General features: G+C 37.7%; 1 non-coding gene across 1 annotated transcript; it reads right to left on the bottom strand.

Annotated features, from left to right (window-relative positions):
• Positions 1 to 66,375: 66,375 nt before the first annotated feature.
• Positions 66,376 to 66,482, bottom strand: LOC138385554 (U6 spliceosomal RNA). Its single transcript, XR_011233785.1, has one exon. It is a non-coding gene; the product is annotated as a U6 spliceosomal RNA (small nuclear RNA).
• Positions 66,483 to 144,179: the final 77,697 nt, after the last annotated feature.

The following is a 144,179-nucleotide window of genomic DNA, read 5'->3' as shown; positions in this document are numbered from 1 at the left end:
AGGGCATTTTAGCACAGATACTGCTATGCGCTAAGTTGTGTGTCGTCCCACTCCAACTCATATTTTGAAGTTCTAACCCCTAGTGCCTCAGAATATGACCTTTTTTTTGCAGATAGGGTCTGTACAGAATTAATTAATTAAGTTAAAATGAGTTCATTAGTAGGTTCTAATCCAGTATGACTGGTGTCCTTATAAGAAAGGGAATTTGGTCATAGGCACGTACGGAGGGAAATCCGTTGATTAGTACAAGCCAAAGAGGCAGACCTGGAACTGAGAAGGAACCAACTAACTCTGCCCACCTCTTAATCTTGGACTCTTACAGTTTCTAGAACTGTGAGCAAATGAACTTCTGTTGGTTAAGCCACCCAGTCACAGCCACCCAGCTACAGTGTTATGGCACTGTAGCTAAACCAATACAGAGATGAAGAAGATTTAGCCAGTAATCCATTGTTTGGTCTGATGCTTTAATTTTCCCCATTGACGTCCAGGACATCTACTCTCCCCAGCATTAGAATCAGGTCCAGGACACCAAATCTTGCCTTTAACCTGCACTTTTCCTACCAGAAATCGCAAAACCTCCACATAATATACAGCCATGATAATGTGGGGAAGCTTTCTGTAATAATGCAATTTCCCTTATAAAAGGAATGCTAATGAGCAGATTCTTCATACTGGCATTTTATGAAAGACTTGAACCCCTCAGACAATTTCACTTCTGGAAAACTCCATTTAAAACCAACTTGCAGTGCTGTACAAATAATCATACAATTTGATGACTAAATATAGTTCTCTTTAATCATCCTCTCTCTATTATTATTTTTTTTTTTTTGGCAAATAAAAATTGTATCCACCTAATTTCTTAGTCCAGAAACCTGATTGATTTTTTTTTTTTTTACTAATTTCTGATTCAACTTTCTCATTCAATTAATCACCATTTGCTTTTGACTCAACTACCTAAAATAGTTGTCTACCCCACCCATTTCTCTCATCCCTTCTGCTACTAACCTCATCCAACATACCATCATCTCTCCTCAAAATTACCACCACAAAATCCTAACTGTTCTCTTTGACTGAGCGTCCATTCCTCCAATCTTTTCTTAATACTCTAGCCAGAAGTATTTATGCTGCAAGCTGGTTCTGGCAAGCATTTAAATTTTTCACTGGCTTTCCGTGGCCCTCAGGATAAGGCATAGGAATTTCTTTGCATAGTTGAACCAGTTCTTCACTATCTTGTCTTTGCCTCCCTTTCCTAATTCCACTCTTTGCTCTGGCCACACCACCAAACACTAACTTTAAGGTGTTTTTGTTGTTTGTTATTGTTTTATTTGTGTGTGTGTATGTGTGTGTTTTCTGTCTCCAGGCTTTTGTTCTTAGAATTCCTACTGTCTGGAAGTTGTTATCCCCTCTTTCTTTCCAAAATTCCTCTTTTAACTAAAGGTTTTTATTTAGATATTAGAACTCAGTGCCTTACTTACTAGGTGAATCATTATGCAAATTACTTAATCCTTGTACCTCAGCTTCCTCATATGTAAAAGGGGGATATATGGAATTCTTTTCACTAAGATTGTGCAGAATAACACAGTTAAGTTTTATAAAATTTTTATATTAATATCTGAGTGACCATTACAAGCACTCAATAAATAGTAGTTATTAGTTTTCTTATTGTTATTCTCTTTTAGCAAGATTTTATAGCCCATGCCTGAACTCAAAACTGATTTTGGAATGCCTCCTGTACACTTTCATAGCAGCTTGTTTTTCCCATATTAGCACATATGCCTTATTTAAAGTCTTGGGTGCTTGTCTGTGAGCTCCATGAGGGTATAATTGCATCTCTAATGCCCAAAACAATGTGCACACCTAATACATTTTTCTTAAATGAATGAGGGTTTTTCTATCAGTTCTTCCGGCACAGGCATTGAGCTTAATCTACAATCTGCTCTGGTAGGTACCATCTAGAGCTCTGGAATGTTCTTCTGAGCTTCTACACACACATAAGCCATTAGTATTAAGGAAAATATCAGAGGGATACAGCCGTGATATGGTATAAGTGAAAATGGGGCCAAATTAGACTAGTGTTTACTGAGAGTCTAATTGGTTCTAGCCAATTATCATTCAATCTTCACAACTACCAAATGAGTCAAACATTATTTTGCCTATTTTATAGATGAGACATTTTCAAAGAGAGTGTTAGTCAGTTTCAAAGACAGTGTTAGTCTTTGAAACTAATTTTTGACTACAGGCTTTGTACTTTCCTTCTTACCAGATGGATAGGGTCATTCCCCTCAGGGAAAGGCAGTGATGACAACATGAAATATTAAGCACATACACAAAGATATTTGGAGGGCGGAGTGGTGGTGACGGCCTGAATCTGCGCTCCCGGGAAGGAAGGCATCGATCCGGACCTGCCACAACGCTAGAAGACCGCTCCCACACAGGAACAGCGGTGTGAATCCACGGAGAATCAGCGTGGGACAAACAGAGCGAGTGAGGTCTGAGGTGAACGAAAATTGGGAACGCGGGACAGACACTAGCCAGCGGAGCGCGGGTCGGATACACCCGCCCCCAGCCGGGGCGGGTGCAGCCTCTCGGGAAAGCGGCTAGCCCTCCGCTCCCAATTGAACAGAGCCCTGACCCAGGCCAGCACAGAATCACTGAGGGATACGTGGCGCATTGGAGACAGGAGGCTTTTTTTGAGAAATTACCTTAGAACCTGGGGGATCTCAGCTGAGAGAGCGCTTGGCGAAGAGGGACGGATCTGCCCCAGGGCAGAAAAACACAAAAGACTCCCGGACAGCAAATAGCGTTGTACCCCGTGCTGCCTTTTTCGGCAGTTCTCCAGCCGGTCACCCCCGGTGCGTGTCCTTGCTGGCCAGCCCCTGGGCAGTGGCGGTCTCTGCCTGCCAGGGAGCTGGTCCCCTCCAGCCCCGGAGCTTGACAGGCGCCATCTTGAAAGCGAGAGCGAAACGGCTCGGGAGCCAAAAAGTGCCCAGCGGCTCTTTCTGCCGGTGCTGCCTTTTTCGGCGGTTCTCCAGCCGGTCACCCCCGGTGCGTGTCCTTGCTGGCCAGCCCCTGGGCAGTGGCGGTCTCTGCCTGCCGGGGAGCCGGTCCCCTCCAGCCCCGGAGCTTGGCAGGCGCCATCTTGAAAGCGAGAGTGAAACGGCTCGGGAGCCAAAAAGTGCCCAGCGGCTCTTTCTGCCCGTGCTGACTTTTTCGGCAGTTCTCCAGCCGGTCACCCCCGGTGCGCGTCCTTGCTCGCCAGCCCCTGGGGAGTGGCGGTCTCCGCCTGCCGGGGAGCTGGCCCCCTCCGGCCCGGAGGTCGGCAGGCGCCATCTTGAAAGCGAAGGCAAAACCGCTCGGGAGCCAAAAAGTGCCCAGCGGCTCTTTCTGCCCGTGCTGCCTTTTTCGGTGGTTCTCCAGCCGGTGACCCCCTGGAGCGCGTTCTTGCTCGCCAGCCCCCGGGCAGTGGTGGTCTCTGCCTGCCGAGGAGCCGGTCTCCTCCAGCCCCGGAGCTCTGCAGGCGCCATCTTGAAAGCGAGGGCGAAACCGCTCGGGAGCCATAAAGTGCCGAGCGGCTCTCTCTGCCCGGCGCCCTCCGCTGGTCTCTGAACCAACGCCAGGAGTGCGGGATATGCCGGGGCCGTGCTCGGGGTGAAGGGGCAGAGCTGTGCTAAGGCAAAAAAAAAAAACGAAAAAAAAACAACACGAACAAGAAGAATAGGCTCGCCGAACTGTATATTTTATTCTTGGTAAATTTCTTCTGGGTTTTGTTTGTTTGTGTTTGTGTTTGTTTTTGTTTTTTTTTTGGGTTTTTTCTTTTTTTTCTTTCCTTTTCTTTTCTTTTCTTTTTCTTTTTTTTTCCGGCGGCGGACAGCCTCGGCGGGCACCTTTGCCCTCTGGGCCTCTGGCTGCCGCGCCTTTTTGAGCGCGGAGGTTGGATCCCCACCACCCTCGGAGCTGTGCGGGCGCGCAGACGTCATCTTGAAATCCACTGCGAAACCGCCCGGGACCCAGCTGGGCAGGCGTGAAGGGGCGGAGCTGCGCTAAGGCGTAAAAACAAAAACATCTAATGGCCGCTCCGGACCCAGCCGAGCGGAAGTGAAGGGGCGGAGCTGTGCTAAGGCGTAAAACAAACAAACAAACAAAAAAACATTGAGTCGCTGAATTATATACTTCAGATTTGTGTATCTTTCTGCCTTGCGGTGTGGTGAAGTGCTATGTAGTTTGTTTTTGTTCATTTTTGTTGGCGTTTTTGGTGTTTTTTGGTTTGGCTTTTTGCGTTTCTTTTCTTTTTTTTTTTTTCTTTTTTTTTTTCTTTCTTTTTTTTCTTTTTCTTTCTTTCTTTTTCTTCTTTTTTTTCTTTTCTCTTTCGTTTTCTCCTCTTTCTTTTCTTTCTTTCCTTTTCTTTTTTTTTTTTTTTTTCTCTTCTCTTTCTCCTCTCTTTTCGCCTTCTAACTGGGGACCCACAGTGAGCTTCAGAACGGGCCAGGTCCCTGGCTCTGGTACATACCGGATCCTGAGTAGTCACCCCCAGGGCCGGAGATCTGCGGGCACGCAATTGCCACTCTAGGGCCCACAGCCAAGTCACTGCGGAGCAATAGGGTACCAAGAGGCTCCCCGGACGGCCCTCTCCCCTGGTCCACGGACCTTATATAGGATCCCTGCCCAAGTGTAAACACTGAATACTTCTCCAGAAGCGAGAGTGTGGAACCTGATCCCTGGGGACATTGGGCCAAGACAGACTTTTGCCCGTGGGAGCTACAGCAACTGGGGCGCTGAGCAAGCAAAGTCACCGTCCTCTCCCCATAGCTAGTATCTTGCCGGCAGATAGAGTCAGAAACCTCCCCTATAGAGGAAGAACCAAAGGGAAACAAACAAACAAACAAACAAAGAGAATTTCGGTCTACTATTAGTGTGGACCCTGCCTGCCTTCTGAAAGACCACAACACAGTGTCCTAACTCACCAAAGCGGTCCTGGATCACTCCAATCCTCTAGGATTGGACCCATCAGAAGCAGTCCCCCAACGGAAACAGAAAAATCTCTGAACAATACACAACAGTCTCCCCCTCTTGCCAAAAGAAGCAACATACCTAGACTGTTTCACAGCCTAAGAATAGAGCACAAAGAGTCCTGTTAACCAGACTAAACCTATAAGTAAAGATCCATCGACAAATCTAGATGGGAAGGACCCAGCGAAAAAACACGGAGAGCAAAAAGAATCAAATGGAAAGCTCATCCCCAAAGAGAAATACCAGCTCCCAACCATTTGACACAAACCAGACTCAAAACACCAACATGTCACAGGAAGAATTCCAATTATGGATTATAAACAAGCTGAATAATATACAAGAATCAATGGATAAACAACACAAGGAAAACACACAAAAAATACAGGATTTGGAGGAAAAATTCACTAAAGAAATTGAAATATTGAAGAAAAACCAAACTGAACTCCTAGAAGTGAAGAATTCACTCAGAGAGCTACAAAACACTGTGGAAAGTCTCAAGAGCAGGGTAGATCAAACAGAGGAAAGAATCTCAGAAATTGAAGATAACTCCTTCCAACTAAATAAGTCAGTCACAGAGATAGATCGAAAAAGTAAGAGAAATGATCTGAGTCTTCAAGAAATGTGGGATTATGTGAAGAAACCTAACTTGAGAGTTATTGGCATTCCTGAGGGTGAAGAAGATAACAAGCAAGGGTTGGACAAGCTATTTGAAGACATAATCGAGGAAAATTTTCCAGGCCTTGCCAATACTCTAGACATAGAGATTCAAGAAGCTCAAAGGACCCCTGGGAGATTCATAGCAAATAGGAAAACACCACGCCACGTAGTCATCAGGCTGACCAAAATATCCACTAAAGAGTCACTTCTCCGAGCTGTAAGGAGAAAGAAACAAGTAACTTACAAAGGAAAACCCATCAGAATTACACCAGATTTCTCAGCTGAAACCTTACAAGCAAGAAGAGGTTGGGGCCCCATTTTCACGCTTCTGAAACAGAATAATGCCCAGCCTAGAATCTTGTACCCAGCTAAGCTAAGTTTTCTATATGAAGGAGAAATCAAGACATTCTCAGATAAACAAAGGTTGAGGGAATTCACCAAGACAAGACCAGCCCTCCAAGAAGTACTCAAAAGAGAATTATACACGGATCAGCACAAGAAAGATCCACGAATGTAAAACTACTCAAGAGCTAAAGATGAAATTCCAGATACCACAATGGCCCAGGAGAGAAAACATCACAATGAAGTTCTACCCAACAAGCTGAACAAAAAACTGTCTCACCTATCAGTTTTCTCAATAAATGTGAATGGCTTGAACTCCCCGCTCAAGAGACATAGACTGGCCCAATGGATAAAAAAATACAATCCAAGTATCTGCTGTCTTCAAGAAACTCACCTAACCTGCAAAGATGCATTTAGGCTGAAAATAAAAGGATGGAAACCGATATTTCAAGCAAATGGTAACCAAAAGAAAGCTGGTGTGGCAATCTTAATTTCCAATAACTTAGCTTTCAAACCAACAAAAATAATAAAAGACAAAGATGGCTACTACATACTGATTAAAGGCACAATTCATCAAGAAGCCATGACTATACTCAATATATATGCACCCAACCTAGGTGCACCTAGATTCATAAAGCAAACCCTACTAGATCTCAACCAAATGATAGATAACAATACTGTAATAGCTGGAGACTTTAACACCCCACTGACAGTACAGGACAGATCCTCTAAACAGAAAATAAACAAAGACATAATGGACCTCAATAGAATGCTAGAACAAATGGGCATGGCTGACATCTATAGGACATTCTACCCAAAGTCCACAGAATATACATTCTTCTCATCAGCTCACGGGACATTCTCTAAGATTGACCATGTCCTAGGACATAAATCATGTCTTCAAAAATTCAAAAAAATAGAAATTATACCATGCATCTTCTCAGATCACAGCGGAATAAAAGTAACAATGATCACAAACAGAAACCCTCACTCTTACTCAAAGTCATGGAAGCTAAATAACCTTCTCCTGAATAATTATTCTATAAAAGAAGAAATCAAGATGGAAATAAAAAATTTCTTTGAATTAAATGACAATGGAGATACAACTTATCAAAATCTATGGGATGCAGCTAAAGCAGTCCTGAGAGGAAAATTCATATCCATAAATGCCTATATCAAAAAGACAGAAAACATGCAAATAGACAACCTAACGAATAGACTCAAAGAACTGGAGAAAGAAGAACAGAACGATCCCAAACCCAGCAGAAGGCGAGAAATTACTAAGATCAAATCAGAACTAAATGAAAAGGACAACAAAGAAACTATAAGGGAAATTAATAAAACAAAAAGTTGGTTCTTTGAAAAGATAAACAAAATAGACACACCTCTGGCTAGACTAACCAAGAGCACAAAAGTAAAATCTCTAATAACCTCCATTAGGAACATGAAAGGAGAAATCACAACCGATGCTACAGAGATACAAGATATCATCTATGAATTCTACAAAAATCTTTATGCACACAAACTGGAGAACGTGGAGGAAATGGACAAATTTTTAGAAACACATAGTCTTCCCAGGCTCAACCAGGAAGAAATAGAGTACCTGAACAGACCAATATCAAGAACTGAAATCGAAACAGCAATAAAAAACCTTCCCAAAAAGAAAAGCCCTGGTCCAGATGGGTTCACACCTGAATTTTACCATACATACAAAGAAGAACTGGTGCCCATCCTACATAAACTATTCTCCAATATTGAGAAGGATGGAGTTCTCCCTAACACGTTCTACCACGCCAATATAACATTAATACCAAAACCTGGAAAGGACACAACAAAAATAGAGAACTACAGACCAATTTCCCTCATGAATATAGATGCAAAAATTTTCAATAAAATACTAGCAAATCGAATCCAAGTACTTATCAAAAAAGTAATCCACCACGACCAAGTGGGCTTCATCCCCGAGATGCAGGGGTGGTTCAACATACGTAAATCTATAAATGTAATTCACCACATAAATAGAAGCAAAAACAAAAACCATATGATACTCTCATTAGATGCAGAAAAAGCATTTGACAAAATTCAACACCCTTTTATGATAAAAACGCTTAACAAAATAGGCATTGATGGAACCTACCTAAAAATGATACAAGCCATATATGACAAACCCACAGCCAACATCATACTGAATGGGGAAAAACTGAAAGCACTCCCACTTAGAACTGGAACCAGACAGGGCTGCCCATTGTCTCCATTACTTTTCAACATAGTATTGGAAGTCCTTGCGAGAGCTATCAGGCAAGAGAGCAGAATCAAGGGAGTCCAAATAGGGAAGGAAGAGATCAAACTCTCACTTTTTGCTGATGATATGATGTTATATCTGGAAAACCCCCAGGATTCAACCAAGAGACTCCTGGAATTGATTAACGAATACAGCAAAGTCTCAGGTTACAAAATTAATATACACAAATCAGAGGCATTTATATATGCCAATAACAGTCAATCGGAAAACCAAATTAAAGACTCAATACCCTTCAAAATAGCAACAAAGAAAATAAAATATCTAGGTATATACCTAACTAAAGAGGTAAAGGACCTCTATAAGGAAAACTATGAAACACTGAGAAAAGAAATAGCAGAACTTGCAAATAGATGGAAAAATATACCATGCTCGTGGATCGGAAGAATCAACATTGTTAAAATGTCTATACTACCCAAAGTGATCTACAGATTCAATGCAATCCCTATTAAATTACCAACATCATTCTTTACAGACATAGAGAAAATAACTATACACTTTGTATGGAATCAAAGAAGACCCCGTATAGCAAAAGCAATTTTAAGCAACAAAAACAAAATGGGAGGTATTAATTTGCCAGACCTCAAACTATACTACAAGGCCGTGGTTCTTAAAACAGCCTGGTATTGGCACAAGTGCAGGGACACAGACCAGTGGAACACAACAGAAAATCCAAATATAGAACCATCCTCATATAGTCACCTAATTTTCGACAAAGCGGGAAAGAATATACTCTGGGGACAAGAATCCCTATTCAACAAATGGTGCTGGGAGAATTGGTTAGCCATTTGTAGAAGACTGAAACAGGACCCACAGCTTTCACCTCTCACAAAAATCAAATCACGGTGGATAACAGACTTAAACCTTAGGCGTGATACAATCAGAATTCTAGAAGAAAATGTAGGAAAGACTCTTACAGACATTGGCCTAGGCAAAGAATTTATGAAGAAGACCCCCAAGGCAATCACAGCAGCAACAAAAATAAATGAATGGGACATGATTAAATTAAAAAGCTTCTGCACAGCCAAAGAAACAGTCACGAGAATAAACAGACCACCTACAGAATGGGAAAAAATTTTTGCATACTACACATCAGATAAAGGACTGATAACAAGAATCTATTTAGAACTCAGGAAAATCAGCAAGAAAAAATCAAGCAACCCTATCAAAAAGTGGGCAAAGGACATGAATAGAAATTTTTCAAAAGAAGATATAAAAATGGCTAACAAACATATGAAAAAGTGTTCAACATCTCTAATCATCAGGGAAATGCAAATCAAAACCACAATGAGATATCACTTAACCCCAGTGAGAATGGCCTTTATCAAAAAAACCCAAAACAACACATGTTGGCGTGGGTGTGGAGAGACAGGAACACTAATACACTGCTGGTGGGACTGCAAACTAGTGCAACCTCTGTGGAAAGCATTATGGAGGTATCTTAAACAGATTCAAGTAGACCTGCCATTTGACCCAGCAATCCCATTACTGGGCATATACCCAAAGGAAAAAAGGTCATTCTGTAACAAAGGCACGTGTACCCAAATGTTTATAGCAGCACAATTCACAATAGCAAAGATGTGGAAACAACCCAAATGCCCATCAATACATGATTGGATTAGTAAACTGTGGTATATGTATACCATGGAATACTACTCAGCTATAAGGAATGATGAAGATACAACATCTCTATGGTTCTCCTGGAGAGAGTTGGAACCCATTATATTAAGTGAAGTATCCCAAGAATGGAAAAACAAGCATCACATGTACTCACCAGAAAATTGGTTTCCTTGATCATCACCTAAATACAAATCTGGAAACGACACCAATTGGACATCAGACTGAGGTGGGGGGTGGGGGAGGGGATGGGGGTATGCCTACACAATGAGTGCATTGCGCACCGTTTGGGGAGTGGTAACATTTGAAAGTGCTGACTCGGGAAAGGGGGGGTGGGGAAAAAAATATGAAACTATTGTTTTTAACTTGCACTGTTCACTTAATAATTTATCATGAATATTTCCCATATTATTTCATATCATTGTACAAGAAATAATGTATACATTATGAGGACATACTGTATCTAACAAGATATACTGTTAGACTCTTTGATTCTGTAAAATTAAATAAAAAAAAAAGTATAAAAAAAAAATAAAATATTACTTATATTCATAAAAAAAAAAAAAAGATATTTGGAGATCTTCTTGACATATAGGATTACAAATTAACAATTTCTTGTTTTCCTGTGAATTGATCTTTCTGAAAATTACCTGTAATTGGAGTTTGGCCCTTAGTAAGTTTTCAATAAATACCTGGTGAATGTTTCAGATGTGAATGTTGCTTAATAACTTGAGATACATGTCCAGCCCTTCCCGATGAAAATAACAAGGAAGAAATGCATTAACTTTTATGCAACAGCCAGATTTAGGAATAAGTCTACCTTTTAACAGAAATCATCCTTCACTTACGCGTTCAAATCCATAGAATATCTTTCTCCAGTTGGTATCCATGTGACTTTGTGAGATCTGCCTTATAAAGGGAGAGGAAAATATACCTAAGTGGAATTAAGTTATTCTAAGAAATCTTGCTCGTCTTGGTGCCTTTATCAAGGAGAAGCATCCAGCTTGCAAACATCTTTTCTGGGATAAAGAAAATGCCAATGATGTGGGTGCACCTGAACACTATGTTGGGCATTCGTCATTTCATATTTCTCTGTTTTAATTCAAATCCTACGCTATGGAAACAACATATGACATCCTGAAATAGTTCTGCCAGCTCATGCTCTGTTAACTTTAAAAATATCTAACATTTACTGAATGCTTACTATATGCTGACACTGTGTAAAACTCATTACTGTCATAGTCTTACTTAATGCTCATAACAACCCTGGTAAATTTGAATATGTTCTCCATTTTACAGGTAACTTATTCAAACACCCTCAGCCATTAAGAGGCATAGCTGAGAATCTAATCCAGGCCATATCACTTCAAAGACTGTGTTCTTAATCACTATACTATGTTTCCTTAGTAAAGTGTGCTACTATCCTGGGGACACTAGAGAATGTTACACTGGAATAATATTATCCTATTTGGCCTAATGAAAGATCCTCTATTGCTATTAGAAAGTGAATTCTTGTTGCTTTTATTTTCTCTATCTCTTCTTTTAAATGTGTTTAATAGACTTTTGTCTTATGTTCTTTGATCAGGGACCATCTCTTATATTATGGTGATATCCCCAACTATGTAATACAATGCTTTGTGGTTGAAGATAATCAATGATGCCTTGTGTTGCAGAAAGTGAAGATTCAGGCAGATGGTGGTCTACATGCATCTGTGCTTTGACCTGCAGTTATCAAATACCCAGGAGTCCAAAACCATAGGCAATACCTGGCTGCAATTGGAGTCTGGCATTTAGTAAGTTTTCAATCAATACTTGCTGAATGTTTCATGTGTGAATGTTGCTTAATACCTTGTGATACATGTCCAGCCCTTCCCAGTGAAAATAACAAGAAGGTGGCCTGACTTTTCAGTTATTACTTTTCAGTGACAAAGGATGAACAAACCAGTCAAGCTATGATTCCTTAGGTACAATGTACCAAGACCAACTTGGGTAGAGTAAAATTATATGACTTAGTTTTTTCTTAGATGTACTATAAAGTAACTATCTGTATTTTCTAAATGCCAAGTCTTGTCAGCAGTCGAATTTTTATGTACTTGAGATATAGCTGATCAAACTCCCTTCATACGATATATTGGAAAAATAATGAAATAGAAGGTAGCAATTCATCTGATTTGGATGCTAACAAATTTGGGTCAAGTTTCTTCAGCATCATCAATTCATATTAATTTATTGATAACTGAGATGATGCCAGACATTGCACAAATTCTTAGTTCACCAGGAATGAACCTTCATCTGGCCAGTAAAGAGAAATCTTTGCATCCACCTTGCACATCAATTGGTTTCTGTCAGGTTGATTGTGGCAATATGTGTGATAGTAGCTTCAAAAGAACAGAGAATGAAAAAAAAAAACAAAGAACAAGAATATGTTTCATTATGTAGACTAATGAGCCTATGTAATGTCACTGGTAAGACTGGGCCCCAGGTAACAGGAAAATAACTTATAAATTCCTTCACTCAAGAAAGCCTCTATGTGAGATTATAGATGATTCTTTGCTTGGTAGAAACAAGGGAGAGACAAGGGGAAAAAAAAAGAGAGGGCAGAGAAGTGATAACAAAAATAAAGAAATTGAAATTACAAATGAAAATGAATGATCACTGCTAGAGGGCTTACTGAATTTTGCTGGGGTTTGAGGTAGAGAAAATATCTAAATTCCCTATTTCCTTGGTGAAATTAAGAAACGTGGGAAATTAGTATAAGTCTCAGATCATAGTAAGCAAATAGAGAGCACAGAACTAAAGTGCCTAAGTGGTGATGAATTTGGCCTCTGCTTCTCTTAAGGTCAGAGAGTGGGCCCTGCTGAATGATCACCAGGAAGAAGACCTTGCTAGAAAGTTCAGTGGAAAGACAGCCTACCTATTCATCCAGTACAACATAGGTTCTACACATATAGAATTAATAATTCAGCATCCCGGGAGGAAAGCTTATTTGCAACAGTTTATACTCATCCTAAATTAAGGAGGTATTATTTATAGTTTAAACCAATGACATAAGTCTATTTTAAGAGTTCCTGTCTCACATTACTGAACTTTGCAGGAGTTCCAAAAGAGGGAATGTGTTGAAATGGCAGTACCATCAAAAGTAATGTAAAAGGCACTGATATACATGGATGTTTCTTATTTGTAAGGGATATGGAAGTCTGACTTTGATTAAGCAATACTTTTTAGTTTACTGGGTGAAACAGACTTGCAACATAGTCTGCATGAGTGCAAACTAAGCCATTTATAGTAAGTGATAAGGAAACTGGGTAAAAAGGAAAAATCATACATTGGGCAAAAAAAAAAAAAAAGATTTTCTCAAAATAAAAAAATCAAATCATTATTACAAAGGACATTACCAAGAACTGCTATATTTTCCCCATCCCATTTGCTGGAAGTTAACAAGAGCATCTAGCACTTTGTGTTCATGTCAAATGTCAGATCAGGGCATCCTAACACAAAGGAAAAACACATCTCTCTATAGGGTGGTTCAATTTTAAGTACCACCATTTGTATATATTTTTCATTTTATTACAACTTATTATTTTCTTCTCCCACATGAATAACATCGTTTGCTTGCTTACCAGGGAACAGCTGTAGAGAGTAGTGACTAATGTTCTTGTTATAGGTGTTAAGCATGACGACTCTGAAACCGCACTGCCTGGGTCAAATCCAAAATCCATTATTCCTGGCCCCTCAGTTACTCTGAGCCTCAGTCAGGCTCACCACCTGTGAAATGACAATGATAATGGTTGATTATCTTCTTAATGTTCTTGTGAGGAATAGATGAGTTAACTGTTTAGAATACTGCCTGCATATATATTCAGAAATAGCTATCATTACTATTTCTTTTCAAGTCATTATACTTCATTCTTAATCTTTGTAACTCCTCAAATTTCAAATTTTTGCCTCAATTTTATTAGTCTATTTTTATAGGTGGGGAAAGTGAGACCTGGGAAGTTATATCACGGCCAATACGTAGCAGCAGTGGGTTTTAACGCAGATGTGCCTGATTCCAAAGTCCTTCCCCTCTTCACTGCAGTACATCACCAAATCTCCACTCTTCTCATCCAACCATCCTCAATCACACACATGTTCTTCTAAATGGAAACACCTCCATCTCTTCTTTGGTCTTGGTTTTGTTCTTAAATTCGAGCTGCCTGATAAGTCCTCTGGACACCAGGATGGGATCCTTTCCAGCAGACCAGCTAGCATTCTTTGTTTAGTACACATTACCTTGATGAATGTTTCTGAGCTTGCATGTTTGTCTGAAGACCAGTCCTCCAGAAACCAGAAACAGACTTGAGTTTTAGATATTCTGTGCCTGTTTCTCAGAATGTGCAACTTGATTGGACATGAAAAAAACTCATTGTCTATGGATGAACAAATCTAGATACTTTGGAGGATAGAAGAAGGTGCTAACTGATGGGATGTGAGGACAAAAAGCATAATGCAGGATGTCCTGGGCAACACGGGATATATAGTCACCACAGCTATAATTTACTTCTATTTTCTGTTTATTTGGAGAATGAATTATGGGAGCAGTTCCCTATTCTTTGAGATTTACTTGGCTATGTATTACCTTTTCCTTCCTTCTTTTCTTTTTTATTCTTTTTGTTTTTCTTTGTAACATTTGTCACAGGAAGGGAAGAACATAGGACCCAGAGGCTGAAGGATGCAATTATCTTTGTATAACCAGATTTTTGCTGTCCTATTAAAGTGGGATTTGAGAAGTATCATACATGAATAAAGAACATGTCAGGTAGGCTAGTCAGAAAAAGAAAAAAGAATTTCAGAAACTTACTAGACCAGAGTAAATAATGTGAATGGAGAAGATGACATGGGAACCCGCAGCACTAGTGAAGGTCAAGAATTTCCCCAGGGAAGAGACAATAGAGCATCATTAAGTTCTACAAAGCAGACGGAAAAAACATAGAGAAGAAAAAAACTAGATTTTAAATTATATGTGCTAAATTTGGGAAAGGAATTACAGGAGATAAGTTAAAATTCTGAAGTCCAAGTAAAGCTATGCAAAGGGACTCCGAGGCCCATCTCATCTGATGTCATCCAAAGCCCAGGGGGTGCCTCATGTGTAGTTGGAAAGGGGCCTCCATTCTCCTTGAAAAACTCAGAGAGAAACTTATGATTGACATCTGGAAAATTAATTTGTGCTTATCCAAAAACAAGCGAATGTGTTTTTTAATCATCCCTTAACAAAAATTATCTTGTTCTTTTTTTATACTTTACTTTTGCATATTATCTCTACTTCAGCCTGACTCTCCTGGAAACGGTTCTGCCTCATAATATACAAGTCCTTCTCACTGGCCAAAATAGATCCCCTATACACAAACACACAATCCTCTACCCTTTGAGAGATATTTTTCATAAAAGGCATGAGATGTGTCTCAAAGGGAAGTGCAGAATTGGCCAGGTTGGGCTTTGCAGCCACGGAAACAAGCTATAGAGGGGAGGGTGTTGGCTGAAACAGGCAGAGTGGGGGCTCTAACTAATGCCTATATTAATTTAGTTGCCCTCATGACATCTTGATATATTTTATTTTCTCAGATCCCATTCAGAAAGCTCATTGGGCCTCACTGATAAGCACTGAGAGGTGTCAGCACAAAGCATGTGCTGATGCGCATGTTTTATGGGCAGCTGTGTCCACTTATGTCTACCTCTCCAAAACCCACGCTGGTTAGAAGTGCAGTGAGCATCTTTCAACAGAAGTCTATTTCACATATGTTCAGAATAGCCACAGCCTGCAACTTATCTCCTTATATAAGCTTTTACTGGCAAGTCGCCAGGTAGAATCACTTTGGTTCCTTTGTTTCTTCAGTTTTCCTTCTATGAAAGTTGTAATGTACAGTGGAGGTCCTAGGAGGTACCACAGATCTACCCAGATTAGCAGAAACCACATGTCAGCGTTGCTGCATAAGTTACCTATCAATTCCTCAGAACTCAAACACTCACTTAGTCTCTACTACATCACCAAGGCCGAGGTGTTGCACCTCTAAGTGATTCTAAAAGCTTAATTGACTAGTATATGTATCGACAGTTCATGGTAAGGAAGAAGGAACAGTACTCTTGGAGTCAAAAGACCCAGGTTGAGATCTCAGTTCCACAGCTTACTTATGTGATAATTGTACACACATTACTTAAACTCTTTAAGTTTAAATTGCTCATACAAAGTGAAATTAATATCTGTGCTACCTTGCAAGTCCGTTGTGAGGTTCAAATGAGGAAATGAGGAGGAATTATTTTAGAAACCACCAAACCTGATATGAAAATAAAGTACAGTTCTAAGCAAGGGTTCTAAGCCAAAGTTCTAGAGCACTAAAAAAGAAAAGCTATATTTTAGTAATGTAACTTTTCTGTTCTTTCCCTCTGAAAATGTTCAATTTATTAAAAATATCTCCTTCATGGTACTCATTGCCTTTTAACTTAAAAGACTAGAGAGTCCTGTAGACTATTATCATTTTCTTGATTCATCTGGACCTTCGATATATTTCCTCCATTTAGTTTTCACCTATCCAGGATGCTTTAATTAATCATATTTTCTATTTTCTTCTCATGATCCTTTATACAATATCTCATGTGATTTAAAGCTACCAGTACTCCTTTGCATTTTGCTTGGTGCTTTATATGAATAGTTAGCAAAACTTTTTCCCCTAGGTAATTGCACTTGATCCTCACAATAATCCTATGAAATGAACAAGGATTACTTTTCAAATGGATTTATGTGAAAACTAAAACATGCAGGGATACTCATTTTTAACTCAAGATTATTTTGTTTTGTTTTGTTTTTTAACCTCATGACATTGCCATTATTTCAAGTTATTTAAAATTGTTTCAGGTGTGCCTTATATAGTTTCTTATTTTATATATTGAAATCTCAATATATATCAGGCCCTATGCTAAGCAGTTTGTCCAATTATATTGAATTATCATTAAAACCTTATAAGAGAAAAATTATTTTTCCTGCTGCAGTTAATTGAGGCTCAGATAGGTTGAGTAAATTCCCTAAAGATACAGAGCTTGAAGGTAAGAGATCTGAAACTCAATTCCAGTTTGCTCTGATTCCAAGGTCTATGCTACTAACCATTATGCTATATTCCCTCTCAAATTTATCTCATGTTTCTTACTTTTCCCAAAGTAGACCTTATTAATTTTTCTTGGACATTCTTGCCACTTTTATCACTGAGCCTGCTACAACTCTGTATCCACATTAATTTAGAACTCAGTCTGAAGCAAAAGTTCACTTTCAACCTAATCAGTTTGCTTTGCATATATGGGAAAACTTAAAAGTTTTCTAAACCCTGAGCAAACAGGTATGGGACAGACCCAAACCAACATAGCACAGACCTACAAAACTGAACTAAGATTTGAACCACTAACACAAGACGGAGCTTATCCCCTGAGACACACGTGTTGACACATTAAAACCAGCATACCAAAAGTTTAGAAAACTAAAATGAGATTTGAATAATCTGTACAAGTCTCAACATAATCTAGTCATGCATATCTATGATAGTCATAAATAAGCATAGCAATAATTTAGAGAACTAAACTGAAATTTGAACCATCACCCACAAAAGGCAAGACAGAACATTCAAATCTCACTTTTTGATTTCTTCCTAATATAGAAATATCAACATTCCCCAGAAGATTATAATAGGTCACAGAGCCCAAATACAACCCACAATTACTTGACATACAAAGAACCAAAAAAAATGTAATCCATCTTAAAAGAAAGAAAAAGTAACAGATGCTAACACCAAGATGACACAGATGATGGATTTTTCAAAGACGTTAAAGCAGCTATTTTAATTAAGCTTCATACATTGTAAATAGCAAACAAACCCCCCCAAACTTGAAATGAATTAGAAGATAAATTCTTGATAGGAAATACAATAAAGAACCAATGAAAATTTTAGAACTGAAAATACAATATCTAAAATAAAGAATTCACTGAACGGACTCAAAAGCAAATGGGTATCACAATGCAAATAATAAAGAAATGATCTTAAAAAATGAACAGCCTCTAAGACCTATGGGATGATATCAAAGATCTTATATATATATGTGTGTGTGTGTGTATGTGGAATTATAAAAATGTCAGGGGGGATTGGAGCAGAAAAAAAAATTCAAAATATAATGGCTGAACACCTCCCATCTTTTATAAAAGACATCCATTTACTGATTCAAAATGCTTACCAAACCCCAAAAAGGATAAGCTCAAAGAAACAACACCAGACACAAACTGCTAAAATTCAAATATAAAGAAAAGCCTTGAAAGCATTTAGAGAAAATGACGTTAATTATAGGAAGACAATGATTGAATGTTGATTTCTCATCAAAAACCATCAAAACCAGAAGACAACATCTTTAAAATGCTAAAAGAAAGGCAAAAAATTATATCAAGCCATAATTCTATATCTAATAAAAATATTCTTCAGTAATGAAGGTGAGATAAAGAAATTTTCAGATGATTTAAAACCGAGAGCATGTGTTACTAACAAATATTTTTTACAGGGAGTGATAAATTCTAAGTAGGCTGTGAACGGTTAGATCTATATATTGTAATCCTCAAAAGAACCACTAAAATCAAAACAACATACACACATATACATACACTGTGCTAAAAAGCCAAGTAAATAAATTAAAATGGAATAATAAAAATATTCAGAAAAATCAGGAAGGGGAGAACATAGAACAAAAAACAGAAAACAACTAAGAAAATGGTAGGTTTAAATCCAACTAAAACAATAATTACATAAAACGATATTGGTTTTAGCACTCCAATTAACAGAGATAGACAATGTGGATGAAAGGAATACTGAACTGTATGCCGCCACAAGAGCTACATTTAGCATATAAAGACACAAATAGTGTAAGGAAAAAAAGACATGGGGTGCAAATAGCAAGCATAAGAAGAATGTAATGGCTATGATAACATCAGATGACATAGACTTTAAGAAAACGAATATTACCAAAACATGTATCTTATAATAATAAGAGAAAGGATTCATTAGGAAGAAATAACAATTATAAATGTCTATGTACTTAATAGCAGAGCCTCAATATACAGTACATAAATAAAAAACTGACAAAATTAAAGGATTATAATTTTTTTCTCATTAGGGATTTCAACTCTCTCTTAGTAATAGAATTTCAGTAATAGGTCAATGAGACAAAAAGTCAATAAGGGCATAGAAGATCTCAATAATACTGTGAACCACTTTAATTACATTTATAGATCACTCCATCCGATAACTAAACACACATTCTTCTCAAATACACCTGATACATAAACGGAGACAATACTCTGGAGCACAAAACAAAGAAGTTAATTTTTTAAAACCTGAGTAATACAGAGTATATTCTCTCACATCAAGGGAATAAATTAGAACAAAAACCAATAAATATTGAGTTAAACTCCATTTATCTGAAAATTACATACTTATAACTTATCAGTTATAACTGATTCATGAGTCAAAGATCAAATTACAAGAAAATCTACAAAATTTTGAACCAATAATTAAAATATAACATATCAAAATCTATAGTAGTTAAAACACTGATAAGTGGAAACATAACTTCAAATGCATATGTTAGGGGACAAAATCTAAAATCAGTAATTTAAGGCCCATCCTAAGAAATTAAAAAAGAAAGAACAAAGTGAGTAGAAGAAAGCTATTAATAAAAAGCAGAACTCATTGAAAATAGATAATAGAGAAAATTAAATAAATAAACATCTGTTTTTTAGGAAAAACATCAAAATTGACAAACCTGTGGCTAGAATATCATGAAAAAAAGAGAGAAATAAATCAACAATATTAGTAATAAATGGTTAATGTGTAATATTTGTTTTCACAGACCCTATACATTAAAAGTATAAGAGAATATAATAAACAACTTCAGAGGAAGAAATCCAACAACTACAGAGAATGGACAGATATCTTAAAAGATACAACTTATAAAAATTGACATGAAAAGAAACAGAAAAGCTGAATAGTCTTATGTCAATTAAAGAAATTGAGTGTATTACCAAAACACTCTCCCCTAAAACAAAACAAGCCCTCTAGGACCAGGGTTTCACTGTGGGGTTGGCATTGACTTCTATGAAGATGTCTCCCACGGGGACATCACTGCACGTTCCCTGTGTGAGCTGAGTAGGGATGATATGGTGGGAAGGTCCAGTGGGTGCACAGGCAGCTGCAACAAGACAAGACTCATGGGTAGAATACTTGTACTCTTGGCTAAAAGCATTTCTCTATTTTGTTACCACTATCAACTTCAACAGCCACAAATCAAGTGGGAGAAATGGAGAATTAAAGGAAAGACAGGGCCAGTCCTTTCACTGACCATCAATGTAGTAGTGCCCTGGGCCAAACCCATCTGCATTTCTTCCCCTAAGGAATAAAGTATAGGGAAGAATAAAAGAGTTAAAAGGAAAGAAACCTTGGAATCCTTAAGTTGAGGCCAACAATTTCCATTCAAATAACTCTCTAAACATCAAGGTATACAATGAAAGTCTACTTGCAGTTTTACTCTATTATAATCATTTCCTAATTCTGCCGTATTATTTCTGCTTTTTTTTAAAGGGTAACCAATTAATTCTCATTTATACCTACTTGTACTTCTCATCTAAATTTGATCTATCACTTTCCTACCTCATCCCTGATATTCCACTTTCAGAAAATCCTTTTACCATATAGGGGAATAAATCATCACCTACTGAGCAAACTCTTCAGAGAAAAAAGGGTAAGAAGGTTCCAAAGGATAGCCAGCATCCAGTTTCCTCTGCCAGAGGCTTGTTGGTACTCTTGGCTTTGGGCATTTGGCATACCCTTCCATGCCATTTTTCAGCCTATCTTTGACCTTCTCCCCCAATTTCCAGGTCTAATGATATATAAGAGTGAAAGCATGTTGTTCTTCCTCTAAAATGTTGGAAGTTGATATTATTTTTTATTTTAAGCAAGAAAGGAATGACAATTAAATAAGTCTAATTAATTGACATCTCAAAGTCATCAGTTTGATAATTTATGGTTTTATTTTTATTTATAATGTATCATTCTATTCATCTCCCATTCAGAGTTACAAACTGTGTTCACATGCCTGTATTTTCCACAATAAAATTGAGTCAACAGAAAGATTTAATAAACAACAAATTTAGAAATGTCTCCTTCTGCATTCTAATGAATGCCCAATACATAATAACATTTTGTGTTCATATAGCTTTGAAGTTCCTTATCACTCCAAGCTGTCAGAAAAAGCAGTACAGCTTAACAAAGGCTCCAACCTATCAGGTGCACACCTGAAAACAAAAAAGCTTTGCCTTACTTACAAACAAATTAACTACCAGAAAATCAGTGCATAGCTCAGGGAGGAAAGAAGTTATTAATTTATTGCATTATAATATGTAATTATAGCATTAATTTAGTCCTTTATTCACAGCCAAGCATTAATTCCAACACCAATATGGCCATATTTTCAATGGTTAGATCCTGTTCTATGCTGATAAAAATGGCCATGCGTCTTTAGCCTACTTATTATAAGACAAGCATTCTTCCCTCTCTGAGCTTAGTAATAAGTTCCAGCTTCTTACAAGGAACAGTGAGAATTCCTTAAGTCCAAACACTATTTTGGATTCCTCATAGCAAATCAAAGGGCACTGGTTCGCATGACTTTTTCCACCATAGAGCATTGCTACTGAAATTAGAAGTCTATATACACTGGTACAAAACTCTGTGCACCACAGGAAGTGCTATAGCACCAGGGCACAATGCCCCCACTAATAAGACCCAAAGTTCTCGGGGTCTGTACCCCAGTTTTCTCAGGATAGTCCTGGTTTATGCTTTTTTTTTTCTGTGTAATTATTTAGTCACCTTCCCTCGTCCTTCCACTTTCAAACTGCTCTTCGTTTGGGCGATGAGTTATATGAACACTTTTATATAGAATTAGCAGCTGAGAGGTGCTTAGTTAGCTCTGAGCACTCCATTCACAAGCACTCCAGACAAAGAGAGATGGGCTCCAGAATTAGCTCTTGCCTATCTTGACACAGAGAGAATCATTTCCCTAGGACCTGCCAATGGTGTCAGAGTGGCAGCGTCATCATTAGTCACACCCTCTGCGCCTCCCTAAAACAATACGGGTTTTGATACTGCAGCCCGGTATGCCACCCTTTCCTTACTGTGAATATCTTTGGGTGGTGGTGTTCTTTTCTGTCAGCTGGCCAGAGTGTTCAGTAACTTTAATCTTAAAAAAGAAAGAATCTCTGTCCTGCCATCTTTCCATCCAAAAACTTTCCTGAAAAAAATTGATGAGACAAGTAAAAGAGTAATAGGAAAGTATCCTAGAACTTGACCTGCAAACAGAATGTAAATCCTAGAATCCCACTTAGCCAAAAAATGATCTTGTTTCCCCCACCCCAACAAGGTATTGGTATTTGTTTTGCTTTCTATAATTGAAGGTTCTTTATGATGATGATCTCAAGCCAGTAATATTCTGGTCCAAGGTGGCTTGATCCCATCTTTGTTAGCAACAGAATCAACAAACAGCTTTTAAATGGATGTTCTCTTGACCAAAAAAAAAAAAAGGTCTGCCTCAGTAGAAACTTCATTATAAGTACACATATACTCTCACACACATTCGCTTATATACACTCTACATTAAAATCTTTCAAAGTCAACTAGTCAATTTAATAATATTGTCTGTAAAAGTACCAAATCTTCGTAAAATAATCATAACTAAAGTACCAAAACATTGATTCAGCAAAATAGTAGCAGTTCTGCTGCAGCCTCTTTCCCCAAGGACATCATATTACAATAGCTGATTTTTCCTATAAATGAAAAAAGGCTCTCTTCTCTCGCCTCCCTTTAACACACCTACATATGTACATTTCATAAACTTAGAGGTTATATTTTGAAAAGCACTCTCCTTTCCTTCCCTCCCTCTCTTATAACTATGACAGTGTTGCTTTTTACTGTAATTCCCTACCTCCACAAATAATCTTCCTCTTACATCAGTGTGTGTGTGCAGTGTGTTTTGGGGGGTGGTGAGGGGTAGACAAAGCCCTCTTGGGAACTGCTCCCTTGTGTTGACTCATGGTTTTATTCAGTTTTTCAGTCTTCAGATTGCTAGTCAAAATATTTTAGGTACAACATCTACACTTTCCTACTCTTTCCCCTTCTTGCCAAAATATAGCACCAAAGATTGATTGAGGAATTAGCTTTTGAGGATCCCACTCAGCAACACCAACATACACACACAAACCAGCAGACACACTCGCAATGCCTGCACCCCACCCATCAATGTATTAGAAGTTCTTTATGTCTAATCTTAGGAATTTTAGCTTAGTGCTTCATCTTTCTTCAACTCATTTACACAACCGATCCCAGCTGGGTCCTGGAAAACCAAACGGCTTGTCCTTTTTATCGACCTGTGCGGTATTTCATGAGTATTGGTAAAATTCAGACACACACTCAAACCAGTCTAGCTATGACAGCCTACAGCTTTCAGGTCTGGAAGTGGTCCCCCCCTCTTCTCAAGGAGAGGGTGTTCACACGGAACACCATCTCTGGCCTTTCCTCTGGAAAAAGTATAGATAGCCTCTTGTAGGAACTTCCTGCATCTCCTTCAAATGAAGATAATTAGACACTTTCACTGAGCCCGATTTTAGCTTCTGTTAGGCCAAAGGACATTTATTTGCTTACCTTTCTTTCTTGCTCTCCCCACAACTAAACTCTAAACCCCTTGAATGCAGAGGCTCTGTCTTTGCTCACTTCTGTGTCTTTAGCATTTTAATTCAGCCATTAATATAAATGGATTGAACTGATTTCCACATCATAAAAGTCATACCATTTAAAATGAAAATGAGTCACAAGTTATTTTTTCCCACCATTCATAGAGCCTTTAAGCTACTTAAAGGCAGTATTTGGAATGGCGTTTCATGGCTAAATGAGTGTGAATGTTTAAAGATGAACTGTTTTAGTTGTTATTTGTTTGTTTGGTCTGAATCATCTGTAAAACTTGCTTATCTTACTTTTTCCCCAGTTATTACCCCCATGTGAATACAAGTTGTACCTGCTGACATTAAAAGAAAAGAAAAGCCAATACCACATAGCTGGGAAGGGAGGGTAGTTTCTATTTACTGCATTCTAAAAACTCATAGGAGGCTGAAGTTGCTATATCCCTTCAATCTCAAGATTAAACCCTGCCATTTGTAGCTCTGCACCAAGCCTGGGTCCTTCTGGGGAACTCTACCACCTGGAAATGGTTGGCTGAGCTCTGAAATTCACAGGGGGTGCCCTTGTAGGGGAGAAAAGTTTTTCCTGGATCCTCTTTAGGGTCACTGGCTTGGTCTGAAAATCCAGCTGACAAAGATTAACAGGAGAAAAGCATACAAATTTATTTAATAAGTTTACATTGCACAGAAGCCTTCATAAGGAAATAAAGACCTGAACAAATGAGTAAACCTATATATTTTTTATGCTAGGTGGGATAAAGAAGTATATAGTCATAGAGAAGTATGACTGGATAAGAAATTATGATCTAATGGTAATTAAGTCGGGGTGGGGGGCTTATCAGGGTCTTTTTGTTCAGCTTATTCCCTGTTTTCAGAGATAAGGATGTTCCTTTCCTCAGGGTATAAAGAAGGCATCTTTCACATGAGGGTCTTATGACCTGCTTTAGGGGAAGGTCAGAAGAGTCTTCCTGGGTTTTATGATCTGCTCCATGGAAGAGGGTAGAGGAATGGTGAGAATGACCTTTCTGCCTCTGCTGTTTTCTAACAGGCCTAAATGCTATGTTTTGGGGTAGCATGTCCTAAGTCCCATCATCTTTCTAATCATTTCATTGTTTTTCCCACTTTTCAACTGCTGAAAACAGCAATATCAAAGACAAATTCACTGCTGCAAAGAAATTTTATTTGAAAAGATCCCGAGCAAAATATTCTTAAGAAAATGGTGTTTGTTCCTGGTCATAATGTATCTTTCTTAATATTGATCTAACAAAAAGCCCTGAATTGTGAAATGAATGCCATAGTTCTAAAGCTAGTCAACAGATTCCAAATGTAATAGAAAGTTTCAACATAACAATAAGATGTTTTTCCCCATCTCTGCATTAATTGTCTTTTATATCTTTTTTTCCACAAAGCTAAAATTGAATGATGCTGGGAATAGGATGGTTTGCATGTCCAAGTAGTAAGCATTGAGGGCTAACAAGATTATTACATAATAGCACAGCACAAAATATTGTGTTCTCTCCTCTTGCTTTCTTCTTTATTTCCTTATTTTCAAGTTCCTCTGGGTCTCTCAGTGATGCTTCTTTCATGATGCAAATAAGCCTCTTTTTTTCTCTAAACACTTGACACTGGCTGAAACATCGATCCTAGTGGCTTAACATCTGCCTTAAGTTGACTTAGTGCGGCATATATTACAACAAAATGTAATGATTCCGAAGTAATAGAAATTCTTATAATAACTGCTATGGCAATTTTAAAGTCTCAATTTTATTAGAGATTAATGTATAGTAGTTGTTATATCATAGGTGGAATAGAATATCCATTTGGGTTAAAAGAGAGAAAATGGTCTCCTGCACCTGGAAAAGTTTCTGAAGGTGCCCTAAAAGGACACAACAGTTCATCCAAGTCAGAAATAATAAAATAATGTGGGCCAAGGTGTATGTTATAGACAGAATGTTTGTATCCTCCACAGTTCATATGTTGAAGCCCTAACCACCAATGTGAGGGTATTTGGAGGTGGGGCCTTTGGAAGGTAATTAGGTTTAGATGAGTTCATGAGGGTAAGGCCCCATGATGGAATTGGTATCTTTATAAGAAGAGGAAGAGAGACCAGAGTTCACTCTCTTTGCCATGTGAGAACATGGTGAGAAGGTAGCATTCTGCAATCTAGGAAGAGGGACTTTGCAAGGAACCAAATCTGCTGGCAATTTGGTCTTGGACTTCCCAGCCTCCATGACTGTGAGAAATGTATGTTGTTTAAGCCACCCAGTCTATAGTATTTTGTTATCACAGTCCGAGCTGACCAACATAGGGTGGAAGCATACAAAAAATGCTATGTCCTGGGAACTGAAAGTTTGATTGAAGCAGACATTAGTGATTTGGGAGTAGTAGAAGATGGGCTAGAGAGAGAAACAAAATTTGAATCTTCAGATCAGGAGAGTCTTGAATTTGACAGAAATAGTGGTCTTCCATTGCTTCTGTAATACATCACCACAAACTTAGTGGTTTAAAGCAACATAAATTTATTATCTAACAATTCTATAGGTCAAAAGTCTGAAATGAGTTTCACCAGCCTATAATCAAGGTGTTGGTAGGGCTTTATTTTTTTTTTTTCTAGAGGGTGTAGAGGAGATCTGATTCTAATCATTCAGTTTCCTGGTTGTGAGCTGAGGGTCTTTCCAGTTTGTAGGGGCCACTTGGGCTCATATCCCCCTCCTCCATCTTCAAAGCCAGCAATGGCTGGTCTAGTCCTTCTACCATTGCATCTCTATTAAGTGTTTATATATTAGATTGGGCCCACCCAGACAATCCAGAATAATTATTTTATCTCAAATTCCTTGACCTTAATCACATCTACAACATTTCTTTTGCCATATAAGGTAACATATTCGTAAATTCTAGGGATTAGGGCATGGATATCTTTAGGAGACCATTATTCTGCCCACCAAGGCTAGTAAATGAAGAATTTCCATTGATGTGATACCAGATAAATCAGCTGACATCCTAAACAACTTAATGGAAACAACTTAATGGAAACAACCTATGCTACTAATATTTGAGCCTAATCTGTTCATTATGCACATAGAAGAGTGCTGGCTAATGCTAGAAAATGGGATGAATCTTTTTTTCTTTTCTGAAGTTCTTCTCTCACACTCTCCTTTCTATAGGCCAAACTTAACATATAGTAGCTAATAGGGAAAAATCCACTCTCAGCACACAAAATAGCTATTGGAATATGGATTTTGGGAAAACTCAATATCTAGTAAAAAGGGATTTATGCTCCCTGTCTTTTGACTTATTCCCTGGGTATCAACCACAAGTAAAGACATGATAAGTGAAATGTTTTCTTCCTTAACAAAAGTTTAGCACTGGAGTTCTGTTCATAAAAATAAATTATCTAGCATGAAAATATGAAAATTGGTGGGGCAAAGGCAATATATGTAACCTAAACATTTGTACCCCTGTAATAGGCTGAAATTAAAAAAAAGTTGATAAAAATAAAATAAAAATAAAACATTGTTTACAAATACTTCTTTATTATATAAAAACCAGTTAGTATAGAAAGCTATAGGGTAAATTATTTCTGTGGGCATTTTATGCATTTTTTGGACTATCTTTGATTCCTTAAAATGTGAGCCCATTAAAGTTTTAACTAAAGATTTCCTATATTTTTCCTGAGAAAATTTTCCTATTAGTAAGCAGAGGAAGTTCGTAATGCTTCATTTCTCTGAGAAGTCTCAAATTTTATCAAAATTAAGGTCATTAGTTCTCAATTTTTTCATGGTTTATTCAGTATATATGAATGTTTCCATAAAATCTTTGGATGCAATATCCAGGGAGAAGCATAGTTACCTTGGTGATCTCCTTTTCTTCAATAATCTCTTGTTCTTCTATTTCAACAAGATCCCTATAGACTTCTATTGACTAACTGAGGTTATAAATCAACTCAGAGCAATGGCTATGTCAGCATCATGCACAGTCATTAGAAAGTAAAACATAATTTTTTTGGTCATTACTTTGGAGGTCTCATTCACTACAAAGCATGGCTTCAAGTCGATCCATTCTAAGTTATTAAAGTTAATGTGGGCCGGGTGCGGTGGCTCACGCCTGTAATCCTAGCACTCTGGGAGGCCGAGGTGGGCGGATCGTTTGAGCTCAGGAGTTCGAGACCAGCCTGAGCAAGAGCAAGACCCCATCTCTACTAAAAATAGAAAGAAATTATATGGACAGCTAAAAATATATATAGAAAAAATTAGCCGGGCATGGTGGTGCATGCCTGTAGTCCCAGCTACTCGGGAGGCTGAGACAGGAGGATCGCTTGAGCTCAGGAGTTTGAGGTTGCTGTGAGCTAGGCTAACGCCACGGCACTCACTCTAGCCTGGGCAACAGAGTGAGACTCTGTCTCAAAAAAATAAATAAATAAATAAATAAATAAATAAATAAAGTTAATGTGAAGAATAGAAAAGGTAGAATGAAGTGGAAATTTTAAAATATACTTTACAAATAATGGTTTACAGCTATTTTAAAAGATGGTCAGATGAGAGAAATTACATAAATTATAAAATAAACATCTATAGAATAAAAACCAGAATAAAGGGGTTAGAATTTAGGTTTTTTCTGTATACAAAATATGCTATACATTCCAAGTGAAATAGATATTTATATATTTTTTTACATTAATTCTTTAAAGAAACATGTATAATTCTGACAGATCTACCAGTAGCCTCAGCACTTTTTTTTTTAATAGTTCTATCTTTTTATTTGTCTACACTTTCTATATGTTTCCTATAGGGAAACATAATCTGGTGGTACAACATTCACAGAACTTTCCAACATTTAGATCAGTGCTCCTTAAACTTTTTTAAACTAACAAATTTTTAAAGTCATGCTAATTTTGAAAAACACCATGATACACTTAATTTCAAACTTAATTAAAGATATATATTGTGGTAAATAAGGGACCATCTGTTGCAGAGACAGTGCTACAAATTCTCCCAATTTATATCATTTTCTTCCTGGACATACAAAAAGGTCATATATTCTAACCTTTAGAAGTAAATTTGGAGCCATTAACTGCATTTTGGCCAATGAATCGAATGAAAGTGATATGCTCCACTTCTGTGATTGACATATAAAAGCATCTAAGTGACTCCCTATATACTCTCTTCCTGTCCCATTGGAACCTTGTGTTCAGGATGGAGGCAACATGAGCTGGGAAGATCCTGGGTCTCTGAATAACTATGTGGAACATAACCCTCACCAACTTACACTAAACTACGGTATAAGCAAAAGGTACACCTATATTATTTTAGGCCACTAAGAGTTAGAGGCTGTTTATTGAAGCAACTAGCCATATTTATCATAATATATTTTATATAGATTTTATTATGTAAACATAATAACAAACACTAAAAGTTTTAGATAGATTTATTATTTAAAAGACCTTTTTCCTATCAAACCTGGAAATAACAGAAATAATTCAAATTTAGCATTAGAATGCCTTGGTCCCTCTAGCATAGCTTGAGAACCACTGCTTTTAAATGAGACAAGGGTTGAATTATGTCATAAAACCTAGAGCATCAAAGCTTATCTAAACTTGACTAAAGGAGGTTTGAATCTATGTTTAGTTGAGCAGGTAAATATTTCATTTGACAAGGGAAGGAAATAATCCACTTTTAGGTAAAGAATAAGGAGAACAAAGAGAACCAAAGATAGTCAAAATACTTATGAAAAAGAGAAAGGAATAATGCTTTTCTTATAAGATACCAGGATTTTTATTAAGCTACACTAATTGAAAAAGTATGGTATTAGATACAGGAATACATTTATTAGTGCCTTATAACAGAAAGTCCAGACACAAACACATATATATGAACTCTTGCATGTGGTTGAACTTTCACATCAGATCAGTGGGAAAAGAGCTGTTGAATGACTGGAAATAGAATGATTTGCTAAATCTATGTGAAAAAAGATACTAGTTTTCTACTCTACACTCTTTATAAAAATCAAAACCCTAGATAAGAGGTCAGCTTCTTTAGGACACACGTTGGGTGTTATTGGATATACATCTTCTGTGTCTTGAACATAGCCTGGTATATAGATATTTAATGTTAATGTTGGTGGGTAGATGGATAGTAATGAGGAAATAATGAATAGTGAGGGAATAGTACTACTATGGTCTTCCAATGTTAAAAAGATCTGGGTTCAAATATCAATTCTACAAAAATAAAAGCTGTGTGATTTTAGGAAAGTTATTTATCTGATTCCTATTTCCTCTTCTGTAAAATAGAATAATAATCTTGCCTTATAGAGGAATATTATTATTCTCACACTTTACCACCAAGCATGAAGTAGGGAATGAACTGCACGAATTCTACCAAATGTATAAAAAAGAAGTAATGCCAATCTTTTTCAAACTATTCCAAAAAAATTAAAGAAAAGAAAATTTTCCTTAACTCATTCTACAAGGTCAGCATTACCCTAATTCCATAACCAGACAAGAACCCAGTAAAAAAAGAAAGCTATTTTTGATGAACATAGATGTAAAAAGCATCAACAAAATTTTAGAAAAGCAGGGGTCAAGATGGCAGACTTGCATGCACTGCTCTCACAAAGATTGAAGGTGGCACGTGGATTTCCACCTTCACATAGATCATCTAAGAGAGAGCATTGTGAGTCAAAAGAGAGGTGAAAAGAGGCACCCAAAGTAAAGGAGAATGAAGTGAGGTGACCTGCTCTGTGGTCTGGAGGTACACAGGGCAGATGAGTGTATATGTGCGGAAGGCACAGAGGGGAGAATCCTGGGGCTCCAAACTCCCTCTATGATTACTGCTGTCTGACTTGCAGGAAGGACCCTCCACTGCAGAAGACCATAGGACTGATATAGGGAGCTATCTGGAGACTGCAGTGGCATTGCTCTGGAGAGAAGGCACAATGGTGACCCACCAGCTCATAGACCCTGGGTGCTGTGGCTGGCACCATTTAAAAACCCTAGACCTAGAGAGCTGCCTCTATCCAGGGGCAGCTACTTTCCCTGCTGCTACCTTCCCTGCTACCTTCCCTGTTGCTGCTACCTTCCCTGTTGCCCCTGCCAGCCCAGGGTTGGGGAGGCCAGGCATTCTTATGGTCCCATGAGCAGGAGCTGTGCACCCCTACTGCCACTGGGGGACCTGGATGGGCTGACAGTCACCACTGCCTATCAACATGGGCAGGGCTGCACTTAAGCCAGTAACTGGCCAACAAATACAGCTGGCCAAGGATCTGAACAGCGTGGCTCTCAAGCCAGAGCAGAATGACAATCACCACCACCCAAGGGCCTGGGCAGAGTTACACTAAAGCCAGAATCCATCCAAGAAATGCCACCACCAGAGGATATGAATGGGGCAGCTCTCAAGACAGTGTGGGCTCACAATAGCCACCACCCATAGCCATGGGTGGGGCTATGCTCCAGCCACAGGAGCTGACAAATGGCACTGCCTGCAGATCAAACATCTCTCAAGCCAGCACAAGCTGACAATCACCACAGACTGTGGGCATGAGCAGAGCTACACTCAAGCTGGTGCATGGCCAACAAATGCTGCCATCTATGGATCTGAGCAAGCAGCCCTCAAGACAGCATAGAGCATCAATCACCACTGCCAGAAGGCACAAGTGGGACTATGCTCAAGCCACACAGGGCAATAAATGCCACCACCCATGGATCTGAGTAGGGCAGCAACCAAGCCAGTGCAGGCAGACAATCACCACCACCTGTGGGTGTGGGCAAGGTTGTACTCAAGCTGGCATAGGCTGACAAACACTACTGCCCACAGATTTGAGTGGAGAAGCTCTCAAGCCAGCTCAGGCTGACAGTCATCACTGCTGACAGAACTAGGTGGGGCATTCACTCACTCTGCAACACAGGGACTGCCAGTGACAACCACAGGGGAACAATGAAGCAGGAGACACAGGAGAGCAATAGTGTTAAATGCTCACAGTGCATTGCCAGTGTTGGGCTGGGCCAACCATCCAGAATATGACACAAGCGTACCATCCAGGGACTTCTCCTTCTTTGCACTAAGTAGGAGAGTTCCCAGCAGAGGAAAATAGGTGAACTGCAAATTTATATGTCTTAATATGAGAGAAGAGATTTTTCAGATGAGAAGAAATGAGAATAAGAACTCGGGCAACATGAAAAAATAAGCTGTTTGGACACCCCTGAAGGATCATAAGTCACCAGCAATGAAGGCCAACAAAAAAAGGAAAGTGTTGAAATGGAATGCAGAATACAAAAGGGAAATTTTCAAAATGACAGAAATGGAATTCAGAACATGGATGGCAAATAAGATGAATGAGATTGAAGAGAAAGTTGAAAACCAACACAAAGAAGCCAAAAAAAAAAAAAAAATGATTCAGGACATGAATGAAAAAAATGAAAAACTGACAAAAGAGATAGACAATAGAAGAAAAGATATAACAGAACTTAAAGAAAGAAACAGTCATTTACAGAATTTCGAAATATAGCAGAAAGCATCAACAACAGGCTAGACCAAGCTGAAGAAAGAATTTCAGAGCTTGAAGACTAGGCTTTTGAACTAACCCAGTCAATCAAAGATGTAGAAAAAAGAATAAAGAAGAATGAACAATCACTCAGAAGTACAGGACTGTGGTGGTGGTGGTGAAAGGGGTTGGGGAGATGGTCAAAGGTTACAAATTTCAGTTCCGTAGAACAAATAAGTTCAAAAGATCTATTGTGCAACATGGTGACTATAGTGAATAACAATATATTATGTTCTTGAAAAATGCTAAGAGTAGATTTAAGGTTTTATGGTTCTCACCATAAAAATGGCCATTACATGAGGTGATGCATGTGTTAATCAAAATATCATGTTGTTACTGATAAATATATGAAATTTTATCTTTCAATTTAAAAAATAAATGTATTTATGTATATGGAGTTTCTAAGATCTTATAGGGCAAGAATAATGACTGCTTTTGCTGCTATTTAATTTTTCTCATGGAATACCTTAAAGGAGTCAATTATTAAAGGAATTTCATAGTCAAATTACTTTAGAAAATTTTTAATGGCTTCTGTATTGCTAAGTTTGGCAAAACCATGAATGTGATGAAATACAATGTGAATCTCCAAGAAAGTGATATTATATTATTTCCCAAACTATTTTAACCATGTACTCTTTTACTCACAAAGTCTCTCATAGGCAGATATGTGGAAATTTTGGAAAGGACATCCTCTCTGGAAAAGAATGCCAAAACTTCCTTCCTAGTTGTATCGGTCGCCTCACCATTCTACCCTCAAGCCTGATGAAACACAGTGCTCATTCTGCTAGCTTGATATAATTCTCCCTCCACTGGGTCTTCTCAATTCACATAAGTTGTTATTATTATTATTAGCAGTAGGAACAGCAGCAGCAACAGTTTACTTCGTGATTTACGTATGTCATTTAATTTAACCCTTGACACAACCTCAGAAAGCCTCACAGGCAATATTCTTATTTCACATTTTCTTAGAATATCAGTTTTCAGGTATTACATGAATTACCATATTTTACTTTGATAGCACATGTATGAGATAAGCATATTTTACTCTTTAATTAGGTGACGGAACTGAGGTGCAAGAAAATGAAATTATTTGCCCAAAGCCACTCAGCTAGTGAGTGTCGGACAAGAATATGATACCAATTGTTTGGAATCCTAATGTATATTCTTTCTTCCACACCAGTTGACTGAGAGAATAATGGAGCACTTACAAATATTGAAAGAAATGAGAGAGGCAAAGTGTGAAAAAATTATTAGTTGAAGAAAAGTTAGATGGTAGCAAGAGAAAATAGAATTTAACTTAACTTCACAAATACACCATTCTCAGTGCGATTGATCATCACCAAAACAAACTTCCATCGATAACTCACCATCAGAACATCCATCCAATTTGTGTATTTGAAAAATTAGTTTTTCTACCTTATAATTTAATCGAGTCAATATGATCACTCTCCTTTCATCTACACTTTGCAATTTGACAAAATGAGAGTCACTTTTTTTGATCACACATAATAAGAAGAGGGACTGATGCGTTGTGTTCCTGTAAGAGTATCACCAGGAAGGAAAAGCAGAGATGGGAAAGGATGGTGGAAAAAGAGGAAGAGGAAGATGAAAGAGAAGAAATAGGGTGCAATAGGCTGAATAATGTCTCCCAAAGATGTCCATGTCCTTATGCCCGAAGCCTGTAAATGTGTTACTTTACATGATCAAAGGGATTTTACAAATATGATTAAGGTAAGGATCTTGAGATGTGGAAATTATGCTGGATTATCCAGGTGGGCCCGATGTAATCACAAGGGTCCTTATAAAAGGGAAGCAGAAGAAACAGGGAGAAAAAACATAAGAAAAGAAAAGTTCAAAGAGGAGAGAAAGATGCTACTCTGCTGGCTTTGGAGATGGAAGAACAGGCCAAGGAACACAGGCTCATGCATTCCTAGAAGTTTGAAAAGGCAACGTAAGGGATTCTCCCTGAGAGCCTCCAAGGGAACACGGCTTAATTTTAGCCCAGTGATTTTGAACTTCTGACTTCAAAACTGTAAAATTATAAAGTTATGTTGCCTTCAGCCACTAAGTTTGTGGTACTCTGTTAGAGTAGCCATGGAAAACTAATACATAAATCAAGAAAGGAGGACATGAAGGGAAGGGAAGGTAGACGAAGGGGGAAGAAAAGGAAAGAGAAAGAAGGAAGGAAAGCAGAGAGAGATTAAGAAATTGTGAGAGTCAGCAGACTTAGAAAACCAATCAGAGTAAAAAAAGAAAAAGGGGAGGGAGTTTGTATTCACTAGAATTTTTCTCAGAAGGGCATTGTATGTGGCTGGGGGTGAGGAGCAGGTTAGATCCCAGGGAGTGGGTTGAAACAACAGCAGATAGCCCCTAATCTTTCATTTTAGTCTTGGAAAAAAGAAAAGAGAGGGACATTTACATTTACATTGATTGAGAACTCACAATGAATTAGTTGTCAGTCTATGTAGTAGAAGATATTATTCTCAGTTTTACAGAAGAGAAATCTGAGGCTCAGAAAGTATAAATAAATAATGGAGTCGGGATTCAAACCAGATTGGTCTCCTTTTAGAAGGAGGAATTAAAGGACCTGAAAAGGAGAAAAGTAGGAAGAACAAGGATATCCAAAGCAGGAAGTTAGAATGTGTTTGTGTGAGGTTGCAGGAGTGGGAGAGAGAGAGAGAATGGCTGAGAATTACTGATGTGCTTGCCAGAATATTGAGAAAGAGTTAATCAGGAAACAAATATCAAGATTTCTGGGCCTCTAGGTGTACATTACCTTTAATCTGTGGTAAGCTCTCTGGCAAGCATTGACAACTACTCCAAGGGCAGTATCTTTCCAATTGAGTCACTTTCAATACCATTGCTTCCTATAGCTTTTTCATTTGCTTCTCTCTATGAATATGTTTATCAGACACAGATAAGTCAATCCTACTTAGACTTTATTTTTACCTTTCTATCGTAACTGAAAGGAGCTGGATTCTATTATCAATTTTAGCTACTTTCCAAAGAAACTTGACACTTTCTCTGTGATATATACTCACTGAGAAAATTCCCCTCTACCAAACCTCCTTTCTATTTTTCCTCTCTCTGTTTATTCCTTTTTAATAAATGTGTATTGAACTACCATGTGCCAGATAATGGGCAAAGTGGTGGAGTAAGTCTTGTTCCCTATACCCTATACTAACAGGAGTAACAGGCACTTATGCAAACTTCCCCCCAAATGTGAAGAGCTCAGTGACTGAAATGCCCGGCTGGAACAGGGGTACAGTGAGGAGTGTCCAACTGAGCGTGGGAGTCAGAAGAGCTTCTGGAGAGTGCTAGTTTGTGCTGTGGAGACTTGGTTCAGTTGGCAACTGTATTTTCCAGTATACATTTCCCTCTATAGTTCTAGGTTAGAGATGAACAAACAAGAAACTTTGACAAGATTTGAAAGGCAGAAGTGAATCAGTGGCCACTGCCTTTGGAAAGTATTTGAAGTCAGTTACAGTGATGGGTAGGTAGACGCAGACATAACTGAATGGAGCCAAACTGTTCTTGCTCTTCTCTGGTTTGCATCCGGCTCATCTTCCTGAACACTGGTTTTCCAGATGAACAGAAACTCCAGGCCCACTACCATATGCTTGGCAGCAGACCAGAAGAGATGCAGCTGTATAAATAATGTAGATAATACCTCTCAGGGTAATTTTTAGGATTAAATGAGTACCGTTATGGCCAAACAATGGTATGTATTGTTAATTTTAAAGACTAAAGTTTTGCCTCCATAAGGCAATTCCAGTCTCAGCCTTTGGAGCTTGGGAGACATTAGATATGAGACAGAAAAACAAAAATGCCATAAAAAGAAAGGGCTTCACCATAATGGGGAAGAGTCTTCAAGGAAACACTTGGTCTAAAAATCATTCATTGCCTAGTTAAAAACCACTTTCTTAGTATAGTCACAGAGAGTACTCATAACCATTTTCTAAAAATTATTTGTAAGTAGAAGGCATTGGTGGAGCTTTCTGACATTCAGAAAAAATCAGACCTTATATAATAGATATCCAAAAATTGCAGATGTGGGCAATCAATAGTAATTGGGAGATGCAATAATAACCAGAGAACTGGAAACACGATTGAGAGTCTGAAATTGAAAAAGGCAGCCTCTACACTTCATGAATATGAACACTTAATATGGAGCAGTGGTTTCCCTTTGTCAGATACTATCTAGTTGTTTAAATGCATTGATTCATTGACTTAACATGGAATCCTAGGAAGTAGGTGACATTTTTACTTTTAGCCTACAGATGAAGAAAATAAGACTCAGAGAGATTAAATCACTTGCCTGAGCTCATTGAGTTAGTAAATGACAGAGATAAGATATAAACTAAAGTCACCTCACTGCACCCTGGGCCTTACCCAATACACTCTGTAGTGTCTCACACTTTAAAAGACAGAACATGTAACAGTTACAAACAAAGACTCTGAAACTCTCCACAGTTGATATGTCAGGACCGATACATGGAAACGACTGTTCTAACATGAAACATCTTGAAATGTGGAACATTTATAGGACAAAGAATGTGACAAAAGAAATTAAAAAGTGATCCAGATCAGGGCTAAAATGAGAGAGAAAATGGAAGAAAAAAAGCAGAGAAAGAATAAGTTGGAGGACGGGCTCACAACTAGGTCATATACTTCTATCATAGGGCCACTGAGTAGACCCAATTGAGAAAGGATGGTAGTTACAGGCGACACTATTGTTGGTGCCCTGCCCAAACCCCCTCTACTGGCTGGTATATCAGCTGCCTTGAGTTTTGCCTCCTTCTCAGCAGAATTACCATCTATAAGTCAGGAAAGCCCTGTCCTAGTCCTACCTGCTCCCAATATATGGACATATCCATATATTGTTGTCAGTGACTGACTGCCTACCCGAGCGGGTAGCAAAGGCCACTCCCTGGCCAAGGTGAGGCCAAGACTGTGGAACTGTTCATGCATGAGAGCTTCTCATGGGAACAGACTAACGTGTGTTTCCAGTTTCTTGATTCACATTTTCTGCTGCCCTACCCTGTTCTCTAACTCTCTTATCAGAATCTAGGGGGCAAAACCATAAAACCAATCATTTTAAATGTCACTATTACTATCACATTTTTGTGGAAAGCTGCCCTTCACTGTTCTCTGCTGAAAGAGCGTCTGCTGTCACCAACAAAATCATAAGATTGGCTACTACTTTCTAGATTATTTATTATGCTCCAGGCACTGGGATAAGCATTTAACACGTGTTATCTCATTTAATCTTCTTAATACTCATGTAGTGACTATTGGTATGCTAAAGTTAAGTATAAGAAAACTGAGATTCAGAAAAATTAAATGACCACTCATAGTGACTTTGTTCAGTATAGCTTCAGAGCCAGAATGTGAGGCCAACCCACTCACCCCAAATTAGTGCTCTGCTCACTCTACTACAATATATCTACACCCTGTAAATAGGTCTGCATTAACAGAAGTATCAATTCTCCTTGGAAAATGCAATAATTTTGTAGTTACTGCACATATCACAGCAGCAGTGTTAGAGTGCTGTTGTTTAAAAAGTATATTTCAGGTATTTATTCCTTGTCATTTGTATTACATTCAAGCATTTGTGAAGGCTTTGCTGAAAAAAGCATTGGAGTTCTTTCAAGGGTATCCCAATAGTAACATTGTAATGGTTCATTTGTATTCTGTTATGTTTCTTTGGTGGGAGATACCTTATCTACACAATATAGCCCAACTGATTGTCTGCACTCCTGTGCAGCTATCTCTTTGGTATATATCAATGAGGGAAATATGCAGTATACTTCTATTACTAAATTCATTAAAGGATGTGTCTGTTACCAAATTGAAAGCAACTCAACTAAGCTAATACTTGGGAAGAAAATGAGTACTATATATGTATTAAATGTCAGAAAATTCTAAAAATTCATTATAATGTATCTATTTTAATCTTTATAACCCATTATGATTTTAATAATAAAATAAATTATGTTTTTGCTTACCCTGAAATGATATAATATTGTTCATCTTAATATTATCTGTAGAATAGAGGTCTGGGAAAAATCAGGTCTTTTAAAAATTAATAAAACTTAGTTTAGATTAGCCATGATATTATTTAGCCTTTTAAAGCAAATACTTATTTGGGACTGATTTTATTATTCTCAGGCCCACAATAAATATTTTTTATGAGTGCCTCATTAAAAAGAAAATATTTCTGTCAGGCTATTAACTGTACTTCCTTGCAAAAGCTTTTACAGTTCTGTGAAAATATCTGTATATGCCCATGATGTCAGACATATGGACATCATTTTCCGTGAGTCATCGTGAAAATAGCTCAGAATTACTCCTATACAGGGGAGTATAAAATAGACTTAAACCAAAGCTAAAATAGGACTTATGTTTATAATGCAGCTCTTCATGCCCACTTTTATTCTTAATTTGCTTTTTTAAAAATGGCTTTTGTCAAATTAAAAAAATCATTCCTGGTTCTACATACATTTGTCATCAGGGATATATTACTTTTCTTTATGTGGCCTTTGGTTTTTCTGTCTTTTCTCGCCATATAAATCTGTTTCTTTATTCTTGCTTTTAATTTGGTGTTTCTGAGCTAAGATAGGTCCTGTCTGTATTTTCTAATAATATACAACATTAAAAGGATACCCAGATAAATTACAGCTGGAAAATGATAATTCAAGCAAGGATGTAACACAAGTGCTCCTGTGCTCCACCCAAGCCAGTTCTTGAATGGAGACAGACTCAAATTCTGAAGCTGAGAATTGGAAGGGGAAAGAGGGGGTTGAAAGTGACAGCCTCATAGTCGTGTGGGATTTTTCTCAGTCTGGTGTTTGTGTATGGAATAACTAACATAGTCTGTATGTTTGTGCTTTTTGTTCAGACCAAATGAAAATTGAGTATTTTCATTCACAATGCAATTGTTTAGTCCTGTATTTTATGCAATTGAATTTTTTATACTATTCATAGCATTATGTCATGTTTTACTGTGTCATGTAAAATGTTAAAATATTTTTATAACCATATTTTATGTACAAACTATCCCATTTGTTTCAAACTTTAATCTGGATCCAAATACCAGGTTTAATATGTACTACGTAAAATTTAAACCAAACAATTTTAAGAAAATCATTTTAATATTTTGATGATTTCACCTGAGGGTCCAAACATGATTCAAATTTGTTGTTAGTCTATTTGTCAAAGCATGTCATCATGTATTCTGATTGCCTCCAGGACAAGCTGTGAAACGTCTAGATTCCAGAGCAGCAGACTGCATCCATTCCCAACAACCCCTCCCCGCCGTCTGCCACCAGCTCCTGTAAAGCAGTGATCAGAACTAGGTTGGCTCGGCTTGGGTAAGATGTAGGGCTTCATGTGAAAAAGACTATGTCTACAAAACAAATTCCCAAATACATGATATGTGCTGAGATTTTGAACTTGATGAAGAAGTTTGTGGTGTACACACACTTGCACTCATACATATATATTTTAAATCTTTTTTAGTGTCTTCCAATAAAAAGCACAAATTAGTCTATAAAAATCTTGTATATTTTTAAGGAAAATTTCATAAAAATATACATACAGAAAAGTATAAAAACCATAAGCATATAGCTGAATGATTTTCTACAAAATAAACATAAGTGTGTAAAGAGCACCCATATTCAGAAATGGAACATTATCAGCATCCTGGAAAAGTGACTCATGCCCCCTCCTAGCCACTACATTTTCCCTGTGGGTAACAAAATATCCTAAATTCTAACACCAGAGATTGATGTTCTCTATTTTTTAAATTTATATGAATAGAAACATATAACATATACTGTATTTTTTTGCCTAACATTTTGTGAATTTTATCCATGGCTCCTGTGTAGCAATGGTTTGCTCATATTCATTCCATTGAATTGAATGAACATCCCCCAATTTAGCCATCCTATTATTGATGGGCATGTGGTTTGTTTCCACCTTTGCCTATTAAAAATAGTGCTTCAGGTATTTTAGTAAATGTATGTACATATTTTTGTTGGATATATATCGTAAGAACAGGAACTCCAGAGTCAGGCTCAGTTTTACAATATATTGCTAAATAGTTTATCAAATTGGTTGTATGAATTTACATTCCTACCAACAGTGTATGAGAGTTCCATCTGCTTATTATTTTCACTGACATTTATTGTCTGTCTTCCATTTTTGCTATTCTGGTGTGCATTTCCGATAAGACATTCCGATACGACATTCCAGTAAGACATAGTACCTTTTCATATGCTTATTGACCTTTTAAATAGCCATTTAAATTGACCTTTTAAATATCCTTTTTTCCCCTGAAGAGACTGTTCAAGTTTTTGTCCATTTTTAAATTATATTTTTTTCTATAGACATCTTTTAGAGCAATTTTCGGTTCACAGCAAAATTGAATAGAAAATATGAAGAGTTCCCTTATGCCCCTCCTCCCATGAGAGGCACATTTGTTACAATTGATGACAAACACCAACATGTTATTATCACTTATAGTCCAAAGTTTACATTAGAGTTCACTCTTGATATACATTCTATGAGTTTTGACAAATGTGTAATGGTATATAACCACTATTACAGTATCTGAATAGTTTCACTGCCCTCTTTGTTCCACCTTTTCATCCTTTCCTAATCCAAACCCCTGGAAATCACTTATCTTTTTAATGTCTCTATAGTTTTTCCTTTTCCAGGATATCATATGATTGGAATCTTTTATTATTTCGTTTTATTTAAGAGTATATAGCCTGTTTAGATTGGCTTCTTTCACTTAGTAATATGGATTTAAAGTTCCTCCATGGCTTTTTTGTGGTTTGATAGCTCAGATTTTTTAATGCTGAATAATATTCTATTGTATGGATAGGTCCCAATTTATTTGTCTATTCACTTACTAAAGGACATCATCTTTGCTTCCAAGTTTTGGCAATTATGAATAAAGTTGCTACAAACATCTATGTGCAGGTTTGTGTGTGGTCATAAGTTTTCAACTCATTTGAGTAAGTGAGTTGAACCTGATCGCTGAATCATGTGGTATGAATATGTTTAGTTGTGTAAGAACTGCCAAACTGTCTTCCATAGTGCTTGTAAAATTTTACATTCCCACAATGAATGAGAGTTCTTGTTGCTCCACATCCCCACTGGCAGTTGGTGTCAGTGTTTTGGATTTTAGCCATTTTAACAGGTAGGTAGTGGTATCTCATTATTGTTTTACTTTGTAATTCCTTAACAACATATACTCTTGAGCATCTTTTTATATGTTTACTTGCCTTCTATATTTCTTCTTGGGTAAGTTATCTGTTCAGATCTTTTGCCTACTTTTTAATTGGGTTATTTTCTTATTATTGAGTTTTAAGAGTTCTTTGTATATTTTGGGTAACAGCTTTTTTCAAATATATCTTTTGCAAATACTTTCTTTTAGTCTGTGGCTTGCTTTTTCATTTTCTTGACAATATCTTTTGCAGAGCAGAAGTTTTTAGTATTGATGAAGTCCAACTTATCAGTGATTCCTTTCATGGATGTGCCACTGATGCACCTAAAGAATCAACACCAAAACCAATGTCATCTAGATTTTCTACTGTATTATGTTCTAGGAGTTTTGTAGTTTTGCATTTTCATTTAGGTCTATTATCAATTTTGAGTTAATTTTTTGTGAAAGGAATACAAGTCTGTGTCTAGACTTATTTTTATTTTTATTTTTTTTGCATGTGGATATCCAGTTGTTCCAGCACTATTTTTTGAAAAGATTATCCTTGCTCCATCAAATTGCCTTTGCTGCTTTGTCAGAGATCAATTGACTCTATTATGTGTGGGTTCGTTTCTGGACTGTTAGAAAGTTGAATTTTTATTATTTTTAAATTATTATGGGTACATAATAGTTATAAATCTTTATAGGATACATGTAATGTTTTGATATAGGCATACAATATGAATTAATCAAACTGGGGTAATTGGGGTATCCATCACCTCAGGCATTTATTTCTTTGTGTTAGGAACGTTCCAATTCCACTCTTTTAGTTATTTTAAAGTATATCATAACTTATTGTTGATTATAGTCACTTGTACTATTGATTGTTCATTCTATCTGACTATCTAACTACATTTTTGCTCCCATTAACCATCCCCACTCTATTCCCCACTCCCCACTACCTTTCTTAGCCTCTGGTAACTATCATTCTACTCTCTGTCTCCATGAGATCAAGAAATTTGATTTTTGATGGAATAAATTTAAACTTTCTTTTCCTTATTAATTTGTCAGGATATACATACATATATATTTTGAATTTTTTTAAAGTTTTAGTTATTATGGATATATAATTATAAATATTTGTGGGGTATATGTGATGTTTTGATATCCTGGATAATAGTCCTTTGTCAAATATACGTATGATAAATATTTTTTAATATGTGGCTTCCCTTTTCATTTTATTAATGTTATCTTTAGATGAACAAAAGTTATAAATATAGTGAAGTTCAGTTTGTCAATATGTTTTATGGTTAATGCTTCTTGGTCCTGTTTAATGAATTTTTGCCTACTCCAAGTTCATGAAGAAATTTTCCTGTGTTTACTTCTTTTTTTTTTTTTTTTTTTTTTTTTTTTTTTTTTTTGAGACAGAGTCTCACTCTGTTGCCCAGGCTAGAGTGCCGTGGCGTCAGCCTAGCTCACAGCAACCTCAAACTCCTGAGCTCAAGTGATCCTCCTGTCTCACCCTCCCGAGTAGCTGGGACTACAGGCATGCGCTACCATGCCCGGCTAATTTTTTCTATATATATTTTTAGCTGTCTATATAATTTCTTTCTATTTTTAGTAGAGGTGGGGTCTCGCTCTTGCTTAGGCTGGTCTCGAACTCCTGAGCTCAAACGATCCGCCCACCTCGGCCTCCCAGAGTGCTAGGATTACAGGCGTGAGCCACCGCGCCCGGCCAGTGTTTACTTCTAATTTATTGTTTTACTGTTGACATTATAATCCATGACCCATCCAGAATTAATTATTGTATATCATGTGTATTGTATGAAGTTGGGTTGTTTCAGTGTTTTAAATATTGGTATTCACCGTAAAGAAAATAACTAACCAAGTGAAGAAACAACCCATAGAATGGGAGAAAATGTTTTCAAACTGTATATCTAATAAGCAGTTAATACCTAGATATATAAAGCACTCAATCTAATTTAAAAATGGGCAAAACTCAGGTACATGAAAAAATGCTTAGTATCACTAGTCATTAGGGAAATGTAAGTACCACCTTACACTTGTTACAATAGCTTTTCCAAAAAGATAAAAGATAAGTATTGGTGAGGATGAAGAGAAAAGGGAAAACTTGTACATTGTTGTTGGGGATATAAATTAGTATAACCATTGTGGAAAATGGTATGGAGGTTCCTCAAAAAACTAAAAATGGAACTACCATACAGTCCAGTAATCCCACTTCTGGATATATGTCCAAAGGAATTGAGCTAAATATGTTGAAGGGTTATCTGTACTCCCATGTTGATTGTAGTATTTTTCACAAGAGTCAAGCTATGGAATCAAATTTAGTGTCCATCAATGGATAAATAAAGAAAATATGCTATATACATATATACAATGGAATACTAGTTAGCCATAAAAAAATGAAATCCTGTCATTTGTGACAATATGGATGAACCTGGGGGACATTCAGCTAAGTGAAATAAGCCGTGCATGGAAAGATAAATACCTCATTATCTCACTTATATATGGAATCTAAAAAAGTTGAACTCACTTAAGTAGGGAGAATGATGGTTACCAGAGGCTGGGGATTGGGGAGTGGGGAGAGAGGGAATGGAGAATCATTGTTCAAAGGGTATAAAGTTTTGGATAGACAGGAATAATAAGCTTTTATGTCTCTTGCATAGTAGAGTGACTATAATCAATAATAATGTATTGTATATTTTAAAATAGCTAAGAAAACAAATTTCAAATGTTTCACCATAAGAAATTACATGTAAGTGAGGTGATGGATTTCTTAATTAGCTTGATTAACCATTCCACATTATATACTCATATCAAAACATTATATTGCACCCCACAAATGTGTACAATTATGATTTTTCAATTAAAAATTATATTAATTAAAAATAAAGCTGAGGAAGATAAAATTGTTATCTAATGGACCAAACATCGTTTATTGAAACAATCATCCTTTCTCCATTGCACTTTAGTGCCATAAATCGAGGGACCATAAATGATTGTTTACCTTTGGTATTCCCATATACATTTTAGATTAGGTGCATCAGTTTATCCAAAATTGTTACTGGGATTTTCACTGGGGTTTAATCTACTCTATAGGTCAACTTGGGGATAATTTATGTCTTTATAGTATTAAGTATCCCAATTGATGAATATAGCATTTTCCACCATATGTTGTCTTTAATTTTTCCAGTAATATTTTCTAGTTTTCATTGTAATTTCAGGTATTTAACTTCTTTTGTTAGATTTTTTAATCTTAACAAAAGATTTAATCTTATTCTAATTTTTTATTAAAGTGTTATCTTAATAAAATTTTATTTTCTAATTTTTTGTTTTTAGAAATACAGTTTATTTTTGTGTATTGATCTATATAACAAACATGCTAAAATTTACTGATTAACTCTAATAATTTGCAAAACTGTTTAGATTTTCTATACCTACAATGCTATTATCTGTGAATGATCAGAGTTTTTACTTCTTTCCCTTCTTTACATGATTATTGTTTTCTTGCTGTATTGCTTTGGTCAAGGTCTCCTATACAATGTTGAATGGTGATAGCAGGAATCTTTGTCTTGTTCCAGCCAAGTGGTGAAACTTAGAATTCAACTTAGAAAGTTTGCCTTCAAACTCCACATGTTTAATTATTAGTCTATATTTTCCTCTCATATTTCAGTATAGATTTCTGGGGATAGTTTTTGAAGCTGCCATGAAAACATTCTGCTAAGATCTCCAGCTGCAGGGAGCATAAGTGAATGATGGTCCATGCTGATGCCTCTCTGATCAACTATGACATTCATGCCAATGACTGGGCAAAGTGGATCTATGCGAGAGACAGGAAACTTCTCCAGTGGGCAGCTGGGCACAATGAAGCCCACATTCTACCCCTCATTCTACCCCAGTCCTCTTTCCTTCTCTTTCTCCTTCCACAGATGTTAGACCAGATCATGGTCCAAAAGCTCTCTCCACCTCCTCTTGCTCCCTTCCTCAATAAATCTTTTGTATATCTAATTCTGTCTTGTCATCTTTTCCTAAGCACATCCAAACTAGCACAGTTTTGATCAAATAAAAATATTAGTTTTCATCTATTGCATATGTTAGAATGAAGGGATTATAAAGAAAGGAGAGTTAGAAGGCTTCTAGGGCTTTGGGGTCTGTGGGAGGTTAGTTTGAGTCTGTGTCTCTTCTTAATTAGAGGTCTCTTTGGGGCTTCTGCATATCTTTGGCTTTCTTTTCATTCTCCCATTGTCTTTGCATTTAGAAATATTTTTCTTAGAATTCGCTCAGGATTCTGGAATATTAGTGAGGCCTGTGTGGGACTACTCTTCAGAATCAACACTCCAGTAGAAAAAGGAAAGGCAGGAGTGTCTATCAATGCTGCTCAGATCTGCTCACCTGGTAGGAGGTGAGCAGTGATATCAGGAAATTTTTCTCCATTGTTATTCAGCTGCAATGTTCCAATCAGCATCTTTTGTGAAATTAAACAGTTGCAAGAGAGCTATGACTTCCATAAAAGCAAATGGGCATTTGAAGAAACCTTAAATCAATTGTCAAATCAATGTTTCGTTTACAACACCAGTAAAGACAGAACACCCGGCAACAGCAAATGTCATGAGAATACTCATGGGTGGGCTTGTATATAAATAGGACAGATAGGTGTCATTTCTTATCCCCCATACCTAAGGAAAACAACATCATCCACAGAGCACCACAAATGCTAAAGATCTCATCCATGGAACCAGGACCTCTTTATTGATTGCTTCTTTTGCACTGATGCTGCAATGGCATAGTGGAAATGTCATGGAATTTGGAAAGATAACACTGTTTGAATCCCAGATTCTTTATTCTCTACTGGATACTGTTAACAAGATACCTACTTTTTGGGGCCTCAATTTTCACATCTGAAATATGGGAATAACAAAATATACATTGAAGGACTGTTGTGAGAATAAAGGAAAATTATTTCCTTTAGTTAGGTGCCAAGGAAATGTTAGTTTTCTCCCCCTGCCACACACACCCATACCATCTCCTTTCCTTGCAATCCTGGCTCCTGTTCACTTACTGAATACGCCCATCATCATCCCTCCAGCACATCCAGAATCCAATTTTCTTTCCTTCATATTCTGCATCCAATCTATTGCCAAATTAGTCATATTCAACCTCCATCATGGCTGTATTGACTTTATCTCCTCTTCTATTAAAATTGTTGCCCTCCTAGTTATGCCCTCCTCACATTTCATCCCCAGCTACAGCACTAGCCTCCTAGTTGTTCGTTCTTCTTCCATCTCTGCCCCTTTACTGAATGGTCTCCACTTGGTTATTAAAGCAGTTTCATTTTTGTAGCTGATGTCCCCATTTAAGTCCATTTTACTATCTGAGTTTCTACAATAGTCATCTAATCAGTCTCTCCTCCTATTGCATAAGTGCCAGATTCTTCATTTATTTTATCCTCTTACTGAATGCACAATTATTCTCTCATACAACAGCATCATATCATGGTACCTTCTCTGTTTCAGGCACTCAGCATGCATCATTTATCCTTATAACATGATGCAAGTAAGTGTCAGTATTCCCATTTTGTATATAGGGAAACTGAGCCTTGAGGCAGGGAGAATTTAAATACATTCTCCACAGTCCCACAACTGGCATGATGTTGGGATGGGATCAGGACTCATTTTGCCTGACTCTAAAACCTATGCTTTGCCCATTTGTCCATTGTACTGTTTTTTTAATTGCTCTTATATCCCTGATGCATAACGTGTGCTCCCAAAAATATTTAATTTGAATTAAATTTAACTCAATCGCTTCCTTGTGAGCACCCTAGTCATGCAGCTCAGAAAACAGCAGAGGGCAGTGCAAGAACTTGACAACATTGTATGAAGTAGACAATAAAATGCTATAAAACTGAAAAATAAAGAGGAATTATTCCATGGTTTCTGGAAGAATTCATCCCAAGGCAATGTTGAGCATGTCAGAGGATGTTTTCATCAAGGATACTCCCGGTTTTTAAAAAAGTAATTCCCATTGCTGACAGGAAGGCTGTGCTAAAAATTACATTTCCTACTCCCCAGTTTCAGCTGCTTTTTATTGCATGTAATACCACATCTGGGCAAGCAAATCATAGCAGTTAAAGCCAGCTGTGTGCCACTAACATCTGCAAAAGCAGTGTGTTCACCAGGTGAGTTTATTGCTCAATCTACCTCTTTAATTCATCCCGTGGAGAGAAAAATGTGACTTTGGCTCAAGGATGAAATTGTTAACCCAACTCATTAAACCATTCTCATTAAATCTGTTATTTCCACATTATTGCAATAGAAAATATCCAAATTAAGTACCCTATCCTAGCTAGCTTCTCCAATTCTCAGAGCAATTATTGAATCTTTTTTTTTTTTTTTTTTTGCCTCAGTGGGAAATTTATATTGCCTAGGAATTTAAATTCTGGCAGAAGTGTTGAAGGGAGTGGCAGGTCATACTAAAGCCAGGCAAAGCTCCATTTTTGCTTTGCTTTTTTATTGTGGAAATATAATGGCTTTCATATTAGGAATATCATAAATATAAATTACATTGTTTACTAATTCCTATCAATCACCCAGACAATAAACTCCTTAAGCTCAGCATAAAATTTCTCATTTACTTGGATAAGGACTATATGAACTCATAAATATTTTCTTATGTGTTTGTGTGGATATGTAACCACATTGCCAGGACATATCTCATCCCAGCACCTGGCATAAGGGAAAAATTTGGAAGGCACCACCTGCTTCTCTCTCTCTCTCTCTTATATATACACATATATATATGCATACACACACCTACTAAATATGTGTGTATTGTGTGTATTGAAGTAACTGAGAAGATTTTTTTTTTTAAGTTGAGCCTACAAAAAAGCAATCAAAACTTTTGTTTAAAAAAGTAGGACCCACCCTCTGGAATGGGAACTCTGTGAGCTTTACTTTTAGAGCTTCATGTGGCAGACTAAGGGGATGTAGAGTGGGTTCTGCTGTCACCTTTTCTGCTGTCACTGCCAGTTCTTCTTCACTAAGGATCTAGGGAGAACCTCTGTGTGGTCATGGAGTTGTCTCTGTGCCCATCTCATGTGGAATCTCTTCTGAGGATTAGCTTCATTCTACATTATCTAATTTTTGGTAAAACCATCAGTTATTGTTTTACAAACTTTCATTACCAACACTAATCATTGCTTATTCAGTTGCTCGAAGTATATTAGTTACTTGGAGACTTTGAGCACATGGCTGCTTTACCCACAATGCAACAGTAATAGAGCCTCTTAACATTGTGAAAAAGTATATGCAGTAATATTTGTAAAGTGCCTAATGCTCATAATATTTGTTATTATTTTAAATATTTTTGTATATCTCTCACAATGTGCTGTGTTTTCTCTATCAAAGCACTCATCTTACTTCATTATAATGACTCATTATCTTTCCTTCTAGATTATAAGCTATGAGAGAGTCAGAATAGTGGTGCATAGCAATAATTTCAGGTACATATACATACATATATATTTCAAGTGAATGAAATAATTAATATCTGATTCTTACATCTTTATTAAAATATTTCCTTAGAATATTTTGCTTCCCATCTTTATTTTCTATACCTGTTGGGTATTACTGGAAATACTACTGTTCTTACTTTTAAACTTAGTGTTGGAAATGTAACATGAGTCAATGCTATGTATTCATCAACCATTTTGTTTTCTCCTTGGCACACAAAATGATTACATTTCTAGCCCTCTTATAAGTCGGTGAGACTATACAAATGGAATATCGATGGAAGTAACGTACACCTCTTCAAGTATTTTCCCTGTTATCTATATCACAATTTTAAACACTTGAGAAGAATAAGTTCAAGATGGTAGAGACATAAGATGGAAATAGCCTAGATCTCCAAGTCACAGCTTATAGGAGAGCCACTCAAAGGACTGTGATATTAAAGAGAAATTATATTGCATTAAGACTGAAATTGTGGGGTTTATTTTTTACCACATTTAGCCTAGACCACACTGACTAAATACTATTTTAAGTTGAGGCACTTTATATTCCATTTTGCTGAGAATTACTTCCTGTTTGCAGTGGGAGCAGAAAGTAAATATATGTGTCCAGCAACATTGCTCTTTCTACGTTAGGCACTTGATAAAGTACTACCCAAGATAGCAGTTCAAAAGAAACTCAGGATTTCCTGTTTAATCACATAATGCCCAATAGTGTCCACTCACGCACTTAATCATTCATTCATTCATTTCTTCCACAAATAGTTGATGAGTAGATTTCTCTATAAAGAGCGTTGGAAATAACGTGGTGAACAAAAAAGGCAAGCCCTTTACTTCGTGGACCGTATTCAGATGTGGGATACATGTTATACACATTTTATTTATTTATTTATTTATTTATTTTTGAGACAGAGTCTCACTCTGTTGCCCAGGCTAGAATGAGTGCCGTGGCGTCAGCCTAGCTCACAGCAACCTCAAACTCCTGGGCTTAAGCGATCCTCCTGCCTCAGCCTCCCGAGTAGCTGGGACTACAGGCATGCACCACCATGCCCGGCTAATTTTTTTCTATATATATTTTTAGCTGTCCATATAATTTCTTTCTATTTTTAGTAGAGATGGGGTCTCGCTCTTGCTCAGGCTGGTCTCGAACTCCTGAGCTCAAACGATCCGCCCACCTCGGCCTCCCAGAGTGCTAGGATTACAGGCGTGAGCCACCGCGCCCGGCCCCATGTTATACACATTTTAAAAATGAATTTATAATAAAATATCAACTAGAGTTGAGTGCTATGATGAAAAATAAAGCAGATATTTTGTCTTATTTTAATGGCATCCCTAATACCTAACAGCACCTGACACGTGGAAGGTGCTGGAGAGAATAGAATAATGTGGACTGTTTGGGAAAAATACTTCCCCTGCTGCCCTCATATTCAGAGCTTGGGAAATCTGTTGAGTCACATTTTACTCATGGTCTATGGACATAAAAGACAGATTCCAGATTAGGCACTAGGATATTGGATGCTTGTCCAGTTGTTAATAAACCAGTTCTGTTACTTTCTTTGTCTTCTCTTTTTCTTTATACTTTTATTTTTTTATCCTTTTTGTATTGTTGTGATTTTTATCCATCATCTCCTGGGCATGAACTCATGCTGAATTTAGAGACTGCATCATGTCAACACAGAGTCACTATTATTCTTTATATTTATTTGTTATTCTCATTGTTTCATTGTAACCAGTGGTTCCTTGGTCATGCTACACTATCTTATCAATAAGAATAGGACTATAAGGACAACATAATTTTTCTCTGATTTCAAGTACTTAAGAATTATTAGGGGTTTGTCTCTAATGAGCTCCATAAATTAGTTCTCTTGGCCACAAAGTGATTGTTTTTGTTTTTTTCCTCCTCTTGTTTCCCCCATTTTCTGCTCTGGCTTTGTGTTCACATTCCTATCACTTCAATACCAAAAGCCAGAACAGCAAAAGCACAACAGCCAAAGCTGTGAATGGTATCCATGCTCTGCCTGTGCCCCAGTGTCCATGCCAAGATTACTGGTACCAACGTGCAAAGGGCTGGCCAATGTCTGGCAGAGAGCACCATCTTCAGCAGTAACCAGTACCAATCTTTCTTTCCTGCCATAATTTTCATTGTCCTTGAAGCAAATCAATGCCCCTCAAGTCTTCCTGTCTAAGACAAATTATTGTCAGAAGTCACTTCAACTCCTCACCAGTACCACAAAGTGCTCCAAACAGACCAGAATCTTAAAGATGTCCTTGGTTTCCTAATATAAATTTACATTTTGTGGGGACAGGGTTCATCATTCTAGTATCCTTGACTGCTTCTGGCCCAGTTCTGGCCATGTAATTGGCCCATAATTAGTGAAAGAAGTTCTTCCTATGCTTTTGCATAAGGGATATTAACTCAAATTTGGCTTTTGGCAAATGTGAGTCTAACATGTTGCCTATAAATTTGTATATAAGGCTAGGTGGTGGTGCATATCAGAAGCCTCTGCACAGCTTAAAAGAAAAGCAAATGTGGGCCCCGTCACAGATATTATACTTAGGAGTCTTTATGATAAATATAAGGAATCTATATTTTTCTGTTCTCCTCAGGTGATTCTAGGGCTATCAATCTGCAGATTGCTTTTGAGAATCACTCTACTAGGTAATGTCATATTCAATTGCATCCACCAATATTTATGAATCATTTGCTTCCTGTTAGACACTGTGCTAAATGATGTGGATAAAACTGAATAAGTTAGTTCCTGTCCTCAAAATATAATAGGGGTGATGTCTGACATGGAAGGAAACAATTAGAATAGGATGTGATAATGAAACAAGCAGTCTGTATAGCAGTCTCTATAGCTACACTCATTTTGGACTCTGTCTGTCATTGTCATTTTTTGCTGTCAGCAGTAGAATTTTGGCATTAGGTACCATTCCCATGGAAACTGAGTTAACCTATTTTCTGAAGGAGCATTTGAGTTATTTTTCAGGAAGTGGCTTTATGAGGCACGGTCTTTGTGAGCTTTATCTCTCTTCCCAAGATAACAGTAAATTTGGCTGAGATTAAAATGAAATTTTCTGTATTTTCCCCATTTTTATTGCTCTAAAGGCATCTCTGCATTCCAACAAAGCTATGTTGGAGAGGATTCATTGAATTTTCACTGATTTATTTTTACAATTTTTTTTTATCCTGTGTGTGATTGTGGTGGACAAAGCTTGGTGGAATCAGCCTAACTAGAGTCTCGAAATAATCTTGGTGGGATTTTCTCTGGTTATTGCAGAGGGTCACTGCTGACAGGATGTGCCATCCAGAGCAATTTTTATTTTCAGCATCAACTGTAGATTAGTCTATATCTTTTTGCATGAGCCCTCCCTCCACTACCACTACAGCAACCCAGCTGTTGCCATGGAAATTCTCTGTTAAACCAGGGAATTGGTTTACTGAATCCTTGATGAGGGAGATAGCAGAAGGAGGTAGATAAAAACATAGACTTGAGAAATAGAGGACTTCATTTTAAACCTCAGCTTTGACACTTCCAGCTAGGTCATCTTTAGCAAGTTAATTTCTCTGGGCCACAGTTTCCTCATCTGCAAAATGCAGATAAGAATCCCTACATAATGATGTTGAAAGAATGAAGCATTAAAATAGCATAATAAATGGCAGTCATTTGTGGTAGGCTGAAAAAATGATGCCCCAAAGATAGTCACACCCTTAATCACTGGAACCTGTGAATATGTTACCTTTCATGGCAAAGAGGACTTTTCGGAAGTGATTAAGGTTAAGGACCTTGAGATGGAGAAGAGAAGTCTGGGTTATCCAGGTGTGCCCAATCCAATCACCTGCATTCTTAAAACCAGAGACCCTTTCCAGGCTATGATTATGAAGAGAGCTATGCCAATGGAAGATGGGTCACAAAGATGCAACACTGCTGACTTTGAAGGTAGTAGCAGGGGTCATAAGCTAAGAAGTGCAGGTGGCCCAAAGAAGCTGAAAAAGGTAAGAAAACTGATTATCTCCTAGATCCTTCAGAAAGGAATCCAGTCCTGCTGACACCTTGATTTTGGCCCAGCGAGATCTACCTCAGACTTCTGATATCCAGAACTATAAGATAATAGATTTGTGTTGTTTTGAGCTATTGAGTTTTTGATGATACATTATGACAGAAATAGAAAACTCATACACCATTATTATTGTTAATCATGGGGACCAAACTTGAAAAAGGTATACTTCACTCTTCTGGATGACTGAGCTAAAGCTGCTGACTTTGAATTTTTGGCATTAATGGTCTTTATAAACCATCATCTGTCCTCATCTTTAAATACCTGCAGGTCACCTGTGGATAAAACGGTAATAATGGAGCAAAAACTCACATTAACATCTGATGACATTATTTGGAGTTGATTCTGCTTGTAGAAGTGGGGATACATGTCAGGATAAAGGAAAAAATCTCCCCTAAATAAATGAAAGCAGGACCCCTGAGAGAGAAATAAAATAGTTGTTTTTATGAAGTGGGAAAAATTAACAATGGGGAAGAGCAACTGTTAGCCAAACAGCCTGGCCTCAGCCAAACTGGGAGAGGTGGCAATGTCTCACCTGGAATAGTACAATGAAAAAGACGAGACAATTCATAGCAGACAAAGACATGCCCTGTCCCAAAGAGAGAATGCTCTGAGCCTTCACATTGCATGGAATGGGACTGGCACGTTACTTCTTTGGAGGGGTGGAGCCACTGTGCATCCAGGTAACATGGGAGGTGCTCAGTTCTTCCTTTGGAAACTGAGCACTGAAATTTGAGCAATTTCCCAAAACACTTACTTTAGTCCCTGTGATTAGATAGGCAAAAGAGGGATATCAAAAACAGTTGAGAGACTCCTCATTTGTCTTCTAATAAAGTAAGGCTCTATATTTTTTACTGGTATTTTACCAGTATCATGACATTACCTGGAAGCCCATTAGGAATGCAGATTTTCCTACCTCAGACATACTGAATCAAGAAGAAAGAGGGTAGTGGAAGGGGGTTAAAACTGCCTTTCTGATGACTTCATTCTTTCACCTGGTGAGCCTGCATGTTGTTAGGCAGAGCAAGACAGAGACCTGTCAGTGTTGAGCTGGAGCTGCCTGGAAGGATTTACACCATGGAAATCATCAAATGCTACAACCAAGGATTTTTTTCCCCCCAGAAATCCTGTGGTTAAGAACACTATCTGTTAGTTGATTGGTTTGCAACTAATCAAGTAGCCTGATTCTCCCCAAGGTTGTCACGGTCAGGGGAGACAGCTATTGTATTAGCTCCTTCTTAGTACAAAACCATTTTATTTTAATTATCTCCTCTGATCCTCACAGGTGCCCTGGAAAGGAGATACTATTATTCCCTTCCTATAAGCAAGGTAAGTCTGAGAAAGAGGAGCTGAATGTCCAAGTTGACACCCCCTGATGAAGCTGGGGTTCACACAGATGTCCTGCTGCTGAAGTCCTTGCTTTTTTTTTTCACACTGATGCCAACACATCTTCTGATATATCACTATACTCAATGAATGTGTTGAATCAATGAAAGGTTATATGTCACCTAAATAGAAAACAATTTCCCTTAGTCAGTATAACTTTTGTGAAGGAAATGCCTGAGAGTAAAATTAGACTGATATATTCAGCCCAAAACTAACCCCATGAAATGGGAAAAGAGAACTGACTTCCCATGGGTGCCTTTGTGCTAGGTGGTGTGCTGAGTGTAACAAAATCACATTCATTCATCCTTCAAGGCAACCAAAAGCCCAGGAGGCTTGCAACTATCATCCTCCCTATACAGAAAATGAGACTGAGAGGTTAAGTAACTTTCCCAAGTTCTTAAGTCAGTGAGTGGTTTATTTGAGACTCAAACCCAGGTATGTTTTACTCCAAAGTCTGCCTTACTCCACTGTGTTCCACTGTACTCCACCAAGAAAAAGCTGGAAAATCTTTAGAAACTTACTGCCGCTCTGGGCATTCTTGCCCCCTTCTTCCATCAGTGGCCAAAACAGGAATTCGTGACCTAATTTGCCAAAAACTGACTAGTACTGACTAGTACTTACCATATGCTTTGCAAAGCCCTGAACCTCTGATATGGTGTGATGTGCAGAAAATATTTGAAAAATAATACAATATGATATTTCACAGCAAGATGTTTAAGTGTGAACATCCTGAGTTAAAATCCTAACTCTCTTCCTACTAGTATAAATTTGGACAAATTATTTAATCTCTTTAAGCCTCATTTTCGTGTCTGTCAGATAGGGAAAATAGTGACTACTTGACAAGATTGTTGTTAGGATTAAAGGGTATGATATATGCTATAATGTGATACTCAGAAGATGATAGGATCTCAAAGACATGGTGGCTAGTCATTTCAAGGGCAGATCTTGTTCTTTGAAACTCACATCTGGCTGACAGAAGAAGGCAAATCTATGAATGGATCCCAGAATTACATGGTGCATTTTGAACATACATATTTTTTTTTTATCATATATCAATCTTACAGAAAATAAAATATAAACAAAAGTAATAAAGCAAAAATGTATTAATAGAAACAAAACCAGTTTGACCATTCTGAATAGCATTTGGTCTAAGAATCTTCTGGTTGGTGCTTTTCTATACAAAATTCTCCCCTGCACCATCAAGGGCATTGGTGATGCAGCATTTCTGAAAAGTGCTCTATAATTTTCTTCAAATTTTCTTCCAAGCCCCAGACTCTTGTTCTGTATATTTTAGTGGTGGTGCTTTCTTGATCTCACCATGTGTCAAAGGAATATTTTTCAGAAAACTACTAGGACACATGATCTTTTTTCTAATGTTCCTTAAGTGGTTTGTTGACGAAAACATCAAGTGACTGCAGTTATCAAGTCATACCTCCAAGAATAACACCCAAGTTTGTGTGCACGCAGGCAATGATAAATAGTCACAATTCCCTCTTGGCTAATAGTAGTGGTTACCCCCTATGTAGTCCCACTTCAGATGTGCTCACAATGTGGAAAAAAAGTGTCTTGGAATTGATGAAATACAGTAAGTTGTGAACAGCCAGAAAAGGTGAGAGCACTGTGATAATAAAAAGAGCATCAGCTTAGAAGTTAGACAAATATGGGTCTAAGCCCAGTTCCACCACTTTCATCTGTGTGACCCTGAACATGTTACTTTCTCTCTCTGAGCTTCAGTTCCTCCGTTGTAGGTTCAGGATAGTTGTCTGTACTTTGAAGGAATGTTGGAGGAGCAAATCAGATTACATATGTATTATAGAAGCATCATTTATATACAAACCGTCACCCTTTCTTCTTCCTCAATTGCCCTTCTGGTAAACAGTCAAGAGCAAGGTGGTTAGAAGAGGGGACTTTTCTGTCTTCTCCTTCCTCACTCCTGGCATTGTGCAAAGAACCAGGCTTAGTACTGCTATCAGGAGAGAGGGAGCAATAAGACTTAGATTACATCAAGGATTATTTTATCCTTGATATAATATATTAGAAACAACTTCTCATTCATATAGTCCAATGGATTGGTTTCCTGAAAGGTGGAATTAAGCACTGAGCTACTGGACTGATATGGAAAACAAAGGGACAGCAGAGGCATGGGCTACGTCCAAGGAATTACCACTAGTAATGAGTGCTGTCCGTAATGGAGCATTACAGTGCTTAGGCAAAACATTCAACACCACTTCAAGGAAAGGCTCTCTCTCTAATTAGCTCTCATGTAACTCTAAAGGGAAGAACACACAGAATACTCACTAATAACTTTTTTCTCCCTCTTATCAGCAATAGATTTCAAAATTTGAAAATAGGGTGTGAAAAAGCATATGACTTTTTTTTCTCCAATTGAAAGAACACACTGGTCATTAGGTCAGAAAACCACTGATGTGCCCTCTGCACAGTATGTACAGGACAAAAGAAGGCGCAGGCAGAGGGTCTTCTTCTCTCCCACCTTTCTCCACCTCCCTTCTGATTGACTCCACCATGCAGCTTTTACTTTACTAGACCCAGACAGAGCTGCCTGCCATGAACATTCATGACCTCCCTCTGCCCAGGATGAATTGTCTGCTTTTTTCTGCCTAGCTTATTTTTTCTCATTCAAAAAGCTACTCCTAACTTGTTCAGACTGGACTACTTTTTCCTATGTGTGTGCAATAATAATAATGATTATCAATAATAATGATAACCAATAATGATCAGTAACAATATTAATGATGATAGTTACAATTTTTGAGGACCTACAATGTGAGTTGTTTGCATATATTATGTAATATAATCCTCATAACATTTCTGCAACAAAGGTATTATCTCCAATTTTATAAAAGAAGCACACAGAAGCCAAGTAATCTTCCCAAGCTGACAGAATAGCTAAATATCAGTGTCCAGATTTGAATTCAGACTTTTTTCTGACTCCATATCTCATTTTCTTTCTCCTACATCATACTTCTCTTATGCATGATGCTTACTTTTCTATACAACATATTGAAAAGGGGGAGTGTATTTGCATTTTTTGATATTTTTGCAACTTGAATATATGTATCTAATGGGCAGATACTATACCTTTCCTCTGTATTCTCAGTATCTCATGGAGAGAACCTCATAATAGTAGAGGTACACTGAATGTTGATAGTGTTAACAATACAAATCATATAAATTATAAATGATAGAATATAATATTTTTTATTCATTTAACAAATATTTGTTTAAAAGCCTTCTATGCACAGGACATTACTCTGGTAGATAGATATACAAAGGTGAAGAAGAAAAGGCAACTGCTTTCTAGAAGTGCACAATCTATTGGAATTACAGAATCCCATCTCTATCCTTTTATACAACTTCATATAATAAAATCTGAAGAACTACAAAATCACAAAAATTTAAGGCTGGAAAAGAATTCACATGAGGAAGTAGGTCTGGTGAGATTAAGTATAATATATTGTCTAAGGTTAAAATATCCCAACACATTCACTTAGCTATTCCTTTCAGCCTTGTGCCTTCCCTCTCACTCCCCCATGCGACCTAAATTCAGGATTGTGCAGGGAGAAATGTGTGAGTACGTACTTTGCCCATCTTTTATACTGGAAAACATGGCAGACCAGGATTCAAGTTTATCATTTGAGATTAAACTAAAATGATAGTAAACACATGGGGGGCAGCAACAGATGAAGGATTTCAACAAATTTTTGAATCAAGGCAGGCAGAGGGAAGAGTGCTGAGTGCTGAATTGGGACAGAGCTAAGGGCAGTCTTAGAGACATACTGAGGTGCTGCAGTCCAGGAAGAAACCATGGTGCCTAGCTGGCACCTTGAGTATTTCCAGGCACAGAGATGGCAGGTACAGTGGGAAACAGGAGTGAGAAATGAAACTCATACCAAGGGATTGTTTGAGGATCTGTACACAGAAGAGTTCTCCAGATCCTTACACATTTGAGCCTACAGATGGTCATTTGTTCCTAGCATTCCAAAAAATTGAAGGCTTTCTCTATCAAATATCTTGCTGTCCACATACAATTGTTAATATTTCTGGTTTTATTTCTTTTTATGATTGCTTCCACATATAAGAACACTGTACTTACATTCTACTACTATTTTATTTTCTCTAGGCTGACTTTATTTCACTGAGTCATATGAAGTTACATATTTTCAATCATTTTTGACCCACAAAAATGACAATTTCATAGTTTAACCTAAATCACTTTTAAAATACACACATATTTATTCTTTTATCTATTATAGACAGTATCTCTTGAAAACTTTCTTGGAAAAATGAGAATAACACTACCTTTATCTTTCTATCAGGTATTGTCAACCAATGCTTTACTTTTGCCTATCAAGGCTGTGAGCTTTTATATTTACTTCTGTAACCATAGCTAAATATTTTAAGCTTTGTCCTTAGGTTAATTCTGAAAGTTGAATTATTGGATATAACTATGTAAATATAATTCATTGTTGAGACAGATAACTTTAAAAAATAGCAATTGTATTTTATATGCTAACAACAAAAATTAGAAAAAATAAAATTTAACAAATATAACTTTTACTATAGCATTAAAAAATAAATTACCCATGAAAGATACATGTAAGATCTATGCTGAAAATTGAAAAATATGACTGAGAATAATTAAGAAAACCTAAGTAAATGGAAGTTATTCAATATTGCAATCATGTTATTTCTTTTTATTCTGCACAATTCTAATCAAATCCCAGCAACTTTGCGTGTGTATGTAGAAAAAGACAAACTCATTCACAAAATGTATATGGAAATGCAAAGGGCCAAGGAGAGACAAGATTATCTTGAAGAGAAAGAACAAAGCTGGAAGTCTTATTTATCAAGTATCAAGACCCAATTATAGAGCTATAGTAATTAAGACAGCTTGCTACGAGTTCAACGCTCTATTAAACAGAATAAGGAATTGAGAAGTAGACCCACACATATACAGTTACCTGATCTATGATGAAGGCATTGCAGTGGAGGAAAATACAGTCTTTTCAATAAGTTATGTTGGATCAATTGGTAGGCATGTATAAAATATAAGGCTTGATCTCTACCCCATACTATATACCGAAATTAATTTCAGATAGATTGCAGACTTAAGTTAGAAAGCAAAATAACAAAGCTTTTAGAAGACAACATAGAAGGATGTTTTTTAGTGACTGTAAAAATTTCTTAAACAAAATACTAAAAGCTGTAACCAAATTGATTCCACTTAAACTCAGCTACATGGGTGAATCTTACAATGTTGAATACAAAAAGCTCGTACAAAAGAATACATACGGTACTGTTCCATTTCTATAAAGTCCAAAAGCAGGTGAAGCTCAGCATTAGTATTAGAAGTTAGCAGAATGGTTGCCTTCCCAGTAATGAAGGGACATGGGGGCAGTGCTTCTCGGGTGCTAGTAATGTTTCCATTTCTTTGCCCAGTTGCTGGCAACACAGATGTGTTTAGTTTGTAAAAATTCATTGAGCTGCGTATTTATGATCTCCATATTCTTCTGTGGTACGTTATACTTTATTAAAAGCCTACTTAAAATTTCACTGGCCACATACACATACACATTCCAAAAAAAGTCATCTAAATATTCTTCGGCATGGAAGGCATCTATAACAGCTTTTTGAGAAGTCACAAACACAAATAAAAATAAAACATTTATTGCCCAGCAGTTTTGTGGCTTCATTGATGTGCTATTAAGAATTTCAGACATTTCAGAAGTAATTTTCAAATACCACAGCTTCTACTTAACATTTACAAATCGTTGTTTTAGGGGAGAAATGTGTTCACTCTTCCCAGCATCCAGCCCTTCCTATATTACCCTATTGCTTAAGTATCCCTTGACTCCTAATGATTCCTTAGTTCATCCCCCACCAGCCAGAGTGACTTTCTAAAGTTCATATCTGACCCTTGTTACTTTCCTGTTTAATGGACTTCCTTAAATTTCTTTAGGCCATAGAATAAAGTCTAAATTCTTTAGAATGGCATTCAAAGCTTTCAAAATTCTTTTCAACTTTTTTCTTCCCAACTTCATCTCTCCACTAACTGACTCCAAACAACTGGGCTCTAGCCATAAACTAAACCTGTTGCCACTCCCAGAATCATAGAAGTTCTTTTCTCTTCTATGCTTTTGCACACATTTTTGCTTGTACTAATCCTCTTTCCTTTCTACTTGGAAATCTCCAACTTATTTTCCAAGAAAAAGTTTCATTTATGAATTCATTCATTTATTGAGTAGCCATTATGTGCTAGGTATTGTACCAGTATATCCATTTCAGGATTAGTCCAGTGCAAAATGAAAACATGGGGCCTCTTCTTAAGACAAAAATTATTTAATAGTTAGAATGTCAGGACAGCAACAGCAGAGCTAAACCAAGAGTGAGACTTTGCTAAGTAGAGGGTCTCCTGAAGCCAGCTCTTATCGACTCTCTTTCTCTCATCTAAACTATGTCAGTTCACAATATGTCAAAAGAAAAAGAGCAAAAATCCTAATTTTTATTATCTTTAAAGAAAAATCATTAACAGAAATGTTAAGAATATTAGTAAAAATAGGTCTTAGTCTGGAGTGACCTTAGCAAGTCTGCACTTCACCTTATACCACCCTCTTCTTGCCTTTCATCATTGCTAAGGCACGAAACATCTAACAGACTTTCCCAAGATCCAGGAAAAAAAGAGTCTAGTACTTTAGTAACAAGGAAGAATGTACTCCTGACCCTGAGTCTAATGATTTTTATGTCATATCTATCATATTCACAGAGGAAGAATGAATACCACTCAATGTGGTTGCTCACCATTTGCTTGTCAATCAGTGAGATTAGGTGATTGGCACGTTCCTCCAGTCATGAGCAAGATAAACTGGGTTTGCTCTTTCCTTCATTTATTGCCTGAAAGTAGGTGAGATGCAGGGACCATCTAAAGAGAAGAAGGTTTTTGGAGATCAGAATGGCCCTTTTCCTTATTCTTTGCTGCTCATTTCGAAAATATATTTAAACTATAAATTGGAACCATTTTCCTGCTTACAAAGGTCTTCTCATTAGCCCAGTGAATGTGCTGCCCAGGAGTTCAAATGATTAATAACAAGATTTTGAGTCTGTACATTATGTGCATTAACAGTTTGAAACATGTTGTAGAACATCATAGCTAGGTAGCAAGGATTCAGGAATAAACAGAAATAATATAGTTCTTGCCTTCCTGGAGCTTAGAATGTAGGTAATCAAATATGGTTCATCTCTAAAGCTTTCATAAAACAATGATACACTTAGTTTCTTTTTGTTTTTTTCTTCTTCCACAGCCCTGTGCACACATCTGAATGACATCCTCTTCATGTGCTATTGCAATTGTTTGCCTGCCTGTCTGCCTTGCTTGAGCTCTTTAAAGAGAGTAATCATAATTTGTACATCTTTTATACCTGGCACTTAGCATAATAGATTTTCAATGTCTATTTAATAAGGAATGAGTGAAAGCAAAACAATAGAAATGGGCATGCAAAAGATGCTTGAACTGCCATGAGCAATCTGACAGTCCTAAGAAGTACTAACCCGGGAATAAGAATATCCAAGTTCTGGTCCCAGCTCACTCACCAAGGAGGGAGCAGGATCTTGGCCAAACCTCTGAAACATCTTGAACCTTATTTCTTTACTTCCTCACTATTACCTCCCACCCCCATCTAACTAATTACTGAGACTTAAAATTTTGCTTGAAAAAATATACTTCTCTCAATCTCCATTACCACTATGTTATTTATAGGGCTGTCCAACTGGATAGTCTTACCCCTATTTCCCTCAGATTCTTCCTCCACAATTTTTTTTTTTCCTTTGGCTTTTCTGGGTAGCCACCACCACTCTCTATTTTTTTATTTCAGCATATTACAGGGGTACAAATGTTTAGTTTACATATATTGCCTTTGCCCCACCTGAGCCAGAGCTTCAAGTGTGTCCATCCCCCAGACAGTGCACACTGCACCCATTAGGTGCAAATATACCCAATCCCTTCCTCCCCCCTCCCACCTGCCCAACATCTGATGAATGTTACTACTATATGTGCACTTAAGTGCTGATCAATTAATACCAATTTGATGGGTTCTCTATTCTGTTCCCTTGGTATATGTCTACCTTTATACCAGTACCATGCTGTTTTGGTTACTATAGCCTTGTAGTACAATTTGAAGTCAAGTCATATGATGCCTCCAGATTTGTTCTTTTTGCTTAAGATTGCTTTGGTTATTCGGGCTCTTTTTTGGTTTCATATGAAGCTTAAGATCATTTTTTCTAGATCTTTGAAATATGATATTGGTATTTTGATGAGGATTGCATTGAATCTGTAAATCACTTTGGGCAGTATAAACATTTCAATTATGTTGATTCTGCCAATCCATGCACATGCGATGTTTTTCCATTTATTTGTGTCCTTTACAATTTCTTTTATCAGTGTTTGTAGTTCTCCTTGTAGAGATCATACATATTGCAAGGTATTTTATTTTCTTTGTAGCTATATTTTGTAACCCAAGACTTTTCTAAATTTATCTATCAATTCTAGGAGTCTTTTGGTAGAGTCTTTAGGATTTTCTAGCTAAAAGATCATATAGTCAGCAAAAATGGAGAGTTTGACCTCCTTTTTCCCAATTTTGATGTCCTTTATTTCCTTCTTTCCTTCTTTGCCTGATTTCTCTGGCTAGGACTTCAGTATTATATTGAACAGAATTAGTGACAGTAGGCATCCTTGTCTTATTCCAGTTCTTAAGGGGAATGGTTTTAACTTTTCCCCAATTCAGTATGATGTTGACTGTGTGTTTGTCATATATGGCTTTTATAATATTGAGGTATGTTCCTTCTATGCCTAGTTTGTTGAGGGTTTTTACATGAAAAGATGCTGGATTTCATCTAATGCTTATTCTGCATCTATTCAGATGATTATATGGTCTTTGTATTTCCTTCTGTTTATATGGTGAATCATATTTATTGATTTTTTTATTTGAAACATCATTGCATCCATGGGATGAAACCCATGTGATCATGGTGAATAATCTTTTTCATGTGTTGTTTAATTTAGTTTGCCAGTATTTTTTGAGGATTTTTTAATCTATGTTCATAAGGGAAATTGATCTGTAGTTTTCTTGTTTTGTTGTGTCCTATCCTGGCTTGAGTATCAAGGTGATACTTCTCAGTAGAATGAGTTATGGAGGACTCTCTCCTTCTTGATATTATGGAATAATTTCTGTAGAATAGGTACTAGTTCTTCTTTGGAGGTAAGATATAATTCAGCTGTGAATCTGTCTCATCCAGGGCTTTTTTTGTTTGGATATATTTTATTACGGCCTCAATCTTGCTACTAATTATTTGTCTGTTCAGGAGTTCTATTTCTTCCTGATTTAGGCTTGGGAATTTGTGTGTTTCCAGGAATTTTTCCATTTCCTCTAGGTATTCCATAATAGTTTTTGTATGTAGAGGTTTTCATAGTATTCATGGATATTACTTTGCATTTCTGTGGTATTAGTTGTACTATATCCTTTTTCATTTCTGATTGAGTTTGAGTCCTTTCTCTTCTATTTCTGGTTAATATGGCTAGTGGTCTATCAGTTTTGTTTATCTTTTCAAAGAACCAACTTTTTGTTTCACTGACCCTTTGTACTGTTTATTTTATTTCTATTTCATTTAGTAATACTCTGAGTCTTGTTATGTCTTTTCTTCTACTGATTTTGGGGTTTTTTTTCTTCTTTTGCTAGTACATTGAGGTGTGGCATTAGGTTGTTAATTTGTGATTTTTCTTTCTTTTTGATGTAGACATTGAAGGCTATGAACTTCCCCCCTAGGGCTGTTTTTATTGTAACCCACAGATTTTTTGAAAGCTTGTGTCCTCTTTGTAATTCAGTTTTAGGTATCTTTTGATTTCTATCTTAATTTCATCATTGATCCAAGGATCATTCAGTAGCAGGTTGTTTAATTTTCATGACTTTGTTTAGATTTGAGTGTTTCTCTCAGAATTAATTTCTAGTTTTATTCCACAGTGGTCTGAGAAGATACATGGTATGATTTCAATTTTTATGAATTTAATGAGACTTGTTTTGTGGCCTAAGATATGATTAATCTTGAAAAATGTCCCATGCACTGATGAGAAGAATGTATATTCAGCAGTTTTGGGGTAGGATATTCTGTAAATGTTTGTTAGGTACATTTGTTTAGAGTCACATTTAAGTCCAGTGTTTCTTTATTCATTTTCTGCTTCTGTGATCTGTCCAGTTTAGTCAGTGGGGTGTTGACATCCCTAGAAATTATGATGCTACTGTTTACTTCTTTTCTTAGATCTAGTAGAGTTTACTTTATGAATATGGGAGCTCCTATGTTAGGTGCATATATATTTAAGATTGTTATGTCTTCTTGTTGAACTGTTCCCTTTATATAATGACCATCTTCGTCTTTTCTTTTTTTTTTTTTAACCATTGTTGCTTAAAGTCTATTTTATCTGATGTTAGAATGGCTATACTTGCTCATATTAGGTTTCCATTTGCATGGAAATTTATTTTCCATCTCTTTACCGTGACTCTGTGTGAGTCCTTGTGGTTTAGATGTGTTTCTTGGAGACAGAAAATGTTTGGTTTGTGCTTTTTCATCCATTCAGCCAGTCTATGTCTTTTAATTAGGGTAGTCAGATTGTTAACATTGAGTATTAGTATTGATATGTGGGATGTCGTTTGTTAATCATGTTGGATGATAACTTATTGTTTTGTTTTTTCTCTTGTACTATTTTTTATAAGAGCTGTGCACTTAAACTTTTTAGCTGCCAGTTGTTCTATTTAAGAAGAATAAAAATGGGGCCTCAAGCCCTACTGGGTTTTAAGGTCTCGGTTGAGAAGTCTGCTGTTAGCCTGATGTGTTTTCCTTTGTAGGTTAGTCATTGTTTTTCTCTTGTAGCTTGTAAAATTGTCTTCTTTGTTTTGTCTTTGGCCAGGTTGATGACTAGTTGTCTTGGAGATGTCCTATTTGCTGTGAATCTCCCCAGTGTTTGGTGACCATCTTGTATCTGGATATCTGAATCTCTGGTGATATCAGGGAAATTCTCCCCAGTAATTACCTGGAATAGGGTTTCCATGCTTTTTACTTTTTCTTCTTCTCCCTCTGGGATACCTATAATTCACATATTGGCTTGTTTCACATAGTCCTGTATTTCTCTGAATGATTGTTCATTCTTTTTATTTTTTCTGCATCTTTGACTGACTAGGTTAGCTCAAAAACCTTGTCTTCAAGCTCTGAAATTCTTTCTTCTACTTGGTCTAGCCTGTTGAAGGTTTCTGCTGTATTTTTAAATCTTTAAATGACTATTTCATTTCTTTAAATGTGTTATATCCATTCTTATGTTGTCTATCTCTTTAGTGAGTTTTTAATATTTTATTTTTCATTAATGTCGTAAAACATATTTTTCCTGGCTTCTTTGTGTTGGTTTTCAACTTTCTCTTCAATCTCATTCCTCTTATTTGCCATTCATGTTCTGAATTCCATTTCTGTCAATTTGACAATTATCTTTTTGTTGGGGTCCATTGCTGTTGATCTATTGTGATCCTTTGGTGCTGTCAAACTAGATTTTTTTTTTTTTTTTATGTTTCCAGAACTCTTTTGCTGGTTTCTTCTCATCTGAAACCTCTTCTCTCAGCTCAAAGCCGATAGATTTGCAGTGCATCTATTTTTATTTTCTGGAAACTCTCCTACTTAGTGAGAAGTAGGAGAGGTCCCTATATAGCACTTTTATATCACACTCTAGAGGACTGATCCAGCAGGAGAGAGGCAGATGAACTGAGAGCCTATAATGCAGCTGTTCTGCATGATCCTTTTTCCCTATGGTTGTTCCAGTCTGAGCCGGTGCTGGAGTATATTCATTTAGAGTGGTGTGTTCATCCCCAGGCCACTGTTGGAAGCTTGGGGAGGAGGCTGGCAAGTAAATATAGAGATGCTTCACAAATTTGCATGTCATCATTGCACATGGGCCACACTAATCTTCTTTGTATAATTCCAATTTTAGTATATGTGCTGCTGAAGCATGCACTAAATCTCTTTATTAAATCATTTATCAAATATATGATTTGCAAATACTTTCTTTTATTTCATAGGTTGCCTGTTCACTCAGTTGTTTCTTTTCATTTGCACAAGTTTTTAAGTTTGGCATAGTGCCATTTGCCTATTTTTGCTTCTGTTGCCTGTGCTTTTCGTGTCATATCCAAGAAATCACTGTCAAATTCAATATTTTAAAGCTTTTCACTTGTATTTTCCTGTAGGATTTTATAGTGTTAGGTATTACACTTAGCTCTTTAATTAATTTTAAGTTAATTTTCATATAAATAAGGGTCCAACTTTATTATTTTGCAGGTGTATAATTAATTTTCCAAGCACCATTTGTTGCAGAGACTGTTATTTCCACATTGTGTAGTCTTGGCACCCAGTATAGCCAAAAATTGTTTGGCTACATATGCAAGGGTTTATTTCTGGATTTGCTATCTATTCTGTTCCATTGGTTTATATAGCTGTCTTTATGTCAGTACCACACTGTCTTGGTTACTACTGCTTTGTGGTATATTTTCAAATCAAGAAGTATGAGGCCTCCAATTTTATTCATCTTTTTCAAGGTTGTTTTGGCTATTTGAGTGTTCCATGAAATTCTATATAAATCTTAGGATTTTATTTCTATTTGTGAATAAAAATGCCATTGGGATTTTGATATGAATTGCATTGAACCTATAGATCACTTTGAGTGATATAGACATTTTAAGGATATTGAATCTTCCAATCTACAAGCATGGGATGATGGGATGTTTTTTCATGTATTTGTATCTTCTTTGATTTTTTTTTTTAGCAATGTTTTTTAGTTTTCAGTATACAAATCTTTCATCTCCTTGGTTAGGTTTATTCATAAATATGTTATCCTTTTTGATATTATAGTAAATGGGATTTTACATTATAGTGACATTATAGAAAATGGGATTATTTTCTTTAGGAGGCAGAGTTTTGATAATGGGACAGCCCCACTACTAAATGAGGGCCAATTAGTAGTGGAAGGATGGGGCAGGAGGGAGGAAGAAATAGTTCTGCAGAGTAAGGACATGCTATTCTCAGAGTAACAGACTTTTGTTAAACAGCCAAAAATAATACATATTTACCATAGGAGCCGTTTTAAGGATGATGATGATTGACAATGACAATTATGTTAATAACATATTGGCTGACATACCACAGACTCCCTAGAAGCAGTTCCAGCATACTATGGACCAGTGGCAAAATTATTACATTAAATGGGCTTCTTCTTAAGGAGATCGCTTTGAGATAGATGTCCCCAAATCATCTGAACATATAAATTCTGCTGTGTTTGTTAAAAGAAACATGTTTGGCACCTCATGGTCTTAGCTGATAGTGATGATATTCATTCCTAAATTTGGGGCAATAGTATTAAAATACCATCAAGTTTGTCTACTATTGTGTGGGAAGCATGCATTATATATGAAATATATACATATACTGTGTGTGTATATATATTTACTTATAATAACATGTGTATGAGATGAGGAGATAATATAGGTAAAATATTTAGTATTGTGGGGGAACTAGAACTACAAATATATGATTTTTTGTTGGGGGTGGAAGAAGAAGGGATTAAGTATCTCTGATTACAAATGAGCCTCCTGGAACAGCCACCAGTTATCAGTGCAAAAAGTCATTTCAATTTCTATAAAAGTAATGGTGCTGTTTTCTCCCAACACCCTCTGGCTACATTTGGTGGGTTCGATGGAGTTCAACAGAAATGCTTATTTGGAGATCATCCTGAATTTGTTTAAAAAGAAGAATAAAAGTATCCCAGGTGTGAAATGGGAGTGAATTGCTGTAGAAGGGGCTCTGGAAAGAAAGCAGCTTGTCTGGCTTATGAGGGTGGTTGCTAAGTTGAATGCCATTATTCTTGTCCATATCAAATGTGAGTCAAACAGAACACAGATGATTGGGGGGGATAAACAATTTAAAATAGCTCTTTTCTTGGTGTCAGATACACTATGTAAATTGAGAGATGAACAAGAGTTGTAGGAATACAGGATTGTGATCTGTGCATGGAGAGACAAGGGAGAGCAATTTGGATCACTGATAGTCAGGCTCCCTAAATTTTTGCTTTAGAGAGCAAGAGAAGAAAGAATGGTGGGACATCTGAAATTTGTTTCATTTCAAGTACGAGATGAGCAACTTAACTAAATATATTTATTTAATTCTTTTATCTTCCCAACTAAGATTATTAGCCCATTTTACAGATGAGCAACTGAGTCACACAGCTAGACAATGGAGAGTCTCTTTGCACCAAAGCTCGTACTCCTTCCACTGTACTGCCTGTTTTAAGGGAAGGAGAGTCTCCACTGCCCCAGCTTTGGCATGTGTTTATAATTCCATTCCATGCAGTAACTACAGTTTTAGATCCTACTTTGTGCTGGCCGCTGGGCCACACAGAAATGAGACACAGACCATGTCTCATTGACACAATCTAGTTGAGAAGATAAAATTATTATTAAAAATGTAGAGCAGATTGTGATGAATGCTATAAATAAGAGTACAAACCAAGTCTTCAAAAGGAACATTTCTTGAACATACTATTCCTTCACATATCCTTGTGCCTTTGTATGTTTTATTTTCTTCCCCTATTCCTTCAATTGATTTAAGCCTACTTATTTTGAGCCAGTTAATAACTCAGATGCCTTTAAAAAAATGTTATTTATTTGGATAGGAACCATGTAACCAAAACTGTACCATGTACTGGGGAAGGTACAACAAGGTATAAAATTGAATTCTACTCATTAGTAACTGGTAACGGGAATGAGAGATAAAAGTCAAAGCTGAATTAAAAATCCTGCTGCAACCATTCACCAGCCCCATGACCACAGCAGAGTCCCAACCTCCCTGACCTTCCATTTCCACCCCTACATTTACAATGAGCCCATGACAAGCGGCCATTAAACCTCTCTCCAGCCATCTATGGTAAGAATCCCTCACATTCTAGATCACAAGATGTCTGTGCCAAAAGGTACATTATGGGCATATGAAACATGTGATTTAAAATTGGGAGAGACAGTGTTTGCTGGAATCTAGGTCAATATATCTAGGAGAAAGAAACTGTTTCAAATTGGGTGCAGACACATTACATCAAATACATTGTTCTCTGCTGAGAGTTATGACAGCAGAGAGTTAGAAACTCCAACTTTCCATTAATCTCAAAACATGGCTGCTGAAAAGTCTCCAAAGCAACTGTCTCCGGTGAGTGTTGAGCTAGGGAGCAGAAAAAATAGAGAACTGATTTTCCTTTAGACCAATATTTCTAGGCAGAGAAAAACAGAGACGGCACCTCTAAGTCAGAGAGACATGGGTCCAAACCCCAAATGTGCATGTTGTGCAAGTTATCCTACCAACGCTCAATTTCCTCCTGTGTGATACAGGCTGATCTTACCTATGTTCACTTTCTTTGTGAATTTAAAGAGCCTAATATCTGTGAAGTATGGAGAAAGGAGCCCAGCATATATTTGGCACTCAGAAGAGCTCAGATCTTCCTCCACTCTGCATTCAGGTTAGTTTTATCCTATTCGAACTGTTTTAGGCACTGGGGTGATTCATTAATAGTTCAGTTGCTTGTACGAAGACTCCATATATATCTTTTACTTGAAGGCAATCTTATTAATCTTTTGCCTTTTAAGTGTAAACAACTAAGGACGTCTATATTTTTCTCATCAATTGGTACAATAGTTTCTTTTAAAGTAAATAGGATGAAAAATGTAAATATGCATTTAAAATAATTCTTCAAATTTACCTCAAAAGCAATGTGAACCATTAATAAAACTCTGCACCCTTCGTGGTATACCCTCTCCCATACATCTAAAATCACAAAGTAGCCAATATGCCTATAGACCTGGCCCCAAAGCCCTACCTGCTGATACTTTTATTAATATCTCATCTGAGGATATTGTTAATATTTTATTATTGTAGCTTTTGCAAACACTGGCATTTTTCATGCCTTCAACAATCCCTAGCTTCTAAATATTTTATCTTCTTGGGCAGTACGCAATATGTGAAATGAGGTTCTGCTGCCATATTTCTCAGATCTTAAAAACCTAAAGGTCTTAGAGTTAATATTGAATAATGTTAAGAAAAGTATTTTTATATCCTTTATAGGTTTATTGTTGTCTTCTTTTAATGAAACTTAAAAGCAGCAGAAATATTGATAAATGGAAGGATTTTCCCCCAAATTCCTACAGCAAATATACATATTTGCCTAAATCTTGCATGGCTTTGCAAAACACCACTCTATATAAAATTGTTTTTAAGAGCTGAGAAAGAAGGAATAGCTCTAGAATTCATCCAAAGGCAAAATCACCATGCGAGGGTAAATGAAATCAATAGTCTCCTCTTCCATTTTTAATGCTCAATGTACTTTTCAGCTCCAGAAGAAAATAGCTTTTCTTACTTTCCAAGACAAAGACAGGCAAGCAGAATGGTCAGAACACTAGAATTGAGTTAGAGCTGACCACAGGAGGAGATAATGGAATTAATCAAAGATATGATTCAAAATCCCTGTCATGATATGATTATAGGCAGTCACCATGAATCTATACAGACTGGCATTAGAAATAATGTCGTGAACTAAAATAAAATCTTAAGCCCCCCAGCCTACTGAGTGAACCCCACTTGGCCAATGGGACCCCAGAAAACCCCTAAAGCTGAGTTGCTGGCCACAAGAAGGGAGGACAGACACTCCTCATTATGCCCCGCTTGCTTTTTGGAGATATTCTTTGTAACAATAAGATGCTAAACCATTAACAGGCCTAAGGCCACACATAGACAAATCTTAAACCACCACCTCAAGGCCATCAATTTACTTAAAAGATCACTTGAGTTTTGGTAAATGTCTGGTGGCATGTCTCCAGTTAACAGAATCCTTATTTAAGTTAAAACATTCCAAACATTAAGACAAAGCTTCATTCTTTAACCACTTACAAATCAAAGAATCTTTAATCCCACCTATAAACTGTACACCTCCAGTTTGAGATGTCCTGTCTTTTGGGGCCAAACCAATATACATCCTCCATATATTGACTTAGGGTCTTACATGTAATTCCTGTCTCCATGAATGTATAAAACTAAACACTACCATGGGCACATTTTCTCAGGACATCTTGAGGCCATGTGCTTCTGGCCAGTCATACACATTTGGCTCAGAATAAACCTCTTTAAATTATTTTACAGAGTTTGGGTTTTTTCTCATTAACAATATCTATTTTCCATCTCAGGATTGCATCATCTTTAAATTTTTAATGGGTTTATGTTATATTTCGCAGAAATAAAAAGAGAAATATTCCAATTATTCAACTGGATAAACTAATAACCTCCAAAAGCACCAACTTAGCACATTGTAGAAACCGTAAAAATTGGAAGAAGATGATACGAACATCTGATTTTAAGCAGGGAAAGTCTTCATCAGGCAATATGATCTCACTCAGTCTCTGTTCTTCAAATGCACTACCCTTCTACCGTTCCTCAAATGTAACATGTCCCGTCAACCACAGGGCATCTGCAAATCCTGCTCCATGTATAGGGAAAACCTTTCCCTCAGGCTCGCCCTCTACTGGTTCTCTCATGTGCTTCTAGTCTCCCGCAGATTCTAGACCAAGGATCTCCTCAGTCACTTTCTCCGAATCTCCTCAATATACAAAATCACTGGCAGTACAAATACCAGATTCAATTTCACATTTGCTTTTGCTTTTTAAAATTAATGTCTGCTCTCCTTCTAGACTGTGGATTCCACAACATCAGGGGAATGTCTGGTTTTCTTCATCATTATATTTTCAGCACTGCATTTAATACTTGGCACATGTTAGGTGCTTCATAAATATTAGTTGAAGGACTAAATCAATGAATAAAATGTGTTGTATTAATTCCAAGGTTTTTTAAATGTACATTGTCGGAATCTTGCCTTGCTGCCTTTTTTTTTTTTTTTTTTTTGTGAAGTGGAATGAGAGGATGTCAGTTTCTCTAATTCACAACTATGCTTTCAGATTTTTGAAGGGGCCTTCACCATAATTCCTCTTACTGTAATCAAATGCAGTGAGAGTGTAACTAAGACAGCACAGTGGAAAAGATGCCAAGGATATGGCCACAAACTGACTAGGAGTTCCTCATGTAGTAAGGACCAAGAGGCTCCACAGAGGGCAGTATGATCTGAACGTAATCTCTGTTGATGCCTGCTATCACACTTCTAGAGCTTCTGCAGGACTTTTTTAAATGCAAATACTCTCAGGAGTGGCATCACTGTCACGAATACTTAGGCGGGACTTAGGTTACCAGGGCACATTTGCTAATACTAGACTTCCATGTGGAGACAGATAATAATTAGGCCCTCTGATAGCAAAATAGGCTGCCTGAGGAAATAACAAAATGCCCATTGCTGTGCATATTAAAGTAAAGCTGGATGTCTACTTATGAATGCAGTAAAGGGGATTATGATTACAGCACTGGGTGCAGAGATGGGAGGTGCAGTGCCCAAGATTCTTTCTGACTATAAGATGACATGAGCTTCTAGCGCTCTGTTTCTAATGAACTGAAAAGGAATGCCTTTCAAATACGGATCAAAGGCATGAAGTGGGCTGGGAGGCGCTGGATGCTGTCTGGGACAAGTCTGGAAAATGCCATTTACTATACTAGCTAAGTGATTTTGGCAAACACTTAACTTCCCTAAGCTGTTTCCATTTCTTAATAATGGCTATTTCATGGTTTTGAAATAATCAAAAGAGAGAGAAGCTGTAAACTTTTATATAAACTATATAGTGCTATGCATGACTTTTTGCTATTATTAGTATATCTAGAAAAACTCGTTATATCGTAATTGTTATGTGGGTTCCATGAATTGGAAGGAAAGTTTCTGGACAAGAAGCTTCAGGGAAGGGACATCATTATTCCTCTCTAACCCAATGTCCTAAAGGCAAATTAGATTAAATTACCCAGGGAACTTAGATTTTCCCATGAGTTCAGTAATGGCATCTTTCTTGGGACACCAGAGCATAATCTCTCCATCCCAACCTCTTAAGGTGAGAAAAGTGTAAGTAGGATACAACTGCCCTAAGTCATGAAATTAGCACATGGTTTGCTCAGGCTTCCTTCTAAACAGTGATTATTTGAAAACGGTGCCAAAGCAAAACTCTATCCTTGGCAAAATCTCAATAGCTCTACCTCTGCTATAGGCAGTCAGCTTGTCTTTCTCTTTTTACTCCTTCCCTATCTCCCCATAGTCACCCCACCATTCATTCATTCAACAAATATTTATTGGGTTCCTCCTTTGAACCAGACATTGAGCTACAGACTGGAGATACTATGGTGAGCAAAACAGAAGAGCTCCTTGCACCATGAAGCTTACAACCTATGCAGAAAGACATGTAACAATAAAGAAAAAAAAAAAAGATCCTAAAAATAAAAGTTGAATTACAATAGTGATAGAGATATGAAGAAGGGGTATGAAGAGATTGGCATGGCATGATAGAATAATTTCTCTGGTCAGGCAGATCAGGGATTGCCTACCTGAAGACAGGAAAATTGAACTGATATTGTCGAAACCACAATGGGTCTCGGTCTAGGTTCAGTTACTCATCCCACAAACATCCAATTATTGTGACAATGAAGATTGCCAAGGTAGAAAGGAATTTTTTAATACAACAGACATCAGGAGAAGGGGAGAAGCTTCCTCAAATTCTCTTAATAATGAGATCATGGACTTTTAAAGGAGAGGTCACATGCCTTGGGGCAGGTCATGGTATAAGTAACAAGGGGCTACATGCATTGAACACAGGTTGTGGGAGATGGAGAATATTGGCATCAGTAAATCTGCCCAGAGGCCTTCAGAATCTTAGCTCCTTTGTTTTGCAGAAAATCCATCATTTCTGGGAAACAAAAAGTCAAGTAGTTAAGGGGATGATTATTTAAAAAAAAAATAGGAGTCATTGAAATTTATTCCTGGGGCCAGTTACAACATCTGAAAGAAAAACTAAGTTTAAGTTACATGTTAAAAAGGAGCTAAGAAGTGGGACTGAACTACAGCTAGGTAGAGGAAGAAGACTGCATGTGCCAAGGTCCTGAAGTCTATGGCAGTAACTCTCCTTGGCTAACCCTCCCATCGTGCAGAAATCGACAGAGATGAGCTGAAACTCCATAGGCTTCCCAAGACCCCTCAGACCCTAACCTCCTTCTCTCTTTTTGCGCCCTTCCTTTGCCTCTCACTTTGCTGCTACAATGGGTCCAATCGTCACCTGTGGCATATGTACCATGCTCTGTAAGCCCATATCTTGCTCTCTCCCTGTAATCCTATCTTTCTCTCAATAAACCTCATTTTTGTGCTTGCCTAACTTTGGTGTGTCAGGTTATTCTTCAGCCATGAGCGCGCCAAGAACCGACAGTTTCAGACTAAAACTTGACATATTTATTATTTTGGTGAGAACATATGTATAAAACCTATAAGCTTACTCAGAAAACAGCAGCAACAAGTTTACATTTAAGGAAATGCCTGAAAATGGTATTGTTCTCTTTTTTAATATTCATCTTCACAGGCTTAGAAATTGTCTAAAAAAAAATTAAAAAAAAAAAAGAAAGAAAAAAACACTGGTTTTTCCCCTTTATTGTTTTCTCTCAAGCATGTTTTGCACCTATTTTCTTTCCCTATTGATTCCAATCCAAAGCCTTTAAGCTGTGCTCTCTGGAACACTCATTTTCACTTTTAACTAACTCTTCTGGATTCTCAAACTTTATGCATAATTTTCCCCTACATCCAACATCAACTAAATCATCGCTTTCTTGGGAGGAGCCTAGTTCTGCTTCCTCTGGCTACACTTATAATCAACAGAGGTGCTTTGAAAATTACAGATACTTAAGCCTCACTCCCAGAAATGAGGATTTAATTGGCCTAGAGTGTGTCCTCTTCATAAACATTTATTAAACACTTCCCAAGTGTTACCGAAAGCTCGGCCACTTATCCTCAAGTTTTGAGACGAAGGAAAGAGAAATTTTATTACTTCGAGGAGGATGGAGACTCTCCTGTCTGAAATGCCATTGTCCTAAAAATAAGCAGAAATACAGAGCTTTTAAAAGCTGGGTTCTCAGCTTCAGGCAATTACCGTTCAACTGTAGTTGATGATTCGGATCTTCCCACCTCTGCTGAAGACAATTCTCTGACCTCCACCAGGGACCTAAGGTCCGGCTAAGCCATCTCCTTTGGCACAAATAACAAAAGATTGACCCTGCCCTTCCCAACCACTGGCCTCAGGAAGGGATGCAGGTTTTAGTTCTCAAAAAGGAGTGGAGGATGTTTTAAAAAGACAGAAAATATTTTTGCCATTTTTTTCCAGGCCATTCCCTCTGTTACACAAGTGATTAATGTGCACTGAGGGCTGAAAACCACTGTAGACTCAGTCCAGAGCAATACTTTTGTCTTACGTAGCTGTGCTTTTCTTAGTCTTACACAGGGCTGGCACATAATATGGTCTCAATAAATGCCTACTGAATTAACATGCAAAGCCTATTTTATTCACTGATTCCACATAAATTCATGGGCTCTCATTTTCTTTTCCAGAATTGTTTTGGGAAATTTGGAGCTCAACATTCAACAATGAAGGTATAATCTTTTCTGTAAAGAATTTTATCCCTTCACTAACCTCACTCAAGTTTCATCACCAACAGCCTGTAAACATCAGCTGGAAAGCACATGGAAGCATATTTCCTAAGGCTGCTAAAGCATTCCTTCCTCTCTACCCCAATGCAACGATGCTAATGAACAGGGCATATACGGTCAGAGATTCTAAACAGGAACAAACCCCACACTGTCAACTTACACAGTAAATCATTCCAGGATAACATAATCACTGGAACTGTATGTACTTAGACTATGAACCTTAAAAGCATCATTCTATCACAAAAAGGACTTTGGAATCATTAATAATCATAATCAGTCAGGAAAGCCTTTCAACTCATGGTCAGTCCAAACTGTTTTAATACTACAGAATTTGGAGTGGTCTATGTAGTATCTAGAATCACTTGCTACATTGAATATATTAATATTATTGTGTTTGGCTGATTTTTTTTTCTTTTTTACCTCAAGGTATGCTAAGAAAATTTATACTAAAGAAGGAGAGGGCACAACAAAGCCTCTAACGAAGGGAAGTTCAGAGATTGGACTGTGGGAGAAGATGTATGAATAATTTAATTACTCTCTTTGATATTACCTTAAGTTTGGGAGCAGAAAAGAATGAGTATTAATATCTCCATCTTACAAAGAAAGAAATTAAGGTTCAGAAGAGAGTTTACACGGCTGGCAAGTGACAGAATGAAAACTAAAATGCCGGTATTTTAAATAGGCTCTTTTGTATATATACACACTCTTCCTAAAAAGACATAGCCAGCATTCCAGAGAAAACAGATTAACTGTATATGTGGGGTATATTTCCAGACTCTTATTTTTGATCCATTGATTAATTTTAATCTAATTTTATACTACTATACTCTCTTGATTATTGTAGAATTATAGAGAGATGTGAAACCAGGTAGTATAAGTCCTCCAATTTTGTTCTTTTTTTCTAATATTGTTTTGGTCTTTCTAGATTGTTTGTATTGTCACGTAAATTTTACCAAAAGAACTTGTTAATTTCTATTAAAAATGTTTGTTGGGGTTTTCATTAGGATTGTTTTCAATCTAAACACAAGTTTGGATAGAAGTCACTTATTAACAATACCTGTACTAAATATTCTAATCTGTAAATGCAGCATGTTTTTCCATTTATTTAGGTTCTCTTTAATTCTCCTCAGCAATATCTTACTGTTTTCAGTGTAATGGTGTTGTCTGTATTTTCCTAGGTTTGTCTTTAAGTATTTTGCATGTTGTGATGCTATCAAAAATAATATTTTAAAAATTTTGTTTTATAATAGTTCACTGACAATATATATTCATACTTAGATTTATATGGATATATATTTTTAAATATAATTTATATGTTTATTACTCTTATGCCTAATGACCTTTCTAAATACACATTAATTCTGATAGGGATTTTTGTGGGGATTCCTTAGAATATTTTACATACACAGTTATGTAGTTTGTGAATAAAAATTGTTTTACTCATCCTTTGTGATCATTGTGCCTTTATTTCTTTTTCTTGCCTAATTACTATTAGCTACAATCTCTAATACAATGTTGAATGAGCATAGTGAGAGTAAACATCCTTGTTTTGTTCCCAGTCTTAATAGGAAAGCATCCAGTCTTTTGTCACTAAGCATGATATTTGCTGTGGGTTTTTGGTAGATGCCTTTTATCAGTTTATAAGTTTACTTCTACTCCTAGTGTGCTGAGAATTTTTTCATAAATGAATATGGAATTTTGCCTTTTATAAACTTCTTTTGAAATGGTTATATAATTTTTTAAATTTTATTCTCCTTAAGTTAATTATATTGATAGATTTTTGAGTATATTTTTGTGTGTATATAGACATGACTGTGTAAATTTCTAAAACAAAGATTGCTAGATTAAACAACTATGTATATTTTAACATTTTGGTCAATATCACTGGGTTTTCTTCCAAAGAGTTTCTCAATTTACACTCCCACAAACTGTGCTCATTTCTTTACACCCTTCCCAACACTATGTATTATCAACCTTAAAATTTTTCTGATTTGATACATGAAACACAGAATCTTAATATTTTAATTTGTATTTCTTTTACCATAACTAAAATGGAATGTTTTCATTTGTTTATGAGGTACTTGTATTTCTTTCTATATAAACTGCCAATTCTTAATCTTTGCCCCTTTGCTATTTCTTTTAAACTGGTTTGCCTTTTTCTTATTGATTTGTAAGATTTTTGAAATAGAATACAGTGATTAGTTCTTCAACACATGTTGCAAATATGACTGATATTTTTTTACACCAAGGTTTAATTTATTTTTATCTAGTCTGTTGTTTTATTTGACTTTAAAAAATTCACATAGACAATAATTTCCATCATTTCCATCATAGTTCTAACTTTTCGTTTCCTTTCTTCTCTATTCCAAGATTATTTAAAAAAGTGTACTATGGGCATTTTTTGACATTTTTATCTTTCAAACTTTCTAACCTTTAAAGTTTTTATTCACAGGCAAGAGTCTTTTTTAATAAGAACTAATATAGTAATATGGGTTTTTTAAAATAGCTAATCATTCATTGAATAATATTTTCTTAGTAAGTCATTGGAAATCTAATCCAATGATGTTTGTATTTTTCATTTTAGATGCTATATTTCTGTTCTGCTATAATTCTGAAAGCCTTTATAACCCTAATATAGTGGGATAAATTTGTTACACTTGTTTTCTGGTGGAAATTCTAATACACATGTACACATAACTATACTGAATAAATATGCTGTTAGAAAATGGTGTCTGATTTACTGTTCTAATGGCCAATCAAAATTGTTCCCAACATTTACAATGCTGATCATATTTTTTCCTCTCTCCTTTTAAGATTAAAATGCATTTCCTAACAAATAGTCTGAGTCATGAGATTTAACATGAATTCTCTCAGGGTGAGATTCTGCATGGCCATATAGCAGTTCAGAGGGATGCCTCGCTCATAAGAGGGAATGAGATCTGTGTGCTCAACTGCAAGTGTGATTGGATTTACAGATTAGCAAAATGAGAAAGATCAAAGCACTGTTATTAAGCAGACCTACAGGCCTAGAGCTTTCTCTTGTAAGAAAAATTGTTCTTTCCCCCTGATTGTTCTAATCTTGACCTCACAGAAGGGGTTTTGTACTTAAGACAATGTCATTAGGATGCAAAATTCAATCTCAGACCACATTCCATTTTCTCTTAACATGAGTGAACACTCCCTTGGTGAATAAACTGGGAACTCTATGGAAATTTCAGGCTTCAAACAGAATTTCTAATTCCATTAAATTGGTGTTCAACAGAGCACATTAAATTTTGTGGAAACTAAAAAGAAGATCAGGCCCACATACTTACTATTAATTAATCACAGTCTCATTTTTCCCAAATGGTAGGAACTTTGTTATTCTCATGTTTGTGACTTCAGTGCCTAGCACTGTGCCTGTCACACAGTAATGTGCAGGATGAATAATTTTTTAGACTCAAAGGAAAATTTGCAGTTTGTGAGTTTTTAAATCCTAAACAATAAACCTATGTTGATTCACAGCTGCAATGGAATGTTTGAGAAGTTTCAAATTGACAATCTGTTGGCAGACAACGAAGTACTCATCCTACTGACTCATGTTATTCAGAAACAACAGTGCCTTAATTAATGTGGTGAGCTTTTTCTTATCCTGAATATTAAGAACACTAGAGCATTTTGACATGTTTATTTTATTTAAAAATTTACCATGTACTGACTGCTATCTTGGAATAAAATAAAATGCATCAAAAATTCTCACAATTGGCAACTTGCACGCCAGCCCTCCCCGGTGCTGCCTGCCGGGCTGCCCCAGCAGAGCAAGGCATACCCTGAAGCAGAGGGACATTAAACCTGCTTGAGCACTCCAGGGGCAAGTTGGGACCAGCACAGTTCTCCTTGGCATGGTCAGGGACTAACCTTGAGGGATCAGAGTACAGACCCACAGGCTGGATCCCATACTCCCAGGACTTGATCATGTTGTTCTGGGGCATGGAGGGAAGAATTGTGAACTAATATTGGGAAGAGAGGGAGATCATGCAGGTAGAATTAAAAAGAGAGTGCGGTGTGGGTCCAAGCCATGGTGCACTCATGGAACACCCTTCCTCCCACAGGAAGGCTGCAGTTTCAGTCTGGGGCAGGATCCTGGGCAGGGAAGCTTCCATCCTGCAGTGCCATTGCTGGTGTACTCAGCTAGTTTGGGGTGCTGCCTGTGGCCAGATGTCAGAAGGAGATCCACGGGGCAAGGGAAAAGGGAGAAGAGCAAAACCCACTCCCATCTGCCAGACTGTGTCTCAGACTGTCCCTCCCCAACAAGCAGACTTTTTGGCTTGGTGAGGCAGCTTAAGCCCCTCTCTGGTGGCTTTCCCCAGCCGCCTGGGAGCTGACACTGGATCTCTGCCAAGGTAGCTCTTGTGCCTGCCTTTGTGGAGCCTGAACACAGGCTCACCCAATCCACCCATACCCAGCCTCACTCCTCCACCCACCTTGGCTGTGGTGGAGCACAAAAAGTAATAATAAAGATTCTCATAGACTCAAGGTAAAGGGGTGGAAAAAGATATTCCATGTAAATGGAAACCCAAACTGTTATGCTTATATCAGATAAAACAGACTTTAAATCAGCAGTAAAAAAACGACAAAGATGGTCATTATATAATGATAAAGGAATCAATTCCAAAAGAAGATATAACAAACCTAAATACACCCAACACAGAAGCTCCCATATTCATAAAGCAAACTGTATTAGAACCAAGCAAATAAATAAGCAGCAACATCATAATAGTGGGGACTTCAACACTCCACTGATAGAGCTAGACAAATCATCAAGGCAGAAGATCAACAAACACTGGACTTAAATGGGACTCTAGAAAAAATGGACCTAACAGACTTTTTTTTTAGTTTTTTAGTCTTTTTTTTTTTTTAGTTTTTTAGTTAATAAGCCAAATCTAGTTCTTGTTAGTCTATCTCATTAGGAAGAACAATATCTAGAAATACTAGATTCCTTTTTAATACCATATTTTTAGGACAACTACTAATTGATAGAAGTTGACACAAAAGATGATACCTATTTGCTATCCCAATAATTGTCTCTCATTTCTCAGCTTAGACATTACCTTCTTCGGGAATCTTTTCTTAAACTCTGAGGCCAGGTTAAGTACCCCTTTTAACATATTTATATACATATACATATACATATAACTACTAGTAGTCTCTAACTTATGATGGTTTGACTTAAATTTTTTTTTTACTTTATGATGGTGCAAAAGTGATACACATTAAATGGGAATCATAGTTTGAATTTCTATCAGTCCCTGGGCTAGAAATATGCAGCACAATACTCTCTCATGCTGCTGGGCAGCAGCAGCGAGCCATAGCTTCCGGTCAGATGCATGATCACAAGGCTAAACAACCAATATTTTACAGTGTACTGTGTTGCCAGATGATTCTGCTCCATTGTAGGCTAATGTAAGTGTTCTGAGCACATTTAAGGGAGGCTAGGCTAAGCTATAATGTTCAGTAGTTTAGGTGGATTAAATGCATTTTTGACTTATGATATTTTCAACTTATGATGGGTTTGTTAGGACATAACCCCATCATAAGTCAAGGAGCATCTGTGTGTGTGTGTGTGTGTGTGTGTGTATGACTGTGTGTACATTATGACACTACTATCTCTGTACTATAAGTGCCCTTTGCCTTTTTTCTGTTTTACCAATAGTAAGCTCCTCAAGCTTGGAGATTGGTCTTATTCGTCCTTTCATCCTCAGGTCCTAGTATATGCCTGGCACATAGTAAGCCCTCAGTAATATTTTCAGTGAATAATTGAGTAAAAACATTGGTTGGCAGAGGCTGTTTTTCCTCAGATAGCAGAGAGTTTATTTCACTATAGCTATAAATCCCATGTTTGAAGCATCATAGTCAATAAAAACTATTGAAGAGACGATCTAGTCTTTGAGGCCACTGAAGCCCATGAGCATAGGATTGTCCCTGAGCAAAATCAGGATTCTGCCAGCCATGAGGAAAGAGAGATTTGCTGCCATGTCAACGGATAAGTGATAAGTGTTCTCAAAATCACCTGTATCCTTTGTGCTGAAGATAATATTTTAAACACATTCTAAGTGGGGATTAGAAATTAGAATTTAGACTGGTTGCATGATAGCATCTAACTTATATGATTGTAAATATGTCCAGAACACAATAAACTCTGCCTCCATGCCAAGATGCTTCATGCACTGTGTCACTTTAGATGGTAATTATACTGCATTAGGGAGACAGATTGTGCGGCCTCAAAAGTGGAAAGAATACACTGGTAAATCTGCCAGCCACCCCCACAGTGCACACCCTCTCACTAGGAGAATTCTGTTATTTCTGGGATCATCTTCATGTCACACTTATTATTTTTAAGAAATCAAGCAACCCATTTTAAATACTAAGGAGGAGGGTAACTCTTAGGAAGAAAGTATTGTACCTGTTTCAATCAAAGAGATCTCTTTTTTCTCTGCAGGAATGTTTTTAAATGCAGAATTTTCCCACTTCTCCTTTTCACCCTTTTGATAAAGGGCACGGCTTAATTGCCCTGTCACATTCTTATTAGACAAGTCAGTCAAACTGTCTGAGCTTCACTTTTCTCATATGAAAAAAAAAGATAATTGGGCCGTCCTACAGAGATCTCTTTCACTCTTGAAACGAAGGAGCCAAAATTCTTTGTACTCTGCAAAGCACTGAGCAAAGTTTCAATATGAGGTTTGTGGTATATCGAAATTTCCAACAATCTTACACAGTAGCTGGAATATGTTCACACTCAGAACATATTTTAAAGGAATAAAGTAAATAAGGAAGGAAGGAAGATGGAAGCAACAGTAGGGAAGGAAGGGAGGGAAGGAACAGAGAGAAGAAACAGAAGGGAGGAAAAGAGGAAGGAAAATAGGATGGAAGGCATGAAGGGGAGAGGTAAAAAGAGAGAAGGGGATAGGAGGGAGAGAGAGAAGGAGACAACAGGAAGAGAGAGAAGGAAAAAAGGAAGAAAAGAAGGAACCTAGCCAAAGATGGGAGGGAGGGAGGAAGAAGGAAAGGGAACAATAGTCATGACTATTACGTGATTGGTTGATTAATTTTGATTTCAAGCCATACATGATAACAACTGATTTAATCACTGTAGCTGTATCCCTCCCAATAAGATTCATAAATTTTAAAAAGTGACTAATTTTACATAAATTTTAGACATGCTGGTATGGTGGAAGTAGTGACATTTGTTATTTCATTAGTGTTAGTATTAATACCACTGCTTTCAGGATGAAACCAGAAGGACAAAGTGTCATTCCCAAATGCTATAGCTAAGTGGAAACCCTAGGGGAGACCCATTCAAGGGGATTTCCCCCTTTTTTTCTCTATTTTTCAGAGGATTTATTCAGGAAACAGTAGGATACTTGTTAAATCTTTTTAGATTCTGATACTGAATTAGAAATAATTTCTTCATTTGTTTTGCCCTTAAGCATAAACTTAATTCATTAGCAGGGGCTCACAAACGAACATAATCAGCACAAGAGAATAGAAGGTATTTGGTTGGATCTTGCACCAATAAGCAAAAACCCCAAATTAGTTGTGTGTGTGCAGGGGCGGGGGGTAGCTTTTTGGCAACCTAATGCAGAGAAGTTTTTAATAGGATAGTGATATTATTTCTCATGCAAACCAATAATTCTGAACTTGTATCAGGAAAGAGGTGAGTTCATACGGTTAGATGCATTTAATGATAGCATTAATAACCATTACTACCATTAATTAAGCACCTGCTCTGAGCAAGGCACTGCACAGATACCATCTCATTTAATTCTCATGGCAACACGGTGAAGTTTCCATGTGTACCACAGTTCTGTAGATAAGGAATCACAGCCTCAGAAAAAATAGTTAACTTTTCCAAAAACACTCCGTTGGTGGCTCTTCTCATTATGTCCACCTCCCCCAGGTCAGAGAGTGACTGAAGATCAAAGAGAAGATCAAAAAGAGAAAGAAAACATCTCGAGGCCTCCTTTCATCTCAGAGGACAAAACAAAAAGGGCTAAGTTAAATACGGACACACACACACACACACACACACGTGCACACACACACACACAAGACAGTCTAAATGAGATGCTGGCATTGCTGTAAGTTCTTTGCTAATGTATTGTAGTTAACACCCTAACACACTGGCGAGGAGGATATTTTTTTCTCATTTGATTGATGAAAAAACGATAGTTTGGGAGGTTAAGTTGCCTCCCAGATTTGGCAAGTGATGGAATCTGTATTTGAACTCAAAATGCACATGCCGTGGAAGCCTGTCCCCTTCTCCCACATCACATTGACCTTCACCTGCTATGTGAAAACACTTTGCAAATGCAGGACACTTAAAGTGATATAAGGATAAACAAGACTTAGCCTTGAACTCAAATAGCAAACTCTCAGAAAACAGCCGGTGCAATATTTATGAGGAAGTCTGAGGTGGTTTGCAAAAGAGTCCTTTGAGGTCATAAACTGAGACGTTAACTGGTGGCCTTTTTTCTATTGGGCAAATTTCTGATAGAAAGATGGCCTGGTAGCACCTTAGTGGGAAAGGGTTTTCTTATAATGGCAAATCCACAGTGAAAGGGACATTCACTCCACTCCACTAGGCAACAGATTTTGAGAGATGAAAGCAAGCCTCCTCTACCCTGGAGGAGAAAGGGCATTTTACATACATTCTCATAGATAATCCTCACCACAGCTCTGTGGGATGGGAACTCCCTTTACCCTTTTACAAGTGGGAAAACTGAGGCTTAAGAACATGAAGCGATCACATTGAGTCACGCAGGTAGTAAGTGGCAGAGGCAGGGTTCAACACAGTTTTTTCACTGCACCACACTGCCTCTGATTATGTGTACAGATGTGTGTGTGCTTATGTGTGTCTGTGTGCATGTGTGAACAAATGGACATTTCTTGCTCCTGAAGCCTGGTTTTATATTTGTCTTTCTTGTCTCCTTGTCCTCTCCCAGGATCTTATGTTTAATCTGTGGTTATAGAGAGTGTGTGTAGAGGAGAAAGGCCAGAAGATTCATAATTACACGTGGGCTTGGTGCTGTGGACCACACTTCTGGAGGGAAGATGCTGCTTTTTGTTTCCTCCCAAAGATGTGCACACTGGGTGGGTGATAGGGATGGACTGAGCGAGGTGGGTGTGCTAGGGAGGTAGGGATGGCAAAGTCCTGAACCGAGGAGAGCAAAGAGGGACCACTTCTGGCAGCAGCTCCACTGGGAATATAGAAAACCAGAAGGGGATGTGGTTCCTGCCTTGAAAATCCACCAAGTCTGCCTTCATTATTTCCAAGATCCAACTACGCTAAAAAGGGAAAATTGAATCCACTTTAGAACCTCTCAATTGGCATAGGTCATAAGTACTTAGTTTTCAAAGGCTTAATTCAAATGACAACTCATCTCCAAAGCTTCCTTTCTCACCCTCCCTTTACTGCTAACCTCAGGAATGTATTTTTTTCTACAAATATTTACCGAGAAGCTACTATGCACCAGATATTGTGTTAGGCATATTTGTTCATTCCTTTATCTGAATTTCCATTTTATAATGCTCATCACTGATTATATTGTGCCATAATTGTTTTTCTAAATATCTGTATCATGAACTAACAAGGACAGTCTCTTATCTGCTCAGTATTCTTAGCTTTTTGCAGTCAGGGCATACAGTAAATGTATAATAAATGTTTGTTTAATGAAGGTATTCAGAGAAAGGGCTGATGATTTCAAGGACAGATGATCTTGCCTGGTTACAGGGTAAAGGAAATCAAATGAGTTTATCAGTTTACAAGTCCAAAAAGGTAGTCTTATACTTCCTGGAGGGAACCAGTGGGTAAATGTTAGAAGAGGCAGATGACTGTACAAACAAAGGTAGTACTTTCTTCCTCTTAAGTTATCCAATTGCAGGTCAGGCTGTCTGTTGAGGTAATGTGCTTCCTGTCACTGGTGTTCAAGCAAAGTTTAAAGCATTTGTCTATCTGAAATGATCTGGAAGGATTTTCCACATTGATCTTAACATGGACATATCTAAGGTCTCTTTTAACATTGATATCTGCCATCTTATGATCAGCAAGGCTTTAAGGAGGGAATACCAGGCTGTAAGTGAAGCAGGAACAGTTAGTTCATGTCTGAATGGTCTCCTACTATACAAACCCTACTCGTGTATCTTTAAGGCAGCAGCGAGAGGGGCAACTCTGTTAACCCCTGGCCCACCTCTGACCCTTAGTGCAGACTTAGTCAATCGTGCACGGACAATGAGCAGACAGGTCCGACCAGTAAAAGAATCTCCACTACCCTCTTTGGCTGTCATGATTGCCAACTTCATGTTTCCATCCTTGGATCCTTCTAGGCCTAATTTCTCTTTCACATCCCTGTTTCAAAAGCTCCAAACTTATATTCCTGATTGCATTTAAGAAAAGTTTTTGCAGCCCCTAAAATTAAAAAAAAAAAAAAAAAAAAAAATTACAGAGTGTTACCAAACGATTGTCAATTAAAATGCAGGGGAAAAGTTCTGGCCTTGAAGTGAGGAGATCAATTGACTAGCGCCAGCTCAGCCATCCACAGCTATGTGACTTCAGGAAAGTCAGCTCACCTGTCTGGGCCTCATCTGTGAAATAAGAACACTGATCCAAACAATCTCTCAAGAATTTTCTAACTCTAATTCTAAATAAATCAAATGGTGTTATTTTTCCTGTATTCTCAGTCTCAAAGAATTTACCCATTGAGAAAATATAAGGAAGCCTGAGTTTCCAAGGGAGAGGCTATGTCACTGTTGATGGGTCTAAATGAAAATTAGAATGAGCTGGCAGGTGACAGGCTGGGGCTAGTGCTACTGAGGAGCTGGGCTTTATCATACAGGGATGAGCAAAGGCCAGCTGTCCACACAGGGCCTGATCAGCCAATCTGTAAAGGACTCATTAATCAATGCCGAAGATGATTGCAGCATGGAGCTATAGCTCTTTCTTTCACCAGGTTTCATTTATACAACCTCACCCACTTTCCTAGGGAGCCCAGGCTGGCCTAGTGTGTTTTGATGCATTCTATAATAGCAGCAGTGGTAGAGCAGTGGAGGAGATTGATCCAACCATCCAGAGAGTCTGCTCAGAAGAAAGAAGGTAAGAAACATGGAACAAACTTTTTGTTTCATTAATCTTCTGTATAATTCCTTTGTTATCAATTTCATTTAGTTCTGCTCTGACCTTAGTTATTTCTTTCATCTTCTGGGTTTGGGATTGGTTTGCTCTTCGTTTTCCACTTCCTTGAGATGATTAATTAGATTGTTGATTTGTGATCTTTTGGTCTTTTGGATGTAGGCATTTAAGGCTATGATTTTCCCCTGAGAAATACATTTGCTGTGTCCCAAAGATTTTGATATCTTATGTCCCCTTTGTCATTTACTTAAAAATATATTTTGATTTCCATCTTAATTCATTCCTTGACCCAATAATAATTCAGGGGTAGGTTGTTTAATTGTCACGACTTTGTGTAGTGTTGAGTGTTTCTGTTGGAATTGATTTCTAATTTTATTTCACTGTGGTCTGAGAAGATACATGATATAATTTCTATTGTTTTAAATTTATTGAGATATATTTTGTACCAAGGAAATCACAGAGGATGTAAACAAATGGAAAATCATATCATACTCACAGGTCAGCAGAATCAACATTGTTAAAATGTCTGTGCCCGAAAAATGGCAGATTAGTGGTGACTTCCTGGCTCTCTGCTCCCAGAGTAGCAGGTGAAGAATGCGGACAGCTACACGAGTGGATTGCTCTCCCACAGGAACAGCATCGTGAATCTGCAGAGAAGCAGCGCGGGACAAGCAGCACTGGGGGAAAAAAAAAGGTGAATTGGAGAATCAACTGCAAAGCCTGGAGAGTGTTAGATACAGTAAGGAATGGAGCATGGGATGGCCATGCCTGCCAGCCGGCGGGGGCACTGTAATCTGACCCAGAGGAGGACGACTCTTCCTCCACCGACCTCCACATCCACTCAGACAGGAAAGTGCCTGAAGTCAGTGCAGAGCTGGGGCATGGAAAGACAGGCTATGTGGAGAAGAGACAATATCGGGAAATATTTTGAACTCTCCAGTGCTCTGTGCTAGGTCCGCACTGGGTGGGGGGAGGAATTGGTCTGAGTGGACACTTCCCAGGTCTGCAGGAGGGAGTTTGGAGACAGGCACCTCACCTCTGGCAGTCGCCGGGCCCAGAACAAGGGAAATGAACCACAAAAGGGAGGCTCTGCCCTAGGAAACCGCTGAAGATTCGGCTGGCGCAGGGTGGGACAGAGAGTACAGATCCCTGCTACTGGGCTGACGTGAGTCAGTGAGTCAGGGAAGCAGTGGAGACAACCTGCCAAACCCAGCACCTGCTGCTCCCCCCCACCCCCCCCCCTCCAGCAGTCACTTCCAGCGCTGGCTCTCTGTGGGTGGGCAGCCGCCATTTTGGGGGTCCATACCCTAAAAATGCTGTGGCGCGTTGCAGATCTGGGCACCGCCCCTTCCCCAGCCCAGTAGGGCAAGCCCAGGCAATGGTCTCAGGCAGGGCCTCTGCCCCCACCCTTGGAGGAGGTGACTAACGAAATAAGCCACTTTCTGAACATTCCTCCCCCAACCCAGCCACTTGCCTTTTCACGTGGCAGGACAAACCCCGCCAGGACAAACCCCGCCCTTGAAGAGGTGGAGTAAAGAGAAAAGCTTCTTTCTGGGCTGAGTCACCTGGTGGCCTCAGGCGGAGCTTCTCCCCCAACCCCGCTGCTTGTAGTTCCAGCCAGCAGAACAAAACTCGCCCATGGAGGGGCGGAGTAATGAGAGAAGCTGTTTCCTGGACTGAGAGGCAGAGACCTCAGGCAATGCCCCTCCCCCAGCCCAGCAGGGCAGACTCCGCCCTTGGAGGCAGGGAGAAGGGAGAAAAGTCGCTTTCCCTGTGTGACTGGCGTGAATCTGTGGGACCTTCCAACTAAGCAAAAGGAGGCTGACTGTTGATTCACCCCAGTGGGTTGGTTTTGATCATCTGATAAGAACATAACACTAGGGCTCACCCTTGGTGCCCAGGCTGCTGCCAGCTTTGGGGCTTGTGGTCTGTGAAGGAAAATCCTGGCCAGAGTCCTTAGCAATTGCACCAACTGACACCCGCCACCTGGAGCTGCCTCGCAAGTGTGGCAAAAGAGCCCTGAATCACATACTAGCAGTTCTACCCTAGCAGCAGTTCAAGTAAGCACAGAAGTATATGCTCTCAGGCTTGTAGGTAACTGTTGCTCTTCTTACCCCACCTAAAGTGGCAACAACAGGGCTCAAATAACCCTTGGAAGAGAAAAGACATTTCCCAAAGACCAGGTGATTTGTATACCCCATTTGGGGGTTTAGAGCTCAATACAAAGGCATTGGAAAACCTTGATAATTGACCCCTCCATGCAAACTACAGGCAACAAAAGAGAGGGTAACCTCATAGCCCAACAAAGTACCTTCCATCTCAAACTATTGGAGGGCAGTGGAGTCACACACACAAGAGTGGTTCACCACCTGGGAGCTTAAGCAAGGGGTCCAAACTCACCAATCTCCTTTGGCAAGAGGTGAAGACCACACGTCAGGCTAAAATACCTCTAAGACAATAGAGGACCAGAGCACATCTCCCCAGCACTGTCAAGAAATGTCCCTTTGGGGACTTGGAGATAAGGCCATAAATCGGCCCAGCACTCCCAGTTCTCAACAAAGTAGCCTGATGATAAAGAATCAGCAAAAGAACACAGGAAACATGAAAGATCAGAGAGAAAAGTCACCCCCAAAAGAAAACATTCGGTCTCCATCAATAGATACCAACTTACATAATATGATTAAACTGACAGAGAAAGAATTCTGAATATGGATTGTAAGAAAACTCAATGGAATTGAAGAGAAAACAGAAACCCAACATAAAGAAGCCACAAGAACAATACAGGAAATGAATGAAAAATTCTCTAAGGAAATTGAAATACTACGGAAAAACCAAACAGAAATTCTGGAAATGAAAGACACATTTAGGGAACCAAAAAACATAGTGGAAAGCCTCAAGAACAGAATGGATCACGCAGAGGAAAGAATCTCAGAGCTTAAAGATAATGCCTATGTGCTAAACAAATTGGATGAAGAAAAGGAACACAGAAACAAGAGATAAGACCAAAAAATACAAGAAATGTGGGATTATGTAAAGAAGCCAAATATAAGAATTATAGGCATCCAAGAGAGAGAAGAAGAAAGTACACAAGGGCTGGAAAACTTATTTCATGGAATACTGGAGGAAAATATGCCTGGCCTGGCCAGAAATCTAGATATCCAAATACAAGAAGCACACAAAACTCCTGGGGAACTCAATGTGAAAAGGCAATCACCACATCACGTAGTTCTTAGGCTAACCAAAGTAAACATGAAAGAAGTAATCCTTTGAGCACTGAGGCAAAAACAGCAAATAACCTACAAAGGAAAACCTATCAGACTAACTGCAGACTTCTCAACTGAAACTTTACAAGCCAGAAGGGACGGGGTGCTTATCCTTAATCTTCTAAAACAAAATAATGGCCAACCTAGAATTCTCTACCCGGCAAAATTAAGCTTCATCTATGAGGGAGAAATAGAGACCTTCCCAGACAAGCAATCACTGATGGAATTTGCGAAGACGACCAGCCTTACAGGAAGTACTCAAACCCACATTGCACACTAAACAGTGCAATAGACACCTTCCAAAGTTAAATCACTCAAGAGTTAAAGTCTAGAACCTGGACTCCATGATGCCTTAAGGAGTAAAACAAAACAGTAGGAATTCACTCAAGAATATGAAAAGAAATCTACCCCAAATATTGGCTTAAATTGTTCTCTAAAGAGACACAGACTGGCAAAGTGGATAAAAATCCATAAGCCTAGTATTCATTGTCTACAGGAAATGCATCTAATCCACAAAGATGCTTTCAAGCTCAACGTCAAGGCATGGAAAATAATCCTCCAGGCAAATGGAAGCCAAAAGAAAGCAGGAGTAGTTATACTTATTTCAGATAACATAAGCTTAAAATAGCAAAAGAAAGGACAAAGGTGGCCACTATATAACAGTGAAAGGAAAGATCCAACAAGAAGACTTAACAATTCTTAATATTTATGCACCCAATTCAGGAACACCCAGATACATAAAGCAAACACTGTCTGATCTAAATAGCATGATAAACAATAAGACCATAGTAGCAGGGGACTTCAACACCCCACTGACTGAACTGGACAGATCTTCTAAACAGAAAATAAGCAAGGAAATAATGGACTTAAACAGAGCTCTAGAACAAAAGGGTCTGACAGACCTCTACAGAACTTTCCACCTAAATAAAGCTGAATATACATTCTTCTCATCAGCTCATGGAACTTTCTCCAAAATTGATCACATACTGGTCCACAAATCAGACCTCAACAAATTTAAAAAAATAGAAATTATACCATGTATCTAAGAGTGGATTAATAAAATATGGTATATGTATAAAATGGATACATTGTATATGTATACAATGGATACTCAATTACAAAAAACAATGGTGATGTAGCAACTCTTTTATTTTCCTGGATAGAGCTTGAGCCCATCCTCCGAAGTGACGTATCGCAAGAATGGAAGAATAGGCACCACATTCACTCTCCATCAAATTGGCACTAACTGATCAACACTAAGGTGCTCACATGGTAGTAATATTCTTTGGGGGTTGGAGGGTTAGGGGTGGATAAACTCACAACTAATGGACACGGTGAGCATTGTAGGTGGGAAAGGACATGCCTCAAATCATGGTTTGGGTGTGGCAAAGTCATAACATGTAACCAAAATGTTTGTACCCCCATAATATCCTGAAATAAAAAAAATGTCTATACCCAAAGTAATCTACCGATTCAATCCAATCCCCATTAAAATACCCAAGTCATTTTTTGCAGATCTTGAAAAAATAATTCTATGCTTTATAAGGAATCAGAAAAGACCCTGAATAGCCAAAGCAACCTTAAGCAAAAAGAACAAATCAAGAGGCATCACTTTACCAGACTTCAAGCTATACTACAAGACCATAGTAGCCAAAACAGCATGATACTGGCACAAGAACAGAGACATAGACCAATAAATCAGAACAGAGAACTCAGATATAAAACCATCCTCATATTGCTATCTGATCTTTGACAAAGCAGACAAAAACATATACTGGAGAAAAGAATCCCAATTCAATAAATGGTGCTGAGAAAATTGGATAGCCATATGTAGAAGACTGAAATAGGATCCACAATTCTCAACACTCACAAAAATTAATTCACTAAGGATAATGGACTTATGCCTAAGGCAAGAAACTATAATAATTCTAGAAGAGGGTGGAAAAACTCTTATAGATATCAGCCTAAGCAAAGAATTTATGAAAAAGACCCCAAAGGCAATCACAGCAACACAAAAATAAACAAATGGGACCTGATTAAATTAAAAAGCTTCTGCACAGCCAAGGAAACAATCAATAGAGTCAATAGACAATCTATAAAATAACAGAAAATATTTGCATGCTATATATCCGATAAAAAGCTAATAACCAGAATCTACAAAGAAATCAAGCAAATCAGCAAGTAAAAATCAATCAACATTGTTAAAAAATGGGCAAAAGGCATGAACAGAAGCTTTTCAAAAGATGACAGACTAATGGCCAATAAATATATGAAAAAAATGATCAATGTCTGTAATCATCAGGGAAATGTAAAACCACAATGAGATATCTAACTCCAGCAAGTATGGCTTTATCAAAAAGTCCCAAAACAACAGATGTTGGCATGGATGCGGAGAGAAAGGAACACTTATACACTGTTCATATGACTGCAAACTAGTACAACCTCTATGGAAAATAGTATGGAGATAACTCAAAGAACTAAAAGTAGACCTACCATTTGATCTATCAATCCCTTATTGGGTAAATACCCAATCCATTATTGGGTGTTTACCCAAAGGAAAAAAAGTCATTTTATCAAAAAGACTCTTGCCCTGTTGCAATGTTTATTGCAGCACAATTCATAATTGCAAAGATGTGGAATCAACCCAAGTGCCCATCAATACCTGAGTGGATTAATAAAATGTGGCATATGTACACCATGGAGTACTACTCAGCCATAAAAAATGGTGAACTAATACCTTTTGTAACAACCTTGATGGAACTGGAAACCATTCTTCTAAGTGAAGTATCGCAAGAATGGAAAAACAAACACCACATGGACTCTCACTATTAAATGGGACTATTCGATCAACATTCATGAACACATATGGTAGTAAAACTCAACCCAAAGCAAGCATGTGGGAGGGGAAAAGAGGAGATGGGTAAATTCACACTTAATGGGTACAATTCTCATTATCTGGGTGATGGACACACTTATAACTTTAACTCAAACTGCACAAAAAAGTAATTCATGTAACCAAAACATTTGTACCCCCATAATATTCTGCAATTTAAAAAATGAAAATTAAAAATAAATCACTTCTGATAAAACCATTTTAATAAAACTGATTTATCAAAAAAAAATAATCCTGTATAATGAAAAACCTTGGGGAGGGTCTCTGCATCGATGTGTTCTTAAAAATAAATTAAAAATTTAAAAATTCTTCTAAATCCAGTCTCCTCAGTGATACACACCTCTTACAACCTAATGACATTAAGTTCAGCCTCATTGTATATGATTTTGGTAACTAGTAAAGATATCTTAAAATGCATTTAAATGCAATTAAATCTAATTTAAAATTAAAATTTTAAGTAAATATCAAGATAAACTGCATAAAAAATTTTAAGTGAACAAAAGTAAATCAAATGGTAAAATACACAAGGATATAAAACAATTCTATGGTTTACTAAAGCACTATCAACATGACAGTTATTAGAAACTTAAGTGTGGGTAGGAGGTATTTTAGATAAATTTGCTTTAAAAAAATCTTAAATTTTCAAACAGAACCACAAACATTTTTAAAAACACTCAATTTCTTAATACCAAAATAAAAACAATAGGTAACACTAAATCACTCAGTTCTCTACTGTATTTTGAAAGATATAAAATAAAAAAAGTAAAAGCTCCATCCCTATCCATCCAATTCTATTCTGTAGAGGTAACCACTATTAACAATGTGGTAAGCTTTCTTCAAGACTTTTTTTTCCTACATTTATATTAATTTTTTTGTATTTAGTTAGCTAGTTGGTGAAAGACAATTTTATACACAATATATTCTAACCTTTAACAATTTAGCATGGACATCTTTTCATGTACACGTGCATATCATTCTTGTTAAAGACTTCACACTTTTTCCAGGTATGAGTATATCCTAATTATGTAAGCCAGCCTGAATGGATGTTAAATTTTAGGTGATATGCATTGTATTTGAAATAATCATTTAGAAAATTATTTTAGCTACAATTTTAATTAATTATAATTTTTAAAACTATCAAATTGATAATTAACCTAACAAAATCTTTAAAAACAGGGATAATATTTCAAGATCCTTGAACCTGATGGCCCCAAAGAGAATTCAACATGTGCTATTGTGAAAGGAAGGGAAGGAAGGAGGGAAAATGCAGGATGTTTTGAGTGTTCTATTTCTGTTTGAGACTCTTTCATTACATCTGCCATCCTTATTGTGAGTATGAGAAGAAAGAGTGGGACATAAGATGAGAGGGCATAGACAGTTCCACTCAGGCTGGTGCTTTACACCAGGCTAGGAAATGTATCTGTTCATTCCAGAGCATGGAGATATTTACTGGAAGTAGAAATGAGAAATTATTTGTTCTTTCAGAGGCCGCTGGTCACCAGGTACCACATGGCTGCTTCTTTGTTGTGAATTCCCTGAACACCAGGCACACCCATATTCAAATGTCAGAACAGAACAATTTTCAAAACCAAACAGAAATTATATTTGGATTGCCCATAGTATCAGTCCCTTCTGTTAGCTTTGATGATTCAGAGAGAATGTATGTCTTAAATTAACAAGTATATTAAGAACTTTTGACATCTGTAACCTTTTCCTTAGTGAGTAAGTGCACAAAATGCCTCTATAGTTCTTTCCTATGTTCTCTGTGTTTAACTGTTGGGCGAGAACAAAACGAGGTGTTCTCTGATTAAAGAAGCAGCACCTCCATTTGCTATAAGCAAAAAGAGCAGGGAAGTAAAGGAGAAAAGAAGGGCGTTTGCACAGTGCACAGTAGTGGAGTGGAGGGGGAATGGCAGCCTCGTACTTTACTATGTCACTGGATTGTATGAAAATCTGAACAAGAAGCCCTGTGTCCGCATGACCTTTTAGATCTACTTCTCAAGGCTAAATTGTTTGCTTTCTCTGTGTTCCAATCCCAGGTTCGTAAGTTTGGATCTGACATCCATCCTAGGTCTATCAGCTATGGTCACGAAAAGGGCAGATTTGTTAAGAAAGGGATCCAGGCTGGGAGCAATGATTCAGACGTCTTGGGGGATAGAGTTCAATGCCATCAGAAGAAAGGGAAAAACCTAAAACATGGTAGAAAGACATCTTGGAGAGAGGTTTGTGTGGGGGTTTCTGCCCTGTCTGGGAAGGGTAGGAGCCCTGCCTGCTTAGTTCTCCACCAGCATGATCAAGGTGTCTCTATAGGCCCCTCCTCCCATCTCATAAAACCTCTGAGCTTCCTATAGTTTCCCGAATATTTTTTTTTCCAGAAAAATAATGTATTTGGATCTTAGTATCATCAGCCTACTGTAAAAACACCAGCAAGCCAATTTCTCCAGAGCCTGCTCTGCCTATGTTAGATCAGCATTTAGACCCCATCTCTAGGCATCTTCCTCTTCCCAACCTTCTGTGTAAGTAGAGCTTCAGCTAGTTGTCCAGTGTGGAGGCAAAAACTGGCTGACTCATCTAGTTGTACCTTAAGGGCAGCTGAGCCCAGGCTTCAAATGGTACTGGTTGCTCAGATCTTCTAAATTGGACATTGTTAATTCTGGAATCAGCAGCAAGGGGACCTATGGAGAGGTCATCTTATTAAATTTTTATTGTCTTAATTTGGAGTCAAGACATCTTGGTTGCAATTATGAAAACAGAGACTGTACAGTCTGCTAAATTATAGTTTCTCAAGAGCCCCATCACTGCCCTTAAAAAGGCAACAGTACAGTCTGTTATGCACCACCCACAATATCACGTATGGAAGTTCGTCTTAAACAGAGATGAATCCTCAGTGACTACAACAAGAAAGAAGCTGACTCAATTTCCAGATTAGCCATGCAGCTGCTAGGCGTTTTGAAGGTAGAGAAGCCAAATCAGAGATATGAAAAGAAATTATTACTCAGAGATGCTTTAGCATGACTTTGTATCAGAAATAAAATATAGTTGTATTTGTTGTTGTTGCCCCAATTTCACTTGTTTTATGGCACTGGTACCCCCACCTTCCTTTGAGCCAATCCTTGCCTACTTCCATCTCATGCTTTTCAGGTAAAGTTGATTTCATTCATAGGTTACAAAAGTGGAACATGTGGTCCAGTCCAGCCTAGTCACTTCATTTTATCCTGCTTGACTCAGTGTGATTTAAACATGGGCAAATGTCCCAAGGCAGGTCCACCAAAGAAGATGCAACCTGAAGACTTCTCTTTGAGCTCCCAGAAAAACAGACTCTCCCAACCGTTGGAAAATAAAGAGCTGATGTGAATGTGAAGCTTCCTTGGTGTCTCTGGGCAGAACTGAGAACTTAAGCAGCCCTGAGGAATCAGAGCCAAGAGATGGGTCCTATAACCTTTTTAAAGCCCTGTCTCTAGCTGTACCTTGAGAGGAACTAACTCTGGATTTTTCAGTTTACCTGAGGCAACAAATTTCCTTTTAGCATAAGCTAATCCACATATGACAGGAGAGGAAGTCTTCCCAATATTGGCATTTTCCAATTCAGGAAATATTACCTGAAACACCTTCCTCTACTCAAGTTTCCCTGCCTCTCATTTAAGTCCATTCTTAAATAGCCAATAACCTTCCAACACTTCTCTGAATTAATCTTTGATTCTCTTGGGTCACCCAGTGAAGCACTGGAGTATATTTAGCCTTTGCATAGAGGTCTCCCAAGTTAAATTGAAATCTAGATGTACATCTCAATTACAGCTAGCATGCCTATGTGGTTGGAACAAACACTGCAGTGACTAAGGGTTAAATCCATGAAATCATAATTGCTTATTTACTACCCACAAAAGCACCATTTAAGACAAAGTTGAGGCCTCCACTTGAGTCTTTCCAGCCCTCATTCCCTTTGGTATGACCATTATAAATTTGCTAGTAAAATCATTTCTGCCACGTTATCATAAGACTAAATTAAAAGACAAATAAGTGAGTTATATGCTAATCTTATATGTAGCCTGTTGGGAAATCCACCCAATAGTGTTATTTTATACCTAGTAGCACAAAGATGACCTAATTAAATTCATTATCTTGGAAAATATAAACACAATGTTAGCATAAAAGCTTACTGATGTGAGGTGGTACGCCCAGCAGTGCTAAACTACTAGCCTAGCTCTGCCTGTTGCCCCTTAGTCTCAAAGGAAATGAGACTTTCAGTCCGTACATCTAAGTCTACTACTTGTCCCCATCTGTTCTTGTAAAAATCTTCCATCTATGAATATAATTTATATGAGTGTAATATCAGAGTCTGGTCAAGAAAAAGAAAACTATATAAGGTATTTCAACCAAAGAAATGTAGTATGAGAATTTGGTTAAAAATATATAAAAGAACAGAAAAGGTAAAAAGGAATGCTAAGGTAACACTGAGTAGTTGCAGGAAGCAGCTACAATGGGAAGAGATGGAGCAACAGAAAGAAGAGATTAGAGTTAGAATTTAGAAGCATTGTGAAGAGTCCATGTGGAGGTGGATGCAGATCTCTGAGTTGGCAGAGAGGTGTTGCAACCTAGTGCACTTGGAGCTGAGAGGCCATAGCTTAGTCTTTGGCACATGATCATCCTTGTGGCGCTAGAGAACTTGACCAATGCTAATTCTGCTTTAAAGACCCTCTTCTTTTAGAGCAGTGAATGCCTCTGATCTAGTTAGCCAAGTACAAGAGAGTCACAGGCATTTGGAAAAGACACATGGGTAAATTTTAAGAATCTTATCTGCCCACAGGTATAAATGAATATAAAACAGGAATGACACACACCACTTTGCTGGTTTTTCTCTGGAGAGCAGAATCAAGAATGGTTTTTAACTTTCAGATGTTTTTATTGTATTTGATTATTGCCTATATTTTCTGCGTTTTTTCAATTAGTATTAGTTTTATTTTGGCTTGAAGTCATAGACATTAAAATATTAGTTCTAATGAAGTATATTTAGAAAGATGGACAGAGGCCACTCTGTGGAATTCTGAATGGCACTCTTAACATATACAGGGATTGGTCTGTGAACGGAAAAAAGAAATCGAGGCTTTAAGCAGTTTCACAAAATTAACAAATTTGAGCATCCAAACATTCAGTCTGACAACACGGTGGCGGATGGATTGGAGGGGTAGAAAATGGAGAGAGGGAGAATAGGAATGGAGTCAGTGCAGTGGTTGATTAAGGAAGTAGCAGTAAGGATGCAGGAGCATGAAGGAAAGCCATGCCAATAAATTCATTCATGGCACAGTAAAAAATAGTAGGATATCAGAGCTGGAAAAGCCTTAGAAGTCAGTCAGCTCAAGCTGCTCATATTTCAGATGAAACAAAGGAGGCGAAAAGAGACAGTCATTCACTTAAGTTTATAACAGCATCGATGAGCTCAACCCAGGTTTTCTGTATCTAAGCGTAAAAGCTTCTCTACTATACTTGGCATCCTCCCTGACATAACAAATACAGCTGAAGAAGATATTAGGTTAATTTTTATTGAAAATCTTTGATGTAGCAGTCACAATGCCAGGCTCTTTGTATTTGTTATTTCTATTTTTTTAATTTAGTTTCAGCATATTATGGGGGTACAAATGTTTAGGTTACATATATTGCCTTTGCCCCTTCCAAGTCAGAGCTTCAGGTGTGTCCATCCCCCAGATGGTGCACACCGCACCCATTAGGTGGACAAATACCCTGCATTTAAAGTTGGATAATCCACTGTGAAGGTCCACTTCACAGATGGGGAAGCTGAGGCACAGATAAATTAAATAACTTGCCCAGGTGTATGACAAAGCCTAAATTTAAACCCCGATTTGTCTGATTTCATTAGCAGTCATAGGTGAATAGGAGGGATACATACAAAGCATGGTTACATGCCTACCAAGTATCTCAGAGGGTCCAGACTCCAGTCTCTTCTTCCAAGACTTTGGCAGTGCCCTACCTCTTGAAGGCGAGGCAGGGGGGAGAATACTTTAGTGCCTTTCAGAACCGTGGTCACTTATTCAGCTCTTTGATGATACTTTGTCTCCTCTAAGCCATACAGGCCAGGCATAGGTTTTCCTTGATGCATGAGCACACTTGAAATGCAGTCGTTGATTTGAAAACCATAGTTCTTCCCACAGAGCCTCCAACTCTCATACTAACGTATGAGTAAAAGACAGCTCTTTTTCAGGGAATGTTAGGACCCAATGGTATTGGCAAAGTCAGACTTGCCTAATAACTGCTCTCCAACCATTGTGTGTGCGCACACACATCCATGTACACATGCAGTCACACCTGCACATGTGCACACATGCACACAGACATATGCACAGCAACATATGGAGTTCAGCCTAAGCCACTGCAGAGGAGGTGGCAGAATCTTCAAAAGCTACTGAGAAGTTCTTTTCTCTCCTTATCTCTCTCTCCTCCTGCCTCCTAGATAAAATATTAATTTAGGACTTCTGTAGGACTAGTGGGCATCCCTACTACAAGGTATTGCTCTTGATATATTTGAGGCAGGTAAAGTCACACAACTCTCCTCTGCCTGGCTTTAGTCTTGAGAAGATATGTCTAGTCACCTGGGCACGTGGGTTCTATTAATATAAAATCCTGCCCACTGCTGTGCCTGGGGGATGTCTACCTAGAGCTTGGATTTCAGGGGTCCATTGTTCCAACTTCCAGGGTGCAGATAAGAGCTGGTTTCTAGTAGAACTCTCACTAGGTACGTGAGAAAAAGGCAATAAACCTAAGTTGTTAATTTTTCACAATACAAAATATATATAATTTAAAGAACTATTTTCCCTGAAATTATATCCTTTTTTTTTAATTTTAATTTTTTTTTATTTCAGCTTATTATGGGGGTACAAAAGTTCAGGTTATATATATTGCCCATGCCCCCCCCATCCTCCCGAGTCTGAGCTTCAAGCGTGTCATCACCTAAGTGCACATTTGGGAATAACACCAATTGGGTATCGGACAGGACAGCGGTGGGGGCTGGGGGGAGGGGATGGGTGCATACCTACATGATGAGTGCGATGCACACTGTCTGGGGAATGGACACGCTTGAAGTTCTGACTTGGGGGCACGAGGGGTGGGGGGAGGGGATGGGTGTATACCTACGTGATGTGTGCGATGTGCACTGTCTGGGGAATGGACATGCTTTTTATTTTTTGTTGTTAAAGGTCTTTTCCTTGGTGAAATGATGGTAATAGCAGTTGGTTTTTTTTTCTTTCAAAATACCCTTACATTGCAAAGGAAATAACTAACCATCTATTGGTCCTCTGCTAAGATAATATTATTGGTCCATAAAATACAAATATCTGAGAACCAGAGTATCACCTGACCATGAGAAGGAGAAGGAAGAAGAAAGGAACAGGAGGAGCTTAGAGACCTCGCTTTGGTACAACAGAGCTGTGTCTGTGAAAATGCTAGAGAGGGGGATGTGGAAGGGATAAATATTGGCAGAGAAGATCTCATGATCTCAGTGTTGTGATGACACCAATATATTCATCATCTCAGTCCATTTTTATAGAAACTTCTAAGGAAGATAGAATTATCTCTGTTTTACAGGTAAGTAAACTAGCTTTCAAAAGTTAAAATGAGTTGACTAAGATGACACAGCTGATAGTGACAGAGCCATAACTCCTACCCAGGAGCAAGGTTTTGGTTTTCCTTCCCTGAAGACTGTGACACTTTCAAGTGCAGTCCATTAATTTCTAGCAGCCTGGCCAAATGACAGGGCACAGTGTCCACGTGTTGCTACATGTGACAAGAACACTGTGATATAAGCCCTTTGAGATGCTTTTGTTTATTCATACTTGAATCACTCTGGATTCAGGATATTGAACAGCTTTGTAAAACCCCACCAACTATAATTTACCTTGCTTTTTGACACCTGTGTTTTTGGTTGTTTTTTAATTCCAAGGAATAAGTCTTTAATTGCATCTATCTTCACCATTGCTAGAATCAATTAAAGGGAATATTTCAAAGAAAAAAAAGGTTTCTAATTAGAATGCACAGGTACATGCAATATTTGGAGATGATAAATGCCCCCAAATAAATTTCATTCTAAATTGTTCATAATCACAGTTTAGAGACCTCCAGAGTATTAGATCTCTGAGCATTTAGAATCCTTAAATCTAGGTTGGGCAATATGTGTCATTGACATCAATTCTCATTTAATGAAATTACAGCATTTGCATCATGCTGGTTTGTTAAAAAGAGAATTATGGCATCATGCAGTAAACTTATTTTGCATATTGACATAAAAAGAAAAGGCTAGGTCTCTTAAGAGATACAGGGTAGCATTAATAATACTAAATGCAAGAAAATTTATGCAACCCGATAGTAACTCATTTATGTATTGAGTTATTTGTTCAACAAACTTATGCTAAATGCAATTGAGCTATTGTTCTATCATGTTATTTGAGAGCCCAGATAAAGGACAATTGATCTAATTTGGAGTTGGGGGCTAGCAGAGGAGGTTTCCTGGGGAAACTAACACTTTATCTAAACACTAAAGAATAAGGAGTCAGTTATAATGAGGAGGCATGTCCAGCAAAGGGAATACAGGGGACAGATATAGAGAGAAGAGGAAGAGCATGATGTGGGAACTCCAAGCAATTGGATATGACACAAGCCATAGTGAAACTACTTCTGGTGGGGACTCATGGAAAGCTGGTAATGTGATGTCCCTTCTTTAAAAACATGTTCCTCATTTATTTATTGGATATAGGGAAAAATCATTCATATCTCTATATTAAAATAGAACAGTTATTTATATATAAGGATTTAACAAAATACTGTAATTCATATGGACTTGATGGTAAGAACATTTTTGTCTCCGTTGAATGATATTATTTAATTTGGTAAGAGCAATATTGATAATTATTTGTCTAGTTACACAGGGAACAATGGGAACCTGAATTAACTGGCACCGTATTTTCTCATTTATTCTGGTTATGTTTAACAATCCTTTGTATATTGGCAATATGCCCAGGTAGCCAGGTGTCTTTCCCCTCCTGACTAGAGTGTAGACTTTCCCCTTGGGGATATGACTTTTGCTCCCTAAAGAAGTGAACTTCTTACAGACTCTCCTTTTAGGACTCAACTTCAGTCACTGAGATGCAATGAAAAATAATAAGACTTTGGATTCCAGCTCTGCTGCTTCTCTGTGAGGTCTTCAGAGAGTTGCTCAACTGCCTGAGCTGAAGCTTTCAGGTCTATAAAATAGAGAAAATGATGTCTTCCTTATAAGGTCCTTTGAGGCTAGTTAAGGGACTTCTGTAAAAGCATATAATATCACAGAAAGCAAATTTTAGCTCCCTTCTCTATGTACTTAATAAAATATCCAGTATTCTTAATTTCTATCTTTATGCCAAAGGTAGTAAAGCTCAATTATATTCACCAAATATGGTTTTGAGTGGGTTTTTTTTTTCTTGCCTGTTCTGAAAAATTACATACACACACAAAAGAAGATACTAGACCTTAAGATATGAGGCAGATTCCAGAGAATGGTTCGAAAATTGCCCTGTGCAATAACACTGTCTTTGAGTTCTGTGCAGCCTATCTGGAGCTCTCTATTGGAGTCCAGTTCCCATTTGGATAATTGATTTGGGCACATTTATTGAAAGTCAGTCAAGGTACTTTTATGTGAGCTGTTATGACTCCTCCCCAGTTCCCACTGAAGTTGCGTTTCATAGAGGATAGAGGGAAGATTGGAGCAAAAACATGTAAGAGGGTGACTGGCCCATCTGGGAACTGAGGTTTTAATTTCATGTTTCCAACATGGAATTACTCCCTGACCTATGTAACCTTTCCTGCAGCATTTTATAGGGCTCTTTAGTATCTCTCAAACTCTTGAACTATATCCATCCTGAGAATTTATGTGACTCATTTAAGAGCAGGTTTCAATGACCTGAAATACAGCCAGCAGTAATTCTAGGGGGTTCCTTTGAATGAGGTCAGGAAATTTCACCCCAAAATATGACTCCTTGATATTTTAAATTAAAGGCCCTTCCAGATAAAAAGGCATTGAAAGGGGCTTTCCCTCTGTCTGCATAAACCAGACTGATGGATCAAAAGATCAAAAAGAACAATGAACTTCCCTTCCTCTCCCTATTATCCCAACATATTGTAGAATGCAACCAGACCAGGCCCAAATCATTTAAAACATAATACCTGTCCCTCAGGTTAATTTAATTTGCAAAGAGAATCATTTACAAATCAATCTGTCTCCCCGATCCATTTCTCCTCCCTAGCACCATTTGTCACCCCTAAACAGAATTACCTGTACTCCTCATTTCCCCTCCCTTCCAAAAAGACAGGTATAAAAACATCTGAACTTCATTGGGATACCGGGTAATCATCCTGCGATTCTTCCCATGTACATGGTAAATAAACCTTTCTCTTATTAATCTGCCTTAATTGTGAATTGATTGTTCAGTGAACTTTTGGAGGAAAGGGCAAGTTCCCCCCCAACTCCTCACCTTTGAAGCTAAAAGTAGCATTATTTTCAAGGGAAAACCCTTCTTAAAATCACTTTTAGGAATTAAACAGGACCCTGTTTCTGATTTTCTACTGATTTCTCTGATATCTTGAGATCTCCACATTCTCCCTTCACTTCCTCCCTATTCATCTTCCTATTGCTCTGTCTTCTTCAGAAAACTGTATTCCTTCACCTCCCTGGGCAGGACACTGAGGGCAGAGGATGTTCGTCCAAGAGGAACACAGATAAATGTTACAAATGGATTGATCCCACAAATCAAAAGTCACAGGTGAGTGAGTGCCACAGTCACTGTGTCCTAAGGATTGTAGAGGCCCAGGTCACCAGTGATTAGAAAGTTCAGAAAGTGTTTTATGGAAGAGGTTGCATTTCAAGTGGATGTCCAGGACTTTTTTGTCTTTTATAATGTTTGTTGGGTTATAATATTAATAACAGCACATGCTCATTGATTGGAATATGCAAAGGAATACAAAAAAGGTAAATGAAAACTATCATAAGCTTATTGGTCTGAGATAACCACTGTTTTTTTGTGTCCTTATTGTATATTAATATATGTATTATCTCATGTATTAAATATTTTTCAAAAATGGGATTTTAATATCTATAAAGTTGATTGCTATGTGAGCATATCATTCTTAATTTAAAGATTCCTGATGATTAATTTATTTATTAATTCAACAAACATTTACTATGTGACTATTGTGTGTCAGATATTGTTCTAGGGACCTGAGATATAGTGATGAACAAGAGAAATAAAGTTGCTCTCCTCGTGGAGCATACGTTCTCCAGAGAGGACAACGGTAAGCGAGCTAAGAGGTATGGGCAGGCTTGCGTGTGCACTCACACACACGTGTATCAGGTAGTGATTAATGTATAAAGATAGACGTTAGAAAGTGATGGGAGAGATTTCAATCCTTTCCAATTTTTTAATATTTCTGCAATTCAAAAATGCTACAATGTCCATATTTATATATGCAATTTTGTGTACATTTATTATGTGTTGCCATTAAATAAGTGGATGTTTGCTCCTATCAAATAGTACGGTAGTCGCCCCTTAACCATGGTTTTGCTTTGCACAGTTTCAGTTATCCACAGTCAACTATGGTCCAAAAATAGGTGAGTATAGTACAATAAGATATTGAGAGAGTGAAGGAAAGAGAGGCCATATTCACATAACTATTATTAGAGTATATTATTATAATTATCTATTTTACTATTAGTTATTGTTAATCTTTCATGGTGCCTAATTTATAAATTCAACTTTATTATAGGTCTGTATGTGTAGGAAAAAACAATATATATAGGGTTTGGTACCATCCACGGTTTTAGGCATCCATTGGTGGTCTTGGAATGTAGCCCCTAGGGATAAGGGGACTCCTGTAATGCCTGTATTGTTCACCAACACCACCACCACCCCTCCGAGCAACACTGCATGTTTCTTTTTAAACCATTGCCTACTTCTAGGCTCAAAAGGGAACTCTTTGTTTTAGTATTTTTTTTTCCTCTTATTTGTAAGGTTGAACAATTATCTTAGCTATTTTTGTGTGTGTTTATTTTTGAATTTCCTATTCACATTCTACGTAAATCTGCAGAATTTCAACAGGTGAATATGGAGGAAAGACGTTGCAGTAGGAGGAAATGATATGAGCAAAGACACAGAAAGGAGACCTCCTAAAGTGTGGTGGGGAATGTTGTTTGAACCTAGATATGTGAGTGGATATATTGATGTAAAGGTTCACGTAAGCTGAGATGCACAAGAACAGCTAGTGGTTTTGAGGCAAAACACAGTGTCTTGTCTCTAGTGGTGGATAGGTGGCATTGATGACTGCTAAATATTCTAGATCCCTCCCTTTGATTGCTCTCCCTGGGAGAGGAGACCTCAGGGTTAGCACCTGAACTCTGACCAATGACATGATGGTGGAAGCAATGACCGGAACTTTAAGATCCATCACGTAATTCTCCATCTCCTCTTCGTCTCTGCCTTGAGTTTGAAAATGTTCCAGATAAAGGCTACTTTTTCAGCCTGAGTCTCTGAACGAAGGTGACTAACTGGTCTTTAGGGAGTTTGTGTGCTGTGCAGTCCCAGAAAGATAGAAAAAGATTTCATACATATTTAAGTCTCTTATATATGTGTTGAATGAAGACTGCACAAATGCATGTTGGAGAGGTAAGAGCCTTGTTGAGAAATTTCTGTGCCTTTAACTGAACAGCCCTTCCTCAATTTACTGTGAGTTCTCACAATGCCAACACTAGCTTTCAGGAGGTGACCACTCAGCACCAAAAGGAGTGACTGCTCAGGAAGGCTGGGCCATTGACAGACACTGGGAGACAGACTGCACCCATAGTAGCAGGAAGAAATAAATTCAGGGCATTGTAGAAAGTAAAGAAACTTTTAGTTAAAATGTGTTGGGCACTGCTACGTGACATACATTGTTTTGTTGAAGCCTCTCACTTTCATCTGAGTTGAAAAGCATTATCCCATGTTTATGAAAGAGAAAATTGAAGTCATTGTCAACTCTACCTCCCCAATCGGTAAAGGCAAAATTAGAAATAAGCACAGGAAAAATATCTGAAAATCGGGAATATCAAGTCATGGATCTAAGTAGCAGGATGGAATGAATTTGGTGAAAAGCTTTTTGTGGGAACTGACCACTGGGGACTCAGTGGAAGGAAGAAGAGCAGAGCCAGAATGGGAGCTGCAGAGCAGCAGGGATGCAGTGGTGACCGCTGGCCCATGGGCACCCCTGTTGGCTCCCTGAGGAAGTCTATCAAAACCACCTTGGGGCAAGGTGGGGTGGCTCCTGCCTGTAATCCTACCACTCTGGGAGGCCGAGGCGGGAGGATGCTTGAGGCCAGGAGCTCAGCCTGAGCAAGAGCAAGGTCTCGTCTCTACAAAAAAATATAAAAATTAGCGTGGCGGTGCTCGCCTGTAGTCCCAGCTACTCAGGAGGCTGAGGCAGGAGGATCCTGAGCCCAGAATTTTGAGATTGTAGTGAGCTATCATGAGACTACTGCACTCTAGCCAGGGCAACAGAGCAAGGCCTTGTCTCAAAACAAAACGAAACAAAACAAACAAAACAAAAAACCACATGGGCACACTCTTCCATGTTTCAGTTATTTTATCCCCTTCTTACTCTTTTTTTCTTATTTTTTAATCCAGCAAATCAAAATTATACAGGAAATATATTTTATCTCTAGTTCCAAGCTAGGGTATTTGTAAAAATCTCAGCTTCTGTTAAAAAAAAAAAAGCAAACCCAAAATCAGATAACATAATTTATCTTGTAGACTCTCTTTTTTAAACAAGGACTAAAGCTTTTATATAAAGTCTGTAGTTAACTTTTAGCCAAATATAAATAAATTAATAAAATAAGCACAGCATTTAGCTCTTATATCTGCCATCTAGCTATCAACTTCTCTATCTGCAATCTGTCAATCAATCATTCATTGAACTAAGGGATTCCTTGACGCTTCAGATGACCCCTGTCATCTGAAAGTGAATATTTTCTGTGAAATTTTGGTTTTGGAGGTCACTGTTTTAACACTGGGGGTTCATGCTTCATAACTCATTGATGAGTGTTAAATCAATTTAGTGGGTAGCAAACAGTACACACACATACATATGCATGAACAAATAGAACAGGATAGAAAATACTAAAGTACAATATATGTTAAAAGAGGAAATAGCGTTTTATAAAAAACTCTTGCTTTAGTTTTTTATGCCTATAAATGTAGTGAATGCTGTACCAAAACTGTTTAAAAGCCCCCATTCTACAGTAGAGTAAGGATAATATATTTTCTGAACTAATGAAAAATTTTTTTTAAAATGCAAGCATATATATGCCTTGTAAATGTAGGCAAACTATTGAACTTTTTTCAAAATGTTTCCTCATACGCACATGTGAATAATGCAGTTATCATAAAGGACTGTTACAAAGAATAAAATGAGAACCTGTTGCAAAAGGGCCTCCAAAAGCATTTGGCAAATAGCAGATAAATGGTAGTTATTATGTTATTACAAAATTACACAGATCATAAGACAGAATCAAAAAAGTATGACACAGGAAAAAAATGTTCTGTGGGCACCTGCATTGGCAAACTTTTGTGTACAACCTTAAATCCTCCAGGCCCCACCTCTGCACTGGCCTCTGCTGGAGCGACCTGCCAGCACAGGCTGGGACCAGCTGCACCGTGGCCCGGGGTCTCTCAGATGCCATTGCACCAGATGTCTGTGGAAACCCAAGGGCAGGGGAATTAACCCCTATGGTTCCAACCTTGGTCAGTGGGGTCTGGGAACTGATCCGTAATCTGTTGGGGTTCAGAACATGTTACCCCAAAATATGGCATCTTGGAAATTAAAAAAAAGCCACAGGAGCAAGAAGGTCACTCTGACATTCCCCCCATTTTTCTGTGTGAAGCATAGTCATGAAAGAATTCTCTGATCTATCTTGCCTGAAAGTAGCCTTGAGACCCTCATTCCAAAGGATTCCTGCCCCGTACCTGGGGGGAAGGAACGCTACACAGACAGGCCAAGGAGAATCTGATAAAACGGGCCTCGCCATGCCCCCTTTTCTGTACAATCACATTTCTATAGGACAGTCCATTCTTCATCGAACCTAAGCACAAAAACACATGGTTTTCTCTGGAGCCTTTGAGTCTTCATTTACGAAGGCTGTCATGTCACATAAAACTTTGTTAACTGATTTTGCTATCCCTTTCTCTCGTTAATCTGTCTTTTGTTATAGAGGGTCAGTCATGGACCTTGTGATGGGTGAGGAAAAGATATTACTTTTTCGCTGCTACAGATCGATTCCTCCTTTATCCCTTAGGTAGTCAGTTCTGAGATTCATGTCATAGTTTTCTCAGAAGTTGCCCCCCAGGATCAAGCTTCCTTTGCCTGCAGTAGTAGACAACTTGATAACGCATCTTTGAATTGGCTTTCCCCCCTTCCTGCTTCTCTCCCCTGACACTTACAGTGAAAAGGTGATACCTTTTCCTCACCCATCACCCATCACGGACGACACTCCTATAACAAGAGACAGATTAACAGGAGAAAAACATAACAAGTTTATTCAACAAAGTTTTACGTGCCATGAGAGCTTTCAGAAATAAGGACCCGAAAACCCAGGAAAACTTTGTGTTTCTATGCTGTCTGATGAAAGAAGTGGGTAGTTGTGGAGAAGCATAATTGGACAAAAAGAGTGTGATCTAATGGTAATAAACTGAGGGGAACTCAGCAAGACCTATTTGTTCAGATTCCTCTGGCCTTTCTGTGCAGCATTCCTTTCCTGTGGCTAAGGGCCAGGACCCCTCTGGAATGAGGGTCTTACGACCTACTTTCAGGAAAGGTAGGTCAGAGAGAGACCTGTCTAGGTTTCATGGCTTGCTTTGGGGAAGAGGAGTTTTACCTTCTATGATCTGATGTGGGGAGAGGAGTTCCTGGTATGCATTGGGGGAGAGAGGGGAGAGGGACAAACAGGGGCAGGAGAAGGTCAGCGTGATCTTTATTCTGAGGCTCCTCCAAACTCCTTCAGTTCAAAGTACCCAGCATGCCAAGGCACCATATTTTGGGGTATTGTGTTCTGAGCCTTGACACACATTGCTCTTTCCTGGCTGGAATCATTTCCCAAATAAAGTACAGACAGTCTCTGACTTAACGACGGTGAGACTTAATATTTTTCAACTTTATGATGGTGTGAAATTAATATGCATTCAGTAAAAACCGTGCTTCAGATTGCAGACTTTGATCTATTCCTGGGCTAGCGATATACTTTCTCCTGCTGCCGGGCAGTGGCAGTGAGCCACAGCTCTCTGTCAGCCACACACGTCACAAGGGCAAACAACCCCTACTCCACAATGCACTGTGCTGTCAGATGCGTTTGCCCAACCTTAGGTCAATGTAAAGTGTTCTGAGTATGTATAAGGCAGGCTGGGCTAAACCACAATGTTCAGTAGGTTGGTATATTAGATGCATTTTTAACTTACATGTTTTCATCTTATGACAGGTTATCTGGATATCTACCCATCTTGACCCAAGGAACATCTACACCTACATGCAAGCCTTTGTCTCAGGCTCTGCTTTTAAGGAGATTCAAACTAAAAAGCCTCCAACCTCTTTCTTTCATAGCTGTTCCCCTCTTCCCATGGTGAATGTCGCTCCAAGTAATCAGAGAAAATACACCTCAAGGAGTCAGGCGCTCACCATTGTCATAATACACCAAGACTGCTGTGGTCTCTTATTTCCAGCCTCTAATGTGTTTTGTGAGGGAAGGAAGTAGAGAGCAGAGAAAGTAGCGGTGTCTTTGACCTTATTAACTTGGAGAGTTTAGGAAACATTGTTTTTCTGAGAGATGGAAATATGCTGGCAGAAAAATAGGTATCAGAAAGGATTTTGGATGTCAAGACAAATGGGACTAGCTCCAATAAGGATCATTATTCTCGAGCAGGGCAGGCATTTGCCTTATTTGTAAAGACAAGGCTGCATTTCTGCTCTGCCAGAGTAAATGACATATGCAAATCTGTTTAATACCCCCTTTTTAGAAAGCCTGCTTATTTGCTTTTTATGTTTGTTTCCATAAATTGATTAGAGAGGAATTTGTTTATACCCCAAATAACACAATAGAGAATTGTAATTATATTTCAACATAGGCCTGCAATTTCTGCCCTAGAGAACATAATAAAATGATGGAAACACCCCCTCCCCCTTTGGAACTGAGATCTGTGCTTTAGGCTGTTGGCAAGATCACTGTCATGCACACCCCGCCAATCATTAGATGGGCCCTAGGATTAAGATTTCTACCTTCAGGGCTGAGGGCCCAAAGCTGCACAGTAATTGCAGCATGTTGCTTGCAGTTGTGTTCGATAAGGAATTAATGACATGTGAAACAATCTAATGACTTTTAGATAACCCCTGTCTCATTGTGATTAAAAGAATCAAAATGAATTCTGACCTAGAATTGGAGGTAGCCTAACCTGGGCAGCCCTCCATCATCCTCAAAGCAATACAGTAAGGGAAGGTTATTACCTTGTATCATTTCTATTTTAGAAAATGAGGAAGTTGAATCTCAAAGAGGAAATATTCTTCCCAAGTTCTAAGTAAGTACCAGAACTTTCATTCATACTATCTGACTCTCCAACACCATGCTATCCCATCTCACATTAGTATTTGTGGAATGTAACTATTACATGTGCTGAGAATTCTAGTATGTGTTTCCATGAGTATCTATTTTACTGGGGTCAGAATACCTACAACTCCCAAATATGTATAGGGCACCTGGTCACCCAGCTTATAGACATGTCCCCCCACCCGCCTCCCACTAGGTAATAGTCAAGTGTTCAGGTTCTCACCAAGGGAATATGAGCAGAAGTAATATGGGGAAATTTTGCATCACTTCTTTAAAATAAAATTGCTTGTTCTCCTCTTTCTCTCCTTCCCTTTTCCTTCAGGCAAGAAGCTTGACACAATGTCACTGAGCCTAAGTCAACTATATGAACAAAACAATGCCCCAGGAGAGGGCAGAGTATCAAGACAGAAGGATCCTGAGTTCTTAGATGACCTCATGGAACAGAGTAATTGACTCACTCTGGACCACTCTCCTACCTCTGGACCATGAGGCAGAGACAAATCAATGTCTGTCTTGTTCAAATCACTGTATTTTTGGGTTCTTCACTGATGGAGATTTACCCTATAACCTGAATAATGAAACTTCAGAAAATTTTGTACACATTACAGAAGAAAAACTGGACCCAAAGTTCACATGGCTGGTAAGCAACAGAGAGAGGATTTGTACCCAAATCTTATCTCCATTTTCAGGGCTTTTTAATCAAACTGCGTAATTGACCTGGAGAGCTCATTACAATGCAGATTCCTGGGCCCCTGCCCCACAGATTCTGATTAAGGAGTTCTTGGGCCAAGCCTAAGAATGAGCAGTTCTAACAAGTCCCCACATAATGCTGCGATTGCCTGTCTCGTGACCACATTTTGGATAGCACTGACAGCAACTCCTTACACAGAGATGGGAGATGGAAAAAAAAAAAAAAATAAAAGGAAGAAATAGGACTTTAAGGTATTTAAGTTCAAAAGAGAGACAACTGGGCATGACTGAAGACGAAGGCAAGAAGAACTAGATAATAGTAATGGCGGTAACAATGATGATAACAGACAACATTTATTGTGTGCCAGGCACTGTTTTAAGTGTTACATGCATGATTAGATCTGGTCCTCACAAATACTCTATGAAATAATTCTAAGAATGCCTCTCATAAGTGATGAAACTGAGGCTTAAATAGATTAGTTCCTGTGGTTACACAGTTATTATGTGTTGGAATTGGGAACATAAACTTATGTTGGTTTGATTTCTAAACTAGGGTTCCATTTAATCCCTGTGTTTTACTACTTCCATATTTGTCATGGCACCTAATTTCAGAATAATAGCTCTTTGATATTTATTTTCAAGTAAACACTGTTTATAAAAAAATGTGCCTGAAAGATCTTCGCCAACTCCTTTCTCTAGATAGGCTACAATCTAACCTACTATTCAGCCAAGCCAGCCAAAATACACCTCAATTTCTCAAAGCTTTAATTTTGCCCCTTTGTAGCATGAAGGTACCTTATCTACACATGGTAAGAACTAAGGATGGCATGTGGATATGGGCTCAGTTGGCAGAAGATATTTCCAGTGTTAAGAAAAGAGGTCCAAAGAAGTGAAAGAAGACAAATCCATTCTTGAACAGAGATAGAAGTCACTTCATAGTGAAGAGAGGCAACTTTAAACCCAGTCTTTTTTATTCTTCAATTTCAGTATCTCTTTCTATGCTGTACCTTTCAGATAAAATAAAATTCCCCAGTATTTCTGACCACCTTCCGCCTTCTCCAAAATCTAATGGCACTTGTGCCTTTGGTTCTTTTTTCAGCCAGAGCAGCTGGGCTGAAGCAGTTGTGTAAAGAACGCTTTGAACTCGGCCAGAACTGGAGCTCAAGACACTTGGTGGTGATTTATCTTGTCTGATAACTTGAAGTTTCCTGAGGACTAACTTCAGGACCTCAGGGCCCCAACAAATGCTTAAAAATAATAAGATTAAGGAGCAATTAAGTAATCCACAATGTTGAGATGAAGTGATTAATGTAAGCGTTCTGAGCTGGCTGGAAGACATGTGGATATGTACAAGTATTTCCTACAAACTTTCATAGCTGCACGAGTGGCCAGCCATGGCATTTTGCATGTCGGAACCAATCCTAGATGTTCATCCCCCAACATCAGGATCCCAATAGATCCGTCTGAGGCCCAAATCTCCAACCAAAGATAACTCCAGGTTGACATGATTTTCTCCTAAAAAGCCAGTCTCTCCATTTTATAATAAAGCCAACTCTGGAATGTCCTGTCATCTGAAAACTGAAACCCTGGAAACCAGGGCTCCGTGCCAACAATGGCAGGAACATCACTGCCATGAGGTGGAGAATCACCACTGGGCTGCAAAGAGCATACACTACACTATTTGGAGTTGTATTCACCTCTTTAAGAGAAAATGTGTCATGAGCTTTCTAAATAGTGGAGTTGCATTGTTTATTTCAGATTTGCACCTTTTTCCATGAAGACTTGGGGTTGAGTAAAACGTTGTGTAAAATAAACTAGTGATGATAAAAGAGGACCTAGACTGGAGAGAGAAAGAGCCAACTTTCCATTCAGAAAGCTTTCATATTAGTCCTGGTTGTTTGGGCTTAGCCACAAATGTTATCTGACTGTTTATTTCCTTGTCTGTAAAGAGGAGTTATATAATTATCCATTTTACAAGTTTGTTAGTAGGACATTGAGAAAGAAAGCTGGAAATTCTACGTAAATTGATTTATCCCCCTCTCCCTCTCAGAAAATAAATGCCTTAAGAGTTCAACTAATACTCCTTACTCTGTGGTAAAACCTCAATCTGAGAAGTCTTGTTAAGTGTGGACCTTTTCAGGATCTCACTCATGTATCTTCCTACTTTCCCATCCCAATTTCTTGTTTTCACTGGTGTCATAAGGCCACTCTTTGGGATGAGCTTTCAGGTCCACAGTATTTCTCAGAAAGGTACTTTCCATCCAAACTTATCTCTGCTTGTCCCCTGGCACACACTGAAAAGTTGGTCAGCTCATCCATCTCTCTCACAAAGTGCATTAGTTTTCTTTTTTCTGCTGTAACAAATTAACTTTAGTGGCTTAAAACACAGCCCATTTATTATCTCACAATTTCATGGGTCAGAAGTCAGGGTGGGCTCAGTTGGTTTCTCTGCTCCAGTTCCACGAGGCGGAAATCACAGTTTGGGAGGGCTGTGCTCCTTTATGGAGGCTCTTGGGGAAAATCTATTTCCAAGCTCCTTCAAGTAGTTGGAAAACTTAATTTCCATGTATTGTAGGACTATGGTCCCCATTTTCTGTGGGCTATTGGCCAGAGTTAATTCTTAGCTTCTAGAGGTCACCAGTTTAGCAGTGGTCAGCACAAAGTGGGTCAAGTGATTCTCATCCTTCAAATCTCTCTGCCTCATCTCTCCTCTGCCTTCCTCTTCTGCTGCACCCCTCTGATTCCAGCAGGAGAAATTTCTCTACTTTTAAGGGCTCAATTGATTAGATCAGACTCACCCAGATAATCCAGGATATTTTAGGACCTGTAGATTTAATCATATCCTCAAAATCCCTGCACATCAATGACTAGATGAGTGTTTGATTGAGTAACCAAGGGGAGGGAATCTTGCGGGAGAGGATGTATCCTTTGAATTTGCCTATCACACCAAAGCTTCCATTGCCATCCTCATCCTAGTTTTGCCAGAGCTGGAAAGTTTCTCACCCAACTATAGGCCCCTCTTTCTTGCAACAAAATAAAAGAACTGAAAGCAACTTGTACCACCCTTCTCTTAGGAGGATGACTCCTCCATCTTGGTATGAAGGAATAGAGAGGAAGCATCTGTTTTTTAATTCCCCACTTTGGTATGTACTACCTGGAGCATTCAGCCCATCCACACTTCCTTTTCCTTGTCTGTAAAATGGGATTCCAAGAAGGAAATTCTGTCATTTGCAACAACATTGATGAACATGGAGAACATTATACTAAGTGAATAAGCCAGACATAGAAGGACAAATACCACATGATCTCACTTATATGTGGATTCTAAAATAATGGAACTCAGAAGCAAAGAATGAAGTGGTGGTTACCAGAGGTGGGGAGAAACAGAGATATTTTGTTCACAGCATACAATGTTTCAGTTAGATAGGAGGAATCAATTTTTGAGATCTATTGCACAGTGTGGTGGCTATAGTTAATAATAATGTGTTATATACTCCAAATTGCTAATAAAGTAAATTTAAAATGTTCTCACCCCCCCCCCAAAATGATAAGTATTTGAGGTAGTGGATATGTTAACTAGCTTGATTTAAACACTCTACATTGTATACATATAACATATGTCATTGCATACATATATCATAATCATTTTGTACTCCATAAATACATACATTTATAATTTATCAATTTACATTAAATAAAAAAATTAAAAAATAGTACCTATATCTCAAGACTGCCATGGGGACTAAAGATGAGACTATTGATATAAAAGCACTTGGTAAAATGCAGTGAAATTTGTAAATCATAGTGTTTATTATTGTACCTATTTAGAATATGTTCACAGCCTGTGAACATATCAGTGTGATAATGGCTGTAATATAGTATTAATTCTCAGAATTTCCTACCCGTTAGGGTGGGACCTCATAAATGTGGGATGAGAAAGAATTCTCGACACAAAGATTAGAATAGTTTTAAAGAAAGAAAGTTTATTTTATTTCCCAAAGGTGGGAAGAGCAAGATACAAGCAAAAGAAAAGAAAAGTATTGGCCAGTAGGATAAGGAGTTTAGGGTTTTTACTTGGGGGTAAAGTGAAAAAAACATTATTGTTGCAGGCTGACAGCTGTGAAACAGCTGCATCTGTTTTTCCTCTTTTTTTTTTTCTCTCTTCTCTGTGAGGCTGGATTATCAGAGTCCTTGCAATGTGGACTGTAAGACCTGGGTCTGGGGAGAGCTTGCACCCCTGCTGCCTGTTCAGGGCTCTTCAAGGCTGTTAAAGAAACAAAACTCTTAGAAACAAAGAGTTAGGCCACAGATGTTTAATCTCACAAGGGACTGTTGTGTGTTGTGATCTTTCTCTTCAAAGGGGCAATTATGTGTTGTGAATTTTCCATTTTTTTTTTCTGTTAGTTTATTTTTCTCTGTTAGATAGTTTATTAGCAAGGCCATCCTATCACTACCCACTCACACATACGCATACACATATGCATACAAACACTGACATGTTGACACACACTCCAAATAGAAATAAACACATCCACAGGTTCCCTCAGTGTGGATGCTTCCTTGATCTCTGAGAGTGACCTGAGTGACAGTTCTTAACCTTATGTCTCAGTACACTAGTGATTCATAATTAGTTGTGAATAAGGCACAAATAATTTGATTCCCAAAATGTACACAGGAATTTATGTTGCCTATGATGCAACATATATAGTACTAAGAAACTTCATATTCTATAAAATCAGGTAATAAAATACTAGAACTATGGGAAACCCAGAAATGGGCAAACTACTCAAAATCTATGCAATGTTTTAACCAGAGTACTAACAAAAATAATGATGAAAATTTTAATAAACATATGAGCAGAGGTAAGACATCATGTTAAATTCCTAATATATAAAGAAATAGCTCAATATGGCTTTACATTTCAAAAACTGAAGGTAAGTTGATGGAATAAAGTTTAAGTAAAGGTAGCAGCTGCTGAATTTGGAGATAAGGGCCAAACATACAATAATCAGAAGTAATGATGCAAAAGCCCTTCCAAATAAAGCATGTGGCAAAAATAAAACAAGAAGAAATTACAATTTGTATATCAGTTGTCTATTGCTACATAACAAACCACCCCAAATGTAGCAGCTTAACACACAATCACTTATTATTTCTACTGTGTCTATATATCAGCTGACTGGTTTTACTGACCTGGGCCAAGCTTGACTGATCATAGCTGGACTCACCCTTGAAGCTGGGATCACTTGCAGTAGCCTGGCTGATCAAGGAAGAACTCAGGTGAGATCTTCTCTTTTCTGTTTCAAGGAATTTTTCATTCTTCAGCAGATTAGTCTGGGCTTATTCATATAATGGTCATATTGTTTCAAGAGAACAAATGGAATTGTGTAAGGTCTCTTGAGACTTAGGCTTGGAATTGGTATATCAATACTTCTGCCTCTGATGATTGGCCAAAACAAGTCACAAAGCCATTTCAGATTCAAGGGGTCTATAAATGGATTTTAGTTCATTATCACGGGAGCTGCAAAGTACAAAATGACATTGTAAAAGAGTATGAATACAGGATAGGAGGTGATGGAGAATTGGGTCCATTTCGCAACCAATAAATCAATGAGAAATAGGTCCTGTGTACAGTATTGTATTCCTCCTCCTTCTGAGCTCTGCTGTGGCCACTTGGAGGTATAAAACACTAATGGGCTAGAACAAAAGGATCACCTGTTAAAAAGTATTACTTCCACATTTTCCTGGCATCATTCTTCTATTTACAATCAGACATGAACTAATTCAGATTGCAGAAAATACATAATAGCAGAACAGACCACCAAAATTTGTAAATGATTTATTTTACTAAAAAAAGTGCAGGGAAGTTTCAAGGCTATCCATATATTAACAATTATCTCACTCCCTTATATTCCCTTCACTAGGGAACAAACAGTTGAAGTTATATCTACAATAGTTTCTCAACCTCAGCATTGCTAACATTTTGGGCCAGATAAGTCTTTGTTGTATGGGACTATTCTGCACATTGTGGGATGTTTAGCAGCATCCCTGGCCTCTACCCACTAGCATCCCCCTGCAAGGTAGTGACAACCAACAATGTCTCCAGACATGTTCAAATGTTTCCTAGAGGGAGGCACAATCACCCCTGGTTTAGATCTACTGGACTAGAGGATCAGAAGTGTGCATAACCCACAGCCTTTTGCAACTATGCCACAACTATTAGTCAATTTCAAGATCTCAGGTAAACATCATCTGTTAATATGTCACAATAAAGAAAAGTGGAGGATCACTGTGCATGAGAAAGGGAGAATGTGTTTGGAGGAGAATAATTCTCTATTCTGGATATTGCCAACATAAAGAGGGAACACTACTGATACCCCTGGCCTTTCTCCACACTCTCACTTTTCATTAATTACTGAATTTGTGAGAGGAATCGATCATATGTTCCCAGTTCCTGTCCAATTACTTTTCCCTTGAGAGCAAACTGCTCACATGCTCTGCTCAACTCCTTCATGCTTTAGGGTTTACACGGTCAGCCTCCACCCTGATGGGATATGGAGGAGTTGTAGAAAGTTAATATAAAGAAATGTTGTAATCTAGTATGTCGGTCAGGATAATTGGGAAGTAGATAATTAAATTTGGTTTGGGGAAAAGCACATGCAAGTTACCTGGCAATTCTGATATGCCAAGGCATGTGATTTCGGTGGCCTACAGGAAACATGCAGCTGGTTTTTAAAGTTGTTTGGTTAACTTTAAACTGTTCTAAGTGGGCAGATGGAGTTAGGCCTACCATAGTTTAAGGAAGCTTTGACCTCAAGCAAGTGAATTATTCTTTTATAGAGGCAACTAAATGTGCTATGCCTTAAGAAAACAATGTATGGTCTGCTTATTTAAAGGAAAAGCAAGTAGTCAGCAAAGGTGTGAGTTGTGGGCCTCAGCAATGCAGGGAATGCGTAGACCTCAGGCCAAGGAAAGGTGTAATCAAAGAGCCTCAAAAAAGGTTTTAGGCCTTTAGGTTCAGCAAACACAGAGAGGAAGGGCACTCAGACTTCCACAGAGGCAACAGTTATAGCAAAGCTATAGGATACAGGGACCTCAATGGTGGCCAGATGATGGTGGCCTCAGAAAATGAGGGTCAGGATTGGTTAATTTCATATGAGGTAGAGCCCCTCTCCTCCCTAGAAAGAGGCTTTTAGGTCTCAGCAATTTCATAACACAAGACCAGTGGGCCAGATCTGAAAATATTTGCATGTAGAGGTTTATTGATGCTGTGTCGGTAGACATAGCCCGTACCCCTTTCAGCGCTAGGAGTCGGAAACACAGGGCTCAAAGAGCAAGGAGAAATGGCAGTTGCCAACATACAAGATGAAAAAAGTGGCATTTCCTTTATGAAAGAGGCTGCTGTGCATTTCTAACTTCACAAGAAAGCAACAATGCCTCAAATGCCACATATGAGAGAGGAGACAGTTTGTCTTGGTGATTTCCTCACCTCTCATACAGTAAATCAATCATGCCAAGACTGACCTCCAGGTTGAGTTTACAAAGCACAGGTTATGAATTTTGGGCAAAATGCCAGATGACTAGCATTGTCTCTAGACTGAAACAAAAAGCTTTTCCCCATCTTCTCTCTTTCATGTGGATTACGCCAAATCCCTGCTGTAATCCTTGGCAACATTAAGCACATCATTTTATCTGGGATAACCTCTGTGGACTGGGGATTGGATCATTTTCAAAATTTCTTGGATATGGGCCAGTGCCGTGAGGATCATATATGTCCTGTTACCTCTTTGGATTTCTCAAAATAGAGGCTTATAAAAGCTTTGTATTGAACAAATAAAGCTTTTAATGTCCTGGAGGACTCACAACCATTCCTTTGGAAGCCTCCTTGGGCTTCAGCAACTGAAGGAATGAATCCTAACTTCAACCAGGCATGGTTAATCCCTCTGGCTGAGGTTAAGCTGAATATGAATTTGGAGAGGCAATGATGAAGGTGCCCAAAGAATTTGATTTTCAAATGTGATTCCTTTGAAATTTAAAGTCATTGGATTTTAACGTACAAAGAGAGATATATTTTGACCTCTGGTTTTCACCCTGTTTTGAGAAACATTTGTATTTAAATTTGCATCACTTCTATCTTGGCATTTTATTATCATAGTATTGTAATACCATTATTTGATCTCTTTGAAGAACCTATGATTAACTATGCTAAACAAAAAAAAAACTTGAATAAATTGGAGAAGGAAAAAAATCATTTGAAATGAAATTAATGCAGTGTTTGGACCAATTTCAGAGCCTTCTGGGGTCAATACCTACACTGTCTACTAGTGGTTCCAGGACAATATCCAAACATTAATAGTTAATATTCTGAAAATATCTTCATGACAGTGAAAATAAGACTGTCTGGAGAGATGGCAGGTCCGTATGCAGGATGGAGATAGTGATATTACAGGTTGGGCATCATCAGCGTAACGGTTAGGCCCAGTATAATCCGTAAGAGGACAAAAAGCTGGGGAACCTGTCAGGTGAGGAATGCATCTTCTCCACTTCTGATGTTTCCTTCCAGGTGGAGGGAGTTTTGTTAGTGTAGTACTACTGACATTCTTCCTGCCTCTCAAGCATCTTTCTCCAAAGAAGAGGAGGTAACTGATTTCATTGGAAAACTGAGAAGGAATACAAGGAATGAGCTCAGCTCAGTTTCTTCTTTTCTCTTTTGAGAATAATCTTGTCTTCAGAGATCATGTGCTCTTGATTATTCAGTCTTTCAATAAGCATGTTAGGAAAAGAACTGGGCAGGGTGAGGGAGTAAATTGGGGTGGGTGGGTCAGGCATATATGAGACACTACCTTTAGCAGTCCACCCATGCCTCTCACTGGATGGGTGACTCTTCTTATTTTAAGGTTCTTTATTGAAAAAGCATTTGATTGCAAATAAAGCCACATTCTCCAATGTATTCTTTTTCAGTAATAAAGTTGATATGTAGCCTTTCATTTGTCTTAATTTGGCTTATTTTTCAGATGATTTAGAACTTTAGAAGAGTAGAGAGATGCTATTTATTGCACCTTTTCAATTTCTGAAAAACTGACATTGTTTTATTTTTCTGTTGTACCTTTTAATTTTTCTTTTCATGTTAAAAGATTGGTTCCTAGACCCTTCCTATTTTAGCCATTTCATGTCCCAAAAGTAAGTGTGTAAAATGTGCTGTGTCAGAGACTGCTAATTGTCCTCAATATCCATTTATCTTTCTTGCATTTAGTATTGGAATTATTAAGTTTTGGCTGGGCACATAGCACCTAGATAGTGACTATATTTTCCTTGCTTCTAGGTCTTATAGTGTCATTAAATTATGGCTAAGGAGTTGTGATCAAAGGTAATAGGGACACTTCTGGGGCATGTCCTTAGAAGGAAGATATTTGCCACAAACATCTTCTTTTCTTTTTGCCATAGATGAGAGCATAGAGATTGTGGTGGTGAGCCAGCTTCAAGCATGAAGGTATAGACAATATTTCCTGTAGTATTACTCAAAGTTGCAGGGCACAAGGAGATTTCTCTTTTCATGTTATAAATTTGGTTTCCAGATCCTTACTGCAACCAAATCCTTACTTGCACTGTAGCATCATTCAAAATACTGCTTTCTTCATTGAGAAAGTCTGGCTAAGAAAAATAATCAGCTGGACAAAGCAGTGTACTTAGTTATATAATTGTTTTACAGACTAATACAAGTTCCTTATCTAATGTCATACCAGTGATAAAGAGTTGATGGACTGTATTTTGAGCAGAATTGCCTAAGATGATGGCATACTCCTATAACCAAACGAATATGGGCCCCCTGGAAAACATGGAACGGAGCCACCCTATTCTTGGGGAATACAGGCAACTGGGATACTTTCTTCCTTGTTTAACTCTCTGTTACTTAAGCTCCATTAAAACAGCTGAACCAATATACTAACCAATACCTTCTGGAAAGCCTTCCTCTCTCGTTGATCTTACACCTTGTACTTTGTCCCTAGGCCCCAAACCGGAGCCTGTTTAATCAGTATCTAAGGAAATTTGTTGAGCAGACTGCTTGGCTCCCTCTTGATCTTTTTCCAGTGGACTTTGACATGAGTTCTTGGGGGACAAGGGAGAAGACAAAAAGTTAATGCAAATTGAATTAACAGCAAAAAAAATTATGATGTAAAAGCCTTTTCCCACTTGTAAATAGTTGCAGTAGAAGGTCCTCATCTTATTTAACCATCATCATCCTTTGGCACGGTTGGTCTCTCCCTCTCCATGCCAAATAATCACACACACACACACACACACACACACACACACTATGTGAAGGAAAACTGCCATCTACAAAAATATCCTTAATTCCTAAAGTAAACATTGTTACAACAGAAATTATCACAATGAAGTCAGTAGTAGATTAACTATTTAAAAAATTTATTCTTCAAATGCCACATGGTATGCAAGCAATATTATCTAAAATAATGCTAGATATGGAGAATGAAGTCTAGGGCATTGGGCAAAAATGATTTCACAAGGTCCTTAATTTGTAAGTTAACCATTGTTATTCAATTATCAAAATTTTGGAACACTCAAAGAGGCAAGTCAAAATAACGAAAACCTGCAGAAAAGGAGCCTAGAAACAGGTTTTAGAGCTACAACATGTCAGAACTGTGCTGGGAAATTGCATTTATCCAAGAGACTAAAATTTAATATAGAACAGATGCATTTCTAACACACATTTTACTTTCCATGTTTAGTTTTCTGTTTCTTTACCCCATCCCTTTAGTTAGCATAGCTCAGCAGAAAGATGACAGCTTTTACAATTAACAATCTTATTTTTCTTCCTGTGATGGCTCTACAATGGAGTCTGGAGTTTTCTAGCTCATCTACAGCTATGATCAGAGTAGCAGAAAGAGTCCTGGATCCGAGAGAGCTGGGGACCAGTGAGCAAGTGGTCAGCCCACATAGAAACCTGCATAAGCAAGGTCCAAATAAGACAGCAGCTCAGGGTTCAATGGGAAGAGTGAAAGTTGCCAGACCAATGAAGGAAGAATTGAGAGATTCCAAGTGAGAAGACAGACAGGGTCATGGCAGGTAAAATGGGCTCATGCAGAGAACAGATCTGAGAATCAGGAACAGAGCTGGGACTAATGTGAAGTGAGTAAAGCACTCAACTCAGGAGCAAAGTGGAAGGGGATGCCAAAAATCTTGGTAATCTAGATTAAATAATATTTTAATGCAGTATTTTAAAAATAAAAATGCAAAAAAAATCTATGATGAACAAAATACCAAAATTTTAAGTGAAGACAGGGTCCAGCCCTGTTCTTATACAACATTGGGTCACTTGGACCTTGCCTTAATCCTGTATCTGTTGGTACCTGTTTATTTTAAATGATGATATTTTGTCCATCAAGGAATGTTTTGTATTAATTTTGCTTTTTAAGAATATTGCACTAAACCATTAGTTATCCTGATTACTGGGTTTACTGGTGCTCTCTTACATTGTGCGCCCAAGTGTTTCGCTTAGCTCATCCAAGTCCCAGTGCTGGCCAAGTGGAACAAATTTTACCTTAGCCAAAGCATAGACATGGTGTGCTATCTTAGAAAGGGAATTTCATGCATTTTATTTAATTCTGTCAAACAGACAGCTTAGATTGTTGATCTCTACCATCCCTTCCACCTCTGACATTCTCCAGGTGGTCTGGGAAGTGCCCAGGGGTGAAGAAGCCTTAGATAGTTGGGGCATCATGTGGATATGCAAGTACAGTTAACCTGGACTCGCAGAGGAGGCAGCACTGATGGGTGAGGGGTCAGAGAGCCAAAAGCTAACAGCTGACTTCAGATATCACCACTGATATTTTAGGCTTGATTATTCATTTTCATCTTGGATGCTGAGACAAATATTTAAACAATGCTGGCATGAGATGGCAAGAGATAGAATGAGTCCCTGAGCAGCAGCTAAATGTCACTCTCGAGCCCTTATATTTGAAACACAAACAGAGCACCCAAGCATAGGAAGTCATGACTGGTCTCCAGTGGGTACTAAAAAGGCTCATTTTATTTCTAGGGCCATGTTCCAATGGGGCAGGCCTCAGCATTGCACGAAGTTCTTCGATAATTTCTCACTCCAGTGATGATTCCTGCCTGATTATTGGCTTTGTTTTTCAGCTGAGTTGATTTCAAGCTATTGAAAGGCAATAAGGGAGCAAGGACGAGGCCTCGGAGCTGAGCTACAGTGGATTTAATTGGCTGTGAGATGCTCTGGCAGAGAAGGGAGAGGCAGGCAGGGTAGTCCCAGAATGCCGACATGTTGATGAAGCTGTAATGAGGCAGGAAGAACATTGCTTTCAGGGTGTTTCTAGATGGGTTTATTTTTTTTGAAATAAAGTCAGGAAAAGCAGAAGAGAGCCTTGCAAATTGTGTTTTCGTGTTTGGAAATAGCAGGGCTGCCACTAACATGTCTCTGCAAATTGGAGGGAGCCTGGACTAATGTGCAACCCAGAATGTACAGGGAAAGTGATCTCGGTTCCTATCACACATGTTCACTTTTTCCCTCCTGCTGCTCTATGAATACAATGTGTTTGCTTAAGTAAGGCCATTGGAAGCAAACAGCTTCTTCTTGCTTCAGTTGTATAGACATAGAATGAAAGACAAGAGATATTGGAGCAAGATAAAGGCATAACTAGGTTCTAATATGTGGAGGAGTGAGTGTAGAACCAATAAATGTTAGAAGAGTGAACTTAAATAAAAATTTAAAAAAATTTATATTTAATAGGGCCACACTTTGATTACATTCTTCTCTGTCTCTGTCTCACAGTCTTACTTTCACTCTATTCAAAAGCAATATTTTTCTTGCTGAACCTGCTGGATTGAGCACACATATTCTCTGCCATGTCTTCTTGAATCCCACTAAAATATCTATAAAAGGGTTTTTAAAAGCTGTTAAAAAGGAGGCAACAGTCCACCTGAATTGACTTCACAACTTTGATAGATGGGACAGAGATACTTGAATAGTTATTGGCATAGCAGTACACAGAAGATGGAAACTTTCCTTCAGAGGAAGTTCAGTAAGAAAGATGATTCACCTCCCTGCATGACAGAGTGCCTTGAAAGCAGGAAGAGCCAGTTACCTCTCATGCCTGGGGAATAAGGTTGAGTTGAACATAAACAAAATGGTTGAAAATTTTTATAAGGTGCCCCACACTCCAGGCCTCTACCCCTTGCCCACATGACTACACCTCCTCTACATTTGCCAAAAATAAGGAGTTTGTTCTCTGGAAAATTTGAACACAAGAGGATCTGCCAGTCACAGCTGATTGCAAAAGTGAAACACAGTATTGAATAATGGGAAAAATAAGTGAAAGTTTGAATTCAGTAGGGAAAACTCCAGTCCCCCCTTCTCACTCACTTCCCAGAACACTGACATTCCAAGCTTATAACCCCCAGTATTAGGTGTGGTAGAAGCTAAGCTGCATGAACAGAGATGTAAAACATGGTGGCTTCAAAAACATAGCAACTCATGCTTCTTTCTACATTAACAGTTTTAACGAAGACCTCTCTGAGGTCATTAACAAGGTTTAAATTAGACCTACAACTACTAACATCTGTAAGTTCCCCAATAAGCAGCCAATTCCCCAGTCAATCACTTTCTGGTGAGTTAGATCACTGAACAACTTCCACCCTTGCAGAGAAGTTTCCAATAGCTTTTGTGAATGATTCTTGTCTATATATTTGAGGCAGCCTCTTAACATGAGGACAGAGACAAAATAATTTATGAAAAACAGTAGAAACAAGTACCAAGGAAAGAAGGAAAATACAAGGAGTTAAATAAACAAGGAAACAATCATTAGTACCTCCAGAAAAATAAGAGAACATATTTTACCCATTAAAGAACAGGATACTATAATAATTATCAGAGAAAAAATAAGAACTTTAGTTCTAGCTTCTTGCCATGATGGTGTAACTGTATATGATTTGCCCACCTGATGTAAATAATTATGAAAGTGGACAAAACACATGAAGCAGTTGTTTCCAGGAAATGGGCCACAGGCAGCTCAGTCCTGTGATCTTTGAAACAGGAGAGACACAGAAGGAGAGTATGTTTGCCCACGTTCTGTATCTGGAGGTACATTCCTGTCCATGTGGCTAGAAGATGGACACCAAGCAGAGTATGGCAATCTTGTGAGCTGAAGAATCAGAGATTAGAGAAGAGGGCTTCTGAAATGGCTAAAATTTGGAGGCAGGTTACCAGGTGAGAGGAAGCTGCAGAGTAGAGGGTACTCATTTCCCACAAGACCTTATCAAAGACTGGCTACACATGTGAAGAATGAGACCCTGTGGGTCCCTGAAGAGAGGAACTGAGGCAGGGCTAAGACCTAAGTGAAAATACCAGGCTCATTCAATGCTGCAATATACTGGAGTACCCATCCAGGCTACAGTGAAGAAGTCTTGGTGAGAACCTTGCCCTTTTATGTGAGATCTCAGAAAGGCTTCACATTAACAGTATGGCCCACACCCTATTTAAGTTATCTTCCCTAGGACTAAAAAATTAAATAGAGCCTCTCAAAGAATAAACCCAAGCCTGACATGATCAATAAAATGCATCATTATTTAACTGTGATCCAAAAGAAAAAAAATCAACACTTTTTAAAAACAGAGAATATAATTCAGTACCCTCACAATGTATTATCAACAGTGTCCAAGACAAAATAAAACCATGCCAGATATTCAAAGAAGCAGGCAAATGAGATCTATAATCAAGCATAAAAAAAGGTCAACAGAAACAGATATCAAGATGATGCAGTTATTAGAATTAGCAGAAAATAAAACAAGCTGTTATAAATATATTCAAAGACTTAAAAGAGGCTATGTGAGAGAACATATGGAGAAGCTCAGCGGAAAAATAGAAATTTAAATTGAAAAAAATCAAATGGGAACTTTAGAATTAAAAACCATAATTTTGAAAAGAAAAATTCGTAGGTTGGGATTAACAACAGAGTGGACATTGCAAAATAAGGGGTTAGGAATTTTAAAGGTAGATCAATAGTGAGTATCCAATCTAGAAGAAAGACTTAAAAAACAAACAAACAAAAAATCCTCAGTGACATATGAGGCATAAAATGTAGTCTAGCCTGGGTGGGGTGGTTCATGCCTGTAATCCCAGCACTTTGGAAGACCAAGGTGGGAGGATCAGTTGAAGTCAGGAGTTCAAGACCAGCCCAGGCAACATAGCAAGACCTCATCTCTACATGAATAAATAAGTAAATAGCCAGGATCGGTAATGAGGGCCTGTAGTCCCACCTACTCAGAGGTTAAGGCAGGAGGATTGCTTGAGCCCAGGCATTTGGGGCTTCAGTGAGCCATGACCATGCCACTGTACTCCAGCCTGTGGACCAGTGAGAACTTTTTCTCCAAAAAAAAAAAAAAAAAGTCGTTTAACATTATAATAACAGTCTCAGGGAAAACAAGAGGGAGAAAGTTCAGAAAAAAAATTCTTTAAGGAAATAATTCCTGAATTTCCCCTTAAACTTAGTAAAGAATTATAAACCTACAGAACCACGAAACTTGGAAAATATCTAGTAATATAAATACAAAAAAAATAAAGAAAAAAAATGCTAGAATATCAGAGACAAACTGCTGAAAACCAAGCCCAAAAGAGAAAAATCTTAAAAGCAGTTGAAGGAAAATGACACATTTATATACAGAACTATGATGTAAATTGTGGCTATCTTTTATCATAAACAACGATAATCAGAGGAAAAAGAGCTAACATCTTAAAAGTGCTCAGAAGTGGGGGGCGGGGGGGAGGCGGGAGAAAACAACCCTCTCCAAACCTCTCTAACATATTAGTTTCCTAGGGCTACCATAACAAATTACTACAAACTGAGTGGCTTAATGCAACAAATATTTATTTTTCCATAGTAGTTCTGTAAGCAGAAGTTTCAAACAAAGGTGTTAGCAGAGTTGGTTCCTTTTAGAGGCTAAATGGCTAAGAGGGAGAAGCTATTCCAAGCCTCTCTCCCTCTCTCCTAGCTTCTGGTGATTGCAAACAATCCTTGGCTTTTCTTTGCTTGTAGACACATCACTCCAATTTCTGCTCTGTCTTCACTGGTATTCCCCTCTGTGTGTTTCTCTGTGTTACCTCCTTTTCTGATAAGGACCCAGTCACTGCATTTGGGGCCCATCTTAAATTCAGGATGAGTTCATCTCAAGATCCCCAATTACATCTGCAAAGAAATTACTTAAAATAAGGTCACATTCTGAGGTTCCAAGTAACATGATTTTTAAGGGGATACTACTTAACCCACTACAACTTACAATTCTACATTTAGCCAAAATATTTTTCAAAGATGAGGGCAAATTAAAAATATACCCAAGTAATAAAAGCTGAGATAATTCTTTGCAGCAGACTTGTACTATGAGAAATGATATAGGAAGCTCTTCCAACAGAATGAAAATGATACCAGATAAAAAAATCAGAACCACAAAAAGAAATAGAAATAATTAAAATGGTAAATGTGTGAATACCTATAAAAGACTATATACATTTTTTTCTTCTCTTATGTTCTTTAATAGACAACTGACTACTTAATAACATTTTATTGTGGGGTTAATAACATACTCAGAAATAAAATACATGACAAGAAGCATGAAGTAAATGAAATTATTGAGAGATCCCTGTATTATTCATGAATTCTTAATTCTAAATATGCTGTGATAAATTAGGGATGTACATTATAATTCTTAAAGTAGCCAATAATATAATAAGCACAGCAAAAAGCCAATGGCTCCTTAAAAGGTTAATAAAATTAATACATTCATATGAAGACTGATCAAGATAAAAATAAAAACAAGAGAGAACAACACAAATGAGCAACAGAAACAAAAGAAGGTATCTCCCTAGAGATTATAATGATATTTAAAAGATAACAACAAATATTATAAGCACATTTGATCTGTTAAATGAAATTAACTAATTCTTTGAAAAAAACACATACTAAAGTTGATACAAAAAGAAAATATACTCTAAATATCCCTGTTTTTGTGAAAGAAATCTAATTAAGAAGCAAAAGTTTCCCCCAAAGAAAATTCTAGTACCAGAATCCTATCAAACATTTCAAGAAGAAAACAAATTTCAGATATATATAAACCCTCTCAGAAAATAAAGGAAATGAGAAGTTTTTTACTCATTTTATGAAACCAGTAAAACCTTAGTTTATTGATTATAAAGACACTGATAAAACATTACTTATAAAGCAATTGCCTCATATAGACATAATTGAAGATACACATCTTTCAAGAATATAGGTCAAAAAGTGTTTATTAAAATAGCAAATTGATTACAGCAATTTGTAAAAAGAATGATACGTCATAACCAAATGGAATTTATCCTAGGAATTCAAGTTTGGCATAACATTTGAAAATCAATCTGTGAAATTCACCATATTAACAGAATAAAGAACAACATCATCATCACAAAAAAAGTTATTTTACAAATTCAATACCAATTTATGAAAAAAGCTCTCAAAAAACTAAAAATACAAGAAAAGTTCCTCAATATCATAAATGACAACTATGAAAAAACCTACAAGGAACATGACACCTACATAACACTTAATGGTGAAATATTGAACATTACCTTCCTATGAGCATGAACAAAGCAAGTATTGTCTGCCCTCACCCCTAATGGTCAACATTGTTTGAAGTTCCTTGACATTGTGTAAAGGAAGAAGAAAAATATACAAAAAACATAAAGACTGAAGACAAAAACAAAATTGTCTTTATTCACATATGGCGTGATTATTTACACAGAAATTCCTAAGTAGACTAAAAGAAAAAAATAACTACTAGAACTAACAAAAGTGAATTTAGCCAGGTCTCAGGATAAAGGTCAATATACAAAAGTCTATTTTATTTCTACATTCCTGAAGTAAACAATTAGAAAATAAATTATATAAATTTGCATTTTGAAAGTGATCAAAACCAATAAATATGTAGAGATATATTGAATAAGAATGTTTAAGACTTTTGCAGAGAAAACAACAAAATATTTCTGACAGAAATTAAAGTAGACCTAAATAAAAAGAGACATATACAATTTTCTTGAATTGGAAGACTCAATTTTGTTAAAATTTCAATTTTCCTCAAATTAATTCATAGATCTAATGCAATCCTAAACAAATTCCAGGAAGCTTTTTCAAAAGAAATCAATAATTTCATTATAACATTTTTATGGAAAAGCAAAAAACCTAGAATAACAAAAACATACTTGGAAAATAAGAATAAACTCAGAGGACTCACACTACTTGATTACACAGATTACTGTAAACCTATTGTAGAGAATTTATGAAGAAGACCCGAATGGCAATCATAGCAACAACAAAAATAAATAAATGGGATGTGATTAAATTAAAAAGCTTCTGTATAGCCAAGGAAATAACTAACGGAGCAAATGGACAACCTACAGAATGGGAGAAAATATTTGTAAACTATACATCCAATAAAGTACTAATAACCAGAATCTACAAAGAACTCAACCGAATCAGTGAGCAAAAATTAAACAACTCCATTAAAAAGTAGACGAAAGACATGAACAGAAGTATCTCAAAAGAAGATAGACAAATGGCCAATAAACATATGAAAAACTATTCAATGTCGCTAATCATCAGGGAAATGCAAATCAAAACCACAATGAGCTATCACCTTACCCCAGTCAGAATGGCTTTTATTAAAAAGTCCAAAAACAATAGATGCTGGCATGAATGCAAGACAAAGGAACACCTGTACACTTTTGGTGGGACTGCAAATTAATATAACCTCCATGAAAAACAGTATGGAGATTCTTCAAAGAACTAAAAGTTGACCTTCCATTTGATCCAGCAATCCCACTACTGGGTATTCACCCAAAGGAAAATAAGTCATTTTATCAAAAAGACACCTGTACTTGAATTTTATTGCAGCACAATTCAGAATTGCAAAGATGGGGAATCAACCCAAGTGCCCATCAATTCATGAGTGAATTAACAAAATGAGGTATATGTATAACTCAGGTGTATGTATAATTGAGTAGTATGGAATACTACTCAACCATGAAGAAGGATGACTTAATGCCTTTTGCAACTATTTTGATGGAGCCTTTATCCTAAGTGAAGTATCTAAAGAATGGAAAAACAAACACCATATGTACTCACTATTATTTCATGGGTACATCAATAATTGATGAGCACACATGTGCCTAGAAGGAAGTAAATCTCAAAGGAAATCAAGTGAGGGGATGGGAGGCAGAGAGGATGGGCAAAAACCTACCTAAAGGATACAAAGAACACTATCTGGGTGATGAGCACTCTTTTAACCCTGACTTGAGCATTACAGAAGCAATTCATGTGACCAAAAATATTTGTATCCCCATAATACTTTGAAATAAAGTAAATAAATAAATAAAATTATACACTTAATATTTTATATATTTACTGTATGCAAATTATGTTTCTATTTTTAAAATTTTTCTTATATTCTTAACTATCAAGAAGAAAAGAAAGCTTTTGGAAATTAAATATATTATAGCTGACTTAAAAATTTGACAGAAAATTGAGACAATAACGAGGAGCTATTAATTCAAGAGAGAGAAACAAAAAGACAATGACATGAAAAACAGAAGATACCAAAATAAAAGAATTAGAACAGTGGTTCTCAAAGGATGTCTAAGAGCATCACCCACAGATGTGTAGAAAAGAAAATTCTCAGGCATCATACCAAACTTATTCAGAGACTCTGGAAGTGAGGCGTGCAATCTGTGTATCAGCCTCCAGGTAATTCTAACGCATCTTAAAGTTTGAAAAGCACTGAATTAAAGGTTTAATCCATGAAATTCATCATCTGACTAATATGCATTCTCAAAAAAAGAGAGAGAAATTATTGGGAAGGAAATTATCAAAAAAATGACATGGGCAATATATATAACTTGAACTTTTGTACCCCAGTAATAAGCTGAAATTTAAAAAAAGAAATGACATGACAGTTTCTGAACAAACTCACTAACAGGATCTCTAACAAAAATTGCAAAACAAGAAAAATACAAAACCAAAAATCTACTCCAAGGCATGTCATCATGAAATTTTGAACACTGAATATAAAGGAAATATCTACAACCTTCCAGAGAGAAAAATCAGGCCATAAGCACTAGAAACTGAAATTAGGTGGTCTAAAGTTCTCAATATTATCAGTAAAATCTTGACAGAAATGGAACAATATTATAAAATTCTAAGGGAAAAGGATTTCCTACCTATGAATTTATACCTCAACTAATAAAAAGTCTAGCATAGGGATAAAATAGAGGCATTGCTATTCGAGCAAGGTCTCAGAAGTTTTACTTTTTAATCTCTCTCAATAAATTATTAGAAGATATGTTCCTCAAAGAAAAGGAAGTAAGCTCATAGGAAGGGAAATATGAGGTCTGAAAACAAGAGATACAAAAAGAGAGGGACATGAAATCCTTAGGATGATGCTGGAGAGAGGTTTCAGGACAAATCTTCCACTTATCCTGCACAGAGGCTTTGGGGAAGGTAGAGACAGCAACTGATCGAGACTGTAACTTTAGGATACATGATTCCAGAAAAACCCACCTGATGAATTTGACGATGTGATAAATAGTGCTGAAAGAGTTTTTATGATTCTTTTGTAGTGCTTGGGAAAAATTAATAATGGATATAAAAATACCAAGGGAATGAAACAATTAGGCAGTTGTCGACTTTAGGGAAAAAATTGAAAGCCGTAAGAGAATGGAAATGAGAAGTGACTGTGGAGATACATTCATCTAAATCCAATTCCTGTGCTGATAAATAAGAAGACCGATGTCTTGACAGGAATGATACTGGCCTAAGGTTGTAAAGCAGGGTAGTGTCAGATCAGTACTAGAATTCAAGTCTCTTGTCTCTCAGTCTGATGATCTTACTGACACACCTGTATAGGTGCCACAGCACCAATGAGGTCAGCTCTTTTGTCTTGTGTTGTGACTGAGACCTTCTGGACCACAGTAGAGCATTTTATCTGTACCCTTCATGCATATGCAGGTTGACTGTTCCTTATCCAAAATGCTTAGCACCAGAAGTGTTTTGGATTTCAGATGTCTTAAGATTTTGGAATTTTTGCATATCCATGAGGTTGGGGATGGGACCCAAATCTAAGTATGAAATTCATTTATGTTTCATATATACCTTATACATATTTGCTGAATTAAGATGAACTCTGTTTTTTCCCATAAAAGCTAGAGAATATTAATGATATGATGAGATGGAGACCTAATTTGGTTTGGTCAATCTGGACTCAATAAGGATTCTGAGTTAAATAGAATCATGGAGAAAGCAAAGTTCCATCTTCAAGGCATAACTCTTTATTTTGGTTCAGTGTTTTACAAATCACTTTTATACTCACTGTCTTATTTAATCCTTACAATAACCCTGCAAATTACTGTGATTCTTATTTTATAAATAAGGAAATTGAAACCAAAAAGATGTGGCTTGCCCAAGTCCAAGGCAGGATTTAAGGCCAGGTATTCATAATCTCAGCCTTTTTACCTTTTTCATAGTCATGTCTTATGTGCAAACTTCCATCCTTTAAAATCATCCCTTCCCCGCCTACTCATCTAGCATTTCCCAACGTCAGAACTGACTCTTCCTGTCTTGAGGTCTCCACAAGAGAGCCTGGGATCAGCTGTTCACCCCTTCTACCTCTACCTTCACTGAAATTTATCTCCCTGGCATTTATTTATTAAGAATAAAGCTGTCAGAGCCACTTACGGAGCTATCTTGGTAGTCTGATAAGCTATTCCAGATGGATTTCTATTATGAGAAAGTATTAAATGGCCCTGCACTTCTGTTTCCCCTTCATTTTAACTGGTGTATGACAGACATAGCTCCCACTTAATATGTGCATGACACTGTATTAAAAGTTTGTATTCATTCACTATTGTTTTATTTAGCAACTATTTGTTGAGCACTAACTAATTATATGTGAGGCACATTGCCAGATGCAAGAAACACCATGTTGTACAAGAAAGGGTCCCTGTTTCATTAAAATTTGTAGTCTCATTAAATCTAATTTAATCTTCAAAATAGGCCCATCTCTATTAAGACTATATGCATATTATTATTTCTATTTTGCAAGTTCCAAAATTGAACTTTGCAAAAGTAGATTGAGCTGCTTAAAGTCATACAGATGATCATTAAATGTTGTAGTCCAAGCCCAAACCCAGCTATATCTGATTTAAAGCTATGTGCTCCTAAAAACTAATGCTTAACGCACATCTCAAAAAGATGACTGAATGGGCAGGATTGCCAGAAAATTTAAAAGGATAAATAAGGGTGAGAAAAAGGCAGAGCTAGTCTTGATAGTAATAATTACTATCTTTGTCTATGGCTATTAAAGACCTATTTTCTAGGTCTTTATCTACATTACGTATTTAGCTCTTCAAGATAACCTCGAGGTGTAGGTATTATAGCTCTCATCTACAGATTAAAAAACCAAGGTTCAGAGGGCTTCAACAAATTTTCTCAAAGTCAGATGGTAGGTAACCAGCACAGCTTGGACTCAGGTATAGGCCTCTTCAACTCTAAATCTCTTGTTCTTAATGAAGACATGCTGTCTTTTGAGTAAGAGATTTTGTCTTGTGGCTTTTGCCCCATTCCTGTTTAGTTCTGCTTATCCAGGTCAAAAGTGCCACAGGGCACAATCACTTTCTCTATTTCCCTTTTTTTAAGGTGCCTCAATCAGTGTAAAATTTACCTGAAAGATGTGACAGGAGATTCCCACCCTAATCCTGGCCCTGCTATGAGCCATGTCCACTCACTGGTCAAGTCACTTTCCTTCTCTGGGCCTCATCGGATTTCAATTTTGTTACCAAGACATGTGGCACAGAAGAGATGAAACCTTTTAGACTATGACATACTGATGTATGAGGCTGGTCACACAGCCACTGGGAACATCTCACCTCTCCATTGTAGCAGGTAAAGAACGAGTCAGTGTGTGGCTCAGACTCTTGGAAGGGCACCGAGGGGGTTGTCTTTCAGCATCTGAGTCAGAGATAAAACTAGCTGCAGGAGAAGCCACCACACCAGAAGGAAAGCAACTGGGACCAAAACTGCTGGAAACTAGCAGGGAGGAAAATGGTGGAGACCAAGCATGGTAACAAGCCCATGGGTCTTACTGGTTTATTTTTCCTGATAAAGTTTCCATTAAAAAATATTTTTAAGCCTGGACAGATAGCATGCCTGGTAGCATATTTTTCTGACTTCTGGGTGGAAACTAGAATGAAGAAGAATTAATTAACCTCCCCAAGGCAATCTGTGCCCTTTGTCTTGAGGATAGCTTCTGACATGGAAATTACATGCCCGGGAAATCATCATCAGCTAGGTAGGACAGCAATAAGGTTCTGAAAGCTCCTTTGTGTTGAGGAAAGAGGATTACTCCTCAATTATATTTCGTCAAACTCCTTCACTCTACTTCCCATCCTTCCTCAGCACTGCAGAGGGTGCTGGGAAAACCAAGGTGAATGGGGTAATAGTGGTGTTGCCCTACTATGCTATTGGAAAAATCTAATTTTTTTTTTTATCTCAAAAGGAAGCCTTTTACTCAACATACATAATTTAAAAATAATTTCAAAGGACTAAATGTACAGAGAGGCAAGTATTGTGTTACAAAGATGATCCTTTCTGAACTCCCAAAGCACACACATCTCAAAGTTCGCAGGGTCGCAGTTTTCTCGTTTGTAAAATGAGATGGTTGCCCAGAAAAATTATACCTGTGGTTCCTTCTAGTTCTGACTTTCTGTAGGGGTATTAATACTTTGAAGTTCATTTACTTCAGAAAGCCTGTAGGTGATAAACTTTTACTAACATCAAAAATAATCCAGAAGGGAGCCTTAAATAGTTATCTAATCTCAGATACCTTAGAGAGTACCCATTAGGAACAGGGATAGAAAATTAGAACAAAGAAATAGCAGCCTGGATATTAATTGTCCTTGCTTATCTGTCTATAGCAGGGCTGAGGAAAGCACATTTTATTTCATCAATTTCTTTTGTTTAGAATGAGCATATGTTCGACACAATGAAAACAAATATCATTTCACTTTCCACTAATAACATCCAGGGATGTGGCTTTGTGATTGCTTTTTTGTTTCTGTTGTTTTCAGCATTTAGAATGACTGGAACAAAAGAAGAACCAATTGAGAATGACTAACAGCATGAAAAACAATGCTATCATTTTGCTCTTTCTACCTGATTCAAAACCTGAAGATTTGCAGATTTATGCTTGTCTGCAAAATGCTGCAGTGAAACGCTAAGAACCCAGAACAGCTATAATGGCAAACTGTGAAATCAGTCAAAGAGAGACTCATCAGTTGGTGCTGGGTCTGAGCTGGATAGAAAGAAAAAATATATGGATCGAGTCCTATTTTCCACGAGCCTCTGGAGTTTATGGTTTACTAATGAGGGCCTCTTGCATTAACCCTGGCCTGCAAAAACCCTGGGCTGGAATGGAATAGATATTTTTCAAGGCCATGAAATGAAAACTTGATTGAAAGCAGGCATATTGAGATTAAAATCAATAAGGCAGGTAAAGTGCATATCACAGTACCCTTTACATATTGCTACATAGTTAGTGCTCAATAAATAATACCAGAATAGTAGCCCCAGCAGTAGTGGTAAAAGCAGTTATATTAGAAGTGGTGACTGCAGCATTAGTTGTTACTATTTTAAGTGGGAGATAGAAGACAAGTATACTGCTGGGGACAATCTCTTTCCCTTTTGTTCTCCAGTTTCAAATAGTCAAGGATAATGGCAGTTCTAGAAGGAGAAATAAAGGAATTTAGAATCTGTATGCTGCATTCTACAACAGCTGCTTATATAGACTGTCTTATTTGTATATTTCATGTGGTAGGTAGCTTCAATTCCATGTTACAGATGAAGAGACTGAGGGTCAGGGAGTTGAAAAAAATTCTCCAAGTTCACACAGTTGCTACATGGTGCAAGTTAAGATGCAAACCTAGATATGCCTAATCTCAACTCATTTGCCTCATAGTGTCCATAAGCTATATATCCTAAGATTACAAGAGTAGAATGACTCTAATCTGTTTTGCCGTACAACAAGGCTATTAGGTATGTATTATTATTCCATTTAAAAGATCATAAAATGAAGTTCTGATTTGCAAAATAGCTTTCTTAAAGTCACACAGTTCAAAAGTGGCAGAGTTGAAATTAGAAGACAAATCTTTTCTCTATTATTGTCACAACATCCGCACTCTGGTTGAAACAAGCCCTGTTAGTGATGGTGGTCATTGCTGATTTTTCCCACTGCCCTCACCCACTCTGCCGGCAAAGTTTGATTTGTTCCCTGACAACCATGTGGTTTGGGGAGGACCCTTCCTCAATCCTTGTTATTGATGGGTCTTATTATATGCACACTGGTCTGGGTGAGGGTGGGAGGAGACAGTGTGAAGCCTCCTCTGCTCTGCAATGGGGCCTGGTGGCAGAGGCCAGGGAATGAGAGGTACGGTCCTCAGGGCTAACACAGGACATGTTATTAGCGCTACTAGCACTGAGCAGTAAAGGACCACAGGACTTCTGTGGGAAAGGAGACAGACAGATGTGGCAGCCTCTAGAAAGTTGTGGAGAGACAACATCAGGTCTTCCTGAAAGTGAAATTGACAATCCAAGCAAATTCATAATCAATAATTAATCAACCCTGAAGTCAAAGTAGCAAACATATGCAATTGCTTATATTTCTTTACAAATTTTGTCAGTTATAAAGTCCCTCTGCAGTGTTAGCTCTTGGTGAGAATTTTGATTGCTATTATTATTATTTTCCTTAAGAGAAACATGTCTGGTTAGATCACAGACCAGTCCTCATCCATGTAACCAGCTCCACAGGGTGGAAAAGGAGAAGCTTCAGCTTTTCTCTTTCTTTTATGGTTCCTGGATGTGCTGAGTGAAGGAAGGGAGCAGCCCTGTAGGTAGAGACTCAGTTCCTCAGATACTCAGAGAAATCATCTCTTTATTTTTAATCCTTTGGGAAGTGCAGTGTGGGCGCAGGTTGTTTGTTTTCAATCCCAGCTGTGCCAGACTATTCTTCATGACCCTGGCCAGTCAATTGAACTTTCAGAACCTCTCTTGGTTACAATATGGCTTGCCATGAGGATTAAATGACATAACCATGCAGGTAAAGCATCATGTAACATAATAAATGATCAACAGGTGTTAGCTATTATTTTGATACTTGCCTTGCAGAGGGTCACAATATAGAAATGTGTTAATCACACTATTGGGGTGATCTAGGTGTTTATTAGATCTACTAAGGGGGCTAAATCACCAGGAGAGTAAGGTATGTCATGAAAACATTAGTCAAATCAAAAGTAATATCTGTTTCATCAGTAAAGACAGTACATAGTCATCCTAAAAGGTCCCTTAGGGGCTTCTGCATGTTTCCAAACTGTTGGCTTGGTTAAAAGAATGTCTTGAGTCTTAGAGAAGAAGAAAAATGTTCAGGCTGGGCTTTGGTGCCTTTGTGTGAGGCTGTCTGAAGACTTCCTTCCCTTTCCTCCAACCTTCGTTCCAGGTAAAGTATTAAGACCATTACTGGCTACTTGGGGTATCTGGGGTTGTGGATCAGAGAGAGAAATACTTGCACTTTTCAGCCATCCTTCCCCCATGTCCGCTATGGCAGCCTTTGTCTTCTGCTAATATTTAGGCCATTTAAGGTTTCCATGTAGGAAAAACATCAGGAAAAAGCAGCTTTGATGTCTGCATCTGGGCTGCCCACCAAGAGATGGCTTCTTTTGCCTATTTAGTAGCTAAAAATATTCTGGCAGCTCATTTTGCAGCTATCCAACCATTTGCTGCCAAAACGGGTAGCTGAGTGTGGTGAAAAGTGAACTACACAGAGGAGTTCAAAGACCAGTGTTCCAGGCTGTGCACCCTCGGAATAATTGCTTTAACTTTCTGGACCTCAGTTGTCTCATCAGTAACATTAGAATGAAAAAACCTGTTTCAACAGGACTGTAGTGAGGATTTATGTTAGACAACATAGGTGATGGAATTTGCCAAAGAACCCACTCAGATGCCTGTGGAATCTAATAAAAATTATTGAAGACTTGATAGGAAGATATTTTTTACTTATGTAAAAGGAAACATCTTCTAACTAACTTCTTCCGAGAGGAACACAGGTTGGCACACAAATGTTCATTTCCAGGTACAGATCCATCTTGTTTCCTGACAGGCCTTGAGCCCATGGTTATTTTCACCTCCACTTCCCAGAGATGCCCCAAGGGGGAGGACTAATCGTTACAGGTGGCCTCGATGTGTGTTCTAGCTCCATTGCTTGCCGTAGGAACCATTTCATGGTGTAAAAATGTTTTCTTCCCTAAAAGCGTATGGATGCAGGAGGAATAAAGAGAAATCTAAACTAAGCAAGAAAAACACCTTGGTCTTGGCTTTGTTCTGCCCCTTTGTTGCTTGAGTAAGCTGCTTTTAGATCTCACTTTTCTTTATTTGTAAAATCTATTCAAAACTTCCCAGGCACTAATCTAGGTAATGATGATTTAGAAATGGAAAGATTTAGTTCCCACCTTCAAAGAATCCACAGCAGGATGGGTTAAACAGACTTGCAAGCCAACAGTTACAAAGCAAAGTGATAAACGCTACTATGGAATGATCAGAAGCTTGGAGGAAGGTGCCCCTGGGGTTTGCTAAGAATCAGAAAAAGCTTCACAGACAAGGCAAAGCTTAACTTTAAATTTGAAGCAGGAGCAGCAGTTGGGTAGGTGAGCAAACAAAGATAAGCGTTACAAAAAGAGAGGATAAAATATACAAGCATGGGCATGAGAGAAGGAAGATCAGTAAGCTCAGGATACATTTGGGGATGGGGTCAGGATTCTTCTTATCCATTGGTCCATGAATACTTCTTCATGTATAATACAGTACATAAATGCATATATGTACTTTTCTGTAGGAGAAATCCGTTCTGTGACCTCATCATATCCCCATATTTGTTGGTGATAATGGATAGATACATAGATATATAGATACATGACAAGGGAGTTATATAATCTGTAAGGTCATATAATTAACTCTGTCATTCTATGGTTTTTAATTGTGATAAAGAAATTATATAAAACACCTATGCATATGCCTCCAGGGTGTCCATTTCCAGTTTTTTTTTTTTATTATGCAATGATTCATAATCTATTGATTAACTATTACCTACCCTGGTCTTACATTGGCTCCTTTGTAACCTCCCTTGAAATCTGCATTTGTTCCAGGGCTACTGTTTTCAACAGAGTTGGACAATTTCAGCTATGTCTCTACATGTTATCCAGACTTTTTTTTCTTTCATCTCTTTTCTGTATTAAACTAAATTGTCGAGTGATTTATAAAATATATATTTAAACAGCAGGAAGGAAGGTGACAGCAATTCTACATGTTTTCTTCCTTTTTCAAACTTCACCATCCCCTTCACCATCAGCTCCTTTCTGTCAGCAGAAAACCCTGCTTTCCTATTGCACTGAGCCAGCCTACATCTGTGCACGTTTACTCTGCTAGGCCTCCTCTTATCATCTAAAGTCAACCCTTCCATGTTAGCACTGGAGTCCCTCTTCTCACTTGCACCTACTGCAGACAGGTCTCTGTCCCATAAACACCAAGGGGTGACTGTGATATGGGGACTGAGAATTTACTATTGTCCTTGGGTTCTGCTAGGGACAGAGACCTGTCTGCAGTAGGTGCAAATGAGAAATGGAGATGAGGAATATTGCTCTGCCTCTTTCTCACCTCCTGAGATTTGAATTATGTATGTTTTAGAGGGTTTTTTTTTTTTATCACTTATGCAATGTCCACAATGCTCTTGTCTGCATTTTTCATTCAGTTTTCCTTCTGTACTTCAATCTGGATATTTCCTACTGATCTATTTTTCCATTTTAACGATCGTTTCTATTTCTCAATTTTAGAATTTTCATTTGATTCTTTTTCATAGATTCGAGTAATCTAGTGATATGCTCTCAACTACTTTTTTTGAATATGTTAATCATAATTATTTAAAGTCTTGTCTGAATATGGTTCTATAATCTATATTTTTCCTGAGCTTTGGTCTAATGGTCCTATTTCTGGCTTGCCTGGTAGCTGTTGACTGAATGTTACACATTATTTAGGAAAAAAAATTGAAGAGGCTCTGGATATTATCTTTCTCCAGAGAAAACTTAATTTCCTTAAGTAGGCAGTTAGAGCACAGTTATATAACCTTGATGAAACCAGAGATTATAATATTTTTATAATATTTTTAGGTTCTGTTTCAGGTTTTGTTTGGGCTGGTGTGTGTCTGGTTTGTGTTTATACTAAAGTCTTAAATGAAATCAGGTATTTTCCAGGGCCTTTCCTCCTTGATGTGCCCGGTACTCCAATTTTTATCTTCCAAATTTTGTGAGATGGCAGAAATTTCTGCTTAGCTTTATAACCCTTTGGCACTTGCTTTCTGCTTGATTTCTTGTCCTTTTGCCCTATATCTGTACAAATCGCCTGAGATTCAGAAAATTCCTCTAAATGGCATTGGACATTTTCTTGTGTTCATTTTCTGCAATTTTCTTTTCTCCGGGATCTTAGTAGCTCAATCTTGGTTGACAAGGAGTCCCGAACTCCATTTTTTTTTTTTGTTTTTGGTGGAGGGGAGGTCCCATTCTAGCAAGGTTACTGCAATTTCTGGTGCTGCTTTATGCCCTGAAGCTAACTGACAAATCCCAGAAGGGAAAATAGTGGTGATGATCTAGAAATAACCTCAATGCATTTCTTTCTTTCTTTCTTTCTTTTTTCTTTTTTTTTTTTTTTGAGACAGAGTCTCGCTCTGTTGCCTGGGCTAGATTGAGTGCCGTGGCGTCAGCCTAGCTCATAGCAACCTCAAACTCCTGGTCTCAAGCGATCCTTCTGCCTCAGCCTCCCGAGTAGCTGGGACTAAAGGCATGCGCCACCATGCCCAGCTAATTTTTTCTATATATATTTTTAGTTGGCCAGATAATTTCTTTCTATTTTTAGTAGAGACGGGGTCTCACTCTTGCTCAGGCTGGTCTTGAACTCCTGACCTCGAGCGATCCTCCTTCCTTGGCCTCCCAGAGTGCTAGGATTACAGGCGTGAGCCACCACACCCGGCCTCAATGCATTTCTTTCCTTTCTGGGATCATGGCTCCTCAAATTCTGTTTGCCTTGATTTCTCTCTGATGATTTCAAACCACTATTTTTTAAAATCAAGGTTTTGTGGTTGCTTTCAGTTGGAACACTAGTCAGATAACAAAAACTACTCCTTCATAGTTAGAAGCAAAAATTATCCTTATTTATTTTATTTTTTCCCACCAAAAATGAACTCTTATATCACTATGAATTTTAATAATGAAATAATCCCAAATTCTGACAGTGGGAGTCCAATTGAGCTAGATTCTGGATCATTTTGATATGTACCCTTAATTTGTGACACTCCTGTACTCTCTGCCACAGAAGATGTTTCAAGTTCATTTTGTACTTACTCTGCCAAACACATAGATTCTGTTATATCTCCAAGGATCCCATGAATTTTTGGTGAGAAATAATGTTTAGAAGCCAAGATCTGGGGGGAAAAGTGTACTCATGGCTGCTGGGGTGACAATGCTTCTGGCCCTTTCCATGGCTTCGTTGCATATATTTATGATAACACAAATTCAAATCCAACCCCATAGTGTTTGTCCTTACCTTTTTACATTCCATATTTACCCATTTGTTTTATCCTACAGTACATAAAATACTTTCAAAATGTTTACACCAATGCCATTATCAACACTACTTAGTAAAGTTCACGATTTCTTTGTATTTCTTTTTGTTCTTAGCACATATTTTATTAACAGTGTACATTCAAAATAATATAGGGTTAATTTTTTCCTATGTAAACATGTTATTAATTGACTTACAGTTAGGGTCACTTGTTTCTCTATTGTGTTGAATTTTCTTGAACATGTAAGTGGAAACAAATGTATGATTATTTGCCTCAGGACTATTAGTATAAAAATTTATATCATTAGATTTCCTAATATTGGGTCATTCTTTTTTTTTTTTTTTTTGACTAGTCAAGTGCAGTAGTCAGGAGGGGGGAAAGTAGTAGAACAAGAAGTTCAATCTGTAACTGACTGTGAACAATCAAGTGAGATAACTCACTACCTTCGGACCTTCCTTGGGTCATTCTTTGATCCCCAGAATAAATACCATTTGGCCATGTTGTATTATTTTCTTAACATATTGTTGGAAGGATTGATTAGTAAATATTTTAGATTTGTAAGGAAAAATATTTTCTTAATTTTATTTTTTGTGTCTTTATTAGGTTTAGATATAAATATTACATTTGTTTCAGACAAATGTATGGATTTTTTATTCATTTTTATTTCTGTGCTCTGGAACAATTTAAGTAAGAATGGTCTTTAAAGGATTGGTCAAATTTCCTATATAGTTGTCTAGATGATTTTGAGCAGGTAGTTCTATGAATTCTTTATCTATTTATAGGGTAATCAGTCTGCTTACACATTCTATTACACTCAGGGTCAATTATGATATGTGTTTTTGCTTAGGATTTCAAAACATTCCCATAAATTTATGTATAATAATTTCATGATTTTGTTCATTTCATCTTATTTAAAAGTTATTTCCCCCCTGTAATTTCTCATTTTGTATATATTTGATATGCTTTCAACCTTTATCTTTAAATAGTTATATAATAATTGTTTGCTTATTTGGTAGGTTTTCCTAAAGAATCGTAATTTTCTTACTTTGACTTTTTAATACTACTTTATTGGTTTAGAATTTGAGTACAATAAAGTGCACCCATTCTAAGTATGCAGTTTGAGCCTCTTGAAAATGCACTTTTGGCTAGGCGCAGTGTCTCACATCTATAATCCTAGCACTTTGGGAGGCTGAGGCGGGAGAACAGCTTGAGCTCAGGAATTTGAGACCAGCCTGAGCAAGAGCGAGATCCCGTCTCTACTAAAAATGGAAAAATCAGCCAGACACGGTGGTGTGCACCTGTAATCCCAGCTACTCGGGAGGCTGAGGCAGGAGAATCGCTTGAGCTCAGGAGTCTGAGGTTGCTATGAACAAGGCTGACACCATGGCACTCTAGCCCAGGTGACAGAGATAGATTGTATCTCAAAAAAAAAAAAAATGCACTTTTATAAACAGGTCACAATCAAGACATAGACCATTCTCATCACAGAAACTCTTTCATGCACATTTGCAATAAATCCCCACCACCCCTCCTGTTTCCAGGAAATCACTGATCTGCTTTCTATCACTACAGCTTAGTTTTGCTATTGTAGAATATC

The sequence above is a fragment of the Eulemur rufifrons genome, chromosome 6, assembly GCF_041146395.1.
Source record: "Eulemur rufifrons isolate Redbay chromosome 6, OSU_ERuf_1, whole genome shotgun sequence".
NCBI lineage: Eukaryota > Metazoa > Chordata > Mammalia > Primates > Lemuridae > Eulemur > Eulemur rufifrons.
This window is presented reverse-complemented; position numbering and strand designations above follow the sequence as displayed.